The 142,666-nt window shown below is 46.4% G+C and overlaps 10 protein-coding genes across 11 annotated transcripts; 4 read left to right on the top strand and 6 right to left on the bottom strand.

Annotated features, from left to right (window-relative positions):
* Positions 1 to 55,246: 55,246 nt before the first annotated feature.
* LOC128731605 (uncharacterized) lies at positions 55,247 to 81,023 on the bottom strand. Its single transcript, XM_053824737.1, has 7 exons — positions 80,587 to 81,023; positions 69,355 to 69,556; positions 62,177 to 62,188; positions 60,719 to 60,902; positions 59,919 to 59,981; positions 59,130 to 59,431; positions 55,247 to 56,503 (listed from the first exon to the last, which is right to left on the bottom strand). Exons 1-7 carry the CDS (start codon positions 81,021 to 81,023, stop codon positions 55,247 to 55,249), a joined length of 2,457 nt encoding a protein of 818 aa, XP_053680712.1.
* A 3,258-nt stretch (positions 81,024 to 84,281) lies between these two features.
* On the bottom strand, positions 84,282 to 88,101 carry LOC128730602 (general transcription factor IIH subunit 1). The gene is made up of 4 exons (XM_053823675.1): positions 87,948 to 88,101; positions 86,366 to 87,853; positions 85,877 to 86,052; positions 84,282 to 85,789 (listed from the first exon to the last, which is right to left on the bottom strand). Exons 1-4 carry the CDS (start codon positions 88,099 to 88,101, stop codon positions 85,664 to 85,666), a joined length of 1,944 nt encoding a protein of 647 aa, XP_053679650.1. The 3' UTR covers positions 84,282 to 85,663.
* Positions 88,102 to 93,741: 5,640 nt separating this feature from the next.
* LOC128727330 (uncharacterized) lies at positions 93,742 to 94,916 on the top strand. Its single transcript, XM_053821233.1, has 4 exons — positions 93,742 to 93,829; positions 93,982 to 94,381; positions 94,454 to 94,733; positions 94,794 to 94,916. The coding sequence occupies exons 1-4, from the start codon at positions 93,742 to 93,744 to the stop codon at positions 94,914 to 94,916; spliced, it is 891 nt and encodes a 296-aa protein (XP_053677208.1).
* A 146-nt stretch (positions 94,917 to 95,062) lies between these two features.
* LOC128727321 (uncharacterized) lies at positions 95,063 to 100,044 on the bottom strand. The gene is made up of 3 exons (XM_053821220.1): positions 96,568 to 100,044; positions 96,262 to 96,474; positions 95,063 to 96,194 (listed from the first exon to the last, which is right to left on the bottom strand). The coding sequence occupies exons 1-3, from the start codon at positions 100,042 to 100,044 to the stop codon at positions 95,340 to 95,342; spliced, it is 4,545 nt and encodes a 1,514-aa protein (XP_053677195.1). The 3' UTR covers positions 95,063 to 95,339.
* Positions 100,045 to 100,611: 567 nt separating this feature from the next.
* Positions 100,612 to 101,882, top strand: LOC128730960 (group XIIA secretory phospholipase A2). The gene is made up of 3 exons (XM_053824053.1): positions 100,612 to 101,149; positions 101,218 to 101,460; positions 101,528 to 101,882. The coding sequence occupies exons 1-3, from the start codon at positions 100,918 to 100,920 to the stop codon at positions 101,758 to 101,760; spliced, it is 708 nt and encodes a 235-aa protein (XP_053680028.1). The 5' UTR covers positions 100,612 to 100,917; the 3' UTR covers positions 101,761 to 101,882.
* A 231-nt stretch (positions 101,883 to 102,113) lies between these two features.
* Positions 102,114 to 104,672, bottom strand: LOC128730520 (RNA-binding protein lark). Its single transcript, XM_053823572.1, has 2 exons — positions 104,130 to 104,672; positions 102,114 to 103,557 (listed from the first exon to the last, which is right to left on the bottom strand). The coding sequence occupies exons 1-2, from the start codon at positions 104,655 to 104,657 to the stop codon at positions 103,225 to 103,227; spliced, it is 861 nt and encodes a 286-aa protein (XP_053679547.1). The 5' UTR covers positions 104,658 to 104,672; the 3' UTR covers positions 102,114 to 103,224.
* Positions 104,673 to 105,819: 1,147 nt separating this feature from the next.
* LOC128730678 (uncharacterized) lies at positions 105,820 to 106,844 on the top strand. The gene is made up of 5 exons (XM_053823753.1): positions 105,820 to 105,941; positions 106,018 to 106,083; positions 106,155 to 106,307; positions 106,409 to 106,513; positions 106,653 to 106,844. The coding sequence occupies exons 3-5, from the start codon at positions 106,167 to 106,169 to the stop codon at positions 106,746 to 106,748; spliced, it is 342 nt and encodes a 113-aa protein (XP_053679728.1). The 5' UTR covers positions 105,820 to 105,941; positions 106,018 to 106,083; positions 106,155 to 106,166; the 3' UTR covers positions 106,749 to 106,844.
* A 42-nt stretch (positions 106,845 to 106,886) lies between these two features.
* LOC128721051 (uncharacterized) lies at positions 106,887 to 109,229 on the bottom strand. The gene is made up of 6 exons (XM_053814760.1): positions 108,912 to 109,229; positions 108,714 to 108,842; positions 108,510 to 108,640; positions 108,289 to 108,438; positions 108,126 to 108,228; positions 106,887 to 108,059 (listed from the first exon to the last, which is right to left on the bottom strand). Exons 1-6 carry the CDS (start codon positions 109,227 to 109,229, stop codon positions 106,887 to 106,889), a joined length of 2,004 nt encoding a protein of 667 aa, XP_053670735.1.
* A 493-nt stretch (positions 109,230 to 109,722) lies between these two features.
* Positions 109,723 to 115,481, top strand: LOC128722148 (uncharacterized). Of its 2 annotated transcripts, none has more exons than XM_053815985.1 (6): positions 109,723 to 109,864; positions 112,396 to 112,528; positions 112,621 to 112,767; positions 112,854 to 113,080; positions 113,157 to 113,267; positions 114,625 to 115,481. In XM_053815985.1, the coding sequence occupies exons 1-6, from the start codon at positions 109,723 to 109,725 to the stop codon at positions 114,675 to 114,677; spliced, it is 813 nt and encodes a 270-aa protein (XP_053671960.1). In that variant the 3' UTR covers positions 114,678 to 115,481. The 2 variants fall into 2 exon arrangements, with proteins under 2 accessions (XP_053671960.1, XP_053671961.1); XM_053815986.1 differs by lacking the exon at positions 109,723 to 109,864 and adding an exon at positions 112,278 to 112,298.
* Positions 115,482 to 115,680: 199 nt separating this feature from the next.
* Positions 115,681 to 135,059, bottom strand: LOC128730654 (uncharacterized). Its single transcript, XM_053823728.1, has 6 exons — positions 134,795 to 135,059; positions 123,688 to 123,769; positions 118,382 to 118,603; positions 117,747 to 117,903; positions 117,020 to 117,644; positions 115,681 to 116,950 (listed from the first exon to the last, which is right to left on the bottom strand). The coding sequence occupies exons 1-6, from the start codon at positions 134,919 to 134,921 to the stop codon at positions 116,634 to 116,636; spliced, it is 1,530 nt and encodes a 509-aa protein (XP_053679703.1). The 5' UTR covers positions 134,922 to 135,059; the 3' UTR covers positions 115,681 to 116,633.
* Positions 135,060 to 142,666: the final 7,607 nt, after the last annotated feature.

Here is a 142,666-nt window from a genome sequence, read left to right as displayed (position 1 = left end):
AATTCCCAACGCAATACCGTTGGCTGAACAGCACTTCCGTAAATCCCAAGCTACCGAAAATACTCGCTGCGCTCTATCGAAAACTAACCCTCTTCCGGGGGGTTGTGATGCATTCATCTTTCGCCAGCGCGCTCGTTTCATATTGATAACTCGCGCTCGCGAGCCGGCGGAAGGGCAAAAACAAATCACCTACAAGATTGCACCAAAGGTGCTCGAATATGTAATGCATCAACACCGGCAACTCGCGAGGTTAAGCGAACGCGGTGTAACGATCGAGTGGGTTAATGCGCTTGGCTTCAAAGTGCAAAATGTGCAGCGACCGGAAGTGCCGTGGCTTTCGTTAGAGCCTCTCTCTCTCTCTCTCTCTCTTGGTTCCTCTCTATCTCTCTCATCCAGCACCAAACGGGTAACCGAAATGGGGGCAGAAAATAAATCACTTCAATGCAACCCGTCATAATATTCTTGCCGCTTGACGCCACACGGACGACTTCAGCTGCTACGGATGCAAAGTGCATCCCCGCGCATAAGGATCTCCCCACCCAGCACTCGAAACAAGGAACAGAAGGGTGAACGGTGATGTGGGAAAATAATTTTTCAGAAAACTTTCCACCGGATGCTCTCATCTCCTCGTTTGCGCTCGAGCATCCTTCTCTTGCCAGCGCCATTGTTTGCCATCTCGTTCGTCTTCTACGGAAATGGATGACAACATTCTCACACCATCAAACATGAGCTGCTGCTGCTGATGATGATGATGTTGATGAGATGGTTATGGCTCGTTCTGGTCACCACAAATCGGGTGCTTACATGCATGATCGTACACCCGGGCGCCTGATTTCAGCCATTTGTGGCACCTTCCTGATGTCGCACGAAATTCAGTGTCAAAAAAGGGAAAGATTTCCGCACCAACGTATGTGTATGTGTGCACTGGGGTGTTTTTTTGCTGAGCGGTAAACGAAGCGAGCCAAAATGGTGCCAACTTTTCTGATTAAGAACTTCGGGTTTGAGTTTTGTGTCGGCGATGGGTTCTGCTTGATTCGCTTCACTTCCATTTGGGATCCATGTGAATGCACTCCAAGCTGTTGCACTTCCGGTTGCATACGGGCTGGCTAAAAGCGGTGAGGGGACTAACGAAGTCTCACAAGACCACCCGAGCCGGCAATATTTGCTGAGTCTAATTAAAGCTTGAAACTGAGCGGCGTATTACAATCTTTATTGCATACTTTTTTTCTAACAGATTATGTCAAACCCTTAAAAGCGTTGATTTATTAGGACGCCTTTCCTAATACATAATCCATTGTGCAATCATTTCACAATCACTCACCTACATCATACGCGGGCCACACATGCAGTTTCAAGCCTCAATAAAATATCCATTATCCCGCGGAAGGAGAACGTAAAAATTAATCTCATTTCCGGCCGCCGAAGCGAACAACAACAAAAAAAGTCCCACCCCCACTCACACATGCCGTAACGAGCCAGTCTTGGGCAACCACATCGATTTGCGTTCTTTCTTTCGCCCATTTTGTTCCCGTTTCCATGCGGCCGAGTCGTTCATCAAATCGTCCCGCTGACCCGGGCAACCGCCACCACCATTCGATCCTTTCGTCGTGGGGAATTGTTGCCAGTTTCCTGCATCCTTCCTGCTCGACGAGAGAGCCACGTGGGCACGCTGGGTGGAGCTTTTGAAGGAGTTTCGAAGTCGTTTATTTATTTAGCTTGTGGTATTTCTTTTTTTTTTTGCTTCTTCCTAGCTTCTTCTACCTCCCATTCATAAGTGAACGGAATAATTTTTCTTCGTTCTCCACCCGATGCCTACTGGCGGTAAAGAGATGTGAGCGATCAGCCTGGGGCATGGCAATGCAACAACCAGCAACAACGTCGTCACGGTCGCGAAACGGAACGCGATGCAACGAACGGAACGGAAGAAAAGCCACCTTATAACAGCTAAAAGCCGTGCAATTAATCATCCTCGAGAAAGAAACCGTCGTCCCGGCAGCCACATTCGCTTGGGCAGCTGGAAAGCTGGGAAGGGCAAATTTCCCTCAACACGAGAGCACCCGGGGAAAAGCCAGCGGCTGCCAGCTTGCACGCTTAATGGGTGTGAAACGCCCCGATGCTCAACATGTGCGCCTCGGTGCTGCCCATTGTTGCCCGTTGTGGGTTTATCCTTGGCTCGTGGCTTTTCCTTGCTACGGCTTTCCCCGGCAGGCCGGTTTCTGCTTAATCATGGCCGCATATTTATGGCCCGATGTTTATTTCCATTGTTTTGCTGCGGCCGTTTTCCATCGGCGTTCGCTGTTGTCCTTCGTCCTTCGCCGGGCGTCATCGTTTGTGATCGGCGTCTTCGAATCAACAGCTGGTTGGTTGGCTCGGCCACAAACCGGACCGGTGGTTTTGCAAATCCATCCGACAACCGGGGAAATGGAAAACATGGAAATTTCCATACTCGGTTCGCTGGGAAGCGATATATGGCACAGATAAAGGTGGACAAAGCAGTCATCATAATTTGCGTTAAGACCCGAACGCTAAGGAGAACATAAATTCATTGAAAGCCACCAAAGGCGACTTGTATTAGGTAGGTTTGAGCCAAATGGAGAAGCTTATTCCCGAGAAAAAAAAAACACAAAAAAACCTATATACACTGCATGTAAACTTTTGCTCAAAAAACAAATAAACATCTCCTATATACAGCAATTCTTCGAAACAATGCATAGGTAACCTTCTTCACCGTGAAGCTTTCCGGGTGCTTTTGGGTAGTAAAAAAAACTTTTAATTATTACTCGACGTGAAAACTCGACCAACCTTCGCGAGCCTTGGGCAACCGACCGACCGACCCACATAAAATCTGTTCATTTAACTTCATTAGCTATTCCCTCTTCAACATCAACAAAAGCAGTGCGTTAAATTAAGACGTTATTTAACATTAAGCACAAGCAACATTAAAGCGGAGAGTGGCCCCTCCCTGACTGGCCTTTTTCGCTGTTCAATTACCTCGCGGTGGTGGTTTCTATTGCCTTCTTATTTAATTCAACCCGCAACGTTCCACCTTCCTGGGGGGGAGGGGCGGCTTTGTTTAACTTCTGCACAAACAATAAAAGGACCACCGACGCACCGCTTCGTCCTCGACTGCCGCGGGGATCGCCAGGAAATGGATTAGGATGCGCGGAACGCTGTTAAAAGCGCGTGTCATTTCAGTTTTCTTGGCTTTTTTTTTTTGCTCCACTTTTCTTCCAAACCACTTGGAAGCCGGTTTTGCAGTCGGTATAAATCAACAAGCGCACGCAAAACGCGACCCCACGCTCCGGTCCGTAATAAGATTAATAATCAAAGCCTATCTCTCGCGAGAACCGCGAGCTGAGACGACGTTCGGGCGGCGCATTACTTAGCCGAGCCTGACAAGTTGACCTACTTCGTGGAGGTTTCGTTCCTCAGCAAACCGATGTGCTTCAAATAATCATGATAAAAGCGATCCCATTCCATCAGTGCCAGTGGGCAGTTCTATCTTACCGTCTCCTGCTGCGGGTAGTTGGCATAAGATCCACTAGAAGGAAATTATAAATCCTGGACATAAGTTTTCTCCGGCGTAAAAAAAGTTGTGCAATATTTCATCTAAAACAAACGAAAAAGATATCCAAGCCTTCCAAAGGCTCGCACCTGCACCGAAAGAGGCTGACGGTCGCTACGCTACAAAACAAGCAACAAATCTACAAAACCTTGATAGCAACAACATAATTGCACCAGATAAGCAGAACGTTCACTCTCGGCAACGAAACCAAACGCAGAATACTCCGACAGGCAGGATTACGTTAACCCTTTTCGTCCCTTCTTCTTTCTCATACCTTCGACCAGCGGACAGGCCACCGAGATCCGATAACCTTGAACCCCGAAAGCAACATTGCAACCGATGCACCTGCAGTTCACCGTCTTCGGGGGGTGGTTCTGCGAAGTGCTTCACCAGCAAACACCAGCCAGTGCCGAAACTTCACTGCGGCAGCAAAGCAAACGTGGAGCCCTTTGGGGTTGGTGGCACGGGCGAGAAGATACAAGCGAAATTGATTTTCATCGACCTGCTGCGTATCCCGCTACGGGTGGCCGAGGGCTTCACTGATGAAAGCCCCGGTGAGAGCGGGCAGTGCGCGAGAGCAACGAATCCTCCCGGTCCTTTGCCGGTGGCTCATGTCGTTTGTTTCATTTTCACGTCGAGCGGGCCCCTCCGAACCAGGAGAAACCTTTACAATCTCACCACCCGTGGGCTTTTGCTCGAGTCCCAGCTTGCTCCTCGACGGGAGACATTTGCTGCAAATTAATTAGAACATAATTGGATATCAGATGCATACGGGCGAGCGGGTGTTAGCCCTGTAGTCCGGTGGTAGTAATGAGGCCGATGATTTAAGGCTATTCGGTATCATCGAACGACCGCAAATCGAATAACCGATACGCGACATTATAGCGCTTAAATTCACGGTCACACCGGCGTTGAGCCCACGGTCAGTGGGTTAAATCTGTTGCGGTGCAATTATGCTGAGTGCGTCCTGGTTCGTTTTTATCGTGCGAGTACAGGAAGCGATCATTATGGATCGACAAATAAACGCATTCACGCGGTGGTGGGGAATGAATAAGCGATGCAGCAGAAAAAAAATGCGAACAATGCGCCCCACACAGGTAAACACCCTCTCTTTGATGTAAAAACATCGTTTAGATCGCTTCTTGGAAACATTCCACCAAACATGCGAGTACTTTGCTCAATTACGCGCGTAGCATTTTCAACGCACAAGCACAAGCTAATATTCCCATCCACGATGTCAAGCGGATCGTTCGCTGTTGGATGCTGTTTTAACGTCGAATTAGCTTTTCGTCGCACGCAAATAAGACGCGCCCGTTTGTACCATTGCCCAGCCGGCGTCAAATTATCTTCGTAAATAAACAGCACTCGCGGGCGGTAACCAAAAATACACGACCTGTCATTCATAAACAAACGCACCCACAAACTCGCACGAACGCAGCCGTCATCCCGTCGGCGTGGGAATAAAAGCAGAAGCGTACGGGATAGGGGCTGAAGGAAAGCGAAGCGCAACAACAACGAAAAAAAAAACCACCCCGGCGGTGAAAACTCCCTGACTCGCTCAAGAAATCCGAACCACGCGGTGCAAATCGAAAACAACTCCGCCCGTTTCGGGGCCGCTAATGAGATGAGCAACACACTGCGACGTCAGCGTGCGTGTGTGTGGTGCGTTTTTGTTTGCGTTTCATTTCGAAATCAATCCCCCCCCCCTCCGTCATTCCACCCTGCCATTCGACCTGGGATTCGGTAACTTAATTTTCTCACCCCCGACTTACCGAAGACGAGAAATTTGGCTGGCGAAAAAGCGTCAGCGCAAAAAAGGGCGTACACGAGCGATATGAGATCGGTTACACGTGGCAATCCTCTGCATTTATTTCGTGCTCCATGGGGCAGCGAGCGCACGTAAGTCAATTTGTGAAAGCTGAAACCGTTAATATGCCTCCGCATCTTTATTTTAAAGCTTATTATGCACTCAAATGAAATCAACAAGCTTGCTGTATTTTTTTCCGAAAACCTTAGTCTGAAGAATAATTGTCACAATAGCAAACCTAAAGCTCTAAGTCCTTACTGTAAAAGGAGTTAAACATTTCGTTCAAATAGCAACAAATACACTAACAGAAATGCCACCTCACTAATGAGTTAGTTAGTCGCCCCAAACGCGCTCCCACGCATTCCACCACATCACGCCATCCCCGAGGGGAACGCCATGCCCACAAAACTCCCATCGATGGTTTGGTCCCTCTCCGTTAAGGGTCCGGCACCGGAGATCAGTCCTGCAACTTAGCCCGGGCACCCGGGGGTGACGCACAGGTGACGATTTTCGGAAGCACGATTCCGAACCTCGATGAGTGGTTTAGAAAGTAATTTATGTCGTAATAAATATTTATGGCCTTTCTGCCCGTCCGTGTTGACGCCGGGTCTGTACGTGATCCTTTCGCCTGCCGCCCATCGGCCCTTCGGCCGTCCGCGCGCTCACGCACATCTGCTGACAAGTTTAATTTTTAGTTTCATCTCGAGTGCGGCCCGTGTCCGGGTGGGTAAGCTTTTCGACACCGGACGAGAACGGAGAAAATTAAGCACCGAGAAGTGGAGAGGCACACAAAAAAAGGGCGAAAGAAAGAAACACAGAAAACGAAAAGGCATCTTCCATCCACGAGACCTCTGTGGCGGAGAAAGTTTGAGCGGGGCGACCCATTAACTAATGGTGGAGCCATAAATTATTCCGTATCCGTTAAAATTGGCCCCCCTTCATTTTACCATGGTTAACTTTTGTTTTCAGTACCTTCCTGCTTCCTTCCCGAGGGAGACTTTTGAAGGATAATCCATACGGGTGGCAACGCACGACGTTCTCGGCGCCAAGATGAAGTTTTTCGTTAATCTCACCAATTCAAATTTTATCTGCATGAGGTGAGATTATATTTTTCGTGCATACGAGCGCGTCAAACCCTTTTTCGGGGAAAACCCCAAGCTGGAACCCAGGCAAGGGTTGACGGCGCGAAGTCGAATTAACATAATTAACAAGCGTGTCATGGACATCAATTAATTCATGTGTAATAACGGGAACGCCTGAAATAGCCTCGCCTTTTTTGCATGCGCTGACGGGCGTTAATGTAACGCTATTAATAAGATCAGCACTTTTGGGACTAAGCACGAATCACACGGCGGTGCATTAGTGTAAGCATTACTCAATCTAATTATGAACGTTAGAGTTGTAAAACCACAAATCAAACCATCTCATTAAACAACCCCCACGGAGGGTGAACTTTACATTGAAAAGCCCCTTTGCTGCCGTAAAAAAATGACTCATTCCAACAGAATACAATAAACCCGGGAACCTCGAGGGAAAACAAGCTTCTGGCGAATTTGATTCATCTGTTGCGCCGACAGACCGACAACGGAAGGCTAATTCACGGTTACATTCGCCCTTGGAGACCGTTTACCGTCCTTCCTCCCAAAGGGCGACCGTGCAACTGTTTGGTAAAGTTTCACGAATTATTGCTTTGGGAGCTGGTCCATGGGTTTGGCATCGTCTCGCTGGATGGTTTCGTCGTGATAACAAAAAATTAACTACCACACCGGAATGACAAAACGAACATTTTTTGTATACTTTTCTGCACTATTGTGCTTAATGAATTCTAGTTGCTCGATTGCGTTGAATGTGACACGATTCTCAATAGCATTACCATACGATATTGAGCCATATCGTGTATCGCTCCCTGTGCGATCCTTCGAGAAATCCCGGCAGAGAAATTTAATCAACATACACACGCTCACAGCGTTTGATGATGATTGTTCCCTTAACTTCATTTTAGGGGTGCTCTTTGGTGTTCCTTTTCGTGCATGTTTTGGTGTTTTGTCCCTTCGTTTTGTGCTAAAAAAAAAACAAAGTTCCATTCCGCGACAAGTCGGCAGCTGAGACACGCGAAATGCATGCAAGGACACGTGGATTAGCATAAGCTCGTAAAAAACGCACACACTCGCCGGTGTCATACTCCAATATTGGGTGCTGCTCTGGTGCGCTCCGTACCTTGCTATAATGCCATCAGTTCAATGAAGACGTTGGGAGCAATTTCTTCAATCCAATCGGTGGCGGGAACGCAAATGAAACCGAACAAGGCGATTCCATCCCCATTCCAAAAGCGTGTCTCGAAGACAACAACCCACTTTAAATGGTTCGAGTAGACGGGAGGAGGCGTACGGTCGAAGAACACTCCCACAGACGAGCCGCCGACAGCTGTGTGACCGGGTTGCGAGGAAAAGCATCGCACACGTGTTGCAGAAGCCGGGTTTTCGACCACCGGCACGACGATACACCCAGACGGGTACGCCCTGGGTGTCGTACATAAGTGATGTCATCGAGATCACGGCCAGCTGCGATTTAATATGCATTAAATGATTAAACTTTCAAACTACTAATTTCCTTGCACGTCAGTTTTGATAGTTCAGCTTTCGTGATGGCGCCCTTACCATGGAAGGTCGCTTCTGGTGCTTCGCTTTGCCCAGATCCGACGGTTGGTTCTGCAAATTAAACGGCTCAATGCGGTAGGCCGGTTTCGGATCTCAACGGCTCAATTCACGCTAGTGCCAATGGAATAAATCGTGTGAAATGTTGATTGCCGCTCCCGGAACTACGTCATAGGTCTGAAACAAAAGGTCAACGAACGACGCGCGAACGCGGTGGGACTTGCGAGGATGTTCATCGCAAAAGCTTTACGAGCCATACGGAGAGCTTGTTAGTGGATGTGTGCTTGGTTTGCGTCAAACAGTGATAATCCATTCACCGGCCAACATGGAACCTAAGCGACTGAGTGGAACGGTTGCAGTTTACGGTTGGCAGGTTGACTCACCTTAGTGACGAAAACTCAAGGGTTAAAGGGCGGCACACGTGACAGTAGTGCCGTGGCGGAGGAATGGATACATTAATAGGCGCCTGACCAATTGGGTGAACGATATAGCGATCCTTACCGATATTACGCGGGATTATAAGATAAATAAAAGATAATAAAAGATTCGGAAGGTTTATATATGCTCTAATTTAAAGGCTGAAATAAATTAAAGCTTTACCTGCGCTGATCAGTACGTGAAAGAATTGTACCATTTTCTGGCTCAGATTAGTAAACATGAATTCATGACGTACCGATGAGAATAACAATACAGTTTTGATGCAACCTATCACAATCCGATCACAATAACGATAACGAAAATAATGATTCATACCAGAAGTACCAGCAATACTAGAAAGCACTGCATCTCACCAAGGAGAAGGAGATTAAATTGAATTTCCTCTTATGCCCCTGCATATGCCACACTGCTCGATGGTAAGATTGATCCGCCGGTACTTCAAAATTCTCCACAGACGGCTCACGTCTGTTGCCAAATTATTTGCCCCAACCCCTGTAACCCTCGTAAAGGTTCTCAAAGACAGGGCCGCACGGTCGAGGAAATCCGCCCAGTTACGTTGCTAAGTGGTGCAGTGAAGCGAAAACACAGCAAATTCTCCCTCCGGAAATCCAACAAGTACTGGCGCCGCCACAAGCCGAAACCGTTGATGTGAACGTGCAGCTTCACTGAACGGAACACGAACCTGATGGCTTTCGGAAGCACGTTCCACCTGCACCTGACAATCGGCGAGCCGACGTGCCGTTTGGATGTGATTGGAGCATGGATTGCAAAATCTGAATTTTTGCGCTTTCTCCCCGTGAGGCAGATTATGTATTTTATCTGTCAATTTTATGAAGCAATTACACGGGAATCGGTAACGGTTTAGCAGGCTGTTATTGCAATTGAGTATCAGCCTTCACGCTTATCTACGAGGCCGTGTTCGGCTTTTGAATAAATAACGGACTCATATGCTAGAAAAAGATGGCTTACAAGCGGCGGAAATCAACTGAGAGCTGATAATTGACAAGAGGAAGTATAAATCGACAGAAATTAAATTTATTGCGAGCTAAAATCATAACTATATTCACTTGTATAACAAATAATTATCAATTAAAAGCAAATAGTTAAGTACATCAACATCAAATGGCATTAACTTCCATATCCCCGTCATTATTTTCCTATCGTTAAGCACATCAACGTATTTCAACAATATTCTTCCAACATTTGTGCCACATTTCATTACCGGTATCAAGCTCATTTAACATTCTTTTTCCTTTCTCTATCAGGACAAAGATGAGGCAGTGCGAATATGTTTTCTCATATATTTTTTTTTTCGATCAATTTTCCATTCATCGAAGCAGTACATGGTCCTGACAGAACAAAGGCATGCACAACCGATACGTGTTTTGCTACGATAGCAAAACGAGAACCACATGCGCCAGGCTAGACCGAAAAACTGAACCGAAATGGAAAGGTAAACCTCGCTCCATTCAATACCAGGTGAACGCTTGGAGCATGCCACTACTGTTCCATAGATAGAGTGAGGTTACTTCCGTCGTATCATTTCTTTTTCTTTCGACGTCACACAAACTTCTTCCATAGAAATTAGAACACATCATAAAAATGAGGTGAAGCATACTCAACGTGTAAGAAGCGCACATGACGATTCCGGGCTGGCACGATATCGAATCATGTTTCATTTGCGCAAATGCTCCGGAAAAACGTTGTGATGCTCTTGTATCTGGCTCTTTGTGGCGAGTGCATGCATGAAGGCATCTTACAACGGACTTTTCTCTCCCGTCCTGTCGCCTTTGTGTGGGGAATAAAGAACAACGGAGAATAATCGTCTGTCATATGCACGAGGCAAGAGTCTACCAAATCGACCAAAAGAGCGCATTTTTTAGATAATTCAAATTGTAATCGTTCAAAACTAAATATTATAAAATGTTTATCGTTAAATTAAAAAAAAATTGGCACGATTAATGACAAAGAAAATTCAGTTAGTATTCCACTTGTGTGGCTCATCGATGCATTTTATTCACGATGCACGTCACACGAATATAAACTGTACCCTTTCTGATTGAAAATATCATCATAACGTTCTCACTGCAAGTGCTACTAATGCTTTTCGTTCTTTGTTCATGTTCAGATTTACGCTACACTACCGGCAGAATGAAGCAAAAATCCGGAAACGAACAAAACCATTGTACGGCTCGCAAATCCATTTTCCGGTATGACTTTACGTCATAGTCGGTCCCAGTCCTTAAACAGAGCGGAACATTACTGGTAGCGTAGAGAAGAAAAAAATTAACTATGTTAAATCGAACGTAACCGACATCCATTTTCAATTTACGCTACCTGTACGAGCGGTGTTTTTTTGCTTCTATTTCGCTATATTTTTCAATCGATGGAGCATTATGCCTAGGATTTAACTTTTTCCATTATCAATTGTCCCCTGGCAGTGGTAGCCCTTCAAACGTGCTGCCGATATTTAATAGAAAAAAGTTTAGTACAAACTACCGGGCGTCTCCATCGGTTTCATGCTGATATGCAACGAATTTTAAATACTTTTGCCTATGGTTGGATGGCCATTCATTCGTGAAAAAATACTTTTTTATGATTTTTTCAAAAAACATCAACAGAAATTTTATACATGCAGCCTTTTTTCTTGAACAAATTATATTATTTTTTTAATATTCATGTCATAAAGCAGAAAAAAAAGCATTTCTTTAGTTAGTATCAAATAGTGCTCACCAGCCAACAGCAATATTGAGCGTTATCCCTATTCCAATGACGATAAATTGTATCTCCCTCCATTCCAAACAGCGATAGCATTGACGATTAAGCCCGATGTTTATACTTATGCGCACATTTCGGGCAGTGTTTAGCCATCGCTCCCACCCATTCGTCACACGCCAGGTCCCAGGAGGATTTGACGATGGGACGAAAGTGGGTCAATGCAAGCCGAAATCGGTGCGTTTTAGCATTTACCGAAGGTCGAACCACAACCTGGCTCACGGGAAAGCGTAGGGTGCAGGTAACAAAGCAAACACCGAGCCCATTTTATTTACTCGGCCCACGTGTAGCTAGCGGCGTTTGCCATTGGCCCGACATCCGTCAGGGTAGGGTGCCGGTGTGTTTCTAGGTTGGTTTTGGCCGTGCTCCATTTGCTTAATAAGCCCGGCTAGTAAGGTTTGCTTTCATTCGTTTGCGGTTGTGTGATAGTGATAACTTTGAAATACAACTGGTTCCCCAATTATAACATTCGTAGTGACCAGACCAACGTGCTGAGTTCTATGTGGAAGGTCGTATAGTGCCGTAAAAAATCCTTTTCCTAGTCAGCATCAATATTTTCAACAGGTTAGCAAAATTAATTCAATTAACATTTACAGCAAGTAACATTAATTAACAGCAAGTAACTTGTTTAATTAAACCTAATGAATAGATTTTTTTCTTATTAAACAAAAGCACTTTTAAAATGTTTATAGTGGCACTTATATAAACTCTTGTTACAATTTTTATTAGGCTTTAATAAAATCTACTTCATTGTAGTCTCCAACAGTGCGATACAGATGTGCTCATTAATTCTGGCACAGTTTAACACGCATATGCTCCTGCCAGGAATCATGTCACATGCGAATGAAAGGATGCCGTCATACCAGTGTCAATAGTGCTGACGGGGGTAAAAATGGCTGAATTAACCGCAACATAACTACCCCATGGCAGCAAAAAAATGGCAGCCCCAATCCTCTTTTCACTCAATGCCGAAATATAAACCGTCTGGGGAACATCATCATCATCATCATCATCATAGTCATCTCGTTAAAACTGTACGCACGATGGATTATGTTATCCTTTGCGTGTTCTTTTTTACTGTTCCATGCTGTTGCCGCCGAACAGGCGCAAAAGCCGTAATCGATTCCATCTGTGGCTTGGGTTGCTGTGCGGCGACTGCACGAATGCTGGCCATATGCTGCTGGGAAACCTGCCACCTAGCCCAGTTGGCACTAAGGGATATCCCAGTGTGATCCTTTTTGTCTTTCCGGGGTTGATTTTTCTTCCGTTTGCCTAGCTGCGGCTCCGTATCGTCCCACTGGATGTGTCATAGATGTGTTACGACCGATGTGACCGTCGTGAAAGAAGAAAGGTTGTTTCCTTAGCTCTACCACGGGCTAGTGAATCAGTGTGCGGGTGTGTACGAGGGGAGTCAGTCGAAAAAGGGAACATGACATGAGCTATTCATATCACACCCCCTGATGATTCCATTTAGATGTCGGTGTTTTGATTATAATGAACATGATAAGCTCACGGAAGTGGTGAAAATCACGAATTAAACCTTTCTTTAAACCTCATGCATTAATTTTCACTCACCAGGGCAGAAACATCAACGCTTTAAGCTTCAATAATGCCATAACAAGCGACATCTGAAACCCCAAACTATATCATCCAGTTTGAATGTGGCTTAAACTTGTCTTTGTGTACGCGTATATATCTCAATATACCAATGTGGCCCGTATCGAGCTACAAAACCCTCCGAATGAGTCGGTAATGGAGCTGTTTGCGCTGGCGGCGCCTTCTCTCGATATCACTCCCTCGCTGGGATTAACGACGAATGGTTAATTAGAGGCGCCATAGATTCCACGTTCGATTGGCGGGCGGATCACGCGGCTCCATCGAAATCCCAACCACACCAAACCCGGATATATGAACCCTCCCGGGAGGGAAGGCTACTATTAGCAGCCACTATTGCTGCCAACTGCTATTTCCGTTTCCGACCCACTGGCTTGTAACGGGTCCTGCCTTACCACACCTCCACGACAAAAGAGCTCCGCCTCGCCCAGGAAAACCACTTTCCAATACACTTCCCGGTGGTATCCTACGTTTCCCGGTGGTAAGGGTAGACCACAAAACGCTTCGCCGATGACCGCATCGTCGAGGAATGGCGACCGGAAAGGGAGCAAAATTATGGAACAATAATTTATCTCTAATTAACTTTCAGCCCGATCGCCTTCCACTCGGTTGCACCGGAATGGGACCGTGCCGTAGAGTTTTATCCGAACGGATCGAGCGCGTGGTTTGGAGGAAACTTTAAGGTGCCTGCCATGGCCGAGGGATATTTTCTTCAACTCGGTGTGCATTGGAGGGAATAAAAGTGAACCAAAAAAAAAACCCATACACGCAGCCACACGGAACAGCGAGCGCGCACTGCGCAACAAGCCAAACTTATTTAATTTAAAGTTCGCAACGTTTAACAAACCTATTGAACCAATTACCCGCGGATCATTATCAAACGCGCGCGGGTCTCTTCCATCGGCGTTCGTTGGAAAACTTTGACCCACGGCGGGTCGGGGTGAAGGTGCTAAAATTGAAAAACGACAACGTTCCGAAAGAAGCAAGAACAACGAGCCTGAAACTGAAAAAATAGGTGCCAGTTCCGGTGGGATGGTAGAATGACGCAAAACCCGCTCCCCGTGGGGTCTTCGGGACGGGTCGGTTTTTGGGTTAAATTTCATTGCCATTTTGTGCGAGCACGGGGAAGGCATTTTTCTTACTACGTAAGCGTGACGTTGGCTTCGATGGTGACTGGATCCGCAACGGGAGGCTTTCGAAATTCGCTCTTATTTGCTGCGCAATATCCGGCACCGCCTACCGAGCGGTGACAGATGGGAATTAATACTTTAATGGTGTGGTATCGCCAATTTCAGCGAGAAATATAATTGAACCATAAAGATGTGCCACTGGGAATATGCGTTCTTATTCAATGTAGCAATTCATCACACAAAACAATGCACGTTAAACCACTCAAATGATATTTGATTGCTAAATTAATGCAATTGAAAGCCATGTCTTTGGGCATTGATGACAAGAATTGATCGTGTTTCCAGAACAACCCACTTTCCCATACAAAATGAACATTTTTAAATCAACAGCTTTTTTATTCGATTCCAAGCAACTCACCAAACGGCACCTTCCGTAAGACACCGATCCACGTGAACGAGAAATCAATTTAAATTTTAACGAAAACGTCACCGACGATTTCGAAATGGACCCCCCCCCCTCCAGCAAATGAGCCTTTATTAGTGGGAAAGGCGGCAACATAACCATGAAAAAAAGAACGTGCTGAACCTTCCACAAATGGCCCGCATCGAACAAACGAACATTCTCGAGAGGGAGAGATAACCGTTTCTGGCCTTCCGCCCCACCGAATCCATTATGCAAATTTAATGAAACGAATTCTTTCGCCACTTTTGCGAGAGAAAGTGCGTCTGGACCAGATGAAAAGGTCCTCCAACAAAGGCTATCGGTTCTCCTCCGCAGGCAGGTACATGCACGCGCTGAAAGCCAAACGTTCGTTTGACATTCCGCCGCGAACTGGCGCGAAGCGCGCACAACAACAACCACAGCTACAACAAAACATGAACAAAATCGCCCTTTCCGGCAGTGCATAAAACACTACCACCGGCGTTTTCCGACCAACTGCCGCCAAAGAACCTCAAACGCTCCGCTTGAAGACGGTTCCGGAAATCTTGGGACTTAGTGGTTCGCTTCTCGTTAACAAATTAGCGTTTTCTTGGTTGAACGCAAGCACGAGCCGAGGGGTCTGGGTTGTCCTTTTTTCTGCATTCTTCATGTGGCTCCTATTAAGGTACTGGCTGCCATTTTTTTCCACTTTTTCTCTCACTCTGGTCGCTCGCTCTTGTGGTGTGAACGGTGTAAGTCCATTGGGGCTTCTTTTTTGTGTGTGCAGCTCTTTCACATTCCCACATTGATCCTTCCTAGTGAGGTGCGATGCGATTTTGTTTTCCCGTGGTATTATTTAATTAATTATGTCGCCAAGAAAAGAAGATTTATTCCGTGCCCGAGCCCTTTTTTGCTCTCGCTCCCAATGGAGCGGTGCGTTGCTGGATGAATTCGCACAAGCCGTTGGTTGTGCGTTGTTTGCTTTTTTTGCGTTGCGATAGGTGGACGAAAAAACAAACACGAAGCAAACTTCCAAGAATGCCATCCAACAGGCCAATCGTCCGCGCTGTGACAAAGAGCGCAGCGAGAGAAAGAAAAAAAACAGTAAACGTGACCATGCCCTAGCCCGAAGCAAAGTAAGTTCTCACAAACGAGCGCAGCACGTGGTAAGAAAGCTTGCAGGAGCTTCTTTTCACGGGACGTAAAATAATTTTCATTGTTTGCCGCATGTTTGTGCAATTTTTGGGCTCAATTAACGGTACAAAACGTGCCGAGGCCATGCGACATGATTAACGAGAGGATGGAACAAATGGATGAGTGAATGGCTTTTCATTCCAGGGCAACGATGATCATGAAGAGAAATAATGGAAGCATTTTCATCTTTCATCTCATTCAACGGGACGCAATTGTAATGGCGATTTTAAGAAACCAACACACAGTGCTCGAATCAACATGATTTGCATTAAAATTAAATGTGTCCAGCTTAATGCAGGATATCCATATGAAATGATGCTGCTGGAATCACCCATCATCTTAATGTGATCGCAAACCTGCACGATTACGATTACGGCAATAATCCATCCAACACAAACATTCATCCGGTAGGGCCGTAAAAGTCCCAACGTAAACCCGTTTCCATTCGAAGCGCAAACAAAAATGAATATTAAAAGATATTCAATATCAAGCGCAACCGTACCACCTTGCCCTTGCGATTGTCACCCCCCACCTGGGTGTCTTGCGCCGATAACGATATTATTATTTACATCCAGCTTATTTATTAGCATCAATAAATTATTCCGCTCTCCATTGGCGCTCGCCGTTGCGCCATCACTTAGAGCAATCTGAACTCCCGAACTCGTTCGCTACTCGTTCGCTACCCCCGTCCACACGCTTCTTGAAACCATCAGCTGTGATTCATTTTCCCTCCTTCAACCACCGACTGAACCGTTCTTCCGGTGCATATCCGCCGGTGTGGCGCGCTTGACAAAATCCGGCAGCGAAGAAGGGAATTAATTTTATCATTCCTCCCCAAGCTAGTACGAGCGCGGGTGGCACTTGGGGGAAGCGGCAAAACTTTATCTACCACTCTTCCACGTTCTTACTGGAATGGAGCAAAGCAGCGTGCCGGTAGCGTTCAGTGGCGATCGGTGCTTTGAAGTGTTTGGATCGATGCAAGCAGCCAAATCCCTTTTTTGACACTTTAAAAATGGACAGGAAACAAAATCACCGAACCCAGGTTGCTGTCGTGGTTCCGTGTTGTTCGGATGGATCAGCCTTAAAAGTATGATTAATGGATGGCGAAGCAAAGGCAGGCAAACGAGGAAAAACAACACCCTACGCCCCACACAAGCCCGACACTAACGCTGGCCAAAGTGGCCAGAACCACTTGCTCGCACACAAACATACTGGCTCAGGAAGGCCAGCTTGTGGGTGGCAAAGTCAAGTTCGGACAACTTTTCGAAAAACGGTAGTCAAAATGGTCAGCAAACAGCCGCAGATTAAGCATAATTTATCGTTATGCGTTGCTGCTCGTGGTTGGGCATCCTAATCGCCGCAAACTCGCCACAGAGAGCAAGGAAGAAGTTTTTCCTTTCGAGATAAATCTTATCTTACGGTTGGATGGAGTGGAAAATATTTCAAACAAATTTAATAACAATTTTCATCCGGCCCCATTCATCGCGTGTCTATTATTTTATGCACACCATCCATGTGGTGCGTTTCTTCCGCGGGAGTCGATCTCATCGCAACCTGTAGCCCAATGCAACCACCGAAATTGACTTTCTGCCATCATCATCATCATCGCCACCGTCGTCGTCGTCGTCGTCGTCGTCTGGGGTCGACGACGAAGACGATCACTTTCACTGGTATTTATGTCCCGTCGGGGTTCTCACTTACTCTCCTTCGCGCATAACCGCAACCGAACGATGAGCGACGAACATCCAATCACTTTACCGACTGAAGTAATGGAATCTTTCGTTACTGGAGCGAAAACCGCTGCGATAAAACTGACACCACTTTCCGGACCACCACCGGAGACGACGTCGGATCGGTCTTCGGATCGGAAAAGCGAGGAAAACCCTTAATCGAAAACTACAACCCCCGATAGCCCGATTTTCTGCTCCCTTTCGTGAAAGATCACCCCGTACGTTCAGGCCAGCCGGGTCGTGTTGCGATGAGGAACCGAGGTGCTGCCAGCAGCAAACCCGCAGCCGGACACCTTTCCGATTATTTATTTTACGACGAAGCGCCCGCCAGCAAAACGCAACCCTGTTCAATCGTTTGATCATGCAGCCCGGCGGGCATCAAACGGATCACGAACTATTCAATTCCCCAGCCCCTATCGGGGCCGGGGGCGATGAGGCTACAAAAGGAACAATCGATTTCTCCCCAGGGTTGCATCCTGGCGAACTTTGGCGGGACTGAATTAGTTATCGTAAATTATAGTGCGGTCAGTAGCACCAGGGGTGGAAAACGAAGCGGTGCGAATAAGACTCATAGAACCACGGGTCCGCCGGAAGATCTATGTCCTTCGCTCTGGGACGCTTCGGCGCAAACCAGACCCGGCCTGCCAGAACCAATAACGTGCGTGCATACATTTCCGAGTAACATGACGCACGAAACCCATAAACCATCGCTGAAAGAGGGATTTACGATAAGCGGAGTTATCGATCGTATCGGTGCTTTTTATCGAACAGCGGCATGATAGCTGGCGATTGGGTATGGGAAAATCAAACGAAGCTCGGGAAGATGGGCGCACTAAAAGCGTACCACAAAGCGAAAAACAATAAAGTGTTGCAGAGGAGTAGGGTACTAAAGCTCGGATCGTTCTAAATAAATCCACACAGACGGCAAAAAAAAACAAGCCATCAAAAAATGGTGCAAAATTCCCCACAGCTAGAGTGCGGGTTAGAAAATGATACCAACTCGTAAATCATCATCTCTCATAGCTAAAACAGACAAAGCATCTCGCGAGATGGGTTTCAATTCATCGTCAACGAGCTTCGCATGTCTGTGGTTCCGATCCAAAAGTACCGCGAGGACACATGGATTATCCAAAAGATTCACACATTTGCGGTCCTTTCCGAGCGGCAGGGCAACATATTCTCGCAATGCAAAACCGACGCCGGTAGGGTTACGGTCCTTCCCATTCTCCGTTTCCGAATAAATCCACTCCACGAAACGAACGCGAAAGCTTTAAGCCGCGACCGCATAATTGCGCCGAGTTGTTTACCAAACAATTCGCGGAACGAAGCAATACACGTGCGTGTTTTCTTTCGAACTTTCTCACGCATTTCCATACACACTTCGCTGGCAGCTGCTAGAAATAAAAAAAGAAAAAGCTGCGCGCATCCTGTCCCAGGCGCTGGTCACCGGAGGTGTTTGCCACGTGACGCGGTGATGGGTGCGTCAGTATTTGTCGGTCGCTAAATATTTCAAGCGTAATCCGTCCACGCCGCGGAGCCGTAAGCGAAAAGATAAACATAATTTCAGCCCACGCGTGGATGCTTCTCGGGGTTTCTCCCGAGCTCGGGCGTCATATGGCTCGGGCGCCTATCTCGCTATCTGCGCTTTTATTCGCACGCTAGCAAACGCTGAAAATTGAATTAGAAACACAATTTCCATCTCACGAGAGGTTCGCCGGCGAGTGCGTATTCACCATACACATGTATATGGGGTCATAAAGGATCCTTCACTTCAAGCGAGCCCGCACGAACGCACATCGGACTCGAGCCGCGAATGCACACAACCCGCGGCCAAGTGGTTTGACAAGGGCCACGGAGCCAAAAATCCATCACTCACGGGGGGACAGGGTAGTGGTTGATATAATACATCCACCAGCCGACGAGCTGCTCGGGTCTAAAAGCTCACAAAATAACATGACTCGACAAACGTCAACAGGAAAATCCGGAGCAAAAACATCCTGCATCTCGAGGAGCAGCCCGACCAAAGCCCGCCACCCTCAGCAGAGTGGGAGATTGTGTTTCGCTGCATCACCCTACCGGTGTGGCGAGACGACACGCCAAGGCCAGTACCGTGGCCAACCGACGACAAGCGGACACGGCTCGCGGCACTCAAATCGCCACAAAGAAAACGAAACTGTGGGGCTGCGTGAAAATTTGATGGTGCATGTTTTCCATATTTTCGCCCACGGAGAGATTTAGTTCCATATTTTTTTTTTTTGGCGTGTGTGTACCGGCCTCCCATTGCCCAGTTCTGTATTATTATTTTTTTGTGCTACTCTATTCCACCTTCTCATAGTCTCATACGCTAACTCGACCATACGGTAGAGGAACGATTTCCCCGGCCTCGGCACAAAAAAAAACACGCCGTCAACCGGCGCAAACTGTTGCGCCCGGCAAATAAATAAAAGAAAAACGCGAACGGAACCACGGAACGACCGACCAGTTGCTGGTGACCATGTGGTGTGCGGCTTGATGAAAAACTCAACCCGAAATGCGTCCCGGCGGATGGAGGCGCTAAACCGAAATGGAAATTCGAGACGTATGTATGTAAAAACCTGGCCGCTAGCGGCCGAACCGAAGCACAAACCCACAACACAGCCACTAGCGTGTGTGGATGCCGCGTACGAGATGGGAATGAACATTCGTTGGAAGGGAAATTTGAGTGAAATTTTCATCAAACCTCCAGCGCCACGTGACCAAACGAGACCGCACCGGGTGACGGCTTGCTGCCACGCGAAAGGAGATGTAGCCACGTTGCTTAGCGGAACCATTCGTAGACAAATTGTTCCCCAAGGGCAGGAAAAAGCTGCTGCCGAGACATTCACACACGCATCGTGCATAAAAGGAGTACGAATTATATATTCCGGGGGCGTTTTGTATGCGATAAGGTCACCAAAATTGCGAAACAAACGATACTGTGGTTTGAATTTGTTCAGGATCGCAAATTGATACCCAAACCAACAGGCATTATGTTGCATAAAATCAAAGAACCCAGCAGCTCACCATATAGCAGCGTATAGTTTCAGATGAAACCACATCGTAACGCAACGAAAGACATTATTTTTCACGTCCTTCGTGGTATGGCAACATTTGATCAGCAGGTTCCACCGAAGAACCAAGCTAGCCCCGCGTAGAGTCGATTCCTAGAACCGGTGGCTTCTCTTTTCAGGCAGAGGATTTTGTTTACATTCAGCCGATACATAAACTCGTTTCTGAGCTAATTTCTACGAAATGTTTGAACAAATTGTAGCAAATTTAAGAAAAACCCGGCCCCGATGAAAACGGGCTGCCAAATAATTACACCAAAACAGACCGGATCTCATCTCATGTTCTCTTGCTTAAATCGAAGCACGAGCCAAAGAAAATATTGGGTCTTTTTTTGCACTAAAAAATCCCCAAATAATTACACTGAAACAAGCGGGTCCTAATGCTCTCGTGTTTAGAAAAAAAGGAGCCAAAGACAATATTGGAACTTTTAACGAGTATATCGCCGCTGTTGGCCTACGAAAACTGCCTATTATGTGCGCTCTAATGTATGCTCTGAAAACCCGGATTTCATTTTCACGATGCAACTACAACATAATATCCCTGCGGGCCACTTAAGCTGTCCCTTCGACCCACCTGCTAATGGCTATCATTTTAATAATGATCCACTAGTTACGTGCGCCCACACAGCATTATGTGCCTATGCCGGGTTGGGCGTTGCGAATTCGTGCAGTGAAGAAAAAAATCCTCGCATAGTCGGTACGAAAACATGGCAGCGTCATAAACCGTGGCCAACCGTGGTGGAGGCTGAAATAAAATAGTATGGGACCCAGTTTTATCGATTCAATAAATTCCATCCCACGGCATACCCGCACGCTCCGATGCACAATCACAAATGTAGACGGGCGGGCTGCATCCAACGCCAGCCTGATGCAACTCCGGGTGCATACAGCTGACGGTTACAGCCTCACCGATCGTGGCTGAGCAACGGCACACCCGCACGGTTCGCACGCTGTTTTTAGTCTGCTAAATTGAGCGGTTGGTTAGCAACACAAAAAAAAAAGCACGAAGGAGCATACAACCACCAGGCCTGGCTAATCTCGGCCCGGAACCGTCGCTCGAATGTGACCCATTTCGGAGCGTATGTTTTACGATAGGATCAGCTGTTAGTCTGGCCTGGCGTTGGTTGGTGTCACAGGTTCCTAAATGGTGAGCCACTGTCGCTTCTGCTATGGCCGTTACACAAGTCATCATTGATTTTAGTGCTGCGAGTTGGTAAAAATTACAGTTCACACCAGTTCCTTCTGTTGCAAGCGGCTTTTATACCACGGCCAGTGATTTTAAGCGCTTGAACAGTCGCTCAACAACGTCACACAAAAACCACAAACATCGATACGGCACGATTGGTGGGCGGTGCTTTATTTTACCCTTTTACATCAAATTAATCGATACGTTATTCGACATGATAGGGGTTTCTTTTTGTTTCCATTCGGCCACCATCACAAAGCCACATAACACAAAACTTGCCTGATCGATGAAACATTGCACCCCGAGCAAAAACCCAGACGAGCGTTCTACTGGTGTTTAAGTTAGATCCGTTCCTTCCAACGCATACCGGACGGCATTGCGGTTTGCAGCCGATCTTTGCCCAAACAAGCTGGCACGCTCAACCAAGCAGAGCTCTCGAAAGTTGTCCGAACATCCCCATAAACTCGGGCAGTAAACGTGAGTTCGTTTGCATGCAAAAAAAAAAACTCCAAACTGCAGCAGCAAGCACGCAGCAGACCCAAGTATCATGGCATCGTAAGCGGTTGTTTGACTGTTACATAAGTTTGACGTCCTGTTCGAGTGGACAATTTAATATCCGGTGCATCCGTGCCGGAGAAACGGGAGTCGCCTTTTAGTTTCAAGTTCACATGAACTCAGTACATCGTTCCCTTGGAGCTGCGCTGTAACGTGCTCCGTGTGTGTTTGCTCATGGTTAAGGTGTTGTACTTTTTTTTTTCATTTTCCCAAACTCCCATAAACCAAACCGCCAGAAACATCTGCACAGCAGCCCGGTGGCCATAAAACATACCGCTGTCAGTTGCCAAAAATAAAAAAAAAAGCAAAAAGTGCAGAGCCTCCCACTAGCTCAGCTGTTTATATCACACGCGGATTAAACATCTATCATAACAAACATTATTTTTAAGCTGCCAACGGGCCTCAGTTTTCACTGTATGTTTCAGCTTCACCTTTGCTTCATGTTTTTCTACCTCTTCTTCTCTTTCTATTGGTAGCAGTTCCACCCATCGGGTGTTTCCCGGCCCCACCTAATCCTTTTCCTTGTTTAATCCGACCGGTTCGGTTTGTTATTTCACCGAACGGAGATCATTAGTTTGACCGTAAGACAGCAAATCCCTTAGCAGCAACCACAATCTCGGCTCACAGGCGGCAATCCTCGTGCCGACCACGTGCTGGGCGGCAACGACAAGCAAAGCCACACCTCCATTGTGCGGGTGTGACCATAAATATATTTTTTGAAACACAAATCCGACGTGCGGTGGGAATTTGCAATTTATGTACATGTTTACCGGATGGAACTGTGCCGACGAAGCTATCACATGGACGATTGATTAATAGCGAACAAGCACACTCCCCCGGTGTATAACTCTTATTTTGAGTCACAAATTAATGGTCCCCCACACACGAACGATCCTACACAAAAGATGAACTACCACTGCCTTTTCATGCTGTTTGAATTGCATGCGGACTCATATACGCCATGCCATGACGCAGGTAAGCTAGAAGGGAACTAATGGTAACAAAACTCAGCATTTATTTCGAACATACCACTGCCACTGACCACTATAAACCGACGGGGTAAGCTCTTCCGTTTCCATACAGCGCCATGTATGGCTGCCGTTACGGAACGAAGCGAAAAGTTTCGCCCCCTTTTCGGGCCCAAAAACCAAATAAAGAGCAATCGCAACCATCAAACCGAAGCCGGCGACGAGGGAGGCAACACGTACATTCGGGGCAGGAGTAATTTTAAATTCAATTTACCATCCAAAACAACACACACGCCCGCACACGCCATTGCATAAATAAAATATTCATATGCCTCGTGAGTTGCGAGTCGCCACGAAGAGCCACGAACCCACGGGCACCTGGGTTTTCGGTGGTGCGAGGATCGCCTGCTGAGCTTTCGCATTCACCACCATATGGCGCCGTGTTTGGGCGCCGCATCCGCGCAAACGGGCACGCGAGAAAGCATGCATCCTGGCGGGTTGTGGGTGGTTTATTTTTCTCTTTCGATTTACCGCCCACCCTGCGCTCGGGTGGGGCCACAAAATAAAATGTTTAGGATAAATCGGAAAATCGGCTCAAAATTGTTACGATCACCCGACGTTCAGCCGACGTCAAAGCCGAGACGAGCGCCCCAGTATTCCCGTCAGCAGTATTCGCGCTGACGCACGGTGCCGACGGCGCGCAGACGGTAGAACATAAAACCCGCACCGTCGTATTGTGACCCGCAGCGTCGTTTCATTAAAAATTTCTCACATCATACGCGAGCGCTCAAAGTTCTTCGGTGGAAAGGGCTTTTGATATTTGCGAGGCAACCTGGAAGAAACCGTGGAAAGCAATTGTCGTCGAGCTTGCGTCATGATCGAACTAATAACCCGCACAGAATTTATGAAGCGGAAGCTTCTGGAACGCTTGTAAAAAGAAAATGGTAAAGATCATGAAATATTTAAAAAAATGTATGTAGCACACTGACATCTAAGCTTATGCATTCTTTTACAAAAAAAAGCCTTTGTCACACGAAGTCAACCACATGAGCGACATAGCAGTTTGCGTCTAAAAAAACATACCGTTATGCTTGCGGCAAGTTTTCTAAATCCCCTAAACTTTATAAAGCTGATAAAGCACTATCAAAAAGGGGCAAAGGTGTCCCCGTATCCCACAGCTCGATGGAGTCTCCAACTTCCAGGTGAAATAATCTCACACGAGCACACAAAATAAACCGGTTAATCGCACCATATCAAAGGATTCCCAACGGATATGTGTAGAGGTCCTTTCCGGTGGGCTTCAGAATTGTAGGGAAAACTGCTCGCCCGAGCAAAAACACCCGAATCACAACCTGCTCGGGGTAACCGCAGTGCCACCTATAAAAGCACCGTACCTGATCCGTTGTCTCTGTGGGCAGTGTTGTTGTTTTTTTTTTTGCTTCATTCGCAACCGTAAGTAAGGGTGTGAAGCAACAATTTGTTGCCCTAACCCTGTACGGTCGTAGCTCCTGTCAACTGGTGGTTGGCCGAGTTCGGGTGGTTGGTCGTTTTGTCACCTTCCTACGCGAGAGCAACAGGAAGCTCAGAATGCCACCCCTTTGTGGACCTGTTTATTTCCTTCCTCTACCGACCAACCAATCTTGGAAGATGCAGTCTCGAGGGAGTCCTCACAAACAAGAACATAAGACACACCCGCAAGCTTAGAACTGCTCACGGGAGATAGTGACGCGTTACGTTCATAAAACAACTTGTGTTAGATAATATGCTAAAATCCGTGCTTCTCGCTTGCCTCGTGCGAATTGAACGAACTCTCCTACTCTACTCTCAAGTCCTTAACGGACGGATCAACGGATGTAGCAACAACACACCCTCAAGCGTGTAAAATGGTGCCCCTTCAGCGAAACCGCTGGAAAGTTGTCACCACCCTGCCCGCGGAAAACCCGCCAACCACCACTTTTCCGGCGTGATTTTCAAGCAGCGCTTCAGCGGAAAGTGAAAAGATAACCATACCGGCGTCCGCCGACGACGCGCGATGCTTGAGATGGTAACGTAGTTGTTTTGCCTCCTTTTTTTTTGTTCCTTCCTTCCACAGATGCCCTTCGGGGATGATTATCGATTTTACAATTTATGATGTCGCGGGTGAGAACTAAAGAGATGGGCGGAAAAGGACCGAATGCCGTCAAAAGTTCTCGTGTATCCTAACAAAGCAACCTCCGAGCGGGTCGCGTAGCCGATCGCCGAACTGAACGTTCGCAAAACTCGAGCCACCCTTTTGGTTCTCGCATCAGCTGGATGTTATTGCCTGCCAACGTGTGCGGTAGCTTTGTCTTTCGTTCCGGTCGATAGAGCAGACGCCACAGCGTAACAATGTGGGACGAACCAGCACGTCTCTTTTTAGACGTCCCTGTAGGTCGCCAAAAGCGCTGCAGGTGAAGATGAATGTTGATCTGGGAAAATGGCACGTGTATCGTTTTCAAACGCGTAATCCTTAACGGGTCGGGTTGGTTTTGGTACCCCGAAGCCCACTGGAACCTCGGTCTCGGCTGCGTACGCATGAAATACGAACGCAAACAAGACAAATTATATGAATTCTCTATCTCACAGCCCTGTTGGGAGGTTCGTGCGTTCAAAGGATTACGCCAGCGTATGGCGTATGCATATGTAGGCTTCAAACGTACGGAATATAATCATCTCCAAGTACTATAAAGGGCGCGTGGTTCCATAATTTATCCTGACAACCGGAGCATATGCTTCTCGTGGTTGAGAATTGGCATCACATTACGATGGCTTACACATTTTTCACCTTTTTATGGAGATGAAAATGGCTCCGCATGATGGATGGTCAGCGTGACTTCCACCCCGTACACGAAGGTGCCATGTCCAGTAATGTAACATACGAAAATTTGCTGCAATGCCTCAACGATGCCAACCACATGATCCAAAAACCAAATCCATTTACGTGGTCTAAATATTGTCAAAAAAGGTGTCGAGAAAAGTTTGAAAGGTCGGTTTTTTTTCTCTTCTGTTGTAAGTCCAGATATTTGCTCCCCTTTTGTAGGGCAGGGCAATTGCCGCGTGCCTTTCTAGCGCTCGAGGGAAGTAAATTAAATTTGTACCTCATTGATGGCGAGGGATCGGATCGTGGCTTAATTTCACCGGTCTGGGGTATCTGTGGTTTGCCCGGGGGTCGTAACTTTTCCAACGCGCGCTTCAACGCCGCAGCAACACGCTGGAACGCAACCGGTGGCCGCAGCTCACTGGCCTCAGCAGCGAAGCAAGCACAGGCAAGAGCGCTCGAACTGGCTAGGACAACTTGTTCTGCCGCGTTGCTAGCGGGAAATTTTCGCACCCATCCGGCCCTACAGCCCTAGGGCCACGAGCTACGACCATAGTAGGCACCTCTTCCTGATGAGGGACAAAAGTTTCACCTCTGCGTGTTTTTTGTTCCAGTTCCGTTTTTTATAGCTGATGCTAGTTACATTCTCTCGTTTAGTCTGGTAGACTCTTCTTCTGCCCCGATGAGGTAGTTTCGAATAGGTTTTTAATTTCTTATCTTCCTTTCTCTAGCGGTAGTTACATGAATAGAAAAATGGCACCTGTTCAAAAAAAAAAGCTCCTCTGGGAAAAAGTTCCCTCAGCTAGAAATTCTTCAAGAATATTTCACATTCTCCTTGAGCAATGATAAGAAAGTATCCACAATACGGTGAAAGCGTAAGGCCAAAGCAAAGGCAGGTTAAAATAATAACGAACCTGATATAATTTATCAGTCGAAGGGCGGAGACTGAGACGCCTGGATGTTCATACGAAAAAATTTGTTTATTGTTATACAAAAAGTATTCAGAAAAGGTGATCAAAAAATGTTCATCAACTTTATTTCAACAAACTTTATTGTTCATTACTTAAAAACTACGACAAACTATTCGCTATTTAAATAGGTATAAGAGTGATGCGATGGAGACGCCTGGTTGTTCGTATATACATGTGTGTAAATGAGTTATATTTTACATTTTGTTTTTTTTTTCTTGTATACTAAAAGAACAGGTGATCAAAAAGTGTGCAAACAAAATAAACTTCCTTCTTGATTACCTAAGAAATACGACAAACTATATCCTATGTAAATAGATATTCGAATGAGATGATGGAGACGCCTGGTTGTTCATACAAAAACTAATGTAAATGAGTTATATTTTACTTTTTGCTTTCTATTCTTAGTACATTTTTTCGAAAATGTACATGAAATAGCATTATTACATGCTTGTTTATTTTAGCATGCGATGCTATTCACCTTATATTACCTTATAACGGAACACCAGAGTGAAAATCGCAATCGTTCAGCTTAAGCAATCATCTGAATAAAAGCACATTCCACTGCAGTGAAATTCCCAGCATGAATTCGCGGATTGTGGAAGAAATTGAAAAATTGTTCGCAAATGACGCCATTTACCGTCGATTTGGCGTAACAACAACGGAACCCTTTCATTCCTCGTAACCAACACCAACAAAAATAACGCTACACACGCTGATTTTCGATCGTTACACGGACTCTAGCCGTACCGTTTCCATTTTTCACCGTTTGCTTTCACTTCTTTTCCTCCCAGCTGGTGGAAGCGCTTTATCCACTCACCCATTACAAGCCGGAGTCAATTTGGTATCGGGTTTCCTCCTGCTCACCTCACTCGTTTTGAGGCCCCGTAAAAATCTATCTAACGCCACGATACCAAGGAATGCACCTCTTTTTTCCCATTCTCCACGGGGGATGGTTGATTCCGACACTCTCCGCGCACCTATATGATAAATTAATTGACTGGAAATACATCAACGCCAACCGCGGACCCCGGATCGTGGTACGGGTGGCGCGTGAGCGTAGAAAATAAATACGCCAACCGTGCGCTGCACTGGCTTTACGGAGCTCCGATCGAATCCGGCGGAAAATCGCTGACTTGCCGGAACCGGCGCGCTAATGGAATGCGGTTAAAATGGAACCCCCCACAAATTGGGACCTCCAACGCGTGGGTCCGAGCGACTGAACTGGCTCGGGCGCGCGCGCTTTCGCGCGGTCTACAAATAAATGGTTTGTTTTCGTTTATTTTTAAAACCGGATTCCAGCTTTGTACTGTGCGGTGAATGGTACGAGCAGCCGCGTCCGAGTGAGTTTTATTCTTCGTCCTGTTCGCGTCTACCTGCCAACGAGGGTGGAACGCATTTCGAACGATGATGACGATCCGTCATCGTGATTTTATGATGTAATAATTTTGTTCTATTTGTACCAACGCGACACGCTCCGATCGGACCAGTACCAATATTCAGCTAATGATGTTGGCAATTTCATGTCAAAATGCCAATTTGATGAATGAGCCATCAATGCAGTGGGATCATTATGCTTATTTGTGCTAATAAAACATATTAAACTAGCTAATTTGATGGTGCTCTCACAAAGCCAAGCGTCTATTTTCAAATGCTTCACAGCTTCAAGACTAATAAATAGGGTTCGTTTCCCGTTCACCCTCGGACATACATTCCAAACCATTGTGCTCTTGTTAATTGCTGGCCGGTAAAATAATCATTCCATCGGGCTGCGTAATCCCTGAATCCTGAGCAGCCTTAGAAAAACATCAACATGACTCGTACGTGAGCCAACATTAAATCAATTACTGACTTTGTGGTGCAGCTCGACGGTCTTCCAAGTGATTCGCGTCCCAAACGTTCCATATTTGCAGACCATCCAAAGCGGTCCCGAGCACCTGCCTTGCATATGGAGAAGCAGAAAATGTCACCATCATCGGCAGCATCGGGATGTTCGTTGGCAGTAATAACACTTTAGCTCCGAGCGAGATCGAGCATTCGAGCTCCCAAAGCACATGAGCACGCCGGTCACGTGCGCCCATAGGTGAGAGTAAACCACGCGATGAAAAGCCATGGTCAGGAGCACGCGTTATATCTCAAACTGCATCGCTACCCTCAACCAACGGTTCCACTAGGTTCCAATCCAATCGCATTCGACGGCAGTTTCACCACCGTGACGGTAGATGCAGTTTCATTATAGAGCGCACTCACTTTTGCCTAATTGAACAATTCAACCGAGACCGTCACATGGAGACACCCGACCATTCGAAACGGTTGCCTATTGCCTTATAATCCTCAGCGTCATATCCCCCAGGGGGTATAACGGCATTCGCACGGTGATAACATTTGTCGTAATGTAATAGAACTTCCTCTCTCTCTTTCACTCTTTGCTGTTGTGCTCAAACGGTGGGAAAGGATCTAAAGGCTATCTGCGCTTGTACGTGGTTTTGTGGCCCAACGATTGTGGCGAGATTGGGTTTTCCTCATGAATGTCATAAATGAGCCCGGCTTAACTCATTCCTTGGAACCATCGAACCACATCTGGAGGCATTGGTTTACTTCCTGTGTCTTCGCGTGCCGTAAACATTCAACATATCGACCGACCAAGCGCCAAACATATGTCACAAACTAAATATACACGCATTATCTAACACGCAGGTGAGCAGATAAGCAGTTCCTGCAGGCGGTTAAGCCTCGCCGAGCTACACACACGTTGTCATACACGTCATACGTGTCGGAAAAATTCCAAAGAAATTATTTTGGCATCATTTGAAATATTCAAACAAGAATTAGCTCCGTTGATTCACGGTTTCGCAGGAATTCCCCGCAATGTGTGGGGTGCAAAATTTAGAGAGAAATTTTAGGCTAACGACCCGTACACCGCGACAGGCGCTACCAAGCAAACGCTTTGGTATGGAAACCAGCTAGAAATAAAGCGTGCAAATTCTTCGTATACTTCTAGCTGATTGCATACCACCGTGTCGTTCGTTCGATAAATGATCAACCCAACAGCTGGAAGGCAAAAGCCCACATTAAAACTCCATATCGATCCGAACGGATCGAACGCGAAAGCGATGAAGCTAAAATTTTCAACCACCGCCTCGAAATTTCACCCGGTGCGGGTTTAATTTCACGCATGGTGGCACTAATAATTCCTCCCACGGGAATGAATCACGACAAAAGCGCTAAACAACTCCATGCCAGTAAGACTGCAAGACGTCGTGTAATGTGAATGTGAATTAAATCATTCCCCGCTTGGTGATGTGGCTGATTTACGAACGTAACAAAAAAAAAGCAGAAGAAAACCATTTCTCAAATACTATCATTGTATCGATGTCATCAAAAAGTAATTCATAATCAGCTCAGAATGGAAATTTCTAGTCGTGTAAGCCGCCAACCCCATGGGAATAAAACCATCCAGGCACATTAATTCCTGAGACGTCAAAAATCGCCGACAACCGGCGGCTGGCTAACGATAATTTAGTTTGCTTTCTGACAAAAGGAGTTGCCCACCCGCATACCCACCAGCACCGCGGGATATGGTAATGATATTCTAATTTTTCATTCCACATCAGCGGACCGCAATGATGCCACACCACCAGCTGCTAGTGCGTCGTTATCGAACTCTCAACATAACTTAAGCAGCGCTCGGGAGCTGGGTCGTGTGCTCGTTACGGCGCGCACTTAACGATGATAATATTATTCCGATTCAGTATTCCAGGTTCCAGCCAGTGAAAACTGCAACCAAACAATCCCGATACATCGTGCATATATTCCAGAGCGTTCGTGTGCCAAGAGCGAAAAAGAAAAGCACGATTTCGGTCGGCCAGATGGGTTCTAGGGATCGTTCCCCGCGGGTTCTGTGCATATTTATGCTCCGATCGGTTGGAGGTGGACGTGAAAACATGACATTACATTCGAACGTTTACTTGCTCAACATTACCACCTCCCATTAGCGATCGGATCGGCCCGTTATGAGGAACATTAGATGTGTATTGCTCAAACACGAGCTAATTAGCTCGTCAAATACAGTTTAAAAACTGTACGTGAGTAAACACACTCTCCGAATGTCAAGATCGTGTTGGATTTGGTTTGTTGATAGAGCCATCGTTCACATCGCCCGGTCTAATTAAGCTTTCAGGTGTTTCTTTTTTTTTGTTTGTGCTTTTACTAAACAAAAAGTCACCAACCAATGCGTGGCCGGTGCTGTCGATCTAAAAAAATCAACATGAAGTCGCGTTCCAGAAGCAATAACCATCAATCGTTCGGTTAACCCCAAGCGTACTTGCCCCCGTTGAGAACCGTCTCACTTTTTGCTCTCGTAATCCAGCTATTGCCTCCCGCTTCCCAAAGGTGGCCCACAAATTAGTGCCTGTACCCGGGTGACACCACCCACTCGATGCGGTAGAAGCGATTGCCAGCAGTGCCTCTCGAGTTGCGTGATGAAAATGAATGACAGGATACCGATGGACCGTGCCCTGGTGGTGCTTTCGTGGGTGGGTCTCCTTGGCTTACGCCGGCAAATAAGTGCCTGGCACATTAGCAGCAGTAATAGCCGTCGTTCTCTCACACTCCTCGCATCCGCACTCGTGCGACGATGAGGACGATGAGGCCGTAATCAATTAATTTACGATTGGACATCGAAAGATCGTGACCATTGGCGGATGTCCGGAACTTGGGGAGTTCTGCTCGTCCTTCCGAGGACGGGAGGCAGAGATTGGGGCAAATGAATGAAACTCCACTTAGTGCTATTTATCATTTCGACGTCACAGGCTCTTAGGGAGTCTGTTTCGAGCATTAAGCTTGCCTACAGAACCCTGGGACAGGAGCACAAAAACAATGCTCGTTTTTTTGTTACTAATATTGAAATCCTTGGGCTTGCTCATATCTAAACAATTATGGCATGTTGCACCAAACAAGCACTTGTTGAATCATTAGCAAAATATCAACACATTTTTACCACGTAAAAAAAGGGCAATTTCAAACAAAACCCAAACAAAGGAAGGTAGCGAATTCCAAACAAAGAAAGCTCATTCATATTGATTTACCATCGTTTAGCAAATGTTCCCGCGACCATCGCACCCTCGCCGTTGTGCACACTTTGGCATGAAATTTGTTAATTTTACTGCCACTCGAGCAGCTGGGTCATAAAAAGTCGTTCTGTTGATGAAACCTGCTCGTTGCAAACAATCGCAAAAGCGAAACTTTCCCACCGGCTCCATAAAGAAGGCCTCGTGGAAGAACAATAAACCCCAAACCCAGAAATAAACTGCATAAACCGTACTAGGATGCGTAAGAAAATAATCTAAAAAAGGGCTCCCAGAAGCACCCGCTGCTAAAGGTACCAAATATCTGCCTATATATATCCATTTTTTTATGCGGAATTTTTCAATCAGTACCGAAAAGTGGCTTCATTTTTAAGGCATCATCAATAAATCATCATACACTTTAAAAGACATCATCGTTGAGCGTACTATTAGCGTGTACATAAAATACGACACCGAAAATTCCTCACAAGCACTGGTGATATTTACATGATCTGATCAAGAAGTTACAATCGTTTTATGAGTTCCCATCGAATGGCGATTAATATTTGATTCGTACCGCTGCGGAGCACTTTGTGCACAGGTTCCCACACAACCCACGAAAAAGGTGAGAAAACGCACATCCAACGACTTGCCACTTTCCGCTATAAAATGGCACTAAGTGGGATTGATTTTTACGATTATTTCTTCTTTATGACTTTACGATGCTTCCACCAACGGCCGTGGATGACGGGAAGCGACGCGGCGAGAGATAAAATTTACATTAAACGTCACTCGAGCGTTGGCCGGCGGAAATATCTGGACAGATATTTTTAGATCTGCCCACTTCCGTGGGACTTTTTGTTTTCTTCTTTTGGTTCTTTGGTTTAAGTAGCCTTTGGAAATATCTGTGCCGATTTAAAATCCTATCCAGTTTGCCACCGTCCACGGCCATTTATACGTGCCATTATTTATGCGTCCTTTTGTTAGGTTTTGTTGTTTGAGTTTTTTTTTACCACGGCTTTGAATAAAATCTACCATCAATCCATTATGCAGTACACTGCACGTAATCGAATCAATCAGATTTGGAAAATATTTTAAGCGAGAATACTGTACGCGCTGTACTGGCTCGGTTGGAACGGAAACCGCTGACGGTTGTTGATTCATTTGGCTAAACAACGTTACCATTGTAGTCGCAAATTCATCAACGCGCGTTACCCCAAACTCATCGAGGGACGAACCCTTTGCTGATTAAATTTCAGCTCATTGGCCATGCCAAACTCCTCCAGCAAGTTCTTCAGGGCGAGCCCAACAGTGCAATTGAAGGGCATACTGAAACCAAAAATAATCAAACAGACAGAGAGAGCGAAAGAGCGAGAATGCTCTCCTTCGGTTAGTCCTTTTGTGACCTCCATCGTGATCACTGCTCCAGATGCCCAAAGCAATGGACATGCAATCTGGAAAGCGTATGAAAATGAGCCCTCCGGGACACAAGCGCCCGGGAACTGTGGTTTGTGTTTTTTTCTTTTTCCAACCGCATAGCTGAAGCTCCCGGAGGAATGAGTGAGAGCAAATGGAGGCCGATTCGAACCGAAAACGGTTTAAGTAGCTTTCGTGTTGAAGTGCAAGACAAAGGTCTGTGAAAACTTGGCCTCTTGAGTAAACAGAACGAATTTTTGTTTTGTTTTATTTGCCGTTTGCTCGAGCTCTTTTTTTTCTGGCGAACGTTTCCAAGAAAGGTAAAACAAATTTAAAAACCGGTCAAAGGCGGTTCAATCAAAGGCACTTATTTATATCCTTCTCTTTCGATGCTTCGATACAGACACAACCCACATCTAGCCGGATACATTATTTCCCAGAACAAGAAGGTGCGCTAATTTTCTACAACCTTTTAAACAATAGCAAATCGAGCACACAACAAACTTTCTGATTGTTGCACGAAAACAACACGGTGCCATTGTGTGCGGCTAATTGGTGGAATATCACGTCTTACTTTCCAGCGAGTCGCTTCGAATGACATTCTATTCTCTATCATCGGTCCGGACTTTGGGCGCCGCAACCCTTCCGACAGCATCCAGCGAACGCAACGTTTCCCTTATCCATATTTGACAACTAATCGAAGCAGGCAATGCGATTTCGCGTGACTGGTTTTGTGCTATTTTTCTTTTGGTCGCTTATATGCTGCAATAGAACAGGCCACCGGCAAAGGAATGCGATTCCCCCATTACGGAAGGGTGCCAAAAAGATTTTTGTACTTCCTATCGTACTTCCGGCCGATCGACCTGTACAAAACGTCTTTATGTGTGCAAATATGTGCTTCCCAAGCAGCCCGATATCTTGACCCCGGTTAATCGAATCGGAGCGAGAAGAAATAAGAAACAAACATCCCCGTCTTGCACACCGCCTGATGGCTAAGAGCGAATCAATAAAGCCAATCAAGCTCGAAAAAGAACCTTGTGCGAGGTTCTACTCGGATATGGGGACAAGCTTCGAGCGTTCGTTCGGTTTAAATGTAATTCCCGGACCCAGCAATTAACGGCGCAGCCCAAAGATAAGCCAGGTCCCCGGGGCGACAGTTTAATTAATTCCATTTGGCGACATCGCACGATCCTTTTTCGGGGACCCACCCGGTTCTTAGCCCATCTTAACAGCACCCGACTCACCTGTATAAACCGCTCTGGTCGACCTGGCAGAACCGTACGATGACCAAACCACGGACACGGACGTCGAGCTGGACTTAATCGTTACAATTCACTAACAATGGCTATAAATTTCCTTCGACTGCACCAGACAGCTGTACCCGACAGTCGGCGGGGTCGCGTTTTCCAGCGTTTTCCCGACGTTTCTACCGACGATTCTTGGCGTTTGTGCGCAACCCTACGACTGGCACGGTTCCCGACAGTTGGGTGCTCGTGCTCCCGTAACATCCGGCATTGACGATTGTTCTCACCAATCGATTGCTCACCACTCGAGCCACCCTAATCCGACAGCCGCATATGGGGCGTATTTTCTCAGCCCTGCTGCCGTGGCAGCGTGCAGTTTAATATGCTTTTTACGCGTCCCCCAGCTCAATCAATCCAATTAATTACAGATCAGTTCGGCTGGGGTTTGTTGAATCACATAATCCAAAAACCCGATTCCCGCCACCAACGCCGTGGCGTCTGAGTCGAACGATGGTCGCCTTGATTTCGATGGTTTATTTGAAGGTGGGCTTACTCCCACGAGTAAGACGAATACACCGGTACACCGCAGCAGTACGTCTCGACGGAGGTGGTGGTTTTGAAACCCCTCTTCTTCAGAACCTTCTGAACAACAGCCGCAAGTCGGCACCGCGCTTCTTGACACCACTAAACACATCAAAACGGGTTAGGTTTGGGATTTTACACCAACAGCCGACACCTTCGACTGGGATATTTTTCCACTCCGCTAATTGCGAACCGCACTTCGCCGCGCATCTGCTGCTCCCGACAGTTCTCACCGATCGACTTGCCACGTTGTGACATTTATTTATCTCCCGTGCCGCACTAGCCTTTCATCAGCGTATGCTCTCTCACGGCTGGATTATTCATATCACACACATCGTGCGACGCGACCACCATTCATTACCAACCCGTCACTGTCAGCAGATCCGCGCACAAACACCACAAGTTTCAATAAGCGTACCGGCAAGATGGTTCGATAAACCATTGGATTTACACGCTTCTCTGCACGGCAAAATGTACCCGAGAATTCGGGTTAACCTCACACATTCGTTCTGTTCTGACAGGCCTCCTGAAAATGACAAATCGAAGGAGCTATTGAGATTCTTCTTTTTCGATGAGCACTAGATCATGCGTCCTTTTAACAAATTGCTATCATTGACGGTGATCGATTTCAGTTTTCTATTTTAAATAGTTTACGTTAATAAAATAATTAACGATTTGTGGAAATTTAAATTGGAAATCATTAAAATAAAAAAAATCAAAGGATCTTTATACCAGCAGCTCTAACTATAGCGTGTATTGCATTTATCAAACACATGTATTCTTAAATTGACTCGCGTTTCAATTGACTTTGCTGGTAGTTATTTCGATATCAAACAATTCGCTAACATTTTTTGCTCACGAGTTCTGATGTTCATTACGAATTGGAACGAACTGAACCGCCAATTGTTGTGCAACGGACGAAAACATCAGTGTGAAACTCATTCCTTTTGCCAACATAAAATCATTTGCCCGGTAAACGGATCGTCCTTTTTTGTAGCTACCAGCGTTCTCGCTATTTCCTCTCATTTAAAACGTGCGCCGTAGCGCGAGGTACTGGAAACATATTTCGTGCCATAAAAACCAGCCACAATTCACCGGAGCAACAGGATAGCGAGAGCCAGCCCACACCAAAAAAAAGCAATCTTGTTTCATTTCACTCCACATTTTTCAGACTTTCCCAATGATTTTTTTTTTTGTGCTGTTGCTTCTCGCTTGCTCCCCGGCCGGTGGGACACGCTCAAACTTTTCGCAACACTTCTGGCGCCGGTGTCAAGCCGAAAAGAAAAACCATCGGCACCGGCGAACAATTCTCACGCGCACCCAGCCCTGCTCGAAAGGGCCACTTTTGTTGAGGCAATAATTTCCGTTCTTTTTCTTCACCATTTGCTGCACGGAGGGAGCAGCAAACGCGAAGCGGGAGTTTAGCAACAGAAGCAAAAAAAAATCACACTCGAACACACACACACACTTAATCTAAAAAACCCCTCCAGATGAAAGTGGAATCAAGTTTGCAGCGCACGAGAGATGAACGATTTACCGCCAGGCTCCAGCGAACGACAGGCGCCGGGAAATGATGGCAGGAAAATATATCATAATGGCAGTGCCATGCAACAACAACAACAACAAAAAAACAATGATCAAGAAATCCGTGCTTCCACTCACGGAAACTTAATCGGAACTTCTCGCATTCCCAGACTCTGCGTCACTAGCGCGCGCGTCCGAACGATCTCATCTCGTTCACGATCTCATCTCACAATGCTGCTCACACTCATCTCACCACTACACTCTCTCATCTCATCCTCACGGTGTACGCGCGTCGTGGGCAGCGACGAAAACGCACATCACTGCGGCTACTAAATCTTTGACGATCAGAATCAATGCGTCAACATGGTTCCATACTTTCTCTCGCTCTCTTTTGCGTCGCCGCTATCGTTTATTATCGCTTTCTTCCACTGGAGCTGCTAAATGTGTGGAGCACATGGGCCACATGTGTTTTGACGTTGCTCTTGTTCTTGTTCACATTTCAATGTCCGACGGTTCGCCACGAATAATGGCACGCTTGTAAACGGAGCAGATAAAAACAGCCGGAACTGGCAGCCGTATGAAGCCGTTCATTTTTCGCGTACGAATCAACGCAATACGGACGAGATCTTTCGAATGGTGAAAGAAGCACATTAGAACGGCGTGGCCTACTATGTGCTTGCACGAAACGTACAAATAAACTACCTACACACGCACGCACTGCAGCTAATGGATTAATATGTCCCGTTAGCAAACCGAATCGATTGGTTTGGTTGCGTTACATGCCTTTTTTTTTTGGGCAACCACGCGGCCTGCAGTTCTTCAAGCAAGTTCTGTTTACACCACACGCTCGATATTACTACGCGGGGCATGGCACGTTGCGACTTCCTGCCCAAGCCCGGAATTGCAATTACACCAGAACGATAACACTGTACCACACCACAGCACGCCGAAAGATCACTGAACCGCTGGGACAGTGCGTACCGAGGTTTACACAGCGTCCCCTCTCCCTACACACACACATACACATACACGCAGGCTCGTCCGTTCACAGGGGGCCGGTTTGTCCGTTCTCACGTCGCGTCTATCGCGCGCTCACAGAGACTGACCACAGCACACAATAAGCCTCCAGCACCGGGCGGTTTCGATGTGAAACTAGAACGAAACGCGTGCGACCTTGTGCTTCACATCTATACCCCACTGATGCGGTGCTTCGGTGCGCATGTTTGCATCGTCGGAGCCGGTCTCGAGCGGCTGAGTGCTTGGGGGTGGTCGGATGAGCACCTTCGAATCGTGAGACACCCACGGATGCACTTTTTAGTAGGCCATGGATTCGGGTTTTCTTTCGCTCTAGCTTTTTCCACGCTTGATCAGCCGGTTTCTTCGGAAGAGGATCGCGCGAGAGCAGAAGCTGATATGGAGGTCTTTTTATGGGTGGAATTTTTCACTTATTCAACGCCATAATCTTCACATCGATTCTTCTGTTACTGCAATGCACACGGATACTTCTCGCACTGCAATCACTTCAATAGCATACTTCAAAATGATTTATTGATTGCCGGTAATTTTGGATTCATCACCAGCAAATTCGTGTTTGACACAGATTGAAAATAATGTTTTTTTTTCTGGACACTTGAGATGCTGTATTATTTAATACAACACCTCGATGCGACGGATCACAAACGCTCACAGCCCACTGTGCGGTTTTCCACGATGAGTGACCGAATCGGCTCCTCACAGTGAGTGTCCCTGTGAGCCCGACGTGAAACACCAGGCGTTCCCCTCCGGTGCCGGTTTTCATTGATTCGTTCCCAAAGCAAATAAGCAACAACCAAAAAAAAAGGGGGGAAACTAACGAGACCCGCCAATAAACCATGCCACACTCGCACATCTCCGCTCGCAGCTGATATCGACGGTGTTACGGGACCGGGCTACTACGACGGGGTTTGTGCGTCGAATGAATCAGACCCATTGATTCCACGCCGCCTGGCTGCAGATGTTCCGTAGAGATCGACCTCACGTTCACGAGATCCCGTCGTCATGCGGAGAAGTGTGAATACGTTTTTTTAAACGTTTTCTTGCGTGCCTGTACGATCGCCTCATCGCGATAACGCCTCGGACACTTTAACGGTGCCGTTGTAACAAATTATGCTTAGATGATTTGTACCGTAACCTGATAAGCCATCGACAGTTGGTTCTGAAGTCGAGTTCCAGGTGCACCTTTGAGCGAGGCTCATTTTTCTATGCCAAACGGCATAGAACCGGACGCCAACCGGACTGCAGCAAGAGAAGACAGGAAACATATTTGCGTCATCAAATATGCATCTCACAAAGGTATGGGAGTAATGACGCCGATTAGAACGCCAATTCCTAACTACTGATTGCAGTTGGCGGCATTTAAGCACACACACACGCACACACAGAAAATGCTTCCATTGCATACGAACCTGATGGCAAATGGAACAAGTCAACCGGCTGGTCGATCGGTCGGTCGGTGAACTGCGCCTCTACATTATGCAAGCACATTATATTGAGCGTGGAAATCGATGTAGAAACAGCGCAAAAGAAAGCCCCTAAGCGCACAATCTACATGTATGTATGCACGCACACAACCACCCAAAAGGTATAGTCGATGAACCAAACTTCGAAAGAGCACGTTACATTGTTCCACGCGGTTCCTTCTGCTTCCTGGTTGTTTTTTTTTCCAAATGTGTAAAGTGCCCAGCGAGGATCCTCTAATCTAACGACCATAGTACTCGATTGTGTACAATGTGCGACACAAAATTCATTGATTTTTTTTTATTTTAACCACACACTGAACAGAGCCAGCAGCAGGATGCATGGTTCCAAGCGACATGTGGCCGCGTTTCCACGAATACGTACGCCTTTTCCGCGCGCAATCCAGGCGGTAAGGAGCACCTCAAAGCTTCGGTTCCATTGCGGTCACCGTATTACCCGCTTCCCAAACCGTTCCGTCAGGCTTGTTGTTTTTGTTCCAATGCACCACGAGCCACTGAGCCGAGGAAGCAACAAGCCCTTGTCTTCGGCGCCGTCTTGAAGCTTGTCCGCTCGCGTTGGTGGCGTTCTTTCGAATGTCAATTGGATTACATCAACCGGGGCTGGTTGGGTGCGTCCAACGACGGGTGGCCTGGCCAAATGTCACCCCCCAAAAAAAAGGGGAGGATGGAAGCCGGAAAAAAGCGGAGAAGGGGCGGGTCGCTTATCTTTTCAGTGGCAGGCCTCTTCGAATGCCGCGGAAAGGCGGCCAACAAATTGGTCTGCCGATCAGAGACCGTGCAGTGGAGTGGCAGCGAAGCGTTCAACTGGTGTGAAATTTAGTTTGCTCGAGGGTGCGCTTTCTCGTTTACGCCCTATGGCGGTCCGTGGAAAGTTCAGAAATCGGGAAAAAAGCGAACATATAGGTGTGTGAAGCTTTACTATTTATTACCACACGCAACGAAAATAAATTTCTTTTAAAAACTAATGGCACTAATCCTGCAAACAACTCTGAGTCTTAGACAAAACGTAACATGTCCTTTTCGCAAGGACACGACCACCAGACATCAGAAGAGCTTTCAGCCATATACTCCCAGCTAACCTGCTTTTCTAACGATTCTAGAGTTGCCCGTAAATTTACCCTAAAATATTCCACGCGCCCAATTGGCTTTAAAGTGCCAATATAAATAAATCTTGCCACCACCGAAAGCGCGCCATCTCCACTCATTTCCAATTAATTTACGCCACTTCGCCAGTGCACGTTTCACCATTCGTCTCGCGAACGCACGGCAACCGGGACGAGACTCCATTAGCACCTTAAACAAAAGGCGGCCATTTTGGCGGCGTTGTCTGCCGTGAGTTGACGCTCGTACCCGTCTCCTCCAGCTCCTCCACGTTCACCGATCGACAAGCGGAGCGTCCCAATAACGTAATGGATTCGGGGGCCCTCGCAAGGACGCCACTGGAACCTGTCCGGCGTCCAAAGAAAACAACCCCTGCGGCACCGGCACCACTTCTAAGGGAGGTTGGTTCCAGGGGTTTTTCAGTAAATAGCACTAAACAAATATCACATTACTCGGGTCTTAAATATCGGCGCCTCCTTGGTAGGCTGGTGGGGAGGGATCGTTCGTTTTTTTGTTCCTTTGCTTTGTATAGTCGAATATAAGAAAAAAAAAATCGCCCCTTAAATTTTGAGAGCGTATATCGATGCGAGGCTCGGGAAAGTTCTTTTTTAAATTCCGTTAGACGTACGGCAATCGGTAAAAGCAAACAGCGTCGCCTAATCCATTCCACCTCAATCAAAGCAAGCGTATGCATTGCTTAATCGCATTATGTGCCCATGTGCACCCGTCGTCAGCAACCGGAGCACTAGATTGCACGGCTGCACGAGGATTAATGTACATAAATTTCACTCCCCCCATTAGAGGTGCTGCAGCATAATGGGTGTGATTTTTTTCTGTTTTTGCTCTTTCTCTAATCACCATAAAATCGAACCAACCCCGGGGGGGGCTGGGGAAATGGAACGCATCATGATAAATATTGTACCAACGGGGTATCACACCTTCAGATCCGATCGTAACAACCGATTCGTATCGAAGGATGGGACTGCGTCAGGCCGTTCGATTGCAAAAGGGACCGTCGTCCAGAGGGAGATGCAGCAGTAAGCAAAACGGTTCAGCCCATCATGCCGGGTGCCATTTTGCGGACAGTACCGTACGGAGGCGTTGCAATCAGAACCCATTTAGTGCCGTGACGAAGCATCCACAAGCCCCGGGTGCTCCGTCCAACCATGCTGGTTTAAATCCCACCTTCTTCCCACTTCCCTACCGAAGTAAATGGAAGAGCCGAGAAGGCCAGGGCGTGCGGCAGTTTGCTAACTTCTGACGTGTCCTTTCTCACGTAAATTGCTGCATGTCACACCTTTAAGGCGTTTACAGCGAACGAGCGCTACCAGTGGGTCGGTAGGATCGTCCGCTCGCCAGTGGAAACACAACAGAACAGTGGTTGTTAGTTTTCCGCGTTTTCCTAGCCCCCGGGAAGCCATCCCAAATCCATTCATCAACGACCGGCTCGCTGTATCCTGTGTTTCTACGCGGGAGGATAGAGATAAAGGAACAAAACATAAGCAAAGCCTAATGGTGGCTGTACACACACACACACACACCCACGAAGGACATACCCATCGTATAGGTGTGGCCACGTGCACCGAGCTAACTTTGCGCCGTGGGACATCGAAGCTATTGGGTGGAAAATAGGATGGCGGGTGGTGAGAAAAAAGAGTAACAAAAGAAAGCATCATCCGAACCCAAACAATAGCCGAAGTTGGAAAAACACAAACAACGTACAGGCGAGCCGCAGCACACTGATGTCAAGGTGGGCGAGGTGGTGTGTCCTTCCGAGACAGGGAGAAAAGCTTAAATCCTTTCTCTTCCATCAAATCTGCCCATGCCACCGAAAAACGGGGAGGACAACAGAGGGCTGCAAAACCCCCATATCCAAGGAGGCCATCTACTAAGGCCTTCGTGGAAAATCTCGCCTACTGCAGTTTCTTCGAAAAAGTGTCAACAATGGGCCGGTTTCAGCTGTTGAGCGAACAGCAACAACAACTAAAAAAAAAAGGCGAGTTTAAATAAAACAACAATCCGCTCACCCGTTGGGCATGCGTCGCGGAGGGGCACGCTTGGTTTGATTCGAACTTTTCCGACAACTTTAAAAGATCGTCAAGGAATACGGGTGTCAAAGGGTTAGGCATTCGCTTCCTCTGCTCCCGCACACCGGTCGCGTGTTTGTGTTTGTACACGGAACAATGGTCCGGCCAGCTGCAGATTTTGATTGCTGCATGAGAGCGCACGATTCGGAAATGCACAATCCATGGGGAAAGTTTTCCCTCGCTCGCGGGCACGCCGCGAAAGAGGCCAACACCAGCAACGGAGGGCGTGAAACAATGGTGCAACATTTCGAATTGCAGTAGGAAGATGGCTATCCTCGTGGTGTCGTTTTGTTTTTTTTTGTTCCGGTACGTAGAAGTAATTTGAAGTTTGTTTAAAAGCTACAGATGCTCGTGCAGTAAGCATCTGATTTTATTGGAGGTCCTTCTGGGGAGGTTAACGTGTCTAATAGGTATTACCTTATTGAAGGAGGCCACACGCAAATAAGTGGTACAAGAAAAAAGCGTTCGTAAGCCACGAATTCAAATAAAAGAGTACATTTCATAGTAAACAGCAAAAAAAACGTACGAAAAACATTTAAATAATTGAACAAATTATAGAAAAATTCAGTTTTTTTCAGTATTTTGCTTCAATGCCTACTACGCACGGCAGAAAATGCATCTAGTAGGCATAGAACGCGTATGTTACTATTACTTTTAATTGGTTCTAGTAGCTATTAATCGGTACCATATTTTCATACGATATTATTGATTACAATTTGCAATGGAAATTGACTTAAAATTATAACGCACATGGTACATGCAGCAAAAAAATCCCATATAGCATTCATTTTATCCTTTTCATAACGAGTAATGCTTTCGCTCCACGCCGCTCGAATCCGGGATACCTTGTCGTTGTGTTAACGAATTGATGCCACCGACGCTCGCGATATGATTATCTCTTTCATTAGCCCTTTTTTCGCACCGATTCACTGACCCCAGAACCCGTACCCAATCATCACCATGCGTGGGGGGACCCGATGTATCAAGCTTCACAAGCACGGTGCTAAAATCCCACAACACCCGGAAAAAAACCCCGACCCCGGAGCTTTGAATAATTCATAAAAAATCGATACTCACCCTTCGAGCCGAACGGGATAAAGGCTCAGTCAATGGGAAATACGTGCCGGAATTGGAATGATTTTCCGGTAAATTATTAATCGGCGTGTCGTCCTCGTCCTCGGCTTTTGTTGCTTCCCGCTGCCTTCGCTGGTTCATCGGGGCAGGGATGATTTTCTCCGTCCTTCGAGTTGGCCAATTTCTCGGCGCTTGTTTCTCCCCGGAACGTTACCACTGTCAAGTTCAATGAAATTGATACTATTACACCGGGAGAAACGAGAGCTTTTCGGATAATTCCCCCACGGCACACGGGTGGATCTTCTTTTCTCTGCGTGGATTCAGTTTTTCGCAAACACCCATCAAGTTGGGGCTTGCATTCGCATGTAAACCGTGGTGTGTTGTCATTAAAATTTAATGCAAAAGTCCTTTTACTATTCTCACACATTTTTTTCGCTATTCACTACTTACCGCGTTTCGTGTCTTCTACGGCAGGGATATTGTATTGCTGTTTTTTTTAAATAATGCAACATAAATAACTCCTTCCGGGCTTTGTAGCGAAATTCCGAGCTGGGCGTTCCTGCTCGAAAGGGCAAAGACATTTCAATCATTTGATGGAAAAGAAAAATACACAAGCACATATTTCATTGTAAACCATCCACCCACCCGCTCCAGAGTCCCGAGGGAAATTGCATGCAGACACGCATCCCGACCACCAACCGGGACCTGGATGCATAAATTATGGACCTTGCTTGCGGGCTTCCGTTTGAGAATGTGCTCAAGGGTGGCGGAACGACAGAGTAGAAAAATAAAACCAAAACTCCACGGCCAGGTCAACCAAGACCTCCGCTTCGGTGGCAGCCCAAGAGCCACCAGACCCGCTCAGAAATCAAACGTGACCGTAAAACGTACCCACCGCGAGCCAGTCAGCAGCCGCTTCCGCCACTAGAAGCCACTTGCAGCACGAGAAAATCTATCACCACCGGCGGAATTAATTTCAATCATTCAAGCATCGGTTCGCCATATCAAAAGCTCCCCACGGCGATCTAGAAATAAGAACCCATCGTACGGCGATAAATACCTCCACCCGTTAATCGGTGATTTAAGTAAATATATTGCATCGGCACTAGCCGGAGCGATTGCATTCCATCAACAGGGAAATCGGTGCTGAACGCAATGGAATCGCGCCCGGAAGTCGTAAAACTTCAAGATCAATATTCATACCGAACGAGCGCAAAGCCTCCGTCCTGCCTGGATCGAAGACAAGGACGCTAGCCTTTGAATGGCTAAGCGTCTGGGCTAGCCTCGCACAATCCCGGGTTCAAAAGCCTGGCCACAGCAATCCGGCCACTTGGCAAACGACGGTCGCTCGTAAATGCCCGGCCCATTTACAATCCGATGCGTTCTTTCCATTACGCTTTCCGAGACGTCTAACTCTCGGCTCAGTGGCCTCCCACACAGCACGTTGTCCTTTGCCGGTGGGGTTCTTTAATGCTGTAGTTTTTTTTCTTTCGTTTTCTGTGGCCCTCCACCTCGCCATTCACCACAGACAGACATCATCCTCCTCTGCGTGGGGCTCGTACGCACCGGAGTCCAGAAGAGCGACCAGAGGTCCATAAAACCAGCACCGAACCTAGCGGAAAGTAACGACGAAACTATAAAAGTTTTTCAATTAGACAACATGATGGGCACACCAACAAAGAACACGCCAGCGGCTGGTACGGGAAACGGAAGCGTGCACGCAATTTTTCCTCGCAACAAATGCCGAGCCCTGACCAGGGAAAAAGATTATAACATTGTGCCGCAGCAAAAGGGCGCTTTATAGGCCGCCCAGCTAGTTCCTTTGTTGGAGGTGCTGTTGTTTTGCTTTTTGAAAACAACAAACTAGTTCAATGTAGGGAAAAAATGTAGTGAAAAAAAGCTGTAGGGAAAAAATCGTAGCAATTTTTAGGTTAATTTTTATAACAACGAATCGGTTGAATAATCGAACATTTGGGAAGTCATTTAAAAAAAAATTACAAGTTATACAACACAAAAATGGTCAAGTAAACAACGACAAAATTATCATAGCCTACTATGGAACGCACAATCTATATAGTTGCAAACGAACGCAGGCATTTCGAGCCCACGTAAAATGAAATGTCTTAAAATAATGCACCAAAAAATTTTAAAACAATGCCCAATTCACACTCATGCAAGCCAATAGCAGTTACCAAACACACGTCTGCATCAAATTAAATAAAAAGCTTACCTTCGTCCACACGACATCGATAACATCGATCGCAGGGTGGGCTCAGAAGCTTTCGGCAATGCCAAAAATGGTGCTGAAAACAGCCACAACGCTTCGATGCGCTGCAGGATTTCAAATTTGCAAACCACACCGCAAGGTGTTTCAGCGGCCCCTGTAAAACGACCGCAACCGCACCGCAAAAGAAACAACGACCATCGGAAGATCCGCCTGGCGAGAAAGGTGTGTAAAGGGCCTCCGGTGAACGGAGCGCGGGTGGAACGAAAACATCATGTCACTAGAAACTTCCGATTAGGTAAACCACTTACCCACAACCTTTTCGGAAATCGCCTAGTGGGCAGGCGGTGGAATAGTTTGTCCACCTGCCGGTCGGGGGTTTTTTTTATGCCTTCGCTTTATTGTGCGCCCGGGAATAGGATCCTCCGACCTCTTGGCGAACTTGGAAAAGCCCCACTGGCAGTGAGAGAAACGAAAATGGTGAAAATTTACGCTCTTCCCCGGGTGGGTTCACTTTTTTCACTCTTTCTTGCTCACCGATGCCATTAAGCCGGGGAAACGGAGTGAAAAATAGCTCCCGGTACATCACCTTCAGGCGCAAACAGGATCCTTTTCCTTTACCCTGCTAGGGGTGGTGAGCTTTTAGCAGTAAACAACCTACCACCGTTGTCAGGAAACGATCAAATAGGTGTAACAACAAATTTAATCAATAAAATAAATTTAACCCCTTCGGAAAGGAAAACGCAACGCAACCGTCGGTTGAGCCGGGAATGGGTTCTTCTCGCAAAAGCTTCTTCCGCTGAACAGCACTCACCCTCTATCCAGGGGGAGCTGTAAATTTGTGCACAGTGTACACAAAATTCCTTCCCAATCTCCGTCATGGTTGCCATCAACGGTTCGCACGGCCGGCATCTAGGCAGGCGGTGATGCGCCAGGATCGTGTGCGCTGTTTGACAAACGATTGCAACGGTTGAAATTGATCACTGACTGACAGCCGACAGCCGGCTGGCGTGATGCAAGTGAAACGAAGAAGGCCGTGAATTATTGGCAGAAATTGCCTCACATGAAAAGGCACCCTTCCCTGGGAGAGATAGGGATGGGCGAATGTTGCTACAACGTTTAGCTTCGAGTTCCAGCAAGTCAACAAAATGTAATGGAAGAATTCCCAAAATGCACATCATTGTTTTAAATGGTTTCCACGTGTGGCATTTACAACAAAACTTGTAGTAAATGAATGTTTAAGTTTAAGAATTCGTAAATGTGAACTCTACTGTGGTCATTCTCGTATAAGCGAGCAACTATGGCACGCACGAGACCTCTCTATGGTCCTAAACGGATTAAACGCTATTGTTAAGCCTTGCCGCAGGCAAACCACGCCAAAAGGCGCCTTCCTCCATGTAAGGTAATGGGTCTTTTTTGTTAGCCACAGAACAATGAAGGGATAGTTTCGAAAGATAAAGAATACCACAAGCACAGTAAGCCACACGGTTACGTCTTTTCGGGATCGGGCATAACAGACTAAAGGTTATTCAGTCGTTGGAAGTAAGGACACGATATCCTAGGTGTGTTGTATTTTTTGTATAATTTGTTGAAACATTTTATTAACGCATGGGTTACGTTAATAAAAAAACAGCTCAGTTATTATACCCCTTTAAGTTTAATCCGGCGCCATTTGCAAAGGTGGGGATTTAGCTTATAGGGATTTCTCCATTAATTTGTATTTTGTCGCAAAGCAACAGGTTTATTGCGAACAACTTTGTGGCATGGTTGTATTAAGGTATATATTCTTTATCACCACATACTGTTTCGTGTATCATTCCGTTAATGCTATATGCCTTCCGGAATGTTTTTCACCCAACAGAAAGGACATCGCACCCCGCACCGGAGCTTCCGTAAATGTTTATCTAGACGCATTCACGCCACACTTTCGTCTCAGCTGCCTAAGGCTAGGCCACGTCATTATTTTGAGCATTTTTTCCACGCATTAAATAAGTTCAGGAAAAAAGGATCAAATACCACAATCTGCACCAGTCAACAGCGCGATGAGCGTAAGTGAATAAAGCCCTCCTGTATTTTTTATCTCTCGCTTGACTGCTCATGCGACACTAGCGTAAGGATTAGGTGACACATTTCGCGTGACCCGCAATGGTTTGGTGGATTCTATGGGACCTCCTTTTTTCATCCATCATACAGGATTTACTTTTCCTGGCACAATGGGTACAATCGCACACTTATTCGAGGGCGCACGAGCAACGAAGTGGTTTGCTGGACTTCCGCTGAATGGACGCTTGAATCTTTCTAATCTCCGCAGCAGCTAACCGATAGTTCCGTCATCAATTTGACATCCTTCCGTTCGGGTTAGTTATTGCGGCATACGTTCCTTAGATATCGCTGATTGAATGAAGCTTCCCATCCATGGGAAATCCACAAAAAAAAGCCCTAAAATATAAGACGAAGACGAAGTTTCTACCAAACATTGTCCACTCATGCTAACACCCTTCAACAGTCATCATTGTTTAATCGAGAAAAAACAAACAATCCAATCCGCGAAATGGTTCTATTTTCTCAGTCTTAGATTAGTAAACTGGGTTCGATATACGTGTCTATTTATTCTTGACGATCATAAAAGATTTTAAAATGTATCTTGTGTGTAGGTTTTTGTTTTGTTTTTTTTTATCATAATTTTCGTTCGTTCTTTTCATCTCTCAGTGTGTGCTTCCATTCAAGATTCTGTACGCGTCTCGCTCGTTTCGGTAAACCGCGGTAATATATGTCAGTGCTTGTAAAACGCCTTTGTTTTGGATTTAAATTCAATTTTTTCACTTCCCTCCGTTACTCGCCGTCGTCGTGTGCTCGATCGCTGCCTTTCGCTCCAGCAGCACACGCACTACAGGTGGTTGATAGTACGAAATGAGAAAATGTAATGCTTTATAGTAAATTGCCCCACGGAAACGCAATGGACGCCCATCGCGATACGTAGTATACTGAACACATGTAGTTGTTTTTTTTTCTTTTTTTTAACGATCCTAACGTCTAACGAAAGTTAACATAAATCCCCATCGTAAAGCACAAAAGGGCACACAACAAATGGAAAACTGATCGCAGCTTCTCGTAATTGTGCATCTCGTTACGTTGCGCGTTTTTGTTCCGCGTTAGGATGTATACCGTACGTTCGTTTAACCAGCTATCAATTGCGAAGCAACGGTCGCTCGATCACGCACCAGACATATGCACTTTTTATGCAATGTCTATAGTGCTTACAGGTGCAGCTGTAGGCCATCGGTACACCGGTACAATATCGCACACCACTCAATATCGTAAAAAATCGCTTCAGCTACTAATAAAGAGCATCTAATCATAAGGTTTACAGAATTTCCGATCCATTGCACTTTCGGGCATTTTAAGAGGAGCAAAATATTTGTCAAAAATCTAACCTCGCCGCCACGTTCAAAATTACGGCACATTGAAAGTGAAACGGAAACTATCCTCGCCAGCGTGTATATCTCAAGATCGCTCTACTAGCGCATTTCATGTATGTTTTAAATGGCTTAGGCTAACGAATAAAGACAAAAATTATCCAAAAAAGCATTGATAAAAAATAACACACACTCACTCCGAGTGAATATACTTAGTACCTTCAGGACTTCTTTGCTTCCTTCACTAGCTTAACTTAAAACAGCAAAAATACTTGTTTTTGTTATTTCAAATACTCTCATCTAACTGACTCCGGGCTCATCCGCAAATATATCGATGCTAACGATGCGATTCACATTGAGTTTGAGATTGTAACATTTATTATTGATCGATTGTTTCATGTTCATTAGTTTGTTGCAAATACCGTCATATACGTACGATTTCATTGGATTCGAAATATTGATTGCATTACTATTAGAAAACAGCATAATAAATACCAAAATAACATTGCAGTCGTGCGCCTGATGCTACGCGCGACAATCGTTGTAAAACGTTATAATGAATAATCATCGATCCCCGTTTTCTACCGACTGCGATTCGGGATCGACTAATGTTCTTGTACAGGGATGTTTTTGATTTTTTTACAATGGTTCTGGAGTGACACAGACTGGAAGAACTGTTACAGATGTGTACAAAATAAAACATTTACTGAAGTTGTTGTCTTTTCGAGTGCTTCCGGATTTAGCAACAAAGCTAGCAGAGAATTCGATTCTATTTAAATACGTTGTTAAATAAAAAGAACTTCAACTACTAAACAGTTTTTTGAACTGCTCTTTTTGAACAGAGTCTTAGCAGGGATAAAAATTTAATATAGATACCGGATGTTTCTATAGTACTTTTAACATGATCATATATAGCTGCAAGTTGTACGGTAAAATTTGTCGTCATCGTAATGCTTACGAACACAGATCTATTCCTTAGTCAGTAATCTCGAACGAATTCTCTAAAAGACTCATCGCACCGTGCGGTTTGAGCAAATTTCTTATCACCATTCATCCACTCAGTGATTAGATGTCAAATAATTTTCCGGCTAACGATCACACGAAACAGTCCGGAGTTATTCTTCTTATTAGAATGATGAAGTGAGAGAGTATTCGCGAATTATTATTTGCTTATGCGTTCGAAATCTACCCCTTCCCCAGGAATGTGCTTCGTAGATATATTGTATCAAATAAATAGTATTCTACTTGAAATTATTCTTAGTCGAGCTAAAACGAACAAATAAACTTGGTTGCAGTGAGATTAGTTTTGGTACGCGTCAACTACACGATTTAACGCTCATTTATGTATACCAGCGTGTAGAGGAAGAACAGATATACGTTTATGATGATTAATAAACATATCCGTAATCAATCTATGCTACTCGCCATATTATATCCGCCTGTAGTAAAACGCTCAAAATGGCTCTACTTGCGCAAATTCGTGTGATTAAACTGATGTTCCACCGTAATATATCGCTAGGGACAATTATTCAAAACAGTGAGGAAACATCATTTTCGATATATATATATATATATATATATATATATATATATATATATATATATATATATATATATATATATATATATATATATATATATATATATATATATATATATATATATATATATATATATATTTGAATCTTCGAACGCTTATGCTAGTGGCGGTCGCTATTGCCTTCATGTTCATGTGCGTAATCGAATCATTACGCATTATTTTACAAGTAATATTCAGAACATGTTTAACCTTTCACCACTCTTAGCTTTGATTTCATGACGTCCTTATATTTCTAATACTTCCGTGCCATTGCTTCGTGCATGATTTCTTTGTTCGGATAGCTAATGTTGTCCATTTTCGCACAGACGGATTTCTACGTGCTTTCGTCCTTTTTGCATGCAGTCTGGATATTTCTCGCATTTGTCACACGAATCACATGGTAATCTATGTTTGGCATAGGGTTTCCCCAGATATAATGTGAAGTCGTTTGTCGACGTCAAATGACAATCCTTTGCGTCCTACTGCTCTTCGGGCTCACTCTACTTCTTCACTGGTACATTGAAGCTCTTTGAATCACGGTTTGTCGAGTCGTTACAGAAGCGTTCATTTACGTCGTACCAATTCATTATAGCAATGTGTTTTGCTATACATTCGTGGTTTGTGCTGTTCTGTCAATTCTCAATACTTACGATCGCGTGCGATCAAGATCTCCTATTCTACCTGATTTTATCTTCCGAGACGTACCTACAGATTTTCCAAAACTATACACGATCATGAAACTCTAATGCTAACGACATCGTTAGACGATTCATAAAGGTAACACAATTCTACATTAAAAAATAAAACATAAATATAAATCATAGATTTTATCTCGATCCAATCGATTGACCGTGACGTGATCGTGTCATTAATTCGTTTTCACAGCTTATCGATAAAAACGATGCTTTGGGGTCGTATAATTTTCATTTCAATGGTCGTTGCCACGGACCTAGATCTCGTAGTCGAGCATACGGCTCTGTTATCCTATTTAAAATCATATTCGTGGTGGCTTGAAATGATGTAATAAAGAGCTCATCGTTGAACCACCGGTCGTTGTTGCAGCTGACGTTGGACCAGAGTTGCCACTTCCCGCCGTATGATGGAGTTGATGATGATGGTGAAGCATTTGATGATGATGCTGACCAGTTTGGCTTTGGTCCATCATTGGCCAGTCGTCGTCGCTATCAGGCAGTTGCCGATCATTCACACAGACGGAAACGATACTGCGTCTGCTGACTGGAACGTCTCCGGTGATCTCTACACCAGCACCATCTCCGGACCCCGTTCCGCTCACGACATTATTCTGTTTGGTGAGCAGCTTTTTCTCGTCCAGCGATTTCGAAGCGTACTCATGCCAAGGAACACCACCACGCGGAACGGCTCCGCTTGACTGATGGATAAGGTGGCAACCTGTGACGGGGCAAGTTACAGTTGCGGTCGCAGCACTCGACACCGAGCTGGAAGTGGTCATCACTCCAGCCGTAGTGGTTGAGGTCTGTTCGAACGAAACCGCTCGCTGCTTCCGAACACGCCCGGGCCCGGCTCCAATTGCTGCACTCGCAGCCATCGCACCGGGACCAGTAATACCCGTCGCACCAGTGTTGTTGTGGATAGTTTGGACCACTACCAGACTGTTGCTCATGTTGGCATCCCCTGCACCATGGTTGTTGGGACCCGATGAGTTCGCATTCGTGCCTCCTTTGCCGCCGTTTGTCTTGTTGCGGAAACTGTTGGAGCGCGATGAGCCGTTTTCCTTGTTGCGCCGGGACGAGGACCGGTGCAGATGGCCGTGTCGAGAGCCACCACGTCGACTCGGTCGTTTAGCCGATGACTGGTGCACTGACTCCGCGGACGCACTCAAACCGACGTTTCCCACTAAAGAGTTTACGAGGTTTTGTGCATTTGTTGTTTTTTAACAAACGTATACGAAACAATACACAATGGATAATGAAAGTGAAATACATTTCCAACACAAGACAATTTCAGACGAAGAGTAAATTAGGAATAAACAAGGGAGGATGGAAAATACAGCAATAGAATATCATATTGTCGAATAGTGTGATCGTGGAGAGAAAAGAAGAAGCAAAACGAGAGGAAGGAAGAAAAAAGAGAAAAATTACGTTTTAGAATGATATGGCTTCAAATTTCCTTTCTACGCCATCTTTCTACGAGATAGCTTGTTTATTTCATAACTCGTTAAGCTTCAATTTTACCATCAAACCACTCGCTAATTAAAATTTACAAAATGCCATGTCGTTATGAAAAAGTTATGAAAAACAATACCAAAATGATATATAAAAAATGGCACAGATGAATGATGCACACACAAAAAACACAAAAATCGATACTACATGTTTTCGAAGATACAAAACATGATAAGTTTACAATAAAAATCTAGCATCAATTCTTACTTCGATAGGGAAACCAATATTGTAACAAAACAGATAACAATGTGCAACAACCAATCCAGTTTAATGGCGTTTTTAGACATTCGAACACAAATGCGAATTATAGTAGCACACACAAAATAAAGAAATAATCAAATGTGAACAAAACTTTAAAAAAATATCACCTTCGTACCATGACCAAACATATAGTAAAAAGAAAAACGAAATAACCACACACGATAGTCTGCACCAAGATTTTACATATGGCATATACGGCACGGAATTATTGAGAAAAAACACAAACGTGTATCAAAAGTTAAAAAGGGATTTTGATCCTATCCTTCTCAAATACTACCACGCGCACGTGCATACCAACAAAAAGTAATAATAGTGGAAGTTATCGTAATACTTGAATCATTATTCGCACGAGGCAGTACGGTGCCACAATGTGTAGAACTAAAACAACCAATAGAAGCATTATAATGCTTAAGACTTTTGCAATTTCACACCACACACACGCACGTATAACATGACGATCAATCAAGTAGTCGTTATTGCAGCATATTTTGTTTCCAAGGACACATAATTGACAGAGAGAAGAAGCGATCATTCGAAGATGAGATCATAAGAACGAGAGAAGAAAAGAAAAAAGGAAAAGAAAAGAAACAAAACACACGCCCGTTAATAGCCATTCCTGCATTAGATTTAATCAATGACTAGAAATCCTTGAGACGGAATAGCAGTGGAGAAGGATTACTTCTTTCACTGTTCCTCTATTTAAATTTCTAAAATAAGTGTGTGTATATGTGTAGCATGTCGTTTATGATTTATTTTATTTCAAATCGATATGATAGGTATCCTTGCTATTGAAAAGGTTTTTTTCATTGCGTAGGCATTAGTTATTCAGCTTCTACTTAAAAAAACGCAGTTGACAGGGCAATTAGAAGGCTTGTTCGGTACATACATATACACACAATTAGTAGTTGATTAGTATATCTCAGCAAGGAAATGCTATTTGATATCACAAGGACGTGTGTTTTAAGTAAGTGAATTTTTAAAAGCCAGGAAGAAGCTAAACATAAGCTTTAAAAACTGAAAATTGGCAACCAAGCCACTACAATTACACGGGCATTGTGAGTTATAGAAATGATTGGATCACACTTATAGGTGATTGTATATATATATGCGTAGATGTCAACATGTTAATTTACAAAAAATAACAAAAAAATGAAAATATATCATTCGTAAAATCAGGAACTTCATTTCGTTTATTATCCTCGCTTATGACTGAGAGTTTCGTTTCCTGGTCGTGGTAAATAGCTATGGCACAACGATGTGCCGCATTTCTGTTCAATAACATAAAAATCTTTGCTTTTTAATTCTAATAGCTTACAGATTGGATTGTTGTGTATTGAGAAGAAGTATTGCGCTTAATTGCCAATACGCACTATAGCGGAACATAAAACGTGCTAAGTAATGATTTCAATTTTTGACTATAAAAAATTGAGCGCATACCAAACGCAAATGCTGACACATGTGAAATACTGCCTAGCAGGCCGCGATGAAGGGGTGTTATCCATATTCGGTCTTTTGATAGACAGTGGAAACTCCCACAAAACACGCTACCATGTTGTTTTGATATGCCGTACAATCAAAGTCAAAATCACACATTATGTTCAACACACAAACTGTTACCAATAATCCTTTTCCCTATTTGTCATGTTGTGCTCATTATGTATAATCAACTCATATGGATAATCGCTTTATAAATATTAATCAATAAATATTTAGGCTGCGCTTAGTGAACTCTACCGACTCAATAGTTAAAATCCAATCTTTAAGAGAACAAATAACTAATGAAATGAAGATCATGTGCACATTAATAAATCGTGAGGTTTTTAAATATCATTAACATACAGTAGCTCTCCTCAAGTAATACCATTTATGGTAAATTAAAAACAAAATAAAACGTAAACTTATACCGTTAGAAAATGGGTAGATTATTTCACACTGACAAACGAAAATATGCAAACACACGCTCTCTACAGTGTTGTAAATGTCTTCTACTCTCTTCATTCGCTTCATTTCTTGTTTCGAACTCTATCAGAAAAGAAAATCCAATACCGAAAATACAATCATAGATAGATTGCCTTGACGCGAGAGTGTTGTGGAATTTCCGTTTCCAAGAGTCATCGAATGATTAGTGTCACCGTAACGCCGATTTTGGTGTTTACGGTTAACAATCGTACTACTTTTTCTAGCCATCGCCGTAGGACTTTTAGAGGATGTGTTGGGAGTGATGGTAGTCGTATTACTGATGGTAGTGGAGGCGGTTATGTCAGGGACTTGATTATTGGGTGCATGCTGTTCTTCATCGTCCTGCGAACGAAGAGACGGAGGCTGGGATTTCTTTACGATAGGCTTGTTCTTCATCGAGATTGGAGCAGAATTTGGACGTCCCGAAAGACTAGACCCATTGGGAGCGTTGCTACCGGTACGGGTGTGAATAGTACTAGTAGTACTTGAACACTGACCGTTGTCATCTCGCGGAAGGAATGATCCTGATTCTACAATCCTATCATAAGAGTTGCGCCGAAGTAACGCGCGACGTCGCCGACGACGCTGATTTTCAGCTCGCATGTCAAAGTGATGGCTCTGTGCAATGGCAAAATCATTCTCATCCCCATCGATCTCGTCATGCATTAGAACCAAATCGTTGTCATATTCGTCATCATCGTCGCCTATTATACCTGCGACCCCAACAACTGGATGGTAAGTAGTATATTCATCAGAACAATATTCATTCTTTTCTGTGGACGTGTATTTTTTGGCTTTTTGGGGTCTCTGCTCCATCTTACCAGATGAACTTAAAGAGCCATCGAAAAGAGGGACACTGTAAGGACTTTTGGAAGGATGGCGATCATTCGACAAGCGTTTCGATTGAATGCTATTATTAGCAATTCGTGATGAAGAATGTTCGTTATTATTGCTAGCAGTGCAGCGAGGCGAATGAAGAGCAACTGGTGAAGCCACTTCCAATGGGGCATGTAGTTGATGATCATGAGCGTTATGATAGTGATGATACTGATTCTGATCGTGATGATGGTGAATGTGGTTCTCTTGTTCTTGGTTAACATCAACAACAATGACATCGTTTAGATTATCTATACTAGCATAGGTACCGATTATTCCGTGCGGATGATGACCGTGGCCAATAGCTCCCGGGATCGGTGTCGAGGTGACGATCTGTGGATGGATCAACGAACCGGTACCGTCGTGGCACAGTTCCAGCGAGCTTCCGCGTGCGCCCAGAAACCATTCAGATCGGGTTCTCATCCTTGCTGCCTGTCGCTCATGTACCTGCATCAACGCAATCACGCACGCGCACGTGATCAAAGTTTAACGACCATAGAATTACGTAGTGTTGATTTTGTTGCATAATATAATGTGGTTGAACCCCCATAAGTGTTTTTCAATGCATTTGTCGCACAGGGAAGAGATATGGGCGCGTCACATGGGAAGGTACGCAAAAGAAAGATCAGTAGAACATCAAACATCATCGCATGTCGCAGTATCGGATTGTTGTCGTGGAAGGTCAGTGGAGGTCAGTAGATAGAAAGAGAAAGAAAAGAAAATTGGACGCAGTTGATAACAGTACTCGTACTTGTTCTACACCGACACTAATATTTTCCAAATTGCTAACTCTACTGAGCGCTTACGTGGTCAGCAGAGTAAATTACTAAACGATAACAGCAACTTCATGCCGAGCTCTACTCTACTGCGCGAATCTAAGGTGTTTTATTGTTTTGCTAACAGTGTCTGTGTCTGTCAGTGAGGGATTAATTGAGCTATACAGGATGAAAATAAAACAAAAACCAAACAAAAATCAGCTGCTGTATAGATGTCAAAGATGTTACCAGAAACAAATGGAGTTAAGCATAAATGGATGTTCTTCACGCATCACATTTTGTCGTCATCGATTGATTTTTCATCTCGCATGAATTGATGATCAAATCGTTCATGATTTCGGAACACGCTATATTCAGTTCTTCATACTGTCGGAAAACATGAAACACAAAACATAAATCTCTATATTTACATAATTAAATGTAGTTCTGGAAATCGGCATTTATGCAATGGTTAAATATGATGTTGTAATGGAAGAACTCAGAAATCTTTATATTGGGTCGCGTTTGATACTCTAAATTTTATGATTGAATTATGTTTCAAATCTTATAATTCAAATTACACTGACTATTACATTAATGGTTAAATTAAGAAGTAGAAGTTCAGTAACAAATAAATCTATAGCTTTTGGAAGCATTCATACGAAATCAATATTATATCAAAAAGCTAAATTTGCATAAAATCAGATGCAAAACAAAAAATTATATTAAGAGTTCCAAATCGCCTTCCATTCTTCGTAAAAATTAATAACAAAGGCATTTCGACGGGTACTAGTAGTGTGCGTTTCATTGTCAAAAAACAACATTGTTGAAAATAAGTTAATATTGTGTTGTGTGTCATATGTTAAGTACGTTTTTATTCCTTTTATTGTGGCATTATAATAATGATAATAATTGTAAATAGTAATTTTTGCCCAGACGTAAACAATGAAATGGGTTTTTATGGTAATGACAGATGTTATGCACCACCCTAGAATGCTACGCCACTATTCTAGTCAGGGATAAGTAGCTAAAACGTATTATTAAACCGAAAATATAATCATCTTTTACAGTAAATTCTAATACATCAGAGGTGCACTATTTTTTGATTGCTTTTGTTAGTTTTAGAGTACTTTTACTTGGTGTTACAATGTTACATTACATAGAATTGTGTATGAACGTATTCAACTTTTTTTCAATTTGATCAAATAGTTTTATCCATTTTAAGCTATGCAACCTTGGACATGAAGAAAATGAAATTAGAAAATCAACCGCCATTTACGTTCGCATCGGCAGGTTGAAAGAAAGTTTACAAATTTATTGGGAAAAAAACATTCGTATGCTCCTAACTACAGTTTACAGATACTGTACCAGTTATAGCTATCTTCGAAAATTTGTTAAATTAAACCAAACGGAACTGTGTTGAAATTAATGAATAGCAGTATCCATGTAAACACCAATTTTCTGCCGCGCTACCAGCACTAAATTTACGTACTGATCCATATTCGTATGAATATTATAAGAGTTTCTTCCTCACAAAAATACAGCTGGTTATTTTCCACACTAATTACTCCAAGCGATGAATTATGAACGAGTTAGAAGAATAATAATGGTAAGATTCATATTTCTGTATATAAAGTAAGGAAATACTGAGTAAAACCGAGTCAAAAGGATAAAAAATGGGGAACTCGTTTTTCCGCGCGTGAAAGCTACTTCAATATACCTCTTACCACAGACCAAATTTCATTTCACATCAATTATGTAATGATGTTGCTATATACATGAGAAGTTTGAACGGAAAAGCCCAAGCTTGTAATTGGACCGTGCTAAGCTGTTTCAAACTGAGATTTTTCGATATCTGTTACAAACCGTGGTCGAAGAAGCAATCATTACCATATAAGTACGGACAAAAAGTGGTTAGGCAATAGCAATAATGATATATCGTAGGTAATAATATGATGAAATAGGTTGAGATTGTGTAGAAAATTGTTGTTGCCATTCTTTCCTCATCGAGTGTACTGAGAGATTTGAAGAGGCATATTAATATCTTTTAAGAGAACAATCAAACAAAAGCAGTGTAGTGCGAATAAGGGATGCGTTACTGTGCATGTGTTCCTTGACGGGTTAAGCCCTGGCCGAGCATGTGTCAATGTCTGTTATAAGCGTGTCACAGAGCACAGTGTACGCAAAATCTTCTGCTAATACGCAAAACGAATTAGAAAAAGATGTTAACAGGAACTTGCGTAGGATACCACTAAACACATTCTGCCATACTCAAACCGAACGCACGCATACTACATTATAAAAAGTTCGTCCCTCACCTGAGGTAGGTAGGAAAGGCTCTTGGTACTTTCCGCGTAACGATTGACAGCCCGCAGTTCGTCCAGCGTCATGTGATGCTGTGAACCGGACCGGGTGTTGGACGACGATGAATGTGACGACGAGGAGCAGCTGGACTTTTGCACATTAAATATCCCTGGGCCTTCAAGCGACACAGAAAGCCGAGCGCATGATTCAAGCAATGAGTGCTCTGGAATTATTCCAAGAGATACTGCAGAGTTACCTACGTTGGGCCCTCCCGTCGTCAGTAGGGCCGGTGTCGAGTGTGATTCCTCCTGGGCGACTGGGCATGTCGTACCATCCACACGAGCAGAGCATTTTTGTCCAATCGTTTGATCAAATATGCCAGAATCCAGATTACAGTTGCAGATAAGGCATATCATAGATTGATGAGTGTATATAAAGAAATATTCAGAAATATGTAAAAAAAATACATACGTTAGAATAGCCATTAAAAAAGATGCATTTTTACATTCCTCGACTACTTTACAACAAAAATTGCATTCTAAACAAAATAACTTTTGCTAAATAAAAACAAATAAAAAATCCTGTCTTCCATAGCAGTTTTCTATTCAAATTAAACGATCAGAAGGCTACTATTACAAATGATGCAAAATGTAAAATTCGAATTCGATTTTCTTCCACCTTTTGTCGCTATACTCTGCATCATCATGTTGTTCGACCGATCATTCATTCGTAAATAATTCGTTTTCTTAATGTTAGCAGACACAAGGTTAATATGAAGAAAAAAAATGAAGAAAAAAACATACTTAGACCCCATCGCTCGCATTCACACTGCAGCCAGGTTTTTTCGGTCTCTAAAGCTAGTTTTACTGCAGTGCAACATCATAACAGGTGGCCCGTCAGAGGATGTCATCCGTGCGGTTTGATGTGATTTCCATATCATGTTGGGTCGGCCGATGAAGGTTATTAAACGATTGGCGTTCGTCCGATTTCACAGCAGCGTTAGATTACCGCATCCGATGTTAGGTCAGTTGAGTGATCATACGTGCATCACAAGCAATACAAATACACACACACACACACCGACACACGAACCGGGGCCAGTTCCAGCAGAAAGATGTTTTCCAACGTTCCACCGGCAGGATTATTGACAGATTAATGCATTAAAAAGGGTAAGTTTAGACATGTAAAACAAATGTATGTAGTCCATTAGTGTAAGATAACGAAATATTTGAAAAAAAGAAAAGAAAAAAAATAAAAACAAAAAATCGTTAGATAAGTTATCATGTTGTGCATAAAAGATCGTAATATTTTGAAATGTGTACTGAGTGTTGTAACGGTGCCTGAACAGTAAATAATTTAATATTTTCTTAAAAAGCAAAAATAGTACTTCTATAATCTATTGATGGAACATAAAATGAAATGAAACAAAAAAAAACAAAAATATTGGATCCAAAACTGCAACAAACTATTAAAAATACTATATACGAACACAAAAACACTCGCACACATTCCATTGGAGACAGCATCTGTCCAATAGATAGTCGCCATTAGACGGATTGCATTTCCCGACAGAACTCCACAAAAAAGACGGTTGCATACTTACATGCATAGTGTTGTTGTGCCATTTTGCCTCTTGGCGGTGGTGGATAGCGGAACGAGCATATCCATTCGTCTTGTACTCTCAGGACGCGACCGGTTACACGCGCATAATACTCATAGTTGACACGTCCGAACAGATCGCAGGCCGTGAATTGTTCTATCATTTGTTTCATAATCCGTGTAGCTACCTGTAATAGGCAAATGGAGAAAACAATATGGATGAAAGAAAGTTTTTCGTTAAGCAAGCTAAATAACAAATTGAAAGAAACGAATAATGTGCCAGAGTGTCTGGTTATACTACGAAAGAGAGAAAATATACAATCTCGCATAATCCAATTGAAACGGGGACGGATCATAATGGTTACCAAACTAATAATCTAATAAATATGGTGTTGGATTCAGGTATTCCGTGTTTATCACGAAAGGGATAATATCCATAGCGAATAGAAAAGTCATATGAACAGTACAATGAAAAATAGTGGTAACATTCTTGTCAGAAGAGATTCCGAAAACGAAAAAGCAGATAGACATCTGCAACATAAAATTACATACACACAATGACAGTGACAGAAACTACAAATTTAGTAGTAGAAAAGATGCACATTGGTAATAGTGATAACGATGCTAAAAATGATTTAAAACACACAAGAAATAACTAAACAGAGATAGAATAGAACAAACATATTTTTGAAACAAACTTAATTTATCCTCATAATTCAATTTTATCCGAATTTTTCTAATTTCTATCTGTCGTTATTTATTGCTTTGATTCCACTACTGAATGAACTGAAATACTGTGCTGAACAAATAGATATAGCCCGTCAGTTGTTTAACAACATCTAACGTACAGATTCCATCAGTGATGAAAGCTACAGAGGATCAGTGATGAAAGCTCGAACGGAAGTTACAAGATACACACATCTAAGAAGATACAAATCTCTACACATCGTAATGAAAAGCAAGACATGGTATATCGACTGGTATATCGACAACAACAAATTAAATCTTTCAAATAAAAAAATGCAAAACCACATAAAAATAACTTAGTTAAAGTAAAATCACAACCAAATACAAAAAGGTAAAGTATATTGAAGAAACTAGGAGCTGACTTACAACAGACTATTGCTACAAAATATTAAGTATCCATTACTGAGCATCGTTACAGATTCACATCATAGATTCTACTGCAAAGAACTAATTTCTTTACAATATTGTACTTTTTGGCGTACACATGGGAAGATGATACGTGAAAAAAGAGGCAAACCTAAAGCTAACAAAAAATTACACCTAAACCAAAGGCATTCCAATCACACCGAACAAAAACTAAACCAAAACTCTTTAAACAAAATAATCAAGCTGGCCATTGAGGTAATCATGAAGTACACGTTAGTCGTTCATTCAACCGGATTGTTTGTTTGGTTTGTGTTTTTTTTTTATTTGTACTACATCTTCACCAACTTACGTGAACTTCCGCCTTTTTGTGATGTGTGGATGTGGATCAAAAATCGGTAGTTTTTGGTTCAGTATGCGCGTTTTTTTGATTTTCGGACAGCGGTTGGCCAATTCCGAAGGACCGAATTTCACCTCAATGCGAATGGCAAGTCAGGACCCGAATTGCGTATGGTTTTTTTTTCGTGCGATTTTTTATCCCCCACCAACCGTATCCGTTTGGATGGTGTTTCGATTCGTCGGTGAAGTAGAAGGGCAATATGTGGCGCAACATGGTACGATTTGTTTGGTTTCGTGTAACAGATTTTGCGATGGAAAATGTTTGTTTGTTTCCATTTTATCGGAGTTTTCAAGTGTAGCGAATTACATTTTGGTTTTGTTTTAGAGATGGTTCAATAGCAAAATGATTGATGGACGTTTATTGCGGATCGTTACACACCACGAGGATGTATGATGTGGTGGCGGTTGATCACGTCGCGCGGAATTGTTGAAGTTTATTTTTCAATTGGTTTAGTCGTGAGTGGTGCAGAATTATATGGGAGAAGAGAGGAAACAAAACGAAGAGAATGCTTTAGAGAATAGCCGTTATTTGTTTACCCGAATGCTATACACTTTAATTTCACTAACCGAATGTGAAACGAACAGAATATAATGCAAAACATTTGCTACAACAAATGACAATATAAAAACAATATCTCATAGAAAGCTAACTTTAGAATATGGCGATCACTATTGAAAGCTCACTTATAGGCTAGTAGTCAAAAAACATACATCTATAACAGTCAAAATGAAAACAAATGAGCCGCCGTTCGAAAGACGCGAACGCTGCATCTTAAGCAATCAATATTTTCGAACAAAACAAACAAAAAAGAAACACCTACACAAAGCAGAATAAAGGCATAGTTTGTTTTATCTTGTGTACAGTAAAACAAAAACTATTCCTGAGTGGCGCAAGCGGCTTATTTCATGTTCACTTTCGCTGCGTAACCCTCATCAAACGTCCCGTGACGATGCCGTCACACAAAGCGAGCACATCTAAAAAATCCGTTGGCTTAGTGCGTTTGCTCCATTCGTGCACGACGACGGATGAAAAGGAGCTCGCACACGACGAAAAACACACTACACAAACGGCACTAAAAATGGAAGCAAAACCAATGCACTGTGCAATTAATAAATTAATACGTTCAGCATGATGATGGGTGAAGCAACATAATCACAGCGCCGCTTGTTGGACGCTCTTGAGTTACGTTATCAAAACCCGATCAAAAAACGCCCCTTGCGTCCGCCATTAGCTCATCGAGGGGATGGATGGATTAATAATTTCGGTTTCTTCTCCCCGTTCATGCATGCAATGATAACGCCCGCATGCAAGGGCAATGATACCGAGGGCGCATCACCAAAAGGGTGAAGAAACTATGCCAGATTTTTCATCATGAACGCAAATCGAAACTTGCTTCCATTGACCCCAAGGTAGCTCGCAGGACGAGTTTGTGACTCGCAGCCAACTTCCAACTCCGCCATTTGCTCACAGCGGACGTTGAGGAATGCTAAAGCGGCCTCGCACCAAAACCCATTCCCAGCGCGCAAGCGAAAGCCCTCAACGCAGCGAACCGTGGCAATAATAATCGACACTCGCGCGGCCCTACGCGAGAGGTGCGCAATTCTTGCCACCATCAAGCCACCCACCACCCAAAAGCATTTCCACAGCCCTTCCGCTGTCGGCCTTCCTTCAGCTATCGCCGGTTTGCATTTTGGATGCCTAGAAAGGAAGGGAAAACTCCCCATCAAAGCCCCATTGTGTGCTCGGGGGCAGGCAGCCATCACGCCCGGTGGTCTTGGGCCTTGCGCGACGTGCCCATGCGCAATCACGAAACAATAGATTGCGCGACCTACCGGCGCGGGCCGGACACAGAGACAGGGGGCACACCGCAGCAACACAACCACGACGAGGACGACGACGACAACGATGGGAGAAGGCTGCGGGGGGGGGGGTTGTGCGATTTAGCACAACTTTGATATTTTGGCCGTTCCGGTGGATGCACGATCCCTGGTTGGGGTCTACAATTATGGACAGGGGTGCTGCTAAAGGTGCTAGAAAGCACTGGACAAACCCACCCAAACCCCCTGGGGGGAGAGAATTACCCTAAACAAAACCCACCACCGGTTAAAAGATAGTGAATGGAAAGTCTTGCAACCGGCGACGAGTACGTTTATGAGCGCAGCCCGAAACCGTTTAGTTGGCCGTGGTTGTAACCTCAAAACCACTACACCAAACCAACCCCTTCATCGGGGGTCACGCGATTTCATGACCCATAAATGGAGGAGAAACGACGATACGCTTGCGGTCTGGTTTACGGCTGAGCTAGCATCACTTTTCGAGCCATCCACTCGAGTCGCCAACTGCTGCATATCCGGGGATCCGCTACTGGTCGCCTCAACACGATTCGCTCATTATGCTCAATTCCCTCGATTTGCCGCCTCACATTAAACGGGCACGATGCAAACAGACCCATCCTCTTTCGGGCGTAAAGGCGGTGTAAAGCGAACCACACCGCCACCCCACTAAATGCTTACCCCAACCCCTTTAATGAAAGTGAATTATGGCACGCTTAGGTGAGCGCTCGCGCACCCAAACGCTCGTTATGCACCTTCCATTTCGCGGTGGAATTGATTGAGCAGTTGTGCCAGCGAGCGGTGCAAATGTGTATGCGCTTTGGGCGTGTGCGCGCGCACGCTTGGGAAGCGGTTAAGTTGCTAAACCTCATTGCACCGTAAATCATTCGCCACTTTCACTTCCGATTGAGCGGGGCACATCCGGCTGGGCGCAGGCAGAATGAATCCGGGAAGCGCGTTTTTAATGCCGATCAGATACGAACACCCTTTTAATGAGGCTAAAGCGGACGCATCTGTGGGCTCACTGTGATCGATGAGCGGAACGAGATCTTAGTGTGATTGAATTCACGCTCAGAGTGACACCAAATCATCCGACCTCGATATTAGAGCTGCTGCAACGAATGTGTGCACGGGCGAATCAGTGACGTAACCAAACGTCGACATCTATCTGGCCCTTCGGTAGGATACGCATCACAGCACCCGTGCACCATTGCGTTCTCTCGCGTGTTCTTCGCGTGCATTTGGATCAGTCTGAAAATTCGTCCCTCCCAGCGAATGGGGATCCCAGGCGACCTTCCCAGGTGCATCGTGGCCATCTTCTTCACAGCAACGACTAACCAAACATCGATCGTGCACTTGCCGCAAAACCACACCACATGGGGCCGAAGAAAAGCGCTCCGTTCCCGGGGAGGAGAGCGATCTCTCACCGCCCGTCAAAAAGTCATTCCAACATGCTTACAACGCCGAACCGGCGCATTGACAAACAAACAAACAAATGCTCGAACAAATTGCGGCGCCAGCACGATTGCGCGCATGAGGTTTGACGTCAACGGGGAGAGATCTCGCAGGTATGCAGCACGGGGGATAGTTTTCTCACCCTATAGTGCCGCCTGTAGATAGGGGTAGTGTGCCGCTTAAAGTTTGCCATGCAAGTGTGCACGATCTGGCACTATGCACACACACACAGACACATACACACACGGTACACATCTTCGTGCGTGTTTGAAGCAGTGCATGAGCATCAGGCAAACACTTGGAACTGCTGTGCCTTGGCGGCGTCCCCCATCCGTCAATTGAGGTGTTTGTATTCGGCACCGGAGTGGTGTTTGCCCCTGTTTCCTTCCACACAAAATCGGCGGCATTTCCTCAGCTCCTGAAGTGCCGGTGGGGTGTGTAGATCTGGCTGTGGTGCAAAAATTCACCAACTCAACCAGAGACCGGTGGACATGGTGGACCTCTCGATGGGAAGCGACCGGGTTTAATACAAGCCAGCAGTGACAACTGCACATTTACACGAATTCAGCGCCATTCGATGCAGCTGCATCTTCCAGTTTCGTGTCACTACGTCACACCATCGAGTGCTTACCGTTCGCGAATGCATACTAGCGAGATCCATGAGCGAGATGTGCCTGCTTGAAGATGTCGTCTAGAATTTCATCGTACAATTCGCAGAAAACCCACGGAGAGTGTTCGGCGTTATGTTTTTTTATTCTTCGCTTAGTTTTGTAAATTTTCCTTCACTGTGCTTCAAAACGAGTGGATCTTTGAGCAAAACAAAGGCACGCCCATAAATCAATGCAGCTCTCAGCCATCTACAAGCATGGGAGATGCCACTGTTGAGCATTTGTTAGCAAAAATAAAGACTCCCTCTTCGATCGTCCGCGAAACGTAAAATGGGCGCGTAATAATTCTTGTGTAATTTGCATTTGTACAAAATCTCAATCGCTTGATGTGATTTGACGGGTCGGTGTAAATTAATTCAACCTCCGTTAAAATCAATTGTTTTTTATTATGCGCAGCATCGCCCTAAGGTAATATTTTGAACAAAAATGATTCGATGAACAATTTTATGTCTGAAAAATATTATTGTAGAATAGAGGATTTTTTCCATTCATTTGTTATAGCTCGTGTCAACGCCTCACATCGATAGACAACACGAAACAAGAGGCACTATACTTTGGATTTATATAGAAAACGCAGCGAACACTTGACTTGAATCGCTGTTTTCTACAGATGGCAAAAGAAAACACGCACACAGTAAATGACCGAATACTCCAAAATTGGGTGAAAAATAGAAGCATGATTCCGACTCACCCCGACCGAACAATCATGAAAACAAACAGATGGCAACGGAACACAACTGATGGTCGAATCTCACCTCACGTATATGGTCCAATCAATAACAAAATAAAAAAAAAACAAATTTCTTTTTCACTTCCGCTCTCCATCAGGTGGAGAGTAAAAATAAAAACGCGCTTGCCTCGGAAAAGTGGACCGAATGTCGGTCGCCGAAACACCAACAATAATGCGATAAAAAACACGCGTATCATGAAGAGCGTCCTCACAACTCACTGGACCAGTTTCAGATCTCGGAAAATTCGATTTCAGAGGACCGGCAGCATTGGATGGACATGGGTCATATTTTCTATATTTTTCGCGGAATCGACCCTACCATTTCAATAAAAAATGCAAAAGGCAGGAAAAGCCCCAAAAATACTCACAAACGCACCCAAAATGAAAGGATGGATGAAGGCTCCAAAATCGATCTGAAGGTGTGATCGATGAAACAAATGTGTATGTATGGATGTAATAGAAATAGGCCTGCTTTCCAACGAAAGCATTTAGGGGACATTTTTCTGCTTTACACTTTTAACTCAGTTGAGTATATTAACTTCCGGGAAAATTGTTCAACACCAACTGGTGCCCAAAACGATGATTACATAAGCAATACATCAAGGAAACCGTAATCCAAAAAAAGAATAAGAAATTATGAACTTCGACGCTTAACAAACGATGCTCAAACTTTCATCTACATTGTCACTAATGTGTCTCACATTACGTCATTCTCCATAATGCTGCTTTCGAACGATTTTTATTCCAGCATGGTTCCCTCGGCGAGAATGGGCACTTGAAAGCCGTGTATGAATGAAAGGTAGTTTTTTTTACACTTTTATGCCAGCAGCCTCACCAAATGGTTCGAAAAGTGAGATAAATGAATTTATTACCATTACCACTCCGGGTTACGTCGTCCGTACGGGTAAATGCATCAATTTTCCGGGTAGCGGTTCGGAAAAGCCAGCCGTGCACGTAAATAGGATAAAGCTCAAAGGCAAGACAAAAAAACGAGAAGCACGATCAACGATTCGATTCGATCTCGATTCGATCGCGCACTCACCAATTCGGAGAGATTTCTGCATCTTTGATTGCCCTTACGGGGCACAGCCAATGTGCACGAGAAAAAAAAAGCCTCATTGCCCCAAAATGCCTGAAAATCGGTCCCAATAGAGCGCGCCCCACGTGATTGCGGAGTTTTACACGATCGAAAATGTATCCCTCGATCACGCCCGGTCATTCGTGCAGCGCGGCTCCTCGAAGAAGGCCAGTTCCGTACATCCAATCGACCGGTTCTACCCTCCAATCCCGGGGCCGGTGAAAGTCGGTCCGAAGACGGGAAACTAATTCGCTCGTGATTCGATAATATAGGTATATGCTGCTCCGAGGAGGCTCTGGCCCAGGTTGGGGCGTTGAGTGGGTGTGAGCCCGTTTGCGTGCCGTTGCACACATCTCTATGCCTCTTTCTTATTTTCCTTTTTCTCTCTCGTGATCTCGATCATGACGCCGAAACCGGCGAGGGATTATCGCATCATCTACGGTTGTGGCTTGTTTGCAACAGCCCGCTCCGTCTGCCTGCATTATATTTTCCGATGTGATTTTTACATATTTTTTATGTGCACAAGATCGTGCCTTTCTTGAATCTCTTTCCTCGATGCTTTCGTCGACAGCGACGACGACAAACGATGATGATGATGATGATGATGACCGAGAAATTGTTTGAAAAATGCTGCTAACAACAAGCGATCGGCGATCGGTTGGTTGCGCTGGGCGATGTTGCTAGGATTGTGCATCGGGTTGCTGTCCATTTTTTATTCCTTTGCATGCTCTTCTTTTTCCCAACGATCTTGCGCGGGTGTTACGTAACATCGAAACGAAACGAACAAAAAGCGTAGGCACACATTCACGGGCCGGCGTGTTTATAGCCGGGGGTGCGCCAAATGAAAAGGCCGCGAAAGGAGAAAGGAAACCAACAAAATCGAAAAGCGCTCGTGCTCGTTTTTCTAGATCACTAACCAACTAGACCACTGGTTCGGTCATTTCGGAGGCTTGTTGGGCTCCGTCGCCTAAGAAAAGGTTATTTCATTTCATTTTCCATCCATGCCATCCATAAAAGGCATAATAAAATGCATTGCCGAGCTACGTCCAGACAAAACGTTTGTTTTATAATAGCAATAAAAAGCTAATACAAGCCGCTACCACTCAGTAAAATAGACTTGAAGTAAAATTACTTCGAGTAGGCACGAGTTCCAAAATGTTAGACGTACAGGTATTTTTTGCAAATCCTTCACGCATGTAAAGTATGACTAGTTATAACTAGTTGAGCTTTTATGTTCAATTTAAAAGATAACTAAAATTTAGTACCAAAAAAAAGGTAAAACTGAAATTTATGTTCCCTCTCCGAAACGAAACAACTAACTCAATTGCTGCAAGGTGCGCACAAACTTTCGATGAAGCCATACTCACTTTGAAACGCTGAACATCCTTCATCCGAGCCGTTTTGCCGTCGCTGACGCAGGACTGGAAGAAGCTGGGCGCCACCGAGACTCCCAGCGCCTCGCTCGTCATGCCCGTGTCGGCTCGTTCGGAGTTGCTGGCGATCACGCGGAATGTTCCGAACAGCAGCACTAGCAAACGCTGCGTGTGGCCTGGCAGTGACATTAGTAGCCTGGTGCGGGAGGAGAAAAAAAGGAAAAACGAAGAAAATAAAAAGATGAATGGAGGCGCGAAATAAAGAAGCAACATTCGTTTCCGGTCGCCCCGTGGAGGTCATTCCGTTTATTTACTAACACCACATCTCTCGCCGTCCCCATCGGTCGCAGAAATATGGGAGGAACATTTTCAAAATATACTTTTTCGAGAGGAAAGCGAAACAAACCGAAGGAGCGATGGGCGACCAACAAGAACACGAATCCTCCTGACTATCGAATGACATAACGCACACGAGTCTGATTTATCCGTTTATCGCTCAAGTGTTCTAATAAACCGCAAACATCTGCCCCACCACGGGACAGCATCAGCTACACCAGCGGCTGTCGGCTAAATGTAGCTCGGATACAAAAAACAAACCCTCATAGATGGAACCCCCAACATCGCCAATCAGTCTGCCCAAGGCACACCCACCTTATTTCTTTGCATCGGAGCAAATTCTGGCCCGGTAAACATCGTCACTCAGTCTAGCGCGTTCCAATACGATAATGCTAGGTTAGGTTCCGGTTTATCTTGACAATTTAACACTCTGCTCCGGTCTTGGCAGGCGAGGTAAACTGAAAAACTACCCAGACCAGACCTTCTCATCCCATTCAATTACACACGGTCTACAAGATGATGAGCTATTCGACTGAGATGCGAGTGAGGAAGGTCTTGTTGTTTGCGTAGGCGTTTCCTCGATCATCAACCTTGAGCAGCTTGATGCGATCACGTACGACGCGGTTGTTTGGAGATTATGTACGAATTTATCATTAAAAACAGCAATGCTATTTAAGCCGCAAGTTCAACCACAAATTTGCTCTAAAAAGGAAACGCAAAATGTATGTATTTTGAATTGATTGCTATATAATAAAGATTTATTTTCAAAAAGCAAATCAATAATCTAACCAAATCTACCTTTGATTGAATGTACATCCTAGAACGTAAGACTTCAAAACAAGTCAACTACGATTGTAATCAACTCGTAACGATAAGAAATCACACGATCGTTCAACATCGCAAAAAAGAACGATTGGCGCCACATAATGTTGGGGTTTAATATAAAACGGCCTTGTGATGATAAGGTGACACGTCAACTTATGAAATTACATAAGAAATTACAGATAAAAGTATGTTTACAGCCTCGTACAAACTTTATTCACAATTCCTAGAAATTTCGAATAAATATGACGCTGAATTGCGATAGCAACGTTGATAATCCAGCTTGATGAATGAAACATTTATTTTCCAGTTTTTCATACTACTATGAAAGTAAATATAATCATTATAGATTTACACATTGTTCTGGCGTTATGGGAAAATACCAACACATTGATTCAAGTCTTCCTTTATATGGTTAACACCGGTTCAACAAAGAACTGCAATATTCAAGGCAAATAAAAATCAATCCAAAAAGCACATATCCCTCACAGTGTCATCGCTCTTCCGGTCTGACCTGCAGTCGCCTTCGTGCGCGATAGCAATCCATCCTCGAACGATAAGCATATTGGACTTAAGCGGTACAACCCTTAACACCTCCATGTTCAACACGCCACGTAAGAGAGTTCGCAATCTTGACGAAACGGCACACGACCACGTGAAGAAGTAAAAAAACCCGACCAAAACAAAACAACGGAACAACCCGACAGTACAACACATTACCGGTTTCCAACCCCGTCTACTGTCCTTGAGGTTCCGCCACGGTGCAACAACGCAGGGTGGTGGGTCGAGCGTTCCTTCTTCTCTCGCCACAAGAGGGCCCTTGTTGCAATTCACTATCGAAAGTATTGCCAGATAAGATTAGATAAAAAATCATTCAAGCGTTGAGTCTTTTGCACGTCGTGTTTTCTTCATGTTCTCCCTCACTCTAACGATCTTAATTAAGCTTCCTCAAGCCACATGTGGTGTGTCGCAATGGAAAAGATCACAATTTAGATTACACATACAAAATCATAATAATTCTGTTTAAACTTTTACTGTGTAAATGACACAAATCTTTAATTAACTTTTGACAACACATTACCCTCTTAAACAGGAACTATTATGAAAAGTGAAACTATTTAATTAAATCATCTCTGTACATCCTACGCATACTCTCGGCAGTAGTAAAACCACTCAAACGTCCCTCGAGAAGATGACAAAAGCATGAACAATGAAGAAAAATGCAATGCGGCCCATCCGTAAAGAAGTACATAATTTTCTGCCATCACAACACACGTTGTCATTAAAGTTAATTTATGGCCTTCAGCCCTGTGGATGGTACATCCTTTTCTCGACATCTTTCTTTCTTGTCGATTCCCTTGCGACATGAACTACACCACTTCACGGCAAAAGCCTGACATTGCTATTCCATTGGCCCGATGCTGTCAGCATTCGATTGCAAAGTACCGTTTTTTTTGTTGTAATTTAAGAAACGGACTTCACTTTCACTTTTGAACTTAATGTTTTTATTCCTTACTTCCTGGCAATAAGTTGCCGATAGTTGGGTACCATTTAGAAGCGCTAACGGTACCTTCGAGTAATGCTTGAGGTAAACGCTCTCCCGGAGGTACTTTTACTTTCAAGCGTATGCAACATCCTGGTCAGAACATTATCATTGTACGAAGTATCACCGCCTAAAGGCAAATTCCGATGAGGAGCAATGATCAGTCACTTCAAGGTACTAAAAGCAACGACGGAATCCAATGGCTCAAATTAGTCACACTATTTACACAAAGCCATTTGCATGTGTAGTCAGAGATCAGCGGTGAATTCTCGGTAAGTTATCTAGGGCCTTTTGAATATTCTTCAACGCCGTTTAAAGCAATCAAGAGCACTTTTCTTGTACTATGATGTTGCAAGCTATGATCATAATGGAAAATTTAATGACTTTAAAACAACACGTTCCATCGATTGATTCTCATGAGCGACAGCGCTCTTCTTTCATGGCTACCACGTAACAATATACCTCTCGCTTTAAATTATTGCGTCGATGGGGTACATCGCAACCGAAAAAAAAACCCAACCCACACCCAATGGATGCCGCCGCACCAAAATTGGCACCCGGTTTCGGGATAGATTTGCCGACAGACAGGTTGCCACCAGTTGATCCTAGCATGACGACGCGAAAACGTCAACATCCGTCCATCTTCGTCATCGTCGCTCGGTGCGCTTCGGTGCGCACAAAACGAGCTGCGGGAGAAAAACCGGCACGCACCGCACGAGCGACACGAGCCACGTGAAGATTTTTCCCTCTAGCGTGGATGGAAAATGTTACAAATGTAGCTGCAGTGAAAAACCGGCAACGCTTGCGACGGTGGCACTGCAGACGTGACCCGGGGGAAATCGATAGCTCTCGCTTGACGACGTCGTCGTGGTCGTCGTGATCTTCGAGAGGCGAGAAGAGCGAGCGTGATGCGAGCCAATCATGAGAAGGTGGTGCAGCAGCAAGCCGGGCAGGACGAAATACACACCCGAGACCCCCACGCGGCAAACAGTTACAAAAAAGGGCGCTCTCATTTTTTGACAGTTTAGCGAGACACGAAATTTGGTGTGAGCCGGAGCGAGCGGAAACGCTCGTCTAGCGATGATTTTCCACTTATGAATCTTGCATTTTATTGGAATTTATGGAATGTGTTGTGCAGTTACATTTTTACTGTACCTATTCAGATCAATATTGAATGATTGTAAATAAGTTGCAAATGTCAAATGCACCAAAAATTTAAAACACAATCATTCATGTAAAGCTTCCAACTGAAAATCAATAAATCGACCTCAGGAAAGCAAGCGCACCACACTCAACATCTCTGCACCCCCATTGAAGCACTTGTCTGGAGTAGAAAAAAAAAAGAAAACATGAAACACGTGCGCCATAAACGGGGGAAAAATTAACCTCTTAATTAAGTTCAATTTTACTACCCATGTGTGTTTGCGTCCCGTCAGACCAGACCATCGTTACTCCGGTGTTGCTCGCTGTCCACCAGCTCCGACGGGCCACTCGCATCATAACGGGTGGTGTTTTTCTTTTTTGTACCGAGATCTGTGCACCACCCGCTCCGGCTGATGATGAAGCACCGAGTTTTCCACACATGACTTTTTTTTTCCTCTTGCGCCTATCACCTACACCATCATTCCGGATTGAACGATGTCCTCGCGCCGGGTGCGTGTCTGCCTGCGGTGGACTACTAATCGAATGTAGTTCGGTTTTATCAACGCAATTTCGACCCAATTTCACGCCACGCCAACGAGCGGGAACGCAAGTGCATCACTCGCTGGTAATAAACGCGCGAATGTCACGAACGGACGAGGAGGAAACGCGAGCAAAATGTGCGGATGTTCGTACACCACAGCAATTACAATTTTCTCACCTGCGTTGTGGTTGGTCACATTGTCCAACCGAACCTCAACCTATGCTCTGGATTGAGCTATTAGTGCACATTCGTTGATATTGTCATTTTGTGTGTGTGGAAAAACGCGCACGATGTTTGTCTCGCACCGTACAAGGCGAGCTACAGGCTCATCCGATGCGTAGTACACCTCGTACCCGTGCGTTAATTATGGCGATGGAATCCTAAGACGACCACCATCACCTTTGGAAGCGCTCCAAATCAGGCTCGAAAAGATTAGCATTCCTAGCTCAAATCGAGCAGAGCCGCACGACCTTACCCACAGAATTGATATCGAAACCCGGCTCCAGCTTTTCTATCAGTTCACTCGGTTATGAAATGGCGGCACCGCTCTTTAGCATTCTTGTTTCGCAAACCAGCCACATTTTGGCGCCGCCGCGTCCGAGTCGCCTTTTCGAGGCCCATGTCGAGAGCGCAAACCGTTTGCCACGACGGCTATGGAAATATGGACCGACAAGCGCATGTTGGCACACCACTTATCACACTTGTAGTGACAAATGGATGCAATGTCCCCTAATGGACACAGATCGAGCATCTCATCAGCAGCAGCGGCAGCAACAACATCGCTCCGATGCAACACAAACACACACAGTTTGTATGACCCGCGGCCACGACGCTCCTCTTTTGGGTGTAGCGAAGTGCTGCATTCTTGCCTCGCATCGTTTCTAGTTCATCCTGGGCCCAACCCTTCACACGGGTGTCGCTAAACAGCGAAGGTGGGAAGGTGCAGCAAGGTGTAACAAAAATATCTTCATGAAAGCATTCGCCCGGGGACGTGCCGCATCGAGGGAGCCAACAAACCCACTCATCACACAGCAGGCCGGCAACACCCAGCTGGCAGGTTCGTCGAATTAGCAACTAAACGGGCGTATCAGATCGTAGTGCTGCATCCACGCTCAAGAAAAGGGCGCACGCGAACGCGACGAAGTTGGAGCTCATGCGGCGGTTGACAACCCACTTGCTTCTGCTGCTGTCAAAACCCTGCCGAGGCACACGCTAGGGTTGGCAGAACGGCTGGCCGAACAGCAGTGAAACTATTTCAACAATTTACAACCGCACAGCCGAAGAAGAAGAGGACGATGATGGTTGCGAGAAGACGACATGCACAGGGTTGCATTCAGAACCGGAGCAAGAACGGGACGACCTCGGCATGGGTCACCCCGGATGGTGGTTTCCTCACGGTATGTCCCGAGGTTTACGAGTTCTAACGACGGTCGATGGTCCCCCCCACACGACTCTCGGGGCCTTGTGGGACTGCCACAAAAAGACACGCACGTCAGAGGATCGACAGGGACGCCGTCGATGCACATCGAGATGCATCACGAATTATGACGCCAGCAGGTAGCTTCTGCCTGCACCCATTATAATCCCCGTCTAATCTGCTCGAGAGGATCTGCTAAACGGGGGATTAAAAATAAAAATACAAAAACCCCACTCCGGTGGCGTGTGGCAGAATGGCAGGGTTTCATAAATCCGGTAGCAGATTTTATCGATCCACGTTATTCATAGGTTTACTCCCAACGTGTTTTGCCGCTATCCGCTCCCAGAGCTCTAAAAGGCTCAAACACTGTGCGGTTCCGCATACGGCGATCCTCAAAACTGGCGATCGTTATCGGGGCGGGTTTGGTGAGAGCCTTTTAAGGGACGACGGCCCTTGATGTGCTCTATTTTTAAAACATGCGCTCATACACACCCCAATCATAATCTGGCGCTCGGTTTTTTTTTTAGTTAATCATGGCGCGTGCGCACCCATTCCGGTTCCCAGCACCACAAGCCGAAGGAAATGGTCTCAAAGCCATACCTGGGGAGGAGGCGTATTGGGTTCCCGTGAAAATGGACACACAATGCTACCCCATTGTGCATTGTTGTTTGGCCAACCCGGTCTTCCCGGTAAGATGGACGTGCTTAACCAAATATAGACCCTCCTCCCATTCTGCTTCGCTACCATTGCCATGATGGCGCGCTTCTTTGCTAAACTCTTCCTGCTCGGACTTGAGACGTTTCCAAACCGTCCCCCCCCCCATTCGATGGGCGATCGAGCAAACAAAAATGTCAATAATTAATCACACACACGGCAGCGATCCCGAACCATTTGCTAATGCAGACTGGTTTTGTTCCGCAAACATTTAGAGACAGCCGTCGCGTTCAATTGGCGGCAATTTTTACTAATCATCGCATGGTATAAAAGGGGGCCGGTGATTCCAAATATCATTTAATGTCACACGCCATGATTCATCATCGAAACTCAACACGTGGTTGATCTTATCGAAAAACAATTGAAGGTTTCCCAACTGCATCTACACGAGGGCAGTGATGCATAAATCAGAGGTGGCTTTTCAACACGTTTAGCTGCATGTTGTTAAAAAGTTAGCGTACTATAAATTTTAAAAATAATCACACTAACACGTCTACGATAAACGCCGCCAATTCTAGCAGGCCCTGGTAACCCTTTCCACTCCACAAGTGGATTGTTTTTCAGCCAATTGGTTCCACTACCGCGAGACTCTGCTACCTACGCTCATTAACGATTTGACATATCTGTGAGAGCCAACCCCCACAATTCCACCGCTCTCAGAACACCGAGAAATCCGCCACCAAACAAAAGACGGCGGTGGAGCAATTGCTTGGGATGCTGGAAATAAAATGTGGTTGAACAACAAAAAAAAGAAACCGGTTGCCCAACGCCAGCTAACCAAGAAGGCCGCCTCCTCTCTAAGGCTACCAGAGCTCACAGCACTGTGCATTCTTGCCCAATAGATTTCGAATTTAAAATTCCCCCCCCGGCTGTGGTGAGAAGTTGGCCAGCCACCAACCGCCCCGGGGACCAAGATGGTATCTTGCTGAAGGGCCGCCACGCAAAGGTCACCGCATGGGTTCTTCTTCTACGCTCTCCTCGCGCATTCGGGTGATCGGATCTCGCGCAACTATCAAATTAAAATCAAATAACTAAGACGTTGCCCTCCCCGCCGAGAAGCGTACGGCAGATTTCTCTCTGTTGCCCATAACGAGGGCAAAACAATAAGCGACCACGAGGACCGGCAGCGAAAGAACACCCCTCGAAAGGCCGGTAAACTATTGCCGCAACACGGCCACGGGGGTTTGTCTTGAGAATGTCGTGACGAGGTTGCCGAGCCTCAATTGACTGGCGACCCGAGCCCCGAAGAGGCCCGCGCGTGTGTGTCCAAATAAGGCGAACCAGCCGGAACAGTGAGTGTGATATGAAAAATTGGCACGTAAGATTGTGCCCACCCCGTTTCGGGCTCTTTGTGTGTCGCGGGGTTTCGTAGATGCTCACCTCGCGAGTTACCTTGTAAACAGGGAGGCTAAAAGCTAGCATCCCTTTTAACTCGGGGACAGCAGGGCGAGTGGGTGATGCCACCAATAAAAAGATGCCACCCAAAAGGCACGTTTCACCGGCACAATGCAATCAATTGGAATTCATTGAGGCTCGTAAAAATTCAACCCCCCCTTTTTCGTGGCGATGTGGAGGCACTTTTCGCTACGCGATCGATTGTGGCGTTGGAGGGTTGGAAGCTGATTTCCATTCCGCGTGAAAAATGGCCACTAGAGCGCCGGAATGCGTGCAATATTGCATGACTAATCATGCTAATGGCGTAGCAGGAAAAAAAAGCCACACTCGCTATGAACTCACCCCCTATTTTGAATGGTTCTAAACAATAGGACAAAAAGGGCTTGCGGCGTCTTAGTTCCAGATGCATGCGAATGGGGAACAATATAAAGCGCATTCGCTACGCGCAAATAAAGGGTCCGTTGCCCTTAGCCTTAGCGTCATAAATGCATCCAGCTAGCTCGGGTGGGGTTCCAATGCGTCAATATTCTAAAAGCAGTAAAGCTGCACATTCAAGCTCGTCGAAATTGAAAGAAAAGCAGTCACCCTACTTTTTTCCCCCATTGTCCAATTGACGCCACTAACACACACACATCTGCTATCGTTTAGCTGCGGTTTCGTGGGGAGATGGAAGGTCCAGGACCTACGACCCTAGAGAGAGCTGTGAAAACCACCACTCACCGGATCTACAGCCAGCAACGACGTCCGGATGGTGAACGAATGAATGCATCTTGTGGTCGCGGCGAGACAAATTCTTGCTCATAAAACACTCATTTATTGCCTCCCTCTAACTCGGCAAGGGTCGATTGTATGTTGCATGCTCATTGCCCCCATCACCCAAAGGAAGAGAGAGAGAGAGAGAGAAAGCGAACGAAAACTGGCCTGCCGGAAGGCAATCAGAGATTTATCATGCCCTTTCGTAGGGAAGACGCGCGCGTTCTCGAACGCCAAACGAACGCCGTCCATTTTTATCGGTCGCTTCAGATATGGCGAAACATTGCGTTTGCTCGCAGGAAGGAGTGTTTGCCTATGCCATACACCACTGTTGGGCGAACTCTAGGCAGACAGAGAAGCAACAGCGGGCTCCATTATTGTAAGTGATAAGGCGCTGTAGAACGAAATTAAATTAAGCCTACTTAAGGTTGCTCCCAAGCCACAGAGGGGTTTGCAAGTGCGTTCTGGAGAATATTAACCCACTCTTGACTGCTCCAGGACACGCCAATAGTCCGCCGGGGGCAAGTAATTCCACTATAACATTGCTCACGCGCATATGTGTGCCCCGCTTGCAAAAGAGGGCGTCATTAGGGAAACAACACTGCGCAAACATTTGTGTTGATTGATATTATTAGATGTTGCGATGCACGAGAAGAAATAAAAAGGGTCCTCCTCCCGAGAGTAGGCTTGATTGGATGCTCTTCGGCTCCGCTGGAATCGAATTAACCGCCTGAAGGAGGGCCTTTTTTGCATGCTGCACCGAGGTTTAAGAACGACCCCAACGACAGCAACATCTCCGTGTGGGCTTATGCAAAGTAGCTGCTAGCTGGCCCTGTCGGCTGGTTGCCACTGTGTGCGGCTTTCAGCACTTTAGTATTCGAAACCCCACCGCCAAAGTGGCTTGACACCGCACCGGAGGCGGATAAAGTGGATGTAATATTATTCCCATTAAAACCAATTCACCGACCAGCGAAGGAACCACGCACCGTGGGGCAACACAAGGGTTTGCAAAATGCAACAGGTGCCCAACACGGTGAAGGTAACCTGTACAACAGCACAACGCCGGGTTATAGCAGTACCAACGACGGTAAGGTATATCAAATTAAAGGCATTTAATGCTTTCCGTCAAACGTAACGGTTAAGAAAATAATACAATTTTGTTGTTAATATGTGAAAATTGTTATTTTTCAAGCCTTTTCTTCCCTCCATATCGCACGACAAATTAACCCACAAAAAAAAGATTTTAACACCCAACCCCCCCACACGAAAAATTACACCGGAAGCAAGGGGCGTGCGGCACCGATTACGTTACTCCGTTCCGTGTCGCTGATTCTGAGGCCCGATGGGGGCGGTTCGTTCAACTTTGCGGTGCACTAAATTTCGATAACATAAAAAGGAGGGCGTCAAATGCGTCATGTCTCGCCAAACGGCTTCCTCCGGCAAGGCTTTCGGGGAGGCGAGCGCGATGCAGCAAACATTCGAGCGGTATTGTGCAGTTACGTTACGTTGCAAATCGGCGCGCAGAATCGGCATGAAAAGGAGCACCACACAAACAAGAAACTGCAACCATTTGCCGGTTGAGCTACCGCAACGCAGCTCTCGCGGGGTCGCGCAATTTTTTGGGACGAAATTGGGCAATTTGTGGATGATGGTCAGCGAGCAGGTTATGTGTCCTGGGGAAGTTGACGGGAGTGCGTTTAGGACAACGTCTAGGAGTTATTGAAGGGAAATTCAAATGGGTAATCATCGTGAGACAACTCGTCACGCTTTCAGTCGTCAAACGTTGCTGCAATCAACGAGAGGATCGTACTTGCACAACTCTCCCTGTAGGTGAAGTACGAAACCGGCAGCTACTCACTAGAAATAGCAAATAAGCGCTACCTTTCGTGACTGGCGTGTTTGTCGCACCGGAGCCAGACGTATTTTGACTTCCGGGAAACATCTTATCATACCATATTTTTTGCTATCATTTTTCCAGCTCGTAATGACTCATTAAAACAAATGAGCCTACCTCTTACAAACGTATGCCGTAAAAAGGAAGCTAATGAAATCAACCATCAAGCATAGCACGTATGGAACGAGAAAGTACGTTTAAATGCGAAAAACACACGCCAACCAAACAACCGATAAAAGACGATGATTCATGACTCAATCGGGTAGCAATTGATTGACATTATTGCGGACTGACCGATTGATTACCGACCAAACGCCGCCTACATGACACATACACCAGTCTGTTTATCACACACCGCGACATCCTGTTTATCACTTCCTAAAACACGCCACCGCTCGTCCGGCCGGGACCGGGATGGACGTTCGGTATGTGTGGTCCCTCCTCCGCGGTTGTTCGCAAAAATATACACCTCGTTGTAGTAGCGATTGGAAGGGTTTTTCAAACATTGTGCGACAAAAAATAACCCGAAGAAAATTGAACAAAATTGTTTTTCGTTGTAAAACAAAAGGAGGCGGTTTTGCAAACTACCGTTTCTATGGTAACACATCTTCTTCACACAATCAAGCAGCCTGAGACCAGGAAAAAAGGACTCCCCGAGTGTTACGTACCTGTGAATTTTCTCCTGCTGCTGGAGCTCATCGTCGAGATCAACAATCTGGAACAGCTCGGCCTCACCGTCCCGCCCAAACACACCGCCCGGAATTTTTCGCAAAAACTTCTTCAACACGCTCGCGATCGTGTACACGGAATAGTTGTCCACGTTCACGAGCCGGCCCTGCTGCAGAAAGTGAATCAGCTTCTTCATCGCGCCCTGGTTGCCCGGCGCCCGGAACACATCCTTCCGGAACGGTGCCTCCTTGTTGAGCTTCAGGATCAACACGAGCAGCGGTCCGGGGATGTCGCTTTTACACACCTCCTCCAGCGGCACGCCAAACTTCACCTTCTCGAGCCGGTGTGGGTAAGGGGTGCCAGGATGTCCGCACGACGTCACCACACTCCCGAAGGTCGCCGCCCGGCGATGCATCCTTTGCGCCCAGCTGGACATGTTGAAGGATTCACACTCGCTATTAAGCCACGCTCCGTTGTGGGGTGTTTTTCACTTCGCTTTTCCTTTTTCACACGCTGACAGGAATGATGGTCCTGTTGACCAACGTCCCTACGTCCACACACACACACACACGCGTCAATAGCACTACACGATTCACTTATAGCAGGATGCCACACCGCGGGGAAAGAAAATCGCGTTCTTTCACACACCGGATGAGTTTTCGTGCGGGAGGTTAGTTTAGAAAAACCGTCCGTCCGACACGCACTAGCACGCCACTAGCAGACGAAACCGCCAACAACGACAACGAGACGACGACGACCACCATTCGTTCTCTCACGCGCGCGCTTCAATGTGTGTACTGTGATCGACTTCTGAACGAAAAACCCGCTCTTCTAAGCACAAGAAAACACGCTCACCCACGGCAACTTGGGGGGGAACCATACACAACACGGCACAAGTAGGCTGAGAGCAGCCGCGCTCTTTCTTCCTTCACGCGGTTACTGGCTGCTCTCTCGCTCTCGCTCTCTCTCATGCGCTTGCTTGGATGCGGGTTTTAGGCCCAAATGCTCCGCTGCCACATAATTGCGTGAGCGCGCGACGCGCTTTTCTCTCTCCTGTTTTTTTTTCGTTGCTTCTCCCCTGCTTTTGCTTTTTTGTTTGCTTTTGTTTGCTCCCCTCTGTGCTACGATGCTGCGCTCACCAACTTTTCATTTCTTTTTCCGCACTTTCCCCCACAACACGGCTGCTGGCGTGGGGCGATAGGAAACGTACCACGGGCGGTACCACTTTTCGTACCATTTTTCTTCTTCCCTCCACACCCAGATCGAAACACTGCTGCTCTTTTGGGTCGTTCGGTTCTCGCTCTCCTGCTCTCTCACTCTCTCTCTGCGGCGTGGTCGTGCACACCCCCTTAACAGGAGCTTCACGCCTTCCACCCCCTTATTTTTTGTTGTTTCTTTTTCAGTGCAATCCGCGGGTGGAGGGGATCGGTGGGGCAACAACGGACATCCCCTTCCTTTACACCTCTAGCTTTCCCAGCTCCCAGGTCGCGCTGCTGCTGCTGACCACGGTACGGCTGCTCCTCCAGGGGTCTAGCCTTTTTTCTTCGTGCTTCTCCTTCCCAACCGGACCGGAGAAAAGCACTAGCACTGCAAACGGGAAGCTGTGGAAAAGAGGAACGCAAAGGAAATCTCTTTCAGCGAGCAGCGAACGGCGAAGGTGTCAGAAGCCGGCGACGGTGTGGAAGAACTGCACGAGCAATTTTGCTGATTTATGTGTCTCCCTCGGCGGCCGGTAGGAGAAATCGGCCGTCCCTTTTTTGTGGGAAGAGTATCTCTGGACGGAAACAACAGCAGCAACAACGGAAAAGATGAGCGCGCTCACACACGCACGCACGCGTCCTTAAACGGCCTGCTGCGTTTGCACGCGAAGGTCGGCTGGAAGGAAGGAAAAACCACGCGAAAAGAATCCTAAAAAACGACGATCCGGCAGGCGACAATGAAAGTGCAAAACCCACTGCACCAGATTTTCAATCCCTTCGGATGCAAGTACACACCCGTAAGTTTCGGTTCACATACACACACCAGGCACAATGCCCATGCAGGTCAATCTCATGCGTTTGTCCCACGGGGCCGGTTGTACCTGGTCTCGTCCCGCTGCACTCGCGAAAGAATTTGTGCAATTATTTTTCTCGCGTCCTTTTCCGTTCCCGTTCTCGAACAAAACAACAAAAAAAATGCCGTCGTTTTCGTCACGGTAGGCCCACACAGCTGGCTTCACATTGTTTTCGGGTATGCCACAAGATTTTTCCCCCCAGCTCGCTCGCTCACTCTCTAAAGGATCGCTCTCTCTCTCTCTCCCTCTCGCTCTCTTTATAGCCGTTTGTGCTCTGCATTCCTCTCTTTCGTCTATTCAGGTTCTCTCAACCGTAGAGCTGTCAAACACTTAGGAAATTAAAAATGCCTCGATTCTCCCTACGTGAATGCTTTTCCTTTTTTTTATCCCCTCAACTCTAGCGTTTGAACTTTTGATACCCGAATTTTGGTATGCCCAAGCCTTTCCCACACGCGATGCGGAATATTACCAAATCCGATCGAACGAAACCGTTTGAGTGGAAGACGTGAAAATGAACGGTTGTGTTTAATGATTTCCGAAAAAAAAAATGGAGCGAGATGATGAAGAGAGCGAGAGAGGAAAAATTCTAGGATATGCCCACAGTACCACCAACAGCGGAAGATTTTCCAAACCATCATCGCATCAGGGCGAGCACAGACAAAAAAAAAGTATAAGGAAAATCTCATCCTACGTTCGATGCACACACGATCCCACTAAATATTGAATTTCGATTTACAACACAACGCGCTCCTAAGCTCTCGCAGAAAGCAATTTTACCCGCGATTTATGCCACAATAGCGTCCCCCAGGTAGCGGTTTTTGGTACCGTTCACCGTTCTATTGAAAGCGAATGGGTGGATTTTTCCAGCACGCACGCATATCGAACACTCGGCAGGCGGCGACGTGAAGCTGCTCTGTGCGGTTCACTTTGAACTTAAACTACGGTGGTTTTATTCTACCCACCAACGCGATCGACCGTTTCGTATTAGAAAATATCCCGGATCTACGAACTAAATCGCACCTTTTCTACATTTGCAGCAGCACACGGGCGCACGAACTTGTTTGGCTTAATGTATGAAATCCGATTGCGAAAATATAGACATCAAGGATGGCTCATGTGCGAGCTGCTGGCGGCCATATTGCTTCGGAATTTGACAGTTTCTTACAATACTGCTTCCAACAGGATGTTGTCACTAAATTCGTGCAGTGCTTTTGAAATGTAACGATATTTTATATTTTTCCATATTCAATTGTAAAGTTTTGTTAGTATATTATTTTGACTGTCCCTAGATAAATCGTAACGACATAACACATGTTGAAACTTTAAGCAGCTTTTCCGAATAATTGTGTTATTCTTACACGTGATTCAGTTATTATTTTCTACTTTAACTCCACGTTGGTGATTTAAAAGCATTTAATAGGTGTATTGCAAAAGAAAAATCAATCGATGTTATCATAAATAAAAAGCAAAGGCATTTCATTGAAAAAATAATGAAACATATCCCTCAATTTGATGCAATGTTCCAGATTGATGGGGTAAACTAAAGGAGAAAAACATTATGTCAGATAATTAGATAGCTTTGAATTGTTTTTATTTCTACTATATTCATTCCGTTTTGCAAAAGAAACAAAATTACGCTTCGATAATATATTCTTTGTAACCCTATTGTGAATTTTACGCTCTATGTCAATCAGTTATCCTTTCAGCTCATTTTGTTTTCATCAATTTTGATGCATCATCATCAGGCAGCATTTTTATTTGCTAAATATAATTGATTGATTTGTTTTTCTTTCCTAAACCCCCGCTCGAAATATCGTCCAATTCAAACTCGTACAAGAGATGCAAATGTCTGTCCCTGTTCTACCAGGTAGAAAGCAAGACAGAACCCTAGATTTTTATTTTACCATCCAGCCAAAACCGCCGTTCCACGCCCGCCCTGCGGTATTTGTCGATACTAAATTTGCTCACCTTCTCCATGGAATTATCATTTAGTTTCAATCGAATCATGTTCTGCCACTTAAACGTAAATCTCCTCGAAAGCCATTTTTGGGCCGGGTGATCTTTCAATTTCTCTTATTTCTACGCTGTTCTCCGTACCATTATTCTTGGCCATTTTGCCCGGTTGTTTGTGTCCTTCCTCGCTAAAGTGGCGTTGGTAACGAACTACAAACGTTCAAACCGTTGTGCCTATACGTTAACAAATACTTCGTTTTATAGAAACAATCTGTTCTTAGACCACTGCATTGCAACCATCTACTTTCCGGCGGTAAGTTTCGATGCATAGGGCTCAGATACATCCCAGAAATCGAGTTCCGTTTTCCCATTTTCTTGCAGGAAAGCCACAATGTACCAAATGAATTGAGCGATGAAGATTCAAGATGATATGAGAGTATATATTTGCGGAGAACTACTGATGGAAGTGACAAACAGAGTGCCATTATTCCTGGAAACTCTTTCCCGCTACAGCCTAAACCATCATCATCTTTGTTAGTATACACTTCACCTGTGCTGAGACACCTAAATGTTAACTCCTGTCGTTCGTTCCTCCATCACGCTGATGGTTTACGCTTTCAATTTACAATTATTTTCGTGTGCCTCCATTGTGTAATGGCGCCTTTTCACTTCTAGTTCCATACGGGATGCTACTACCTTGTCCGGAAAGGGGTGCGACTTCTCCTCATTAAAACAAAACAACCCCCAAGCTAGCAGATGGAAATGAAAGAGTAATCCCTATCACATCTGGGCCCACACACCATACCATTCATGCCGTGATCGTCACTTGCCTCTTCCGGAATCACCTATGCTTGTTGCTTTCCTACCATTCCCAAACGATACACATCTAATAGCCGGCCGGAACCAATCCGACCGAGCGCAGGGGACACGGGGACGCAAACCTACGGGAACAATGACGAGCTGATGGCGTTGGTGTCTTGATGATGAATAACCTAACAGCAACACACGCGCAGGCGAACGACAAAAAAACGGTTCGCCCGCTAGCGAAACGTTGAGGAGGACGAACAATGCTACCTGTGCGAGCGGCGCTGCCGCTCCTGCCAGATCGCATACTTCCGGTTGGCGGACTGAAGCAGCTGATTCAGGTGCTGCGTCAGTGAGGATCCCAATGGCAACAGTTCCCTCATGGCACGATCCTGCAATGGGTGGAGGATGACGATCATTAATTTGTGTTCCATGCTTTTTTTGGTTGCAAATGGCATCGGTTAAAGAAATTCTCGTACCTCGAACGGCTTCAGCTTGACAATCGCGAAGCGTTGCAGTATGTCGTGCATGCGAGTCGCTTCCGATTCCAGCTGTGGGGTGGTCGGTGGGAAACACTTCCAGAACTCCTTCAGCAGCTCCAGCAGCGATAGGTAGAGATTTCGTACTTCCTTTTCTATATCCCGAGGCACAAGTTCTGCGAAAAGAGAGCGTAATTGTAATCGTTTTGCGTTCATTTTCAAACGTTAAGCCATCTCTCCCACAGGTCTACGGTGCTAGTCTCAGATGAGGAAAATGTCTTCGGTTGTGATTTGTCTTTTTTTGGTAGTACGAACTACGGGCAATGGGAGAGAATGATCCCTCCTTTGGCACCGGTCCGCGTGGAAGTTGAAATTTGTTCTACCTTGCCATTGACCAACCGCAACCAGGCGTATAGCTGCGATTGAACACTTTGAAGCAAGGGTTCCTTCTACGACTCGGAGGTTTTACGTGATACATCGGATACTTACGGGCAAGGCTTTGCTCCTGGAAACCTCGCATTAACGCCCCACCCGGGCTGAGGTCTCCAAGGGCACTGACGGCGGCGGCAGGACTAACTAGCAGCTTGTGGGGCGTCCGGTTGCTCCACGATCCATTCGCCGCGTCCAGTATCATCATGTGCGTCGTCTCGAAATCGTGCAACCCACTCATCGAACCCTCGCCCACGCCGCTCCGGTGATGCGAGGACATTTCGTGCCCGGTTCCTCCACCGATACCACTCGCCGGTACCGGCCCATGGAGGTAGCGCTCGATTTTCGTCAGATTCAGCTGCTTAACGCGAGCATGCTCTTCTTCTTCACCTTCCAGATCGTCGTAAGTGATCTTGGCTTGAATGCGAGCTTTTTTGATCGTCGGTTCCACAAACACGCCACTCCCATTCGTCGTTCCGTTACTGTTCTTGTGCTCTGAGGTTCCATTAACGAGTCCGTTGAGCTGATCGTGGCCGCGTTTGTCTTTTTTGTTGAACCCGTTAAGCGTGTTGTTGTTGTTATTGTTGCTCCCATCCGACGACACACTGTTGTTGTTTAGCTTCTCCTTGCCATTCGCGGTCGGGCCACCATTGGAGGTCGCTAAACCATCACCGGACGCCGCGCCACCTGCTACCGGAGTAGCCGACAGGATAGACCCGATACCGGCGTTGAGCGTCTTCACGTCCGCGCACGTCTTCAGCACCGAAAACGAATGCTGATTGAAGCGCTTGATCATGCTCTGGTGCACAATGTTGCCGCTGTTCACCGTCTGCTGCTTGGCCGTGGCCGAACTGCAGAACCCATCCTCAAGCGGGTTGTCCTCGAAGCCGCGTATGTCGAGCAGCGGATCGCCGAGATTCTCTTGCACCGCCTGCCGCAACTGCTGGTCGTCGATCTTGCCGCACTCGGTGAACAGATCCTTGGTGCCGCCGGCCACGATGCGATCCCGGTGGAAGTAGTGCGACTGGAAGAACTTGGTCCAAAACTCCGCCTCCGTCATCTTGGCCGGCACGTGCTCGGTATGTTTCCGCTTGACGGCAGGATACGTTTTGAAGATGCACTCGATAATATCAGCGGTCAGGTTGTACCGCAACCCGTTGCACCCGTCCGTTTGGGGCTTGATGTCGGCGAGAAACGCACCCGACACGCCGATGTCCTGCTTCACCGTTTGCTCCTTGTTCATGTAGTCCTTGGCGTGGCGTGCCCAAAATTCTTCGCTCGTCAGGACCTGCGTGATGACGAGGTCTTTGTACAGCTGCAGGAGCGACGGGTTTTCCGTCAGGATGCGGTTCTTCTCCTCAAGCTCTTTGTCGATCTTACGCCGGAAGTTGGGCAGCAGCTGCTGCAACAGTTCCTTCACCTTATCCCGATCGGCCATCTGAGCCGGAGGACCCAGCCGATTGACGAAGTGAAACGTCGAACTGTTGCCATCATGCAGCACGACCTGCAGCTGTACCTTGGGTTTACCTTCGGGGGAGATTTTTTGCACTAAAAACAAGAAACAGAAAGAGAAAAATAATTAGCGCTTGTTTTTGGTCTGCTTATTGTACGAAGCCCACGAGGCCAGCCTGTTGTAACGTACTCTTTATGTCCTGGAATCGATGCGATACGGCCACGGTGTCCCGATGCTCCGCAATCCAGGCAATTCGCTCGTTCATCACGTAGAGCGTCCCATCGCCCTTTTTGAACCGCACCTCTCCCATCTGCAGCAGCACATCCTCGCGTGTCGTGGTCATTTTGAGTTACAACAACAAGCAGGCAGGCGTCCCGCCCTCAACCGGGCCGCGAACCGGCCACCGGGGCTTCTTGATCGAGGTAATTTGCTGTATTGATTTTTATGCTCCCTTTTTTAATGATGACAAATCCTGTCAACGACCACAACTCTGGTCCACTGCCGGGGTGCGGTTAATCAGATGTCGGAAGGATTTTCGTGCAGTTTCACCACGAACCAAGCGTTTACGTGTGTTATTTTCGGGGCTTGTTCTCACCGGTATGGCTTCTCTTCGGGATCACAAAATTCGGCGCTTTTCTTCGTGATTTCCCTCTGCTAAGGAGGGTGGAATGGGAATGAACGAGCTAAAATTTAGAAGAAAAAAGAAACATACCGATTGTTTTATGTTTTTAATGTATGAAAAAATTACCCCAACATTGGAATATGAAACCTTTACAAAGTTGATGAAAAAAAACGTCAAAATTGTTGCACCAGACATCAAGCCATGAGCCAGACATCTAGTAGTCTGCCCGATTATTTAGCACATTCGTTAGGGAATGGGAATTTACGCTACACATATTCGTGAGCAAATGCAAATCTTCAATAGAATACAGGACACTGTATAATGGGGAGGAAAAATATTTTTCGCCCACACCGTCTACGACGCCGTTTTCAGACGCGCAGAAATTCTTTTCTACACGGCTCGTTTTTTCACCACCTTGACAGACCAAAAAGAGCATCCCTCTGGGGATGTGACTTCGCATTAATACATTCAAAAAATTACACCGACGCAATAGACGAGCTGCATCTCACAGTGCAGCTGATCTGCAGCGTGGGTAGAAGACGGATAAAAAGAGCAATGGCATCTTCATTCGTATTTCGCCACCTCCGAACTGAAATTAATCCCGTGGTATGCATGCACACACGCACGCTCGCGCGTATTCATCCATGCATGCACCTTTATGGCGGCGGATACATGAATCATGGGCGCAGAAAATAGAGCAAAAGTCCATCAAACTCGACGAGACGAGACAGAACGGACACTTTCGCACTAGGGCATTCTAACTCTTGCAAATAAATAACCGGTAGCCATTAGCGTATTCAGTCGGGTGGCACACTTTCTACGCGTACTGTGTTCGCAAAAAAAAAAGAAACTTTTCCCTTCCGTAAGCTACGCACGGCCTACTACCAGCAAGGGAGAAACACACATCACGAACGCGATAGCCTTCATCCGCCGATGCCGTCGCCACCGTAGACCTTCTCCTCTGCCGTTGCTACTGCACATTATCAATCATTTACATAGCAACATAGTTGCAGAGAGAAAGATGCCACTCGAGCGATAATCAGCACCTTGATAGGGCACCCCTTTTATAACCATTTTGGTGGACCGCAATTTTTGTCGAAAGCACAGCCAATTTAACCCCACCAATCCGGAATTGCTGTCTGCGGCGTGAAATTAGCGTTACTTAGGTGGGGTGATTTTTTTTTCAAATGCGGAATAATTAAAACAATGCCCGCGTTCATGATATTCGAATTTTCATTTCCGCATCCATCGAAATGCCATTAAACGAATCACTGGAAACACACACGGGTCGAATATCGCGCCGTACCAGCGTCATACCTCCGGCATGGGTACGTGCGAGGTCGGGTTCATTGGACGGTTCTGGAAAATCCCCATCGGTGGGGCATTTTCGCCAAAAACGGGCCGAAATTCGCACAAACTCCATCGCTCACCCACTCACCGACCATTCCAATGCATTTTCGCGCAAAAACCAGCCCGAAAGCACCCGGTTTTTACCTGTTTTCCGACGCGTTTCTACGGAGCGCCTACTCCATGATGTTCTACCGCCGCCATGTGCAATTTCTTCGTTCGACGGGAGCATTTTCATTTTATTGCCGCAACACACCACATAATCACTTCGTCGTCGCTTGTATTTCAAGAAATATTTCCAATGGTAAATTTAGATCTGACGGATCCCCTCCCTGGCGGAATCGACGCGAGGCCCCTATCGGCAAGTCGCACCCGAAGACAGCACGAACGACGATTGCCATCGTTAGCCCTTAAACGATCGAAAACGTTATCGATTGTATCAATTTATTCAGTAAAAGTACATGCAATAAAACAGGTCAGGCTTTCAAAAAATTAAGTACATTAAGTTGTATATTTACAAGGAAAATATAGCTTCAATTCATTACAGTTTTTTGTATATATTAAATTTTGTTAAAATAATATTTACTATAGTTTTTCATTGGCTATTCTATAAAACAATGATAACAATTTGTCCAATAAATAAAGAGTAAATTTTGCAACTACACCACGATCCACGGAAAGTATGTTAAAGAAGGCAAATCCTTAATATAAAATATTACAATCGATAAGCAAACGTTCTCGATCGAAACGGCACCAAAACGCATTTACTGATAGCTCGAATCTCGCCATTCGGCTCCGAACGGGCGCACCCGAACATTCCCGAACCCAACCCAAGCCAACATCCGATACGTTAAACAACCTTGCGCGGGCATGCTGCTAAGAAGAGGATGTTTTAGTATAAACGATGCTCAGCCCTTCCGTCAAAGGGCAATGGCAATGCTTTTTCTTCTTGTTTCCGTATTGCTGCTCGATAATTGAAAAATACAGGATTTCAAGCACTTTCCCATTGAAATATGAAGTTTAGTGTAAATTAGCATATCCTATTTAGTTGCTGAATGCTAAATTATTCTTTTAGAGAAGAGTATTTCTCGATATCATTCGATTCTTTGATTATAATTTTGACGGAATTGCACAATCTGGCGCTCTCTTTCCAATTTAACACGTGCTTCGTTTATTTTTAAGGGTGCGTTTCCTACAGAGTATATCTGTACGGACCACCAAACACGTGACTAATATTTTTAAAATTTCATTTAGGTTTTTAAGCAAAAATTGATTGTAAGATATTTTAAATAAACGTTTGTAGTAGTTTGAAACATCCTAGAAATTCTTGATGTAATCGTTATCACTCTTTTTACAGAAATTACATAATAACCATGTTTTTTTTAAGTTGTTTAAAATTTCATATTCGAATCATTTTTGCTTTACCACATGCTTGTTGTTAATTAAATATAATCATCGATACAACGATGGTAACCATCGATTACATGCATGCTCTTCACTAATTTGAGATGCTAACGGTTTTGTGAGCACGTGTTCAGTCTGAATTAAGCCAACAACCACGTGACACGGCGTTATACTTTTTAACTAATAAAGGATTGATAAAAACGAGTATTCGCTATTGTTATGAGTTCTATTTTCTATAGGTTTCACGTTTTGTGACTCACAAAAAAGTATCAAAATAAAAAAGAGAGCTTGTGTGGTCAAATAAACCACACAGTGATAATGCCGTGATGTAGATGCGCTTTCATGCAGAATCATCACGTTATCGATTCATTCATAAAACCAAAGTCACCTGTTCCAAAAACCTTCACGCAAACGGTGACATCCAGTAGCTGCGAACTGGCCCCACCAACGAAAAGTTGCGCGAGGCCAAAACTAGGCGAAGGACACCAAAGGACACATGCTCTTTCTGCGAAGGAACCGCTCCACGCGCACCAACAAACAGCGACCAATATAGGGGGGAGGGAAAACTTGTTTGCGGGAATGTTTACTTTTCACACGCCACCCACCTACCCTTCCCCCTCCTCTTCCTCCTCCCTTGAGGGACAGAAAGGACCATCTTTTTATGAGCTTTTGCAACCGCTTCTGCCGTGCTCGCATGCTTCCACGGCGCATCGACGCAACAAAGAAAAAACTGTTGCTCACCGAAAAAAGCAGGCGGTTGCTGCGAAGCAGAATTGATTGTGGTTTTAGCTTGACCGGAGCGCTTGTATCCTTCTTGTTTTCGGTGGGCAGAAAAGCCGATGACTAGCTTAGACGATGAGCTTGCATTTGTCGTGTGGTGTCATTAGTTAGTGAAAGTGATTTCGGGAAAGAAACGGAAGCTCGAACGCCATCCCTTCAGCTAGTAAATTCTCCAACACCACCCGCGGGAGAAGTCATAAAATACGGTGAAAAGGACCTCCCCGAAGGAGCCGATGGAAGGTACGGTAGTAGTAGGCTCTGCTGGAACAAAATTCCCGAGCGCGTGTGCGAAAGGGGCGAAAGCACAAAGAAAGGACCGTTTGCTTTTTGGTTTGCAAATTAGCTGTTTGAGCTGCTAATCATCACCATCGTCATCGCCGTCGTAAAGTTCGAAATTTCACTGACTCACGCCTTAATAAGCTCGTAGTTTATTCACCGCGGGAAAGCTGATTGGCGGTGCGCTGATTTTCATAATCTATCGTCCTTGTCTATTTTTCCCGCTCGATTCCGCCTCCGCGGGTTACTTGGATTGTGGATGATTTTGGAATGAGTTCGCTACTCAACCAGCACTTTAGTGACTTTGTTTGGCCTATTACACCCAGTAGGACAGTGATACCACTTCCAGTGGCAGGTTAACGGTAGCTTAACTTGAAAATGCAAAAATAACTCACATTCCTGCACTAGTGAGGCTCCAAACTGGTCGATGAAACTCCAACTATTGTCCCAGTCGGGCTTAGGAAGTCCTTTTCCTCATAGCCAAAAACCCATCCACACCATCGTGCGTGCGAAGGCGTAAAGCATGGAAGGAGCTTTCGTACGGGGTGTTCTCCCCCACACAGGACAGTCCCACGGGTGAGGTCCTTGCCAGCAATAAGTTTCCGATTGTCACGCGACCGATTGCCAACGAACAAGAAACACATGGTTCCCAGCCATCAGAACCCGAGCAGGATCTTTCCACCGGCAGGGAGGGCTTTTCTATGAAGCCATAAATCTTAGGGATTGAATGTTTTTGAAATTGAAAACGTTTACCACAAGAGGGGGTGGGTAGGAGAGCAAATACACATGTTGTGGTTTTCCACGTCGTTCCCAGGATCGTCGTAAGGGATTAGCGTAATGCACAAAGGACTTCAGGCTTTAAAAAAACCTTTCGCCTTTCTTCAAACAATGTAGCACAACATAAAGGACTACCATTCTCGTGTACCACACAAATACTATCTTCACAACCCCCCCCCCCCCCCACCCCAACAAAGACCTCATTAATCAATCAAATGTGTATGCTCCCTCCTGGGCAACCCTTTTCCAACGATCGGCTTTAGCCCATGTTATTTGTCCTTCCCTCATTTGTGTCGCGCTTACCGACATGGGACAATTTATGAGCAAATCATCCGTCTCCGTGGTTCGATTTTCAGCGATTGACAGCCGAATTCGAATTCCTCGACCTCCGCCTCTCGATTGTAAACCACCGGATGCGCTGTGATTGAGTAAGGGTTTGGGGTAAAATAAATCACACCCATAAAAAATGCCACCCCATCCGGTTTCCAATTCCTCCAACGGAAAGGGGAAACTTACATTTTACTTAAACCCACCCGCGGGGGTGTTTAGCTTTCGCTGTTGCGATATGAAAAGGACCTCGCGTCCTTTCTCCACCAGCCGGTATGTCGTGCTTGTCGGCTTCAAGCGGCACGTGGCGGTTCTGAAGAGGTATTTGGGGTTGGGAAGCTCCTGCTCCAATTGAGATAGTGTATTCGGAAGGCATTGGGTTCCTTCAAGGAAGCCAGTGTGATTAAAGCGCTCGGTGAGGCAACACATCAACGTTTTGTGAACGCCGGAATGATCGAACCGAACGAGTTTACGCGATTGCTCCTTCGGGAGGCTCGCAAAGAGTATCAGCTCATCCTGGGACGGTGCAACAACTTCGGTGCGAAGGTTTCAGGTGGTGTCCTTTTTCGTTCATTTTGTGTGGAATTAGTCCCCAAAAAAAAACACCCGAAAAGAGCACCACCTGAAGCAGAAAAAAGAACCACTTTCGAACCGTACAGTGCGCTCAAATCGAATCAGTGTCTTCCTCAGGGTTCGAGTACGTTATTCAGCGCCCACCCCAGGCACGGATTTGCTTCGGATCCGGAATCGAGCGGGAAACAGTGCCCCTACATGGTCCTGCCCTGAGCGCGCTAATGTACCGCCGGCAACCGGAACTGCTGGGTGAGAATCTGGCACCAGGAAGTCACAACATCGGGTACGATCCGGGTGTTCCCGAGCAGCATCCGGGGCTAAGGAAACACACCAGCCGTAAAGGATATGGCCCGTTGGCGGCGGCAAGCGTACGGTTTAACTTCGAGGAGGTAAGCAACAGCCCGGGCGTGGGTGATTACGAGGTGGTGAGAAAGGGCGGCGAACCGAAACAGAACGCCAAACCCTTCGGTTGTGGTGCGGAATACCGGACGAAGGATCACACGTGCTCGTATCCTGGGTGAGTTTGCAGGAAGTAGCCAAAATCCTCCTGTGGCCATCATCTGACTGTTCGCCTCTTATCCCATCGTAGTCCGGCAACGTATATGTTTAAATCACGCAAGGACATCAAGAGCCATTCGTTCGGTGGCACCATCAAGATTGTTCCCGCAGCTCGAACGATCTGCAAAACGGACAACTTCGATCGATGCCAGCGTTGTGACGAGCGGCCGGAAGTGGATTACTGGAAAAACCTGCGCACGGAGCGTTGCCTGTGCCGGCGTTGTATGGTGAAGGAGCTCGAGGATGTGCGGTGTTCGGAAACGAGCAACTCCGAGCGAAGAAAGGGCATGGAAGTCCTCAAGGAGTATAAGGTAAGGTAAATCGCTTTAGGGTGGCTTTGCGTTGGAACTTAATGGATTGTTTCGTTTTAGCGTGTCCGGCACTGTTCGTATTACCATAGGCACGATAAAACCAGCGCCGCGATACAGTTCATTAGCAACAAGCAGCTGAAGCGGAAGTTCCGGCTGGAAAACTATCTCTCGATGTTTGAGTGACGCTCTAGCGGGCGTAAATAAATTTGCAAATGGTTACCGTATATACCGGGTCGGGTTCTTTCGACATTCACACCAAGTAAGTGGGCAAAACGGCAGCGGTGGTTAGTTTTCGCATAATCGAAGCATAAAATTGTTTCAAACACGATCATCATCCACTCGCGTGGCTACATGCAATCTCAAATACACATCAGCGTTCTAGAGGCTATCGGTAGGCTCTCACTGTTCCTTCACTAGAGCGCGTAAGAGAATTAGATAAATATCCCAAAAGTGCTGCCGCGAATGGCGCGCTTCACGATCGCTTGGGAGACCTTACAGTAACAGTAACGTTAAAGTGAACATACAATTGCTGTTCCGAGTCCCCATGTGGTCCGAGATGGAAGCCCATCCTTCCCACAGGACTCGGAACATCATCTATCCAGCTCGTTAGTTGTCAACGTCCTTCATCGGTTCTCCTTCGGGTGCTTCTCGACGCTTGCCAGAGGTGACAGTCACCATCCCTGGTCCATCGGTGTTCGCATCAGAAATCGTAGTCCTCTGCAGGGCCGACGCAATCTGTTTCACCCGATCACCGGCACTACCAGCACCGTCCACCTCGTGCGTCTTCACACCATCCACCGGTAGGAACGAAGATTGAGAGTTTGCATCGCTCATGTCCGCATCGGTGGCGGCTTCTCCGGTATCACCGAGCGGTGGCGTTGAGTCCGAGGTGGATGGGTTAAGGAGATTCTTCAGGATAGCCGGATTGATCAGCGTATCGAGGTCGTGCGTGTGCAAAAGATCCTCCAGCTGCAACCCGGTTGGGCCCGATTGCGCACGGTTCGAACATCCGGTTAGAGTGCGCTCTTGTGGACCAGCCGTGGCACGTCGTTCGTTCGAGGAACACATCGAGTAAGACGACGTGTTGGTCGTGAGCGTTAGTGCCCCGTTCGGGTATTGGCTGTTGCGCTTCTGGTTCGACATGTCCCCAAGCTGATCCGGCCAACAATCATCATCGTCGTCCTCCTCGTCAGCTTCCGTGTTGAGATCGCGCTCAAACTGATCATCCGGATCGGTCCCATCGTCATCCCCGGTCACGTTGAACAAACGCGCCTTTAGCCGCTCAGTAATCTCCTCCAGTTCGGTGAATTTACGCTTCAGCGCACGACTTAGCGAGGTGTTGCTAGCCGCATCGAGCCCAATCGAACCGCAATCAACGTCAATCGAGAGTGGAATCTGGAAATTCATCTGCTCGTCGAGCGTTTTGTACACCAGCACGTTTTCCAATGGTTGTACTTTGACCTAATAAAGGTATGGCAACTTGGTTGGATTACATGAGCCCTAAAAAACGCACCGCCAATACACCCACCTTGATCTGACCGTTACAGCGTCCGGAAAAGTCCTTAATGTGATACCATCCCCGGATGTACGGCATGCCCGACAGCAGCACGCTTAAATCGATCGCACAAAAGCCCAACACGGCATCCTGCATCGGTGACGGAACGAGCCGATTTTTAGACGCATTACCCGCCACGCTCTGGCTCGCCTTTCGCCAAACCTTCACGATAAATTGCTTCTCGTCCTGGGTTGGAAACGAATGGGAAACAAACGATCGGTGAATGAAATGTACCCACAAAACCTTACCGAAAGCGACGAAATACAAACGATAACGTACGTTCAACATCAGATCGACCGGTAGTTGCACCTCGAAGCGCTTCTGCCAGGCCGGCGAGCAGCTTCTCACCAGCACGTGCGTCGTGTAGACAATACCCTCGTGCGATTTGACCGTATTCGGTGTGCCACGCTTTAGATTGTAACCCTCAAACGTAGCGTACGTGCTCGGTTCCAGCTCGAGCGTCACCGGAAGGTTACGCATCTTGTGCCTCTTAGCGTACTTCTGGCTGATGGGAAGCTTCGGGAAGTTGGCCGCCTCCTCAATCTCAATCGCAACCCGGAACATCTTGCACTCGTCCAGCGGTGCGCTTTCATCCGGCGAGTGTTTACTTCCGGTGCCCTCGCAGGACGCATCCGTGCGGGACACGTTTGGTGAGTTGCCTCCCATCTGAACCACAAGCGGACCATCATCGTCGTTGTCATCGTTACCCGCTGGCTGGTGCATCGGCGGAACACCGTGAGTACTTCCGTTTCCAGCACCCGCAGCAGGAGGCGTTTGATCGGCGGGTGTTGTCGAAGCTCCGAGCAACGTGGCCACACCTAACCCCGCCAATCCACCAAACCCATCCAGGGCGGAAGCGGGTGGCCGCTGGGCGAGCGCCTTCTGCAGGTTATCGAGCAAATCGGCCGTTTTTCGTAACTGCGGACGGTTCGCATTCGAATGAGGTGACGATCCGAACACCCCGCCACCATTCGTGTCCATTGGCTGGCCTGGGACGGGTGCATTATGATCGTAACTCGGTGCCGTACTCCGCTCCGACGAAATCGGAAGCCGCTGGGCGAGATTCTCTATGAACGCCGACAACATGTTGGCCACCTCGGACGATTGCGTTTGCTTAACACCCGCCGTGCCGCTGCTCATCGTTTGAATCGATTTATGATCTGGCCGCGGGTAAATCCGCCGTGACGGTGAACTAACGGCGGACGGTGGCAATGTGCACCGGTTCGCGAGCGATCGCGGAACATCCCCGGACGTGTGCCGCAGATTGCGGGTTGCTTTAAACAGCTCGATTTGGCTCTCGGTTCCGATGGCCAGTACGGCTTGGATTTGACCGCACGGTTCACCCGACAGCGGGGAACCAATGCCACTCCACCCATCGATCGAGATGACGGGAAGTTTCGCGTGGGACAGATGTCCACTCAGCTGCACATCCCGGAACGCTATGTAGAACTGGTGCAGCGGTAATCGCGTCACGCCGACCAGCTTTTCACCTTCCCCTGGGGGTTTCTGCCACAGCTCCACCAGCATGTGCTGATTACGGACCCGCTCGATGAACGCCCCATCCGGGAGGACCGGGAACGTGCGTTGGTAATTGAAATCACCCTCCTCCGGGCAGAATTCCGACGTTAGCGTGGTCGCTTCATCCGTCCAGAACGCGTGCGCTACAAGAAACAGATCGTCGAGAGGCAACTGCCGGAGTTGGCCAAGGTGTAGTAGCCCGTGCAGCAACTTTGGAGGTTCCCCGGGGGCCGATGGTTCCGTATCCATTGCCTTCGGATCCGCGTGTTGCTGGTTATTGCCCACCGGTTGGTTTTCCCCATCAGCGTTATTGTTTTTCCCACCGGAGCCACTCGATGGCTGGTTTTCCGATTGTGATGTTCCGTCTCCTCTCGCTTGCTGGGTCGCTGGGCTTTGATTCGTGGAAGGACATCCGGTGTGTGTCCTCATACACGTCCAACTTGGGTGTGGAAATAATCCGTGCGCTCGGTGACCTGATGCTGCCTGACCGTGGCCACACGAAAGCGGTCTGCGAGTGCATGAGTGGGGACGTGGTCGTGGAGGATTCGTAAACGTGTCGCCCCCCGTTGAACAGTCCGATGAATCGCTATCGCTTGAGGTCTCCAGCGTAACATTGCCTTTGTCCACGATGACGGCATCGATGAGTTCAGGTCCAAAGTGCAACCCGCGACTACCGAGGTCCATCCGGAGCGTTAGCGTCCCGAGCAGAATATCATCGGATGCCAACCGAACCGGGCATCGTTTGTGACAGCACAGATGTCCATCCAAAAGTTCCCGCAGCGTGACGGTAGCTGATCCGAGATAGAACAAACGCTCCTTCGCATAACCACCACCCACGTTCAGGTGTATGCCGAATTCGAATGCCATTCCATCATCACCCCCACCAACCGGTAGTGTGACCCGAGTCGTTTTGGGTTGTGTTTCGAATGAAATTTCCGCCTCATCATACTCCACCGCCGTGGAGCAGAACTTTAGCCGCGTCGTGGTCGGACTGCGAGAAAGCTTCATTTTCACCACGAACCCAGGCTGAACCGCACCACCACCCCACCACTGGTGCTTGGTACGGTGCTGTATTTCCTTCTGACCGGCACGGGTAAGCCGCAGATTCTCGATCAACACCCGCACGCAATCGACCGCCTGAAGGTACGGCTTTTTGCCGGGTGCCGGAGCGGAATCGTACCGTGCAAGTGCCTCCAGCATGCTTTCGGCCGGGGAAATTGAGCAGATCTCGCTCAGTGCCGATCGTTCGCTGGAACGACAGCCGGTTCCATCGGTTGCATCATCAAACGCCACTCCGGTTAGGTAGTTTAGGATCTTTCGCTTCGAGCTCCCGTCCAGGGTGTGGAATTTTTTCTTCTCCCCAGCCGGGAATGATGATCCCCCGGTCAGTGGACGTTGGGAGGATTCGTGCAACGGTGCTGGCCGACCCTCGATGGCAAGCGGGTTGCTGTGGGGCTTTGGGGGACAGATTTTCACCGGATCTGGGCGATGCGCTACGGACAGCATTTTTCGATTTTCCTTGCCGCCCTTTGGAGCTGCTGGAACGGAGATTGGTTTCGTTGCTGCTGGTACACCGGACAGTTCCTTTGGGTCGAGCTTGAGCGCGAATTCTAGCGTAAGTTCACCAAGCCGGAAGCCACGAACGCTGACTATTTCCCCTGAGCCTTGGGCCACCGCTGGCTGCTGGTCGGTGCTTTCGGAGAAATTTACAATCCGTCCCGGAAGCGGCACCTTAGCCGTACCGATGAGCGTTTCGGTGCGTTTCGAAAACAACCGCAGCCGTATCGGTTCGCAGCTTTTCAGGTAACGACGGAAAAGTTCCGCGCTGGTGCGAACCTCGTACTCAACGCTGTCCCCCTCGCCGTTACGTCTTTGCGCCCAGTGAAGCGTTCCGATCGTGTCGGTAGTTTTCTGTCCCCACCAAATCACCTGCAAATCGACGTTAACGTATACCTTTGCTGTGGTCCAACGAATGCCGGTGCAGGACACGGAACCACTCCGGGGAGATTCGCCAAAACGTCCAAAACCCACGGTTAGCGTCCCTCGCAACCGTCCGTCGACGTTCGGTGGCAGAACACCCGCTCGGGTTCCTCGTTGCTTCCCACGGGTTTCGAGCTCTCCGGTTGAGGCGGAAGATGCGGATGCTGCTGTCGCAACAGGGGCCTCGGTTGCTGATCCAAGCCTTACTTTCGCGTACCGAACGGAACCGCACCGTCCATTTCCACCAGCCGCGGACATAATCCACGCCTTTACATTTTACCACGCACGCTCGGGTTTGCTTTTTTGAGCTCTTTTGCACGCGCGAGAGGATGGATGGAAGGTGGACAGTTTTTGTGTTTGGGTCCTTTATTTTTTGTTTTTCGAGAACAAAATGCGCGACAAGGGAAAAAGAACGCACAGCTTACGGTCGCCAACGCACACACATTTAAGTGCCTTTTTTTGAAGGGCAAGCCGTCAAAACAATTTCGTTGGTGGCGGTTTGGTGTACTCGCAGGGTTGCTTCCCACCCTAAGCAACAAGGGTTGAGAGCAAGGGTTGAACCGGTTCTGGCTGGAATATGCCAGTAAAATAATGCCTTTTTCTACATTATATTCCCGTAAATCGCTCAAATGAAAGGGAAATAGGATTTCTTTAAGATACGATCAAGTGTGAGAATTTATTGAAAATGGATTCAACATTTCATGCAAAGATAAAATGTTCGTTCAGTTAAAAGCTTCGAACCAAAGAGTGTATACGTACCTATCAAAACAAACAACCACCCCGCAAGCTCCCACCCAGTGTCCACCCGCCTGTTACGTTGACGAGGGGGGTAGTTAAGCTAAAAATAAACGCAAAATTTTGCTAAAATGCATCATGCCTTTTGGTTAAAATTTGCCGCCTAGAAAAACGACGAAAAGTACGAATAATAATTAGCCACGTCACAGTGGCTCGTCATCGGGGAGGATTCACAGGTCCTTGTCACGTTTAACGCAAGTATCGGAAAATTCGCATATAGCACGGTGTCGTTTCGGACCGAGTGAGAAACAGAAGGTACCCTAAACGGTGTATTTGTTGCGAGTGAAAATATTAGTTCGCTTGCCGGTCGGAACAGAAAAAGAAAGGACCGCAATCATGCAAATCCCGTACATGAAGGTGGCGATCTACTCGCTCACCTTCCTCACGTACGCGTACACCGGTTACGGTTCCAATATGATTGCGAATTTGCGCGATGCCATCATCGCCGCGGAAGCTGTATTCGGGGACGTGATGAAAAACGTGGTGCATGTGGCAAAGAAGTTCAAAGTCGTCCACGAAGTGTTCGACGCAGCTGTCGAGGAAAATTGCATCTACAAATGTCCTGGCGGTGAGTACAACGCCTACTGCGACGTTTGCGGTTCAATTGATGGAATGTTTATTTTCCCCCGGTCATAGACATAACTCCTTCCCGAAACAAGTTCTACATCCCACAATCGGATGGATGCGGTTCTCTTGGGATGAAGATCAGCACCGAATACTTGCCGGCCGTAGAAATGGAGCAATGCTGCAACGCTCACGACGTTTGCTACGACACGTGCAACAGCGACAAGGAACTTTGCGATCTGGACTTTAAGCGCTGCCTATATCGATACTGTGACGATTACGAGAAAAATGTGGTGGGCGAAATCGTCGTAAAAGGTACGCAGTTTGTGGGATGGTGTGGCACCGGACCATTTGCTCTAATTACGCTTCCCTTCGCACGTAGGTTGTAAAGCGGCAGCTAAGATGCTGTTCACCGGTACGATCACGTTGGGCTGTAAATCGTACCTTGACTCACAGCAACGATGTTGCTACTGTCCGCCAGAAAAGACGGATGGAGCCAAACAGGATGGTACGAAGGCGGATGGAAGGTATGCCGACTCCAAGGGCCCGAAGGACTACGGTAAGGATAGGGACAAGGGAAAGGACAAGAACAAATATGGCTGGAAGGAGCTGTAGATGCAGAATCGCATCTGTATGGAGCGAAGGATGACCCAGAAGTCTGTACAATACTGTGATTAGATTAGCGAAGCTCGACTAGCGTGCCTCGTAATGGTTACCATCCGTGTGAAATAAAAGACTATCCCATATTGAGAGCAGTTGTTTTGGACACATTCTTTAGCGAATATATAATAATCAAAATTAGTAGTAGATAAATGCATCATATACCAGAACCATTCGAGCGTGCCAATCACTAATCCAGGGGCATAAAGGACCCAAACACGTGCACCCCCCTAGCAGAGCAAAAAGACACTCCATCACACAGCTTTTAATTTTCATCATTGTAATTTTAATTTTAAATCGTTATTTTATTTTTGTTGTAGCTTACAATACATGTTACAATTTTAATTCGGCTGTGGATCCGTTTAGCTTGAATTGCATTGCGTATATAAAACTTTGTTTATGATTCCATCCCGGACATATCGGTAGATAGCGTAGAGTTATCGATACCATATCATCTTGCGCGTTTTCTAATCACAAAAAAAGTATACGAGAAAAAACAGGCTTCGAATCGAGGAACTAAACTAAAAAAGCTTGCCGTACTATGGTTTTTTTTTGCAATGGAAGAACCATTTCACCGACAGCCACGCATAGCATGCATGCGAAGAGAACACACAAAAAACAGACTGATGCTACTGCAGTAGCTTAACCTATACCGGGGCGTCTTATGTCCTATCGTTTACGTTTGAGATATGAGATGACGCATAAGGATGGGGCAGCACGCGGAAAAAGTAAAAAGACACATAAATTACTAGTACACGATGTTACGCGATAAAATGCATATCGCAACGGAACGTGCCCGCTTGATTAAAGTTAGGCTAATCCGACCGTAAAAGAATAAAAATTAAATTGGGAAAATTAAAAAATCATTGGCGTGTGCGTTGTAGGCGTTAAAAAAAACCAAAACATAAGAATATAGGTACTGAATTCCTTCAGCATGAGTTCTTCACGCGCCCTAAACTCGGAGGATATTCCTCCGACGTAATCTCTCGCTCAATACAGGATCACGATGACTTTCTTTATGTATACAATAGATCGAACGGTGTCTTCAAATTGTTTCGATGAAGTATCGTCGTTCGGTCAAAGATAATAACAAGGAAATGTTTCTCGTTGCCTTTCATTCCTAAACATTTTACAGTTTTGAACAGCTGTAAGTACAACCTTGCAGCCAACCAGAACCGGCCCCAGGAGCTGCACTTCGGGACCGATAGATAATGATGTGTGAGTGTGTTTTAAACCCCATTCCTGTTGTCGTTTCAATTCAAATACATGCCTAGTACCCAATCAGCGCACACCCATTTCGCAATCCGTTGGCTTCAATCGCTCGGATCGAAGGGAAGAAGAATAACTCCTTCGAATGCCCGGCGCGCACATCCCCCCACAATTTGAAATCCCGCGCGAACGGGCCTAGTTCAACCCGTCTCAGTACGGCGCGTACCGGTGAGTCGGCGAAGGGCCACGCAGTCCTCGACGATCATCAAAGGAGTCTCGGCTGAAGTCCTCGTAGACGCCAAAACGACTGATGGTACCGGTGCTACCGTTCCGACTGGCCGGTGGTGGCGTTCGACGACTGAAGATCGCATCGTACGTGTTGGTGCTCGCACGCGTACTTTCGGTGACGCTGCGTCGCATTAGCGGTGGAATCGGTGGCATCGGTTCACGTCTTATGGCGGGAAAGTCACGGCCACGGATACCGTACCGGCGCTCGAACAGATCGCGCGGATCATCGTAGCGGTCATAGTAATCGAATGGGTCCTGCAAAATCGCACACACATACAGAGATTCGCCAACATTAGATTTAGATGGATGAAGGACATTTTGATCCACAACGGATCATATCTGCTGCTACGTCGTAGCGAGAAGCGCATAAATAACGATCAATGACACGACAAAAGGGACTCCAGCGCTTCATCAAAGAACAGCAATGGGTTGTGGGGAGCAGTAGTGTGGTTGAGTTATTATGATGGAATCGAATTGATCTTTTGGAATTGTAAACAAAATCTTTGATCCGTGAATGAATACACCGCTGACTGCAAGCGGCAGGATACTAGGAAATATAATTGACGAAACAACACGCCGTAAATCTACAGCAAATGATAATATACGATGCGCGATTGCAACAACAGTAACAAAATAGTACAAAAAGCAGAGAATTTAAAATCTCGATAGTGTAAAGTAAATCTAATCGCAGGCCAAAACAAAAAAGTAGGGAATTTATAAAGCGAACAAAGAGAGAGAGAGAGAGATGTGGAGGGGGTAGAGAAAGAAGGGACAGAAAGAGAGTTCGAGAAGAATGAGTGTTTAGAATGGTTGGTGATCGATTTTACCCTAAATCCGTCCATGATACGATCGCGAAGGAACGGCGGCGGCGGTGGCGGTGGGTACGGATCCCGGGCGTACATGCTGCGCTCGCGGAAGCCTCGTTCGGCCCAGATCAGACGCGGGCACTCCTTCGACCAGTGGCCGGCCCGACCGCACCGGTAGCACTGTTCCGGATCGCCCATACCCGGCTTCGGCCGGACGCGACTGGTGGACACCTGCACCTTCATCGGCTGGCCGTCCACCATCATCCCGTTCAGTTCCCGGATCGCTTCGTTCACGTCCCCGGTGGGGTCAAGGTGCACGAAGCCGTAGTTGCGCACGATATCGCACTCGACGACGGAACCGAACTTCTGAAACAGCTCGCGAACTTGCGGGGCGCGCGTTTTGTCCGTCAGGTTGCCGACGAAGATTTTCGTCGTGTTGGCGTTTGGGGCCCGGCGGCTCCTGGCCGCCTCCACCTTGATCGGCTGCCCGCCGATCACGTACCCGTTCAGATGCTGGATCGCCTCGCGGCCCTGATCTTCGTTTTCCATGTGCACGAAGCCGAAATTCTTCACCACGTCGCACTCGACCACTGTGCCGTACTTTTCGAACAGTGGCCGCAGCTCGGACGGTTGCGTCTTCTCGTCCACATTGCCGATGAAGAGCTTGAACGTACCGGGCGGCAGCTCCCGGCCGCTTTCGCTTGTTGGATCTATTTTGACGGGTTTGCGCGAGGAGGCCGGAAGGAGCGAACCTTCTTTGCTCCCACGGATACTACTATCGAGAGTGCGGGGGAAGGACGGATTATCGTACTCGCGCGATGGACGATCGCCTACTAGTCTGTACTGTTTTTTTCTTGTTTTCTAGCTTTTCTTTTGCGATGAAATCCGAACCGGAACACGTAAACAAACGGACGACTGCGTACGGGGCAGTTGTACCAAACGGCGACTGCTTTCGAGGACGATCCCGGGCAGCGGAGGCGGCGACGGCCGTGACGATTCCGGCTGCGTACCAAACCCGGCGGCGGCGGCTGATGGAAACTCGGGTTTCTTCAAAAACAGCAACAATAATAACAAAACGAAGCGAGATATGATCGATTAAGATTTTTTTTCTTCTTATTTCAATTTGCTACAATGCGGATAAAGAAGAGAGATGGCTAAAAATTAGGCTGCCGCGTCACAGCACCACCCTCTCAGGCCGATTCTGGTCCGCACCGAAAATCGGGAGTAAAATGTGCCCCATTTGTCTTACAATTATTTGTTCTAACCCGAAATACTACAGGGATATCACGCCGCGTGCATTCCGTGCATCCGTGGTATCGAAGCCACAGGCCGACGAACAAACATGGCCGATTTGGGCATCCAAAGCGATGCAGCCCCCGGGGAGGGGAGCCATTGGGAACATTGGGAATTTGCGCCCGCTTTTGTACACAAATGCAGAATATAGCATACATGTCGTGAGGCACTTACCTTAGGCAGCACTATAGCGGTGATCCTGCACTACGAGCGATATTTTTACGCTTCCAATCCTACGGCAAATTCCAGACCCTCGCAGCACTTTCGGCTTCCACTTTTCTCACCACTTGTCACTTTTCTCACCACAGCTGATTTGACAGCTACGATCTTTGACAACAAAGTGACGTGGGTCTTGATGGTTATGTTGAGAAAAGGTGAATAGGTGTGTAATTATTACTGTTATTGTTATTATTGTTTCGGAAGGTGCAGCTCCTTTCGAACGATTTCGTCATTTTGTTTAATACTTTAAAAAGTACGGCTATCGGTCTACTAGTTAAGTGTTAATTGATAAGAAAAGAGTCTTTTAAATCTTTGAATCAGGTGCGTACATATCGTCATTTCAAAGGGAAAACGGAAAACATTCAATCATATTGCATATCGGTCTTGTCTTCATCAGCGGATTGTAGATAGCTACCCACTGCTATCTGCATTCCTCTACAGCGGATTTATTCCATTTGTTGTGGTAAATATTTTAAATTGCATATTCGAAGTGTTACAGATAACGAACTAGAACCGTATTTTTGTTACTTACAGCCGTTCCATTGTATGGGTTCATTTGTTAGCCGGAGTGTCGGAGCAGCAAACATGAGCGGTCCAGTTGCGGAATTCGTCAAAACGGCCATCGCCAAGGATAAAGTCGTTATTTTCTCGAAGACTTACTGCCCGTACTGCACTATGGCGAAGGAGGTAAGTGCAAGACCAATGTGGAGTATGACGTGGTCGGAGTAGTTATTTATTGTAAATAATTAATCGTTTCACAATTGATTTCATAATTCATCGTTTCACAGCCATTCAAGAAGCTTAACCATGACTTTGCATGCTACGAGCTTGACAAGCGCAACGATGGTGATGAGATTCAATCCGTGCTCGGAGAATTGACCGGCGCAAGAACGGTAAGAGAAAGCGTGGGGTAGCACTCCATGATATTTCATGTCACTCCATGATGACTCACTCGAGTAACAAGTGATAATGAATGCTTCAAAGATTGAAAGGTTCTAATCACTATCTGTTTCCTTATCTTTGACCCCGTAGGTACCGCGAGTGTTTATCGATGGCAACTTTGTCGGTGGTGGCACAGACATCAAGAAGATGTACGACGATGGTCGGTTACAGAAAATGCTTGAATAAGAGCGGTAATCATCCATCCCCTCTAAACGAAACTGTTAAGACATTCTTTATTTTGATTCTCTCTTAAAAAGTGTTACATCGCAGAACAAAAACAACATTGCATAAAGATTGTAAAAGAAACATTTGTATTTTACTTCATTATGGGACGTTTAATGTATGCTGAATTTTTTTGATCACAACTGCCGATAGAAAATTAACCGAGTCAAACAATGCGTCCGCATATAAACGATCGTTAGCGGGAAAACTCAGAAGACCACTAGCCGTTCGCTGAAGGATCCTTTCTCTTTCATCAGCTCCAACGCTCACGTCGTTTATGCCTTCGATGGTTATGTGGTCGAGATCAATTGCGGCTAGAACGCGCTGTTCGACGTACGGTTCAACTATCTTGCGATATTTTAACAGATTCACCTCCAAAAAGCGACGTTGGCTGTACATGACGTGTATCAGCGGATAGTCGTCGGAATGAATGCGTTGTATCACATTCAAGGCCGATTCCGCACTTACTTCCAGCTTGCTAGTACTCGATCGTTCCTCTTCCGGTTGGCCAAAGGTGCATTCCACCAGCGACGTGACCGACGTAACCGGGGTCGGTGGTCTCAGTTTGCATTTCTTCAACGAATAATTGTCGGTTTCATACTGTGCTACGATCGAAACAGGTCCAATGGAGACCCTCGAACAGCGTTCTGTCTGACCGGTCATTCTGACAAAGCTCACCTGATTCGAGAGTGATGACCGCATAGTTTGGTCATCGTTGTTGCTTTCCGTTTTTCTTAAAGCTACTTGCTCTATCAGCTCACATGTGCTCTGGACCAACGTCTGGACAATTTGTTCCATTATTTCACGCAATCGGTTCATGACATATCCCTTGGTTAAACTATCTTGAGGTAACGGCTCGTTTGGTACATCGCGAAGATCAAAAACGATCTGGCTAGCAGTGTCGATTATCTGCGTGCTGCTGGTGGTAGGGCTTATGGTAGTGTGAATTGCATAGGCCGCGTTGATTGCACGTTCTATCACCTCCTGAACCATAGAAGGACTTCGACCAGCAGCCTTTGTCCAAATACCTTTCTTACACTCCTTCGACAAGGCTTTCACAAGAGCTGCCCTACTACGGCGATCGTATTTACGGGTCAAATTGCGGGCTTTCCTGCGGACCAGTTCCTCGTCTAACTTTTTGTGCTTTCGTTCGTACATATCCTTTCGATCTTGCACCTTATGTTGCATTTGAGCGAGAAAGGTTTCCAAAATTTGTCTCTTTTCATTCCGTTCCTTTATGTACGTCATGTAGTGCATACGAAAACGCTCAACGTTCTGTAATAAAACCAGTTGATTCCACTATAACGGATCGGGAAAAGGAAGCTTTCTCGTTGTACTTACCATCCTCGTTCGGATTTCGAGTTTTCTGTGCTTGTTCTTTAACAACCGCTGACGTAGGGAGACGTCTCGTTCTCTAAGTTGTCTTTTTAGAATTAACATGCTCCTGTAAGTATAGAACGTGAACCATTTGCTGCTTGTGGCATCGAACATCGTTAGCTTTTACCTCTTTCGCTGGGCGAGCAGTTGAAGATATCGGTACTTGTTCTCAATATCCCGCAGGTGTCCTTTACTAATTCCTAGCTGCTTTTTGTTTTCATGATCACGCGCTATCTTTTCTATCTGTAGCTTGTAATCACTGATCCCTTGATTCCAGCTTCATACAATGAGAAAAGCATGAACCTTTTTTCAGCAACACCATGGGTGATTATGATTTTTTTTACTTACCGATCTATTTTATTTTTAAAGACGATTTCAGCTCGCTTACGGACGACACTCAATTTTTCGCTAAAATCTTTAATGTTCCTCAAATGAGCTTGAATTTTTGCAGTTTGAAATTGATCATAATTATCAACTTGCTAAAAATACAAAACAAAAAACGACAAATGTGACTGGATAAGAAAAAAAAAACTTTTTAATTGAAATACCTACAATTTGATGTAGTTTTTTGAGCAACTTCAATCGGTACTGCTGGTAAAGAAAGCTTCGGTACTGATTAAGTTCCCTGAGCGAACACGTTACCCTCTCTTCGTCGTTAATCAGACCACGTTGGTATAGATTCTGCAACAATTTGAAATCGCAATTCATCTTATTACATTGCAGATACTGAAACAAACATCAATGGTGTACTTTTTTCAGTGCTGTTGTCCAGAAGTTTTGCAAATACTTATCGTGCAGCAAATGGTAGCTTCTTCGGACGATTCGAAGGCAAGGGTCATGATGATCAAAACCATGGCTTCTAGGAAATTCCCAAATGGTATGTGCTAGAGGACCTCGGGAAAAGCTCATCTCGTGTAAAGGACAGGATCGGTTCGGCAGCTTGCACGATGGTAGCAAATCGATCCATTGTGGGATAATTTCACGTGGAAGAGCATCAGGATGATGCGGGGTGTTTAAAATTAATTTGGAAACCCTCGTAGGACGATTAAGTGATAGAAATTTGGACATTCTCACGCCGTTACGCAGTACTATTGAACTCGATGATTGCTTCGATTATTTATGCTGTATGTAAATGGATAATCCAATTGAAAAGCAACCACATTTTAGAAACACTTGCAGAAAAAGGAAAATCTTGAATTAAACAAATGGAGACAGATGTTAATTGAATTATTTAAAAAAAAATAAAATGTAGTCACGAGGCGAAAATGTTTTAAATTCCGGAAATAATTCGCTGGTCACCGTACGATATTTGACAGCATCAGCTACCCTTATTTGACAGTTCCGCCGTCAATGTACACAAAAAACCGCGCGACAGCTGTGTGCGTGCATGTACATCGAGTGCAGTGCATTCTGTGTTTTTCGGCTCTTTGCATCGGAGCAAAATCCCACGTTTTCCAAATTCTTGTGGCTGCGAACGTGAAAATTGGCCTGTGCAGACATCACCGAAAGCCGGAAAACCGCTAAAAGGACGCTTTTCTTTCGTGCCGAAGCCCTCCTACTGATGTTACTCAACAACTTTCGGTGTCGGACAGCAGCATTTAGTTTGTGCGAGGTCGCAAAGCACCTACCGGTTTGCCGCAATAGTTTTGCTAATCGAAAACCCCACGAGCACCACCGGCAATATTTTCTGCATTTAGCCAAAGGTAAATAGACCGGAACAGACTGCCAAACGAAACAACGGAAGGCTAGGAAAAAAACGTCTGCTAACTCCGGCATCAACGTGGAAACCAGCAGCATTCTGACCCGGAAGCGAGATATAGCATTCCTGCTGCTTTTTGTTTAAGAGATTGAGAGCATTAACTTCCGCGCTTGCTCGACACACCAACTGACCTAATCGCTGTGGATATTTGTGCCAAATTACCAGCTAAAATACCTTAGAAACTGCTCTACCTCGAAGAAACAGCCTTTGAACAAAAACAAAAACAGTAGTTACGATTCCAGCAATTGTTCATTTGGCTGTTTGAAAGCGCTCTCGAATTGTGGATTTCACTCGAAATTTGCTAACCATACCCACCATCCGTCGCCAGTAACACCGTGAAGTCCGAGCTTTTTTGTGACTAACATAATTGTCTGTACCGGCCTCATTCGAAACAAACCATAACACATCCATCATGCTTACACTAACGGTTATGATTGCAAGGGGTGAGTAATGTCCTTGCAAATACCCATACGCGAGAAAATCGTCGTTTTTTGATAGAGCAACTGTAGCGTAACGAGTAGCGTAACTGGCCTTAATTTCCCTTGGAATAGCTCCAAATAATAGTGTTTTTTTGCTTTTTATATGTCGCATAACCCCATCCATCAGAGAAACATGCCAACGTTAACGCATCCTTTATGTAAAATCATTACTTTATGTTTTTTGCTTTTGCAATGTAAATCAATTCAGCAGCATTTTGCAGGTTATACGTGCCCTATAGCGATCCTTTTATATCCAGCCGAGAAAAAACACATATCCAGCCGCATCTTTACACGACGGCGTGATTTCCCTAGAGCATCGCGATTAAAAAACGAGTGCGTTTTTAATAACCGCGCCAGCGCGGTTACTATTTATAGCCACAATGTTTTTTTTGCCACCCTCTTCGATCTACTAACCGTCGTCTTCGTCGGGGTGTGGCTGTAGGAGTGTCCGTGCCGGCATACACATTGTGCATTTTGTTCAACCTAACGATGCTAATCAAACCGAGTGGTGGTACCTCCATGAAATGTGATAGCGGCAGTGTATGTGCAAATCTAATTTAACCTCGCCCCAGAATAGTACGGTCGTCTGATGAAAATACACTCGCTATAATTGCGGCAAAGCAACGCGATCCATTTAAATTGTCGTTAGCAAAAAAAACTATTCTGATTGAAAAAAAAAACAAACATCCTCCGTAGTCAGCAGACGATGTGACTGCGAGAAGGAATCGATTTGCGTTAGTATTACGGACCATTTAACGTCGAACAAGGATGCCGTCAAACGGGGCGGCAAGAGTGGCCTGAAAATGGTGCACAGCGGGGAGAAACGCTCCGGGTGCGCTAAGAATAAAGGCACAGCACATAACCCACCCCGCTTTTGGCAGTAGGCATTGGGGCCACCAAGAGCTGTGGCGGTTGTCTTGGTTGCCATCTAGTTTGCCATTTCACCACCACGTGATGATTAATATTCCCTAGCTTCGGGTTGGTAAGAGATCACGGTAGTCGAAAGTTTAGACGAAACGATTTGCCGCAAATCTGCTTGCCGCCGCTCTTTGCTGCGTGATTTGAAGAGAAAGGATCGGGGGCGCCCTTAGCAACGAGAAAATGGTCTCGAGCTGTCGTGGGACCGGCAGCGGCGATCACGAACGCACGAATTCACGATCCTCGCTGGGGCGCTTGCGCGTGACAGCCAGTGGATCCTTTTGCGCATGTCAGGATTCATTTTGCGATCGAAAAAAAAAACACAAACCACCCGAACTTGTCCGCGACCGGGAAAGATATTTGCTTACCCGAGCCGTTCCGAACCCAGTTCATATCCATACGCAGCTGGATCTAGACCCCGGGAGCACCGGAGAGCGTATTAACTGCGCCATTTGCAACACAGTACATGTGGACGGGCGCACGACCTTGTCTTGATGAGCAGCCGGTGATGGTGTGAAATATTTCCTTGTTGGGAACTTTTGTCTTACGATTGCGTCGTGTCTAAACGGTGGAGAGAAAATAAGCGGCATCTCTCGCTACTGCTGTACATTTTGTTTTTCACCCGCGAGCTCGGGGAAAATTTGCGTGAGTCATAGCCGTCCGTGTTCCGTGCCATACTCGGACAAGGACCGGTCGGTCGATCGGATGGACCTTAGGCAGTAAATAGGTCGCAGTAGAATATTGCGTGTTGGACAAAGTTATTGCCTCGAACGTAGTGGGCAGTGGTGTTGGCGTTTTTTAGTATACATTATTTATCATTAGTTGCGTTTTAGTGGTGCATGTTTGTTTGCTTTTAAATATTGCTTCGTTGGAGACTTCCAACACCTTGGACGGTGGTGTAAATTAGTGTCATACGATCCGCTTGAAGTAGTACAGTACCAAAAGTCGATCAAGGAGCAAGTGGGCGGTATTTTATTCAATGTTAGTTGAACGTGCCAGCGTGTACTCAACGCGCAACGCTACTTGTATATTGAGGCTAATTCTTTATCTTTCGCCCTCGGTTTACCCGGTGGAACAGCATTTTCAAGCCTTAACGGAAACATGGTTAAACAAGGCCCACGTCCCCTCGTCATCTGTGGCCCTTCGGGCTCGGGTAAGAGTACTCTGCTGAAGAAGCTGTTCAAAGAGTTTCCAGATACGTTCGGGTTCAGGTGAGCATGGCAAATGGCAAAACGTGGATTCTTTGTTCTGCGTTTTTTTTTCTGCTTTTTCATTAATAAAAATATCAATATTGTTATTCTAGTGTTTCCCATACGACACGCAAACCCCGCCCTGGGGAGGAAAACGGCATTCACTACCATTTCGTTTCGGTAGAAGAGATGCAGGGTGCGATTGAGAATGGTGAATTTATTGAAACGGCAGTATTCAGTGGAAATATGTATGGAACTAGGTATGAAAAAGGATGCCTTGAAGGACATTTTGATACGTGAAAAAAGAAAAACGTTGTAACATGCGGTTTCTGAATTTTTGTTTTAGCAAAAAAGCAGTGGAAAATGTTCAACACCAAGGAAAGGTATGCGTACTGGACATCGAAATCGAGGGAGTGAAACAAATCCGCAACTCGGACCGATTAAATCCTCTGCTTGTGTTCGTGAATCCCCCGTCGATCGAGGAGCTGGAACGTAGACTGCGTGGACGTCAAACGGAAACGGAAGAAAGTCTGCAGAAACGCTTGAACACGGCACGCAATGAGATCGAATACGGTACGAATTGGTGCATTTATATTGCGTTCAAATTAGCACCTTTAACGCTTTTGTTGGGTTATCTGATCCTCCACAGGCACGACACCGGGAAACTTTGACGTGATTGTGCAGAACAACAACCTGAAGCAGGCGTATGAAGAGCTTCGAAACTTTATCGTCCGTGAGCTCGAAACGCAGCAAGGCCAAGGTATCAATGTTAGCTTGAACCGTGTGTTTGATGATTGAAGCGTTGTGCGTGTTGCATCCTCCGCTGACAAACTTCCCACGTTTTCCTCTCCGTTGTAACTGACCGCAACTGAATCCCCCGATGCCCTCGACCCATTGCGTAACCAAGAACCTGCAGACTCTGAGAATTCGTTAAATTTAACACATAATTTATTGAGGTAAACCCCAAAACATGACGGTGGTATTGATCGGTATTGTGCAACAATTCCTGTTTTACCTTCTGACCGACGTAAACCCAAACACTCCATCTCTCTATTAAGCTCGTTTTTTATATTAGCATTTTTTGTACACATTGTTAGAGAACCATTCACCTGAAAGCCCAAACAGAATTGGCGTTTATCCACTCCACTAATTAGCGTGTAGCGTCAACACCATCGGTGTGTGTATCGGTACCACCAACTACCATTAGAAGAGCGTCATAAGATGATTGTATTTCTCTTTTGAGCCTATTTTGTATAGTAAGCTGTTTTTTACAATCAATAAGCCACTATCATCAGGTAGGTGCGATAGTACTACTTTAAACAGAATTTATGAATTTGTTACACTCACACATAATAATAGCGCACGTGGTGCAAGAGAGCGTGAATTTTTCTTTATCGATAAAGAATCGAATTGCCAACTACACTAGGGTTAGAAGTTCCGATGCAATTCGAGGCAAAAGGCAGTGAGGTAGAAGCGCATGATATACATATATACACATTCCAGTGTCAAAGAACGGTATTTTCTTATGATATTAAAAGAAAACGACGGTTCGCTTGGAACTCCCTGCGTTAAAAGTTGTGAAATTTCCAATGTGAATATAAGAGTATTGAAAGCAATCAATATGAACCATATCCCTTAAGCTTACCGACACTTCCTTCGTCCAGTCAAATTACGATACTATTCTGATTACATCATTCCACGTGCGATATTAGCGCAGCTATTTATTCCCAGTTACAAAAACGAGATATCGAAGAGCAAAAAAAAAGCATAAAACAAAATTTGATAAGGCGATGCGTTAATTGATAGTCGAAAAGGAATTCTTACGACCTTGACAAGGTTCTTCGCGAGTTAATGAATGCTGTTTATGGTGCTAACACGCAACCATTTTTCGTGTTTTTCTCACTCCTCGACCATTGCATGATGAGGGTTGTGTTTGCCTTCGTGTTCAAACAACAAACAAACGAGCTTCTAATTGTTCTGCTATCGATTTTCGTGTGCTGCGAGGCATTATGCCTCCGATCCCCCTAACCCGTAACCGTATGGCATTGCTTTGAATTGGGCACGATGAAACGGACGCCACTAATGAAATAGAACAATTTATCCTTCCTTGCGCGTAGATGTATTTTTTGTCACGTCACTGGTTAGCAATTACAAATCGTTCGAGGTGTAACGCGGAGTGTGTCCGGCTGAGATGGCGATCCGCCTTCATGCTCGTTCGTGGGGTCCTGTTTACACCAGAAATAATGCACCACCGAACATCATCACCGCGTGCGAGAAAATTGCCACTTCCTGCTCCTCACCCCCGCACGGTGTACCTGGACCGGGGGCACTGGCCACGCACATAGGAGCATAGACAATGAATGATTCCGTTTCCACAGCCGCATTGCATTGCAGCATTGTGCAATTCCGTCTAAACTGCTTGCGCTGCTTTTTGGGCCACGACGTGTTTGTGCGTAGGAAAATCAAATACACTAGCCAGCCAACGGTTTGCTAAAGGCGTTCGCCCACCACCCACCCGCTCGCTACCTGCCCCAACCCGTAGGTCCGCCAAACAGCCTTTAACAAAGGGCTTGACTGTTGATACCAACGCAATGCGCAATGCTTTTTATAGTTTTAGTACGATATTCGTGAGCTATTTTATTATTTTTGTTTTTTTTATAAGAAGACCATTTTCAGTTTTGTACTAGACAAATCTTTACCTTCTATACATAGTTTACGTACACAGTGTATTTTGTGTGTGTAGTACAATTGGATCATCGAACTGTGGGAACAGTTCACACAATTTAATTGCCAAAAATGAATTAAAAAAATAAATAAATGGAAGCAACAGAACCAGAAGAATTTCTAGCAAACGTGTTCCACATGGGTGGAATTAGAAAATGTACTCTGAGAGATTTAAAATGTTTACGGCATTGTTAGCAATCTAAACGTATTTAAACAAGAAGAATCAAAAAATAAACTGTAGTACTTTAATGCAAATTCCTCATTGCGTGTTGTTGGCGGCCTTAGAGATTCATTGTCTTTTAAAGGAAAGAAAAAAGAGGAATAGGTAGTGTTTCTGTTGATGGTTGATAATGATCTTATTTCTCGTTCATACTTACATATGCGATGCATTCTTTCTATGTTAAAGCATTATCAAACTCCATCTTTGTTTAGTTACATATCTTTATTACTTTCGCCATTGCCAAAACCAATCCGAGAAGGTAAAACAAAACGCCAAATCAACGGTTGTTGCTGGTGGTGGTCGATCGTTGAATGTAAATAATTTAAATGAAATGCGACAGGAGGATTGCTTGTGTTGCATGATGATAACGAAATTAATTTAAACTAAATGCATTGGGATAAAAACAATTGGCCGAAACGTTGGTGCATTCGATCGTCGGATTGGCAACTGGTCAGACGGCAACTCATTTTAGTCCTTTCGGCTCTCTTCGAGAGAGCACACATTCCGTTTACAGTGTTTAATGTTAATGTAGCGGTTCCCCGTGTTGGAGGGACAATTTACATGACCTTAATGCTAGAATGTTTTCTCCTCGCTTTCGCTCGCTCGCAAGTCTATTCATGTTTCTTTTAATCATTTGTTAGATTCGCCAAGCAAAACGCAAATAATATTAAAAAAAACATATTTAAAATACACTTCACGCTTGATAAGTAAGGAACAAATATATGTTTTCCGTAGCAATTCAACGCAACTGTGTTGCATTATTAGTTCGAACAGAAATGAAACCTCTCGTCCGCTCGTGTCTCGTGCCACCTGGATGGATGCCTTAAATTTAGATCGAATCCTTTGGATACGCGGAGTGGCGCACATAATTACAACCGGCTTCCTTAGCTGCTATTAGTGCAAAGTTTTGTTCGACTGGGGCTGGGTGGTTATGGCACCGCGTCTTAGAGAGATAAGGCATCACTCAATACTACTACCGGCGGTCCAGATCATGCTCATATGCGTAGCTTTCTTGCGCTTAAAATGACTAAAAATTAATTTATAACATACCCATTAAGAGGGACAACGTTCGCTCGCGGATGGTTTATCAATCAAATTTCTTACACATTCACAAATATATACCGAACGGTCATTTTCTACCTATCGAGCGATTCCTGCGGGATGTCCTAAGCCCTAACTATCTTAACCATATCCACGGCGTCGTTGGCTATTTCCGCTCGCGATCGGTATCGATTTATAGCAAAACGGGCGCATGGTGTTATTCCACCGACCGTCGGTGCATTCGAAGTAAGCGGCAGGTTGCAGGTGCACCGGAATATGATGGCCCTCGTTGCACTTCACCTGACACGCGGTCCCGTTCGGGACGATCAGCTCGTTCGAGGTGTTCTCGTTATCCTTCAGATCACACGCGAACCGGCCGTGCTCCGGGAGAATATCCAGCTGGCAATCGCTCGAACCGGGTTGTGCCTCACTATCGGCCGCGTAATCGTCGGAAACATCTTTTGGATGTTAAAGAAAGGTATTGAAACGTGCATATTTACCCACACGTGGTGGTTTGAAAATCTTACCATTAAATATACAGTACGGTTCCTCGCCTTCCCACAGCTCGTCCTCCCCGCACTCGACGTACGAATTCGGTCGGCTCAGATATCCGCCACTACGGCAGTGGAACGTACACCGCGATCCCCAGATGTTCTCCAGACTGCAGCTAACCTTCAGATCACGGTTCTTCGGCTTGTACCGGCGGCATTGCTTCACGACCACGCGATACCGCAGATCGCACGTCAACACCGTATTTCCCGTCTGCTTACTCACAACCTTCGCCAGGAAGCTGTACGGTGGCCCATTCGAATGCGGCAGGATAAAGTTCATTTTCGGACCAAAAAGTGTCTCCAACTCGTACAGATCCTTCGAGATCGGTCGACCATTGCAGGTGGACAAACAGGGTGGCTCAATAAGCACCCCATCGAGACCTTTTCGTGCGATCGCGGTTCGTTCCGGGGGACAACTAATGCACAGCTCACCGATGTTGGTCGTTTTCAGGTGCATCGGTGCACCGTGGCGTCTGGAACCAGGTCCACCACCACCACCACCGCCACCACCCATTTGCCCGACGTAACCCTTCCCGTTGTGCCGGTGACCCTGTGCGCGTCCATTTTTCCTTCTAGCCTCCGGTAACCGGCCACGATAAACCTACAAAAAAAATGCATTCAATCTGTGTTCAACCGCTCATACGGGTGGCCTTTACAAGGCCGTCTAGATCGCGCACAACCCGCAAACCGCGATCATACGTACCAGCGTGTCTTGTTTGGGGTTGAACGCGGACGTTCGATTTTGACCTGGTTCCAGAAACGCTTTGCTTCCCACTTCCAGCATTATCGAACCCTCCTGCACGTTCTTGTAGACCCTTGGATGGTGGAGATGTTGCTGCGGCACCGTGACCGGTGGAACTCTGTGGAAAAGCGTGGAAACGAGCTCGGATTAGCCACCTGAACGCGCAATCAACCCGCACCCGTAAGCGTACGTCTAAGGAACAACATCGAAGGGCCGTCAGGCCACGTACGTGCGCACGATCAACTCGACCATGGTTGGGGATAAGGATAGCAGCGCTTTTCGTTCGGTTGAGTGATTGCGTGATAAGCACACGTTTGTACGCGCGATGTAAATCAATAAACCGATAACCATCTCGCGGATGCACTTGTTGAGGAGAGACAAAAAGAAAAACACCAAACGCTGGCAGGAACATGGCGCCGCTTGTCACGCGTGCCTCTGATCGGTAACTCCGATTGTAGGGAGAATTCGTAGTGGAAAAGGGAGAAGGTTGAAGGAGGTTGAATGGAAATTTTCGCCCCATGCAAGGGAATACTGGCCAGATGTGCTCAAAGGGAGTGTGGGGGTGAGTTTTCGAAAGAGGAGAGAAACTTGCTTACCGATCGATCGATTTGCCGCGCGTTCTATGATAGCTGGGGAATACTTGTTCGCCGAGATACTCCGGGCCGGTGTTGCGTCCGGTTCGGACGACCCCAGTGCGATGGTGGTGCACGCGGTACGGGCGAATGTTGCGCCGTTTCGTCGGTACCTCCTTACCTGCGGCCAGCCGCGGTAGCGTGCCGTTTGTTTGCGGAGCTGTGCGTTTGTACGCGCCGGCGGTTCTGTTGAAGTGGAAATCGAGCAAGAAACTAGTACGAAGGGTACGGATTGTGTGCCTCGTTGGGGGAGTCAAACCGAACGATGGAAACCATCGCCTACTACGTGGGGTACGTTTGTGACGCCGAATGCATTTATGACGCCTGCCACAAGGAGCTGGTGTCCGGCCTACTGTGATGACCGAATAAATACACTTTTGCGGTGTAAGATGAGACCGATCGGCGTGTGTAAATACGAAACGCGAACCCAACACAACCACATTGGAGCCTGCATTATGGCTTCCACCCCCTCCCCCGCACGATATAGTTGGTAGATTAATGAGCCACCCTGTGTTACCGTGTTCACGTTCCCGTCTACTTATCTAATCTGCGATACGATGGCGCGTATTTATGTATCCCCCCTCGATCGTGTCCCGGCTTATGGGGTTCATAACTCAATCGAAGGCGTACCGATTCAAAAGACGGTTTTGTCGTGAAACCGGCGGGGTTTGTTGCGATCTACAGCGCCGTCTGGAGACGATCGAGCGTGCTTTACATGCCGGTAAGTGGATAAGCTATTGTGGCGTTTAACTTGAACAAAAACCCCTCATTGAGGGGAACGATTTAATGCTCCGGTTTTGTAAGAAGGCGTTTGATTTTCCATCTGGCACCGTAACAATCGAAATAAAGCGCCATAAGCACGTCTCGCGAGGGGTGATAATTAAAAAAATCTCCATCTGAACCACCCGTACGATCGGTGGCGCTCGTTACGGTGCGTTCTCTCGCGCGCTAATTCATTTCGGCTCTTCATTGGTTTCAATTATGAAATTAGCAAGCTTTATGCCGCCATGGAACCGGCGAACCTGGGACGGAAAAGGATGAGGCAGCAATTTATTTCGAATGGTAGTAATTACACACCAGACGCAACCAGATGATGGCGCACAAACGTGCCGTGGCGCTGGTGTGGGCCATAATCGGAAGCCGAGAAGAAGCCGACGAAGAGAAGAAAAAGATTTTTCCTTAAGGCGTGGAAAACTCCGGCACGGTGGAACCAAAACAGAAATGCGAATAATTACTCGCACGATCGCGGGGGATGCTGATCGGTTAATAATTCCCGAGCGAAATGACTGCCCGGGCTGCAGCTTCTGGCTGTGGGTATTTAGCTTGTGCACATTTTTTTTTCTTCTTATCACGGAAGCTTCGTTGGGGGTCCTGGCCGGGACTGGATCAACTAACACGTGCGTGTGCGTGGAATGAGGCCTCAACGACCCACCTGAAACCCGCCAAGCGCCTTGGCCCACTGACCGGCCGATGGGTGGGCAATTCTTCATCAATCATTCGCCATCCTTGTGCGCCAGCTGACGGACAGGGTGACGTTGAGCGCGAAGACTAAATGTTTGTTTAGCGGTGGAAATTAGCACGCCATAGTGGCCGGTTTGTGTGGGGAATGTACTTCGAACGAGCCGTTCGCCCAAGTACCCATTGGGTGGATTATTTGTCATCGCGCGGATAAATTGGTTTATTTAGAGATCAATGCAACGATTGATGACTATGCAAATGCAGCCGTTCTGGGCATGAATGCTGGTGAAACCTCACGAGGGGGCCAACGAACGGGACACGTCTCCGCGTTGGATTGGAGATATTTGCCAGCGAAACATGTCAGCGACCGAGCCGAGGTGTCCAATTAACCACCGATATGCCGGGCTCCGGGAAATGGCAAAATTGTGTACCAACAGCGGGTTGGAAAAACCGATTTAATGGTTTCTTAAAAGCATCCGCCAATGGAGGTGACGGAAAAATGGATTGCTTGTGCTTCGTCTGGACATGGTCCACGGGAAAAAAAGGGGTTGATCGATTGCTTGAGGAAGCGTTCGCTCTTGCGCGAGAGGTGTTTTAAGGGAAGAAAAACGATTTCACTGCTTCATGAGAGCCAGGCATGGGTTGTGGCCGTCGATACGCTAATTGACACATCACCGGCTAATCTAATCGGGACTGGCTTCCTGTTACATCTGCGAGCACGATCGGCTGTGGCGTCACGTCGGTTGATCCGGTGGGAACGTTAATTTGAATAAAATACATATAAACCACTGCACATTCATCTTGCCGTAAATTGCACCAACCACTCATGGAGTTGGTCAGTAGAATACTCGCTCGTCTGGTGGAACCAGTGGGTGTTGGTTCGTTAAAAAAAATGGTATTTTCAGTTGACACTTGCTACCGAACGCGTTGTAACAACCAGTACGGGAACGAATCCACGAATCCGGTTGGCAGATAAAGATGTTTTACGGGCTATTATGCCACGCTACAGGGCCCTAAAAGGTGTGCCATCGAGCCTCGCGGGCGAAGGCGTTGCATTACAGCACATTAAAGCCACCTGAGATTGCTTCGCGTGCAAGCCGCCCCGTGTGCCGTGCCGAATTAGTGCACCGATTGCACCAATAATTCACTTGTCGGATTTCGCCCGGTGGTCCCACACACACACACTCACTGGCTGGCGAAATAATCGAACCGGAAGGCTGCTGTAAAATTGCCGGACCCCAAGAGCTTAGTGCGCGACCCTGCGAGCAGTTACAAATGGAACCGCATAAACGCTAGATAAATCCAATGGCCAATAGCAATGTCAATTAATTAATTTTTCACCTCCTTTCAGCTCTTACTCCACCATCCATCGATGGGGGTAGTTCTTTTTTTTTGCAGCCTTTGCAAATCGGTGGCTTACACGCGTCCAGACGTCGGCACACAACGGCGGCGAAGGAACGGCTCAACTGAAGTAGAATTGAAAATTAACATACTCGGTTGCAACTTGCAAACGAGCAGGCACTGATGTTGCCCCTGGAAACTGCACCGACGACCTGCCATCAGAGGCGCAATCGGTTTGAGGAGAGCCCGCCGCGAGGTTGTGGTGGAGATTGATCTGTTCTAAGCAGAAAGTTGCTCAGCCGATCGTAGCCGTGGTTGCGATCGGTGCCAGGCGTCTTCGTCGTCGCGAGTGGAAGGATGTTTGCTTAAGTTGATTGGATTTTACTAACCCCGTATATGCATGAGCATATTTATTTTTTCTCTCGTCTAAATTACTTTATTACAACCCTGTGCGGGGGAATGTCGTAGCGAACCGTATTTGTGTGGCATTCCTGGTGCATTAAAAACGTTGCGTTTCATTGCGAAAGTGATAAACCGCGTGAGTGGTGCGATAAACGGGAGAAGAGGAAAAAAAATACAGAATGCCACCCGCTGTTAAATGATGTGAAAATAGTTCAGCAAACGGTTTCGTATTATCGTAAACCAACCAATCGATTTCGCCACAAATGGGGCCAATAATTTATTGAAAACTATTACCGATCGATTCATTAGTGAAGGGGGGAGGGAGATAGCAAAAAATACACGAAAAGAAAATGAAAAAAAACCATATGCTCTTTGTAAGGAAATATATCTTTTTCCCGCGCATAATCAAGCGGACAGATATTATGTCTTAATTATGACCCGTCCTGGAGCGATGAAAATTAGATGCAATATGTTATTAAGATTTTTTTAAGAGAGAGGGGTTTTTTTTAAATTTTCTCTCGATGCTGTTGTCGCCACCCCGTTCGGTTGATTTCTATTTGCACTGGAATGCGTTCGCGGTCACACGGCTTCGTTAGCTATTCATAGATTTTTTATCGAACTAATTCTCATGATCCATCCACGAGCTGGATCGTCTCAAACCAGCCATATTTGAGAACCTTCTTCCGTTCCAGTTTCAACGGGCGGGCTTCATCGCTAAAGCCTAATCTACGCCACATCGATTAGCCACGGCCATCGAGGGTTTCCGCAACACTGTAGTTGATTCGCACGCGCGAGAATGAAGCCTAAACCCCCCCCGGACTGGTGGCTAAACGAGCGCACCTAAACTGCACACCGCAGGATCATTAATGCAGATGATCAAACGATTGCTGTCAAACGGGGAGTGGAGAAGCTTTTTTTCTTTTTCTTTCGTTGATCTTCTCCCTCTCGATGGGTTGCCTTTTGTTTTCCACCCGGGCCAACCCTGTGTCCTGCCGTCCGTCGGTCGCGAAAAAGCGCTCTAATCCTATTAGCCCCGGGGAATGCAAATCGACGTGGCCAGTAGTAGGCTTCACGGTTTCGCAGCGTCCCACTCAGCGGGTCATTATCACCAAAAACCCGCCTGCGCTAACAGCATGGCATTGTCAGCGGACAAGCTCTCTCTCTCGATCGCATGCCTGGTTGCTTCTTTGTCTCTCTGTTGGTTTGGTGCAAATTATTTCTTTCCCCAGCTGGACTCGCACTAATGCACCATGCGGTGTGTTTTCACCACGGTGCCTTATTAATTAAGAAGTCCCGAGAAGGTCGCCCGCAGGCTCATAATCGGCGCTATTTTTTGTTTCGTTAAACCGTGAACAGTGCCGTTTGAAAGGATCACTAAGAAAAAAAACACCCCGATGCATGCAAATACCGATCGCTCCAAATATGAAATAAAGATTCGGCCTGAGTTGGGTAATAAAATAAAATAAAACCGACTTCGGTGGAATCGGTGTGTGTCTTTGGGGGGTATGAATATGTAAAATAATGCGCCACGAGTTTTTATGAAGCGGAAGGCAAACGGCAGGACCTCCTGGGGTGGCGCGATTTAACGCTTGACATCGCGCCCCATCGCCCTAAAAAGGGGTTGAACGGCGTCTATTAGTTGGGGAGGGTTAATAATTTTAACGTCTGCGCGCGCGTACATCATTAAAAATTTTCAAGCAGCTCTCTTTCGGTTTACGAGGGTGAAATTTGAAGCCGTTACCATCCGCACGTTTAGGTTAAAGGAGGGAGAGAGAGCGAGATACGGTGCACGTGAGGATCGTCCACGATCGCCGCTATAAATCAGTTAAATTATGCTAGAAATCGCTTTTCCTGGATGCCATCCCTGTGGACGTTTCGTGCGTTTGTGCATCTGCTCTCGAAGGATGCGAGCGAGCGTGATTAAAAGCGTTTGATAAGCGACCATGCGGGGCGTACATTTTGCGGCGTGGAAAGAGATCGACTAACGACACCAACACACACACACACGTAAGAGCGCAATGGTGCAGGATGAGGCAGGCGACAAAAAAAAGGCACAAAAGGACGCAAACCTGTTCGCCGTTCCAATGGGTGCATTCGATGGTGTTTGGTCAGGATCGGCACTTCTCGGATGGCACGTTGCAAGGGGCAGAACTGTAAAAGGAAAAAAGCACACAAAAAAAATCATGGGATTGAATCATGAAAGCAGGTAAAATACTCGAATGGAATGGAACAAAAAACCCCAGAAACATGCATAAATCAACACACAGGCACACGATCGGCTTAAAATGGACCACAATCCCCTGTGGGTGGGTGGGAAATTAATACCCCTAAATGCAACAACCCCCACCCCTTTTGCGTGTGGGGTTTTACACCGCGCGCTGTACGGTTAATTATTTATGATTTGTAATCCCGCGGCGTGGAGCGTTCCAAAGTGCGAAATAAATCTGTCGCCAAAATTCCATCGCCTTCACGGCAGCTATTCAGCTTTAAACCGGCGGCAGCAATGGGTCTCACTGAGGGATTCTCGCGAACACGGACCCGATCGGTACGGTGCAAAAATCATGAGTAATGTGACATAAGCGGTATAAACATATGTGATCATTAGCGCAAAAACACGATTTTACGGGGCGTAACGATTTCACGCCTGCGATCGCCGCAACTTTAAACTTTTGAGAAGGCACAATTACACGATCGTACATGCCCCACTCACGTTGCGTTTCGGGGGTGCTCGACCAAACCAAGTTCGGTAATGGAGCAATTTGTTACGTGTGGATCGAGCCGAAAGAGGACAATCTCGAGGATCCCCGTTCGATGTACAATGTAGCTGAATGTCCGTTCCTCCCAAAGGGTGGAAAGCATCATAAATTACCCGTGTGGCTGGTGTGCGTTTATTTAAATTTGACCGTGGTAATCGACAGCGTAATTGAAAAAGTGACAATCTCAACAAGCAACAATAGTCGGCATAAACGCTACCACCGGTTGGCCGTGTGCTGTGTGCGATCGTCTGTGCGTTCGATGCGCCCCCGTAGATAAGGTAGCAATCAGCTAAGAAGCTGTCAACAAATTGAATAATTATCATTGACATTAATCTCTCTCGGCCCATTCTACGCAGGGTTTATTATAATAATTTTTTTTTTATAACTCGCACGGGCCGCCTGTCGCACCTCCATATATCATGGCATCATTATCTGCCCGAGCGGATCGGGCGGCGTATTCATATGCATGAGCGGGTTAATACTTCATTTCTCGCCCCAAAACCGCAACCTGCTTTTCCGTTTCGATGGGCCAGCGGAAAGATAAAACTCTCGCCCCACGAATCTCGAAGTGCATCTCGGATGCATCCCGAATGCGGGTCTTCAGTCTCTCACTCTCTCTCACTCTCTCTTTGTCTGCCTCTCGCTCGCTCGCGTAGAGTTAATTAAGCCGATAGCAGTTTATTAAGCTCGATCGATGGCGGCGTCCACGGGACATCTCGTTGATGCATCTTTTTTATTTCTTTCTTATTCGTTTAATTTCCGCCTCGTTCGGCTACCGAAGGAACGGCGTTAGAAGGAAGGAAAACCTCGTTAGCCGTCATTACGGACGTGCACATAATGAAGCGGATGTGGTAGGTGTGGTGTAATGTTCGTCGAGGTTTTACAGAAAGGAGTTATTTTTTTTTTCGTTTAAACAAGACAACAGTCTCTTGGTGGGCTACCGGGAGAGCAAGAATGGAGATGGAGAAGAATGGATAAGAGAAAACCGCTCCAAATTAAAAATAAAATCACGCTGGAAATGGGCTGTTAACTAAAGCACCGGAATGTGGCACATTGACCGATTCGACGATAAGAAGGACCGGTTTCTCGTCCCTGCGAGGTATGTGAGTGTGGTTAAGATTTTTTTTTGCTTAATTTGCACAAAAAAAAACAACAACTCATCAACACACAAGCACAAGAAATATTCGCCCCCGATCTCACTATCGTCCGGAAGGTTGTGCATTCCTTGCAACGCTTGCTTCGATTGGTTTTGGAGCATATCCAATGCGCGCTATCTCGGCGCGACGAGAAACAATAAATAAACGCTTCGTACGCCGAACGGCGTGCGTAATCAATTTTGCTCGATAGCGATGACCTAAATTTAGCGGGCAGACGTTTCCGATTGCATCCGCCAGGAAGTGGAAAACCACCGACCGGGCTCCTTCTTGAACGTGATGTCAGCGCATTGTGGCGTGATGGTGGAATTCGAATCCATTGGAATCTGTTCCGTGATGGGTGGAATGTGAAGAGGGTTGTTGCGTTTTGCTACAACTCAATTACATCCCGGCCTTTCTGTTTCGTAAGATTTTTTGCGACTTGTACGTGATAATATGACGACATGCGGAGTCCCGCGCTTTGACATTTCGTGCCCGGGCGGTGATCGCGGCCTGCTTGGATCAGCTTCATTTCGCGAACGCAACTAAACGCGGTGGCTGTCGTCGCTAATTAATTCCTTCCCAAACGGTAACGATCCATTTCGATCGTGTCCGCACGCGAAACGCACCGCGTGAGCCAGCCTATAATCATCTGCGCAGCCCACGGCAGAGGGCAAACTAATTTTGGGGCTGCACTGGCCGTTCGCGTTCTGTTTTGGCGCAAAATGGCGGCATTGACGTGCGGCAGCATTGAGCAATGGAAGGCGAACGAGATGACGATTTGTCGAAAACCAAAACCAGCATCACCAGGCACACGGCTAGCACTCGAACCAGCCGTACAGTGCTGTGAATTATGAGCAGCTACCGTCAATTAGAGCGTCAAACTGTTTTTGGCAACTGGCCACCGACGTTCGTTAGACGCGCACTGCATTACCCCGGTGCATCTGCAACACAATATGGTGTAACGGGTGTGCGTCACGTTAACCTCCAAGCCCACCGAGCAAGCAACCTCAATATGCAACAATTTCGCGTCGTCATCTCACGGGACTCGCTGGTCACAATCGACCAGGTTCAGGTTCTCGCATCGTCAGCTGCATAGGGCAGGGTAATTGTGATCTTTTGTGAGAGCGATTGCACTCTAATTGAGTCCGTGTGGGGTTTCGATTGCAGATGCAAACCGATCGGCTGGCCAATGACAGGGCAAATTGCATCCTAGCGGGTTGCCGACGCGTGTGGGCTTTCCTCCTTCACCGGGAAGGACCCTTCCGACGTTCGATGTGACCCAACCGGGGTCTGATTGCGGTCTTCACACCCGAGTTCTCGAGTTTGACACGATTGACACTCGTCGAGCTAGTTTCCCGTCGAGCGTGCAATTGCAGTCCGCCTTTTTTTTTCTCTCTCCCTTCGGTGAGGGCAATTTCACGGGTCAAGATGTCTACTCGAACTAGCCCAGTGGAAAAAGGGCCCACCACTCTTGTGAAGTGATACAGTTCACCCACTCACTGGCGGACGGCAAGTACTAGTTTTCGCACTTCATCAAAAAAAAAAACGGGACGTAAGGATCTCCTTGTTCCCTCGAGAAGTTTACCCCAAGCACTGTTTATTACCCGACCCAGCTGAATGAGATTTAAAGACCCCGAGTTTCTTGGAGGTTCAATACCGATCGTTCCTGCACGCGGAGAGTTGGCCTTCGCGTTATGATTTATGAACCGCTGTTTCGTGCCGTTGGTTGGGGTTTTTTGGCGGGATTTGTGGCCACGGCTACCATTCAACCGATGGGGCCATGTGTGTGGTTAAGCTGCAACCCAGCGGGAGGTGAATTAGTTTTCCTTCACTCCACGGCCTGACCCACAAGCCCCCAGGGGGAAGCCATTTAAACAATGCTCCTTAACGCTTCCCACCTTCCAAGTGGCTGGTTTCGAGAGGTGATGCAAGAAAAAGGACTCACCGGCGTGTGTGTGCTTTTTTTTTGTTTCGTTTCATTCGTGCGGACACAAATATTTGGACCAATCGGCATAAATCTATTAGCGGTTCAAAAAACGGCAATCAAAACACTCTCCACCGGGAGTCCTGATGGCGTTGTGGTCACGCGGTCCCTGGAGGAAGCGGAGGAGTTAAAAACCAATTTTTCTTGATTTTCCAGTGCCAGCCAAATGACCACGCTCGCCAGGTAGATCCTTTGTTCCAACGCGTCGAAAATCGGCCCTCAAAAAAGGGCAACCCCGGCGACGTCTATATTTACGATCGCCGAGCCGAGCCGGAAAGCAAGCGTGATTTACTGCACACGATGGAGTTTTTTTTTGATCCCCTGCATTTATTTCCCTCACGACGCATATGAAGGTTTAAATTTGTTTTACATTCAATTTGTTCGCTGTACGACGCGGCGGCGAGGACTGCCTGCGACGGTGGCTAAAAGCATCTCGAGGGTGGCGTATGATCGCGATCGCGAAACGTCCGTCGTCGGGCGGCGAATGACTTTTTGCCCGAGGGTGTAATCGAAATTTACGGCTGTTTATATGGGATTTTGATTTCAAAGGTGCGTTCCCGAACCATCAAACACCAGCTGGAACGACAAGTTCTAGCCAACCGGAAAAGTCGGTCACCGGGGTTTTTTTTAAATAATTAAAAGCTTTCACCGCGAACCATTAGCAATTAGTATTTTTAGCGGCAACGGAATTAATTGGCCCACCGCGCATGATATGACATCTCGCGGTCACCATTGGGTCTCAAAAAAAAGGAAAGGATCGTGAGAAAAAACCCATACAAAACACGCACCCCCGATCGCGATCGAGGGAAAGTGCGACAGTGCGAAATGTGCGGAGAATGAAACAAATGTACGCCGGACTAAAGACTTCATCATCCGCGGTGTTCTCGCGATATCCATCTGCGGATCGTCGGAGCCAACTGGTTGGCTCATGATGGATGGCGTGTTTTGACGATTTGCTAGGCGTTAATCTTAAATGCCACCCTCGGCTGCCGGGCGAGAGGTTCCCACCCCCGTGGGGGTTTGTTGGCGCCCCTCGTGGCGCCCCGGGACGATAAAATCGCGATCGCGGTGCGATCTCGTACTTCATGAATATCGTTCGACAAAGGCGAGCGGTGCAAGGTTCCCGGGCAGGGTCGGTGGGCAAGAAGGACATTAATTCAACCGACGGATGAATTCATTTCGCAGCTCTGGACATTATACATTACAACGCCGAATTGGCGGGCCAGAAAAAAAAACGTTGGCTGAAATCGAAATGAGCTACATTTAGTTACCGTTCACGCAGGCTGTCAACATGTTGGCGTTTTTTTTTCTTTCTATCTCACCCTGCTTGAGGAATTACTTCCTACGCAAATCCCCCTTTTTGGCAAAAGGTGCCCGAAATAGGGGGAGTCTACCTTTGAAAAGAAAAATATATAGCGAGTACCAACATGGAACCGCTGCGTGGATGATTTATTCGCAAACGTACCGAGAAATGTGGATTTGATACGTCAAATTTGGTGTGCATCAATTCACCCGGAAAAACATGTGTTTTATGTGTGCGTTTTAATGGCATGGTTGGAGGCATTAATTCCGCTTTCCCCAAAGGGCAGCGAGGGATCGGAGTAGCGCTCCCTTTCTTCTTAAAATAGCCAAATGCAACCAAAGCCGTCCTCCTGCCGATAGACGTGCGGCGGTACATTTAAATATTTGTTTATCAAATAGTTTCCCACTTGTGGCATGGTTCGGTTTGATTTTAGCGCATGATTAATTTGTTTTATTGAGCGTACGGGGGCGGTAAATATTTGCACACGCCGCTCGACCTTGGGATGCCTCGCTGATGTTGCTGCTGCTGGTTCGCCAACGCTCTCTCTCGAGCTTGAAAACGGACGAAGTTTGCAAAAAACCCTATCCACGGCGGCCCAGATATGTCGGGGTTCGTTGACGTTGCGGTCGGGACGAATCGTTGCGATCGATCGAACGGAGATCCATCAAATCGCTCAATAAATTCGACACCATACTGTCAACCCTGTACGGCCAGATGAGCGTGCGGTTTTTGTTGCGAGTCCTATCGGCCCCGTTGAGTGGAAACATGCGTTTTTTAAAACCCCCGGCCAAGTGTCGCGCCGTGTTTTGTGCCCGAGAAAATGGTGCGCTTGCTATAAATCGAGCATTTAATATTTACTTTCCACCAGCGGGCACTTTAACAACCGCTCAACCACGGGTCGGCATTTGTGTTTGTGCATCCGTTAGCGCACTGGCCCTTTTCTTTTTTCTTTAACGCATGCTAGCATCATTCATGTTACGGTTGCGCTGGTTCGCGATCGTTCGACCCCGTCTGGTGGATAAGTGGATGCTTCACCAACGTTGCGGTTCCATAGGCCGAGGGGTTAGAATTTTTGCTAAATAAACACCCAACACGCCACGTGCGCCAAATGTGCGCGGTGATCGTGTTTGCGAGATCTTGTTTGTTTGTGCTTACAAAAAAACGAGCAAAACGCACTTTCGCAGAGCGAGTTTCGAGCGTTGCGGGTGATTTTTGTTCCCATCTTTTTGATTGGCATACCTCGCACAAGCCATCCGGGTGTAGTTTATTTAGAACGAACGCGTAAACGAAATGATCGCTTCAGGGAGGATGGGAGTTTTCTGTTTTTTTGGGTCTCTCTCTCCGCCGGGTAAATGATCTGTTAAACAACGCGGCTCGTTAGCCGCAACGATTGACGTAAGATTCGCGAGGATCAAACACTTGTGGTTTGGCTTTTTTCCTCTCATATCATCACCGAGAGTAAGTGTGAAGTTTTTCCTTCAATAATGTGTGGAATTTTCACCACCAATTCACTAACTGAATGAAAAGAATCCTTCATTGCACTTTGTTACACCATCTGCGGATGGCTTGTAGGCCAATGGATCCAAACTCCCTTTCGATTGAGCTTCCTGCCGATCTAATGACGGTGTATTAAAATCTCATCCATCTCAGTTTTCCCGCTGCTCCACCGTACCCAAGACAGTGACGCATCAATTCGTCCTGGTAACCTCGCCACCACGAATGGAGACATCCACCGTTGGCCGAGTCGGGAAGCGAGTCTTTAGAACAATCCAAACGCGAGCAGCCCCCACCGAGGCAATGGTGATGGTGATTGATGGCGGTCACTTAAGTGAATCTAATTTCCTCGACCCGCGACAGCACCGCGACACGTACTAATTAAACTACGAACCGGCAACAGGGCCGGCTTTTGCAGTTGGTCGGAAAAATCGCTTCGCGTCGAGGTTTTGCAATTGTGGGGATTGTTTTGTGTGGTGGCTAAACAACAGCACTACAGAATGGTGGTGACCGGTGGTCGGGATCTATCGGCGCCATGATTGCACGCCATGGGTGCGCGATCGCATCTTGCGTTTGCTTAATAGATTATTACGTGCACATTGTTTTGCGAGGGCAAACCCCACTCGGAAGGGCTGTTGACAAGGGCTAAATAGTGCACGCGATCGTTCGACTGGATGGGAGGTCGCGATCGGGCTTGATTGGGTGAACTGCTAACCGTACTAACGATCCGGTGATTAGTTGCAATGGCAGCGTGTAATGGATATATTGGTGACCACTGATGGTCAAAGTCGTCAGCTCGCACAAAGCGGAAGCGATATGAGCATGTCGCTTAATATATATGGGGCACCTTTTGCTGCATCTCTTCTGAACAGCCACCGATCGCTCGCTCTCATCTTAAACGGTGTTTGTTTTTTAAATTTTCCCACCCATCAAAACGTCCGCTTTCCACCGGATAGCGATCGCGACAAAAGCAAACCCCGCTATGCGTCACGATCGTGACGATCGCGGAAACTGCCACCGGACCATGCCGAATGCACATAAACAAGCCATTCTGTCGCGCTGTTGCTAAATAACGACACAATCTTTGTCGGGCCGTTTTGCGTGCGGCCTTTGCCGTTCGGTTTTTTTTTATTTAAATGTGGTCGCGTGCTGGTCGCACCGAAACGTAGCGCCACGTTGTTGTGGTTCCCTTTCCGAGGAGTTTGCAAAAGCAAAGACTTGGCCCGGTTGTGAGCCACCCTTGGGAGCCTGCAGCAGGGGGGGGGGCCAAGGTAATGGTGGGTGAAATTATGATTCAATCACGGGCGTAAATAAAATCGTTGCAATCGCGTTGAATTTTAATTGACTGTCATATCGGAACGTGTCATCTCGGATGCTCTCGGATGCTAGTTGGGGTTGGGTGTGCGAGATGCGGCCAGTCTCTGGTGGGAAAGGGACCGCTCAAGCAACTCGCCCTTCTGGTTTTTGTGACAGCGGGGAACCCATCCTAGCCGGGATGGTGAACCCAGAAGCGCCCATTACTAGACCTGCCAGACCTGCCGCCACACCAGAAGTAAGCCATCTTGCGGACGGTTCGCAGACACGAACGATTTCAGACGGACTACTCGAACGAATGCGATAGTTGCGATTTATTGAATTCGAGGGTTGTCCGGTTGAGGGGTAGTCGGGACACCCGGTCTCGGTCTCGCCGAAAGGTCACCGAGGTTAATGGAGTGTGATTTTAGCGATGACAGTTTCCAAACTGTCCACCCGCGCACCGAGGTCGTAGGATTCCGTTCGTCTGGGCGGCCACTGTATCGGCTACCGAGGAGAGCTACCGTTCAATGAGGTTAATTTGTACGGTTTGCGATCGGTTTGCGATCGGTGTACAGTGCGTCGTTTTAGCGCCATGTACTCCCCGAAATCATCGTACAAGCCGCTCGATTGCCGTGTGGACAAGGGTTAATTTTAGCAAAACTGCAATCCATCAGTTCAGGTGGTTTCGCTTCCACGGCACGTTTGAAGATCATCGATCTCTGGCACAGGGTAGCGGTCGAATGGCTTTTTTTTTTGGGCGCATTCTCCCCAAAAGAAACGTCTGCCTTTGCAAGTTTGCTCGGTGGGAATCTCGGTTGTTTGCGGGTGAATTTAAAATATTTTAAAAGAAAAGATACCTAAAAATAGACCACCACAGGCCGCAGGGGTTGTTTTGCCGCGGAACGCCAAAATAAGAAATGAGTAATTAACTAAGCCGACTCGTGTGAAGACGTACGCGATCACTTGTTTGGTTGGTTCGCCCGTGAACTTGCGGCTACAGCAGCTACGTCCGAATGCTGGGGTGCTGAGTGATGTTTCGATCACTGAACACGCCCAAAGGGAGCGTTTAATGCGATCTTTGTGATTCGCTCCATGGCCCTCGATCGATCGACCTGTGCGTAGGGTTTGTGTTATGACTTCGGACGATTCGGGACGATCCGCTTTTGCCGGTGTTATGGCTATCTTAGATACGTCCTTCCACTGCCGTGCCGATGGATCGTATTTCGTCCGCGGCGTATGGAATCGGTGGGATGCCGACCGCCTATTTACACCTCATTTAAATGCGTCCGCATCTACGGACGGACGTACGGAGGACGGTAGTAAAAAATTGGGCGATCATCATCGATCGATCGGTTGTGGCATCGAATCGGCAGGTATCAGGTTCGGAGACGGAGCCGTTTTTTTTTATTCGTCAGGGACGGGGTTTTAATTATGCGATGAGGGTTAGCCCCCCCGAAAAAAAGTCCCCAAAAGGTTCCCGAAGGTCGAAGTTAGTTAGCGTTTGCATAATAAACCGATTTAATTTAACCAAAGCCCATTGAAATGATAATTTAATTACCGCGGCGAGCCGCGTGGCTGCAGTGTAATTATTATAAATGTTTCTGTCTCGAAAAGCAAAAAAAAAACATATGAAAATGATAGTTTTCGGGCCTTAATGAAGTTTACAGTGTTTATTAGAACCAGTCGGGTGGGTATCGGGTTTTCCTGTGATTATCCGCCCATATGGTGCGGTTTACTGTTTAGCGAGCTAGCGAAACCGTTAAATTGCTCAAATATTTGGGAACCTACAGTAAACACCATCCCCCACCCGGGGGGTATCGTTTTCCGAGCTATTAGAAGCACATCTCCGTTCCGATCGATCGCAAACGAGAAGCCAGGGATTATGAGTGCGTAAACATTTGCATACACAATTAGCACCGCGAAAGCACGCTCTCTCGTCTGAAGGAGGCGCTAAAAACCGGCCCGTTGACAAATACGCCACCACTTTCAAGAAGGACGTACTCGAAAGTGCGGTAAAAGCATCCAAACGGTTCAAAAAGCACAACGGCCCATTATACGGAGTGCAAAACGAACCACTCCATCCGCACGGTGGTGATTTTTCCGGGTTCAATGGGAACGTGTTTACGCTTGGGGTTACTTTGTACCGTAAGAGGGAAAATAAAGTCCCTGGAGCCTGGAGGAAACAATAGTACAAATCGATTTACGCTTAATTCCTTCGTTATCAATCACACTCGTCACCGGTGTGAGATTACAACGGTCGTGACGTGCCACTTACGCCCCCAAATCTCCTCCCCTAGCTAGACCCTTTAGGTTCAAAGGTACGAAGGGTGTTTGAAAAGCCCGCAAGCCAACCAACGAGACGCCAACGATTTCACCGGCCTGTGACTCGGGAAAACAATATGTTCATCAGGGCGAACACATTATCGCTTTAGCACGAGCGTAGCCTCCCTTTTTGAGGGCGCCTTTCCGCGTACGATCTACATCTACCGGGGCTTTTTTTCCCCAATCCTTCACGACCGCAAGACCTGAGCACCGGATTCCAGCCAGACTCCAACGACGTCGGTGCGTAGCGGCATCCATAGCCTGCAGAATGCAATTAAATTTCAATTTCTCTCCCCTAACTTTCGCAGCGGTTGCATCGTGCGTCTGGCGCTTTTTTGCACCGAAGCCACCATACTTGGGCGGCTCGTTCGGTCCAGTAAATGCACCGTGAGTAATGGCTAGCCATTTGTCAGGCCGCAGGGCTTTCGCCAGGATGAACGCGAGCTAAAAATGAAGCCATCCATTTCTCCAACACCTTCACCGTGTCGCTGCCGAAGACACGCCACCAGGTTTGCTCGGGTCACGCGTGAACCACGGATAGTATTATGCTAATTTATTAAAGTCTTAAAAAATGATTACTTCTATTACTAACGCCCACCAGCAGGGAGCATCTTACCAACCCATTCGCACGAACAGATAGTCACTCAAATAAACGTTAAATTTAACGACCAAAAATGCCACTTTAAACGGTTCCCGCCGCGGTACGTTCGAGATCTAGTAACCATTGCTCGACCTGTGTCATTAGCAGATTGACAGTTTGCTCCACCGCTGACAGATCAGTGGTCGCTTTAGAGTAATGTTGATCTTTCGGCATGTTTCGATCCCACCCCCGCGGTTAGTATACCACCGGTTCGGTTGTCTTCGTTTGCTAATGTTATGACTTACCCGTCAGAACGAACAGCGCGGCCAGGACGAACAGAACGATCATTTGTCGCCCGGTTGACAAATGGTGCCGGTGCGGATGGCGATGCCGTTTCGCCGGCCCACCATCGCGTGGGGTATTTGCTGACATTTCGCGTCCCACCGATCGGTCAGCAGCAAACCAGAAGGCGGGTGTGTTTAGAGTTACGACACTATCACACCGGTGGACACCGGGAATTTCCGTGTCCCGCGACCGATTAACACTTTCACGATCACGATCCTCGCGCTTGCGGTGGTGCTAGAGCTGCGACACTGGATGGATTGGAATCCTGCGGAAAACGAACACAATCATTATGCGAGACGATGCGTGGGTTGTGACGCCGTTCCGAGGGCACGTTCTAATTTGCTGACGTGCGGATCTTTAGCTGGCTCATGGTGATGGAATTTTTGCTGCCCCACGCTGCAAGTCACACGCGGACGTTCGTTTTCCGGACGTTCGTCTTCCGGACGTTCGCCTTTCCGTTTCGCTTCTAGTGTTCCGCTTGCACGCTCGCAAAAGGGCGTGTTGGAAATGCCTCTCACAACTCTATCGCTTTCCCTGTTTGATCCCAGTGTGTGTGTTGTCAACCGAAACATGCGCCCTTACACGCACCGTCCGTAGTTTGTTAATTGTCATCCGCTATGATTTATGCGCGGACCCCTCGAGCGATCGTCCGGAAGAAGGGACAATAATGGGTTGGCGTGGTGATTTTTCTTTCTCTCGCCAAAGCATTACACGTGAGTGTGCACACGAGCGAGCGCGCGCGTGCGATCGGTCGTTTGTTTTTAAACAAAAAACCCATTAACGGTTAAGGGTGTTTCGCGGGTGTACATGTCGCCGGATTATTTTAATCTTGTAGGGACACGTTTATGTTTTTTTCTTGCTTTTTTTTCTCCCTCGGACGTCAAACGAATGTCCACAAACATACAAAGGCACACACAAGGCACCCGCGTGGTGCTAATGACGAATGATGGACCCTCACGCCGGCTCGGTCACAATTCACGCGTGATCGAGTATGCAAATCATCACGCACGCATTCGGTGATAAATTGTGTTTTAGCTAGCTTCCCGCCGTATGTAAATCTCGTTCCAACGGCACGGAATCGCGCTGGATTATAGAAAAAGCCAAAAAAAAAAACAACAACACAGGGCTTTTTCGGGTGTTTTTTTTCCCCGTTTACCTAATTATAACATTCCAATCCTGAGATCCAGAAAACAATCGGTACGACCCCACCGAACGGCGCTCGACTCAAAAGCGCGTGGGAAAAGCCATTCACGAATCAAGGGACCTTTGAGGAAAGGGAGGCTATTTTTTTGGACGTCCGCGCCTCTGCGCGTGTGTCTTGCCGAATGACAAATAGCGAAATAATCTAATCATCCATCCCGCCGGCGTAGGTCCCGCCCGGTGATGCGGGAAGTGGCTGGACATTTGTCATGTCGGGTGGGGGTTTTTTTTTTTGGGAAAGGTTTTTTTTTGGTGCCCATTCTCTGTCTCTCGTTTCGTTCGCTTGTTGTTTTGTGCGTGCGTTCACCGTGCACTACCTTTTAAAGTATGCGAAATGTGTTGGATCCGGTAGAGAGCATGCCCGAAGCAACTGGTGGCTTGTTTGGTTTAATTTCCATCCACCAAAACAAGTCAACATAATCGACACAAATCGTAGCGATTGGTTAATTGGAAAGCATCTGCAACACGCAAACGAAGCTGAGAAACAATGCAAAGCGTGGCTTCATGCATTCGTTGCATTCTAACCACGTCCCGAGAGGTCGTGCATTCGATAAAACCCCCAGACACTTGCCAGCTGCAGCGTGCTAGGGTGGGGCCATTTTCATGACTTTAATTGCACGATTCACAGCATTCATCAATCCAGGCGTCTCCATCATTTTTTGTTGTTTTTTTTTTGGCAACCTTCCGCAGGTTGCACCGACCGAGAACACTTTGCATGCGTGCTGACACGCGCTGCTTAATGCTTATGGAACGATGCTTAGCCGCTTGCATACCTAATACTTTTGCCCATCAGGCGCACGTGGAGAAAGCTTGCATAATGGACGTTTTTGAGACTCATCGTCTCTCCCGAAATATGAATGCGAAAAGCGACTTTTATGACTTTTTAATCGATCCGGCATAGGGTGTGCTTTCTTTTATCTTCTCTCTTTTTCCCGTGCTCAGATCGAGACGATTTATTGGAACCGCAAAACGGCAAATCATTAACGTTTGCTCGGCTGGCGCCATGTTGTGGGTTAATAACGGCACGTTAATATATGCGCACCCGGTCGCGATTTATGGATTGTAGTTTTGGTGTTTTTTGTTTTTGCCCTCCCACCAGGACCCCAAACGTCGGAACGTCGTTTCGTGTCATTTGCTTGCGGGCCCCATCGAATGCGGGAACCAGAAGCGTGAACGCTGCGTGACTTAAACCGTGCTAGCCAGAAACCATAACGCACCAGCGATTAAAGCGATTTCACGATGTCACGTAAAGCACCGCCCGGTCGATCGGAGGTTGCCGTTGTTTTTTATGGGACTTTAATTAAATTGCCCATCTAATCGTAAAAAAAAACCCCAAGAGCTCACCGAGAACCACGGGTTGCGTTCGTCTCCGGACCGGAAGAACGAGCCCGAACGGGCGCTGTGGATCTTGGCTTTTTACGACACGCGTCAGGTTTTGCGCAAAAGCGCCCGTAAAATGGCCACGCGGGTCGGTACCATTAATGGCAAAGGTCGTGCCAGGCACGGGATGTCAGGGCTCCGGTCGCCGGTTGATGATCATTTACGCCAACATTCACGACCATTTGGCATTTGGGGTTTGGTATCTTAAAATATTTTAATTTAAGCACACTCACGCACATTAGTGCAACCCCGCGGTGGCATAAGTTCTCCGGGGGGAAAATGCGTCCGATTCCAGCATCCTGGACGTGTTTAGGCAATCAGTGAGGACAAAAAGCTGCCCGGGAATGCACGCTTGATAATAAACCCAATTATTCGATCCTGCTTTACGAACGGTCTTCCTCCGGTTGCGGTGCATTCCGGTGCAATATGGGGCGACAGGTTTATGGAGTACCGTAATCAAAATGAAATATGACGGAACCGGGCGGGATGTTTTTGAAAATATGCCGCTACATAGGCTGTGGCTCTGTGGCTGGGTAAGGATGCAAATAAGCTTTTTTTTTTAGAGAGAAAGAGAGAGAAAGCAATTAGCCCCAGACGGGGTGATTTGTTTGAGCTCCTGTTCGTGGTGACAAACGAACGGCGAAAAAAAAAATGGACACATATGTTCAGATTATAATACGATTAATCGACAACTCGGGCCCATCTGTGCGCTATTTTCCATTTTGTGGTGAGTAGTGGCGCGTTTACCCGCACACTTTAGATTCTTTTCCATTTTAAGCTCGTTATGACGTGTGGTAAAAGTACAGTTTCGTTAAGCTTAACGCCAATATTTACGAGTTAAAACACTGGGTTTTAGCACAGCACGCAAATGAGACCGCGGTTGCGTGTAATCGGATTAAAACCTCGCCGGCCTGCTGCGATTGGCTTTCGCTCTCTGGTTTTTAACTCAAGCATCAATGGATCATACCGTGCATAAATTATGCAATTTTAATACGCACTATTTTGCTGTCTCGCCGCTTAATTCACGCACAAATTGGACGCAGCCCTTTGTGTGGCTCGTGGGGGCACACAAAAAGAAGAATTTATTACGCCCCGTTCGCCCGTTCGTTGTCTTAATTTTCCGCCCCAGGCTAATGAGTGCCGGCAGGTGCAAATGGACGATGGAATTGACGAATATTTACGCCCGGAATGATTGGACCTCCAGTTTCGCCCGTTAGAGCCTGTTTCAGTTCCTTACACCCACCGGCGGCCTTGAGCGATGGTTGGAGGGACGACATGTTTGCACGTACGATCCGTAAGCCGTCGAACGAGAAATTGCATCGGACAGCGCGACATGCTCGCACGGGGGGATGTTTGTTGCCATTTGTTGCACTTTTCGTTTTCGCCACCCCTTCTGATTGGCGTGCTCCCTATCGCTGGAAACAGCACGCAACAAGACAGAAAAAAAAAATGCAAAATAAAAGGGAGAAAAAAACAACAGACAACTCTAATATGCTAATTTCATCGCCATCCTGTCACCGGCGACCAGCGATTAACCGCGCGAAGGATGTGTGCGTGTGCTTTGATGTTTGCTGGCTTGCTTGTTGTCTTACTGCTTAGTATTTCGGCAGCTATTAGCGGCCAGATGTGTAGAAAGTATGCTATCTCGCACATATTCCAACGACCGTTAAAATAGGACAATAAATACCGAAAGCTTTTAACCGGACGAGCACGCGGACGGTCGCTTCTTCGGGCGCTGATGGTGGCCAATGTTTTAATAAACTTGTTTTTTTTTGTGTTCTTCCACCACCGAAGGCAGATCGATTTCGGCAGCCGGAAAGCAATACACGCTTCACGCAGCAGATGGGGCCAGTTGGGACTAAGAAGGACGACACAAAAAAAGAAGGCTCATTTCCATCGTCGATCTCGCATGCTCGCTAGTCCAACGATAAGAGGGGGCTACTTTTGCACATATTAAGCTTTTTTTTGTAAACCGAAGCAACCGCTGGGTGCTGTGGGTCAAAACTGGTGGATATTTATACATATTTTTCCCGATAACGCAGACATCGAGCAGTGTTTACATTTCGAGTGAACAAGATCCTATCGGTTCGTTGGACCGCGAGGGATAAAAAATATGCGGTACCGGATCATCCCGCTGGAGGACGACCTGTGTGATGTGTCTGTGTGTGGTTTTTTTTCCGGGTAATCGAAATCAGGATATTGACAAATTTGGTGGCTTTTGGGCAGGTGGTGAAGATAATGTGGACTGTAATTAGCATCAAACTAGGCCTATCCTGTGCGCGATTGGAATTGATTTAGTAATTTATTGAATGACCATTTAGGGCCGCTAGACCACCCAAACCACGTGCCAGAAATTCTTTGAAATGCCATCAACATTAGCATTTTATCACATTAAATTGCGTTGAATTTATGAATATTCTAGACGACTGATCACGTTAGCCCACCACGAGTAGAGCTTCCAAACGTCGTCACTGCATACGATCCGTTAATTGACTTCCTAAATTGATTCTTTGGCTGGTAAAACTCAACTCAAAAACTTAATCCTCTACCAAATTTATTGAATCCAGTAATGAAAATATCAAAACGGCAAGTTACATCCCGAGGCTCCAAATGCCGTTGGCACAGGGGGATGCAAATTAAGTATTTATTGCCAAACGGCCGGAAGAAGAAAAACAAAACGACGTTTGTGCAATATTCAGGTGCAATTTGGAACTGATTTTTTGTTTGCTTGTTCGAGAAGCTAAAAGTTGAGCCTTTGGTGCAATTTAAGCCGAACGAAAAAAAAAATCACCAAACTTAATGGCACGCTGCATTATGGCACGTTAGATGTCAAACAGGTCACACAGCCTACTATGTGCGATCGTGAACCCGTACGAGTACCGTACATGTGATTTGCAGGGATCGCAAAAACAAATAGCAACACTTCGCGGGTACCATCGAACGCGATTGCGCACTGGTGTTTCGAAGCAAACGTTTAAGATTCTGGGAGATATTTAACGGTGGGGCGGGAATAACGGCAAAGCCTACCGGTAGGGAGAAAAAGCAAAGTAGAAACACCACATGTTCTCCCGATCAAATGGACACACGCAGCCACAAATCGTACCTCGGCCACAGGGAAGGTGGTTGAGAGATCTCAACCTGCTTCTCGGCCCCCCTGGCACACACATTAACGGGTAATTTATGTCGTTAGCTCACGATAATGCAAGAGACAATCCGCGTTCGCCGGAACCCGAAGACATAATTTATTGCGTGAACGAGAGCCTTCCCAGCGAACGGACGGTGTCGTTTTAGGCGTCGCGATTTGCTTTACATTTGCGGTGAAATATTAACCTGTTGAAAGCCCAGCAGTTCCCACCTGGAGACCAGGACCAGGCCGGATTTCACAACGCGATATGTTTGTCTTTATTGCGCGCGGCCACAAAAAGGGGAGCTTTTCATTGATCGATTCATCGATTTTTCGTTATCGTTGATCGTTAATGGGCCTGTTTCCTCTTGACACACAGAACCGCACACACACAAAACACAATAATCACTCTCAAACACTGCCCATGGGTCAGCTAATCGTCACCTGAACCGAAAACTCACGCGCGCGCGCCCAATTAACACGTTTGAATTACGCTTAATTTCTCCAAAATTAACCACCAAAACCCGCTCGATCGCTGGCGCCCCAAAATGATGAAGCTCCCCTACGCACGCACAATTATCCTGTTTGTGGCGCCAAATCACTCAGTTACGCGAAGCGAACGAACGTCGGAAAACGGAGCCAGTTTTCCCGTGCCACGAGAAACCACCGGAACCCACACGCGCGCGAAAACAAACGGTCACAAGTGTTGCAAAGGGAAATGCCACACCGTGCTCTTCTTTTTAGCTTGTTTCGTTCACCTTCCGTCGTTGGGAAACTTGCCGTACGGCGAAGGTAGAAGGATCGCGTTTCGCGTGAAGCACGTAACCAGCACCGTCCGTACCGTTGCGCGGACTAACTAAGACTGCCGGTTGGTTGGCTGTCTGGTTCGTTGGCTGACTGGCTCGAGCGTTGGGGCTGAGTGAAGCGTGTGTTACAAACGCCTGCAAGAGCAAGAATATGCAACCGCAGCTCGATTGATGGAGACGCCAGTGTCTCGAGCGTGGGGAGATGCTGGCGACGTTGCGCTTTTGCCCCGCCGGCGGTCATGAATGAATATGCGAGAGAGAAGATGGGGTATGCGCTTCCGGTAGGAGAGGGTGGTGAAATGGCGAAAGCGGGAGAAAAGTCGAGAGGAAACTCTCGCGCTATAGGCAACCCCTCACGGTGTACGCTCACGGTGTGCGTTTGCTCGCAGGGGTGGCTTTGCTGGATGCAGCGCGCAATAGCGTTTCATTCAACGTTTTGAATGAGGTTTTTTTTTGTTGAATCACACGCTGCATAGCCGCGATAACGATAATTAGGTGATTGTTATAATTCGTTTTCGCACATTATTTTGAGAGCACAACCAACGTTAATCAGAGCACATTTAGTAGACAATTATGTAGCTGATTTGTGTTATGCATTTTATTATTAAGTCAATTTTAAATTGTATTGAATTTAATTAATTCAACAAAAAATCTACTATTCCACTTTGAATGCATCTTTGAGACAAATGTGTTAAGAAGCTGATAGTTAATCAAAAACTCAGAAAGACAACCCTGCATTTGTTATCGACGATCGACGTCGCGAATTTCTCACTGGAGGGTGAGATGTGAGCGCATGAATCGTTCGCGAAACGGATGCATCAAACTGTGCAAAATTCATTCATTCATTGTTCAAGGACAAACGGCGTGGTTTTGATTTTTGGTTCCCTAGGCGGGAATGATGTGGTTCGCTCGTCACAGCCTGCTTTGTGGGCAATTAAACCGCTGTACGGCTGCAAAGCTTGTACATGATTAGCTTGCAAAGCAAACCACGGAAGTCCACTTTATGCGATTTACATGCCAATAAAAAAAAAAGATGTCACCTTATCTTACGTTGGATATATTAAATTGTTCGCCATTTTTCGAATGGTTTGTGTGCGTGCCACTTCCCAGGTTTCGGTCCGGTTTTATTTTTGTGCCAATTCCCACGTCCGAAATTATCTCCAAGATCCCAGGGTCAGTTATTATTAAAATTTCACATGAATTATGAACTGCCTAATGGGACTGATCTAGCTCGATGATCGTAAATTTCTGCGATAGCATCGTGGCGACGCACTGGGGCGAGAAAAAAAAAAGCTGTATGCAAAAATTTGACGTAGGTGCGT

This window comes from Anopheles nili, chromosome 2 (assembly GCF_943737925.1).
Source record: "Anopheles nili chromosome 2, idAnoNiliSN_F5_01, whole genome shotgun sequence".
Taxonomy (NCBI): Eukaryota; Metazoa; Arthropoda; class Insecta; order Diptera; family Culicidae; genus Anopheles; species Anopheles nili.
Note: the sequence above shows the minus strand (reverse complement) of the source record. Positions and strands in the feature narration are given on the sequence as shown.

Coding starts and splice junctions, on each gene's coding strand:
- LOC128731605 (XM_053824737.1), bottom strand. CDS start 81,023: ATGTCCAGCTGGGCGCAAAGGATGCATCGCCGGGCGGCGACCTTCGGG. Junction 59,982..60,718: donor GGCACAACAACACTATGCAT/GTAAGTATGCAA, acceptor GTTGCACTGCAG/TAAAACTAGCTTTAGAGACC. Junction 56,504..59,129: donor GCCTTTCCTACCTACCTCAG/GTGAGGGACGAA, acceptor GCGTTGATGCAG/GTACATGAGCGACAGGCAGC.
- LOC128730602 (XM_053823675.1), bottom strand. CDS start 88,101: ATGACCACGACACGCGAGGATGTGCTGCTGCAGATGGGAGAGGTGCGG. Junction 87,854..87,947: donor TCGATTCCAGGACATAAAGA/GTACGTTACAAC, acceptor TCTTGTTTTTAG/TGCAAAAAATCTCCCCCGAA. Junction 85,790..85,876: donor TCAAGCTGAAGCCGTTCGAG/GTACGAGAATTT, acceptor CACCCATTGCAG/GATCGTGCCATGAGGGAACT.
- LOC128727330 (XM_053821233.1), top strand. CDS start 93,742: ATGATCGAACCGAACGAGTTTACGCGATTGCTCCTTCGGGAGGCTCGC. Junction 93,830..93,981: donor GGGACGGTGCAACAACTTCG/GTGCGAAGGTTT, acceptor TGTCTTCCTCAG/GGTTCGAGTACGTTATTCAG. Junction 94,382..94,453: donor CACACGTGCTCGTATCCTGG/GTGAGTTTGCAG, acceptor ATCCCATCGTAG/TCCGGCAACGTATATGTTTA.
- LOC128727321 (XM_053821220.1), bottom strand. CDS start 100,044: ATGTCCGCGGCTGGTGGAAATGGACGGTGCGGTTCCGTTCGGTACGCG. Junction 96,475..96,567: donor CGGTCGATCTGATGTTGAAC/GTACGTTATCGT, acceptor TTTCCAACCCAG/GACGAGAAGCAATTTATCGT. Junction 96,195..96,261: donor GCTGTAACGGTCAGATCAAG/GTGGGTGTATTG, acceptor TACCTTTATTAG/GTCAAAGTACAACCATTGGA.
- LOC128730960 (XM_053824053.1), top strand. CDS start 100,918: ATGCAAATCCCGTACATGAAGGTGGCGATCTACTCGCTCACCTTCCTC. Junction 101,150..101,217: donor CATCTACAAATGTCCTGGCG/GTGAGTACAACG, acceptor CCCCGGTCATAG/ACATAACTCCTTCCCGAAAC. Junction 101,461..101,527: donor GGGCGAAATCGTCGTAAAAG/GTACGCAGTTTG, acceptor CTTCGCACGTAG/GTTGTAAAGCGGCAGCTAAG.
- LOC128730520 (XM_053823572.1), bottom strand. CDS start 104,657: ATGGAAAACGAAGATCAGGGCCGCGAGGCGATCCAGCATCTGAACGGG. Junction 103,558..104,129: donor GTATCATGGACGGATTTAGG/GTAAAATCGATC, acceptor GCGATTTTGCAG/GACCCATTCGATTACTATGA.
- LOC128730678 (XM_053823753.1), top strand. CDS start 106,167: ATGGGTTCATTTGTTAGCCGGAGTGTCGGAGCAGCAAACATGAGCGGT. Junction 106,308..106,408: donor ACTGCACTATGGCGAAGGAG/GTAAGTGCAAGA, acceptor ATCGTTTCACAG/CCATTCAAGAAGCTTAACCA. Junction 106,514..106,652: donor AATTGACCGGCGCAAGAACG/GTAAGAGAAAGC, acceptor TTGACCCCGTAG/GTACCGCGAGTGTTTATCGA.
- LOC128721051 (XM_053814760.1), bottom strand. CDS start 109,229: ATGTCCAAATTTCTATCACTTAATCGTCCTACGAGGGTTTCCAAATTA. Junction 108,843..108,911: donor GGACAACAGCACTGAAAAAA/GTACACCATTGA, acceptor AAATTGTTGCAG/AATCTATACCAACGTGGTCT. Junction 108,060..108,125: donor TCGAAATCCGAACGAGGATG/GTAAGTACAACG, acceptor GTTTTATTACAG/AACGTTGAGCGTTTTCGTAT.
- LOC128722148 (XM_053815985.1), top strand. CDS start 109,723: ATGTTACTCAACAACTTTCGGTGTCGGACAGCAGCATTTAGTTTGTGC. Junction 109,865..112,395: donor TTTTCTGCATTTAGCCAAAG/GTAAATAGACCG, acceptor CCGGTGGAACAG/CATTTTCAAGCCTTAACGGA. Junction 113,268..114,624: donor CGAAACGCAGCAAGGCCAAG/GTATCAATGTTA, acceptor CCTTGCGCGTAG/ATGTATTTTTTGTCACGTCA.
- LOC128730654 (XM_053823728.1), bottom strand. CDS start 134,921: ATGTCAGCAAATACCCCACGCGATGGTGGGCCGGCGAAACGGCATCGC. Junction 117,904..118,381: donor CGCGGCAAATCGATCGATCG/GTAAGCAAGTTT, acceptor GCTTTTCCACAG/AGTTCCACCGGTCACGGTGC. Junction 116,951..117,019: donor ACCGTACTGTATATTTAATG/GTAAGATTTTCA, acceptor AACATCCAAAAG/ATGTTTCCGACGATTACGCG.